This window comes from Nannobrachium achirus, assembly GCF_963921795.1.
Source record: "Nannobrachium achirus genome assembly, chromosome: 19".
NCBI lineage: Eukaryota > Metazoa > Chordata > Actinopteri > Myctophiformes > Myctophidae > Nannobrachium > Nannobrachium achirus.
In genome coordinates this window covers 31,865,359-32,009,537 of record NC_137826.1, presented here as the reverse complement: position 1 = coordinate 32,009,537, position 144,179 = coordinate 31,865,359, and the positions used below count along the sequence as shown (strand labels likewise).

The 144,179-nt window shown below is 39.7% G+C and overlaps 7 protein-coding genes across 17 annotated transcripts; 4 read left to right on the top strand and 3 right to left on the bottom strand.

The window, feature by feature from the left end:
* Positions 1-8,336: 8,336 nt before the first annotated feature.
* On the bottom strand, positions 8,337-18,936 carry nufip2 (nuclear FMR1 interacting protein 2). 3 transcript variants are annotated; one of them, XM_080749923.1, is made up of 5 exons: positions 18,425-18,936; positions 14,234-15,880; positions 13,581-13,613; positions 12,821-12,874; positions 8,337-12,098 (listed from the first exon to the last, which is right to left on the bottom strand). In XM_080749923.1, exons 1-4 carry the CDS (start codon positions 18,603-18,605, stop codon positions 12,822-12,824), a joined length of 1,914 nt encoding a protein of 637 aa, XP_080606049.1. In that variant the 5' UTR covers positions 18,606-18,936; the 3' UTR covers positions 8,337-12,098; position 12,821. The 3 variants fall into 3 exon arrangements, with proteins under 3 accessions (XP_080606049.1, XP_080606048.1, XP_080606050.1); XM_080749922.1 differs by having other exon boundaries at positions 8,337-12,874; XM_080749924.1 differs by having other exon boundaries at positions 8,337-12,874; positions 18,419-18,562.
* Positions 18,937-22,719: 3,783 nt separating this feature from the next.
* On the bottom strand, positions 22,720-41,364 carry LOC308304775 (glycine receptor subunit alpha-4-like; the record flags this gene model as incomplete). Its single annotated transcript, XM_080749405.1, has 10 exons — positions 22,720-22,986; positions 23,089-23,184; positions 24,393-24,548; positions 25,019-25,233; positions 25,698-25,835; positions 25,968-26,050; positions 37,961-38,184; positions 40,086-40,153; positions 40,997-41,124; positions 41,291-41,364. The coding sequence occupies 10 exons, from the start codon at positions 41,362-41,364 to the stop codon at positions 22,720-22,722; spliced, it is 1,449 nt and encodes a 482-aa protein (XP_080605531.1).
* Positions 41,365-43,714: 2,350 nt separating this feature from the next.
* Positions 43,715-60,984, bottom strand: aifm1 (apoptosis inducing factor mitochondrion associated 1). Of its 8 annotated transcripts, none has more exons than XM_080749911.1 (25): positions 60,730-60,984; positions 58,291-58,433; positions 57,858-57,978; positions 57,628-57,651; positions 57,217-57,342; positions 56,384-56,452; positions 56,116-56,187; positions 55,777-55,845; positions 55,315-55,386; positions 54,520-54,591; positions 54,284-54,355; positions 54,112-54,171; positions 53,591-53,718; positions 53,293-53,423; positions 50,425-50,515; positions 50,113-50,197; positions 49,959-50,035; positions 49,700-49,808; positions 49,503-49,610; positions 49,293-49,381; positions 49,033-49,173; positions 48,183-48,325; positions 45,267-45,391; positions 44,606-44,796; positions 43,715-44,478 (listed from the first exon to the last, which is right to left on the bottom strand). In XM_080749911.1, exons 1-25 carry the CDS (start codon positions 60,824-60,826, stop codon positions 44,407-44,409), a joined length of 2,487 nt encoding a protein of 828 aa, XP_080606037.1. In that variant the 5' UTR covers positions 60,827-60,984; the 3' UTR covers positions 43,715-44,406. The 8 variants fall into 8 exon arrangements, with proteins under 8 accessions (XP_080606037.1, XP_080606038.1, XP_080606036.1 ...); XM_080749912.1 differs by having other exon boundaries at positions 54,112-54,168; XM_080749910.1 differs by having other exon boundaries at positions 43,716-44,478; positions 54,112-54,183.
* A 3,979-nt stretch (positions 60,985-64,963) lies between these two features.
* Positions 64,964-71,025, top strand: gab3 (GRB2 associated binding protein 3). Its single transcript, XM_080749404.1, has 10 exons — positions 64,964-65,080; positions 66,844-67,144; positions 67,953-68,082; positions 68,189-68,655; positions 69,017-69,066; positions 69,203-69,452; positions 69,779-69,866; positions 70,088-70,172; positions 70,433-70,507; positions 70,874-71,025. The coding sequence occupies exons 1-10, from the start codon at positions 65,009-65,011 to the stop codon at positions 71,009-71,011; spliced, it is 1,656 nt and encodes a 551-aa protein (XP_080605530.1). The 5' UTR covers positions 64,964-65,008; the 3' UTR covers positions 71,012-71,025.
* Positions 71,026-72,891: 1,866 nt separating this feature from the next.
* Positions 72,892-79,523, top strand: LOC308304773 (APC membrane recruitment protein 1-like). The gene is made up of 2 exons (XM_080749403.1): positions 72,892-72,995; positions 75,368-79,523. Exon 2 carries the CDS (start codon positions 75,491-75,493, stop codon positions 78,383-78,385), a length of 2,895 nt encoding a protein of 964 aa, XP_080605529.1. The 5' UTR covers positions 72,892-72,995; positions 75,368-75,490; the 3' UTR covers positions 78,386-79,523.
* A 1,651-nt stretch (positions 79,524-81,174) lies between these two features.
* Positions 81,175-91,448, top strand: zc3h12b (zinc finger CCCH-type containing 12B). The gene is made up of 6 exons (XM_080749845.1): positions 81,175-81,251; positions 85,052-85,852; positions 86,805-86,944; positions 88,747-88,981; positions 89,111-89,217; positions 89,616-91,448. The coding sequence occupies exons 2-6, from the start codon at positions 85,218-85,220 to the stop codon at positions 91,037-91,039; spliced, it is 2,541 nt and encodes an 846-aa protein (XP_080605971.1). The 5' UTR covers positions 81,175-81,251; positions 85,052-85,217; the 3' UTR covers positions 91,040-91,448.
* Positions 91,449-102,148: 10,700 nt separating this feature from the next.
* msna (moesin a) lies at positions 102,149-128,161 on the top strand. Of its 2 annotated transcripts, none has more exons than XM_080749932.1 (13): positions 102,149-102,178; positions 115,595-115,678; positions 116,220-116,315; positions 116,866-117,140; positions 117,808-117,891; positions 119,047-119,193; positions 119,372-119,468; positions 119,843-120,006; positions 120,457-120,587; positions 121,217-121,377; positions 121,845-121,937; positions 123,744-123,971; positions 124,715-128,161. In XM_080749932.1, the coding sequence occupies exons 2-13, from the start codon at positions 115,616-115,618 to the stop codon at positions 124,877-124,879; spliced, it is 1,704 nt and encodes a 567-aa protein (XP_080606058.1). In that variant the 5' UTR covers positions 102,149-102,178; positions 115,595-115,615; the 3' UTR covers positions 124,880-128,161. The 2 variants fall into 2 exon arrangements, with proteins under 2 accessions (XP_080606058.1, XP_080606057.1); XM_080749931.1 differs by lacking the exon at positions 102,149-102,178 and adding an exon at positions 103,474-103,790.
* The last annotated feature ends 16,018 nt before the right edge of the window (positions 128,162-144,179 follow it).

Sequence of the window (144,179 nt, the reverse complement as noted above, 5' to 3'; positions counted from 1 at the left end):
AGTGCAGGCCAGGGTTCCTTTTATGACCATGATGACATTGATTTATCAAACACATTTTTATCACAGCTACCTGCAGCTTAACTGCTGGTTTGTCAGACATAACATGGTACTTCATTCCAGTTTTATTCACTCTGCCAGTAGACTGAAAAACTAGCTCCACCATCCCGATTATTTAATTTAAATTATGAGTCAATGGGCGCTTTTAAGAAACTAAAAACAAATGGCATGTTATTATACTGCCCCTCTGTGGTCAATCCCAGTGACTACAGTAAGAGGCTGTATAATTCAGACATACAGGATAGGGTTTATTCTTATCTGCACCATCTCATCTCAATGTATATTGTATGTATGTATATAGTACAAAGTATTAGATAAGTTGTTCCTTGAATAACATTACTGCTCAATAAATTATGCCTTTTCCAGTATCAGTACATGTCTTAATATTAGGAGACATTCACCTACATGTATAAATGGGAGGCTGGTGCCACTATAATGTGATATGCAAAAGGTGTTCAGTATCCTGCTGCCATCACAGCAGTCCTACTTTCTTTAAATGCACATAGAATATTAAGGTTAACTTTTAATGTGATGTATACAATCCTCTTTCTGTCTGTCTGTCTGTCTGTCTGTCTGTCTGTCTGTCTGTCTGTCTGTCTGTCTGTCTGTCTGTCTTTCTTTCTTTCTTTCTTTCTTTCTTTCTTTCTTTCTTTCTTTCTTTCTTTCTTTCTCTCTTTCTTTCTTCACATGACTGTCCCAGAATAATAAAGCATAGGAGATCTAAAACAGTGATTTTAAACATTTTTTCATATCACGGTCCATTATTTATTCAGCATTTCAGCCATGGATCACCATTTGATGAGAGGTAGCCTCTCAGACCCAAACCTTTTTGTATTTATGTGGTGCCATAGGAGAGAGAACAGGCAAACGTAGTTCAAAATACCAATTATTCTACATTCTCTAATTGTAATTTACTGTAGTACTGCAGATGTTCAACCATAATTAGAGCGTATTGGTCCATTTGGTTTCATTTTACACTCTCAAGAGTTAGGATCTATAATGGTCTGTGTGGTTACCAACTCTCCATCATTTAGCTCGGGACCACCTGGTCCGTCAAGGACCACTGGTTGAAAACCACTGCTTAAAAGTGAAGAAGAGCTCATGAGGCCCACCTTCCCTATGCATATTCATGATAATGTTGTGCTATAATACATGAGTCTCTCAGAAGTGGTGTCCACCCCCAGCCTCCGTAAGTAGGCCTACTTCTGGAGAGGCCGCAGACGCTGGGGCCCCTTCGCACTCATTAACAGTGATTAAAAGCTTAGGCTGAGATGCTGGCATAATTAATTGCCAATTACAGATAGACCAGACAGACATACTCTAAGTGAAAATTACAGAACTGTGAGGCTGTCCATTTATGGTGTAAGGCAGGCTTTTATGTTGCCTTCCAAACAAGACAGAAATGGAAAGATGATAAATACGTAATTTACACTGTATTCAAGTGAGATAATGAGGAATGTTCATTGGATGTGTACTTAATTCATGTCATGTCATGGTTGCCACTCTTTACGAGGAAAAAGAACTGTGTTTCTAGTTTTGGACAGACCTATGCAATATTCATTGGTTACAGCATGTATGATTATTAGAGTGCTGTAGATGGGGAGATGGCATAAGTCCAGTTTACAAACTATAAATTAGCCAATACTCTGGGGGCTGCTCCCTCCCACTGTCCTAGCTTTTCATGCACCAACTCTGGGCCATGATAATTGATATGACATTGATGGGTACTCTCCTGTGGCCAGGGAGTTATGTGCCAGCACAGCCATCCAGCACACTAATACTGCTGATTAAAAACTAGTTAAAAGCCCATGATGACTAAAATGTGCATTAACCAAAATGACCCTCTGGGGCTGGCAAATAGTCTGCCTGCCTCCAGCAGTGTGAGCTACAGTGATGAGATATTGAGATATAGAGGGTATACAGGAGGATGCTGGGTGCCTTATGATGCAATTAGTTTTTTCCAGTATTGTTATCATTGACTGACAATGATACTGCACCGATATGATACCTACCATAATACTGACCTTGATACTGACCATGATACTGACCAATTGACACAATATTTGTGAGTTGGTTTAACTAGTATTAACCAGTTGTTGCTTCTATGGTCAAATTCTAGTCTTTGTTGAAGAACATGACTGAAAATCAAGCAGGTCAAATTTGTTTTATTTAATTACACCTGAAACAAATTAAAACATAAGAAATTGAGTGAGTGAACCACTGTGACAGGGCCTGCCATGCCTGTGACATCAGACCCATATCACACGATGACACGATTGGTGAAGCCTTTGTTGAAATAGTAAATGTAGTATTTAGTTTTAGGGGGTGTGGGCAATGCATGCAAGCTCATACAGGTATTCACTTACGTAATATGTAAGACAAATTTCAGTGTGAACTGACAATAAAGTACCATATCATATATATATATATATATATATATATATATATATATATATATATATATATATATATATATATATATATATATATGACTTAAAGATGAGAAGTTATTATTAAAGATGTCTTACTTTGCTTCAGTCATAAAATCTGCACAACTACATTTGGCATTTTAAAGCTGAAATTGTACCCATGCTAGTAAAGCAAGCCTGATAAAAGTATCAAACATGCAAAACAATTCAGCAAAACACAGGGAAATATATATCTGTTAAGAAGTTTTGGGGGGAGGATCCCCAGACCCCCGTTGTGGAGTTCTGCGCACCCCCAAAAAAGAAATCTCTCGAATCTAACAGTTCACTTTGGCAACTCTGAATCCAACACAACACACCGTTTGAGCTAGGACTTAACCTCCAACCTGTCATCCTCAAGGCAGTTACTCTATCCACTGAGCAGCAATGACACAGAAGTTTTCAAGCTTTTTTCAAATAAAATCTAATCAATACAAATTTGGCCACAGACCACTATCTGAAAACATGTAGTGCCAGGAGCTCCTATAAGAAAGATTTGTATAAAAAAAAAATGTAAGATGTTGGAGACAAATAGGCAAGCTGTGGAATCAAACCTGTGACCTCCTACTTCCCAGGAGTGCTCTTAACACTTGTACTATTGTGTTTACTGTGTTCTAAAATGCCAAATGGATAACGAGATAAAACCTAGAGGATTATTTCCATTGTGGGCCCACATGTTTCACATGGGCCTGTTCTAGCGCCACCAGGAGGCCAATTTGTGCAAAACTACCTTTTGGCCAGTACCCCTATGGTTCAATGCTGGAATACTTTGAACTTTTAAAGGCTAAAATTCAAAAAGATAAGTGATAAACACTAAGAAACACCTATTAGGAGTGAATGAATGGTGGACTGGTGGTCTAATGATCAGACTCAAAGTACAGAGGTTCCAGGTTCAAATCCCAGCTCAATGCTAGAACATTTTGACATTTTCAAGGCAAAATTAAATCTCAAATTCTTCCAGTGCTCCAAAGGCATGGCAAGCATTTAAAATGTATTTCTGTAAAACTTTAGTTGGACAGAGTTCTTTCACACATAACACCTTACCTTACCTTTACTTCTCAGGAAACAGGGGGAGAGACACCCCTCCCGATGGTCCTCCGTGTACCTTGATGGCATGGGACTTGAACCTGTCTGAAACCCGCCTGAAGCAGGGACAACCGATCAAGCACTCAGCCACTGCGCCAAGGCACCTTTGGGCCCTCAACAGGTGTTTCCTTGTGCTTTTGAGTTGTTCTTTTGTATACTAGCCTTGAAAAGGTCAAATCACTCCAGCATTGTACCATAGGGAACTGGGGTTTGAACATTGAATCTCTGTATTGAGAGTCTGTTCATTAGACCTCTAGACCATGGCTCAGTCACTCTAAGCTGATGTCTCTTAGTGCTTTTGACTTATTTTTTTGTATTTTAATTTGAACATATCAAAGTACTCCAGCATTGAACCATAGGGGGACTGGTATTTGAACATGGAATCTTTGTGCTGAGAGCCTGTTCATTAGACCGTTAGACCATCACTCAGGCACTCTGAGTAGATGTCTCTTAGTGCATTTGACTCCAGCTTTTGTATTTTAGCCTTGAAAATGTTAAGGTTCTCTATAAGAGGATTGGGATTTGAACACTGAATGTCTGTGCTCAGAGTCTGATCTTCAAATCTCTATGCCATCACACTGTCAGTGTCAGCAGACACTAGCACTATTGAATTGCTCTTTTGTATGTTAGCCTTCAGTTAATAAAGGAGAATCACTCAAGCATGGAACTGACAGTTCGTGGTCTACACAGACATTCAGTGTTCAAATCCCAGTCCTCCTACTGAGAACCTTGACATTTTCAAGGTTAAAGTACAAAAGAAGTCAAAAGCACTAAGAGACATCCACCAGAGTGCCTGAGTGATGGTCTAGTGGTCTAATGATCAGACTTTCAACACAGAGATTTCATGTTCAAATACCAGTCCCCCTATGGTTCAAAGCTGTAATACTTTTAACTTTTCAAGGTTAAATACAAAAGAAGAAGTCATAACCACTAAGAGACATTCTCCCAGAGTGACTGACTGGTGGTCTGGTGGTCTAATGATCAAACTCAAAGTGTGGAGGTTCCTAGTTCAAATACCAGTACCCCTATGGTTCAATGCTGGAATACTTTGAACTTTTAAAGGCTAAAATTCAAAAAGATAAGTGATAAACACTAAGAAACATCTATTTGGAGTGAATGAATGGTGGACTGGTGGTCTAATGATCAGACTCAAAGTACAGAGGTTCCAGGTTCAAATCCCAGCTCAATGCTAGAACATTTTGACATTTTCAAGGCTAAAATTAAATCTCAAATTCTTCCTGTTCTCCAAAGGCATGGCGAGCATTTATGTAAAACTTTAGTTGGACAGAGTTCTTTCACACATAACACCTTACCTTTACTTCTCAGGAAACAGGGGGAGAGACACCCCTCCCGATGGTCCTCCGTGTACCTTGATGGCATGGGACTTGAACCTGTCTGAAACCCGCCTGAAGCAGGGACAACCGATCAAGCACTCAGCCACTGTGCCAAGGCACCTTTGGGCCCTCAACAGGTGTTTCCTTGTGCTTTTGAGTTGTTCTTTTGTATACTAGCCTTGAAAAGGTCAAAGCACTCCAGCATTGAACCATATAGGGAACTGGGGTTTGAACATTGAATCTCTGTATTGAGAGTCTGTTCATTAGACCTCTAGACCATGGCTCAGTCACTCTAAGCTGATGTCTCCTAGTGCTTTTGACTTATTTTTTTGTATTTTAATTTGAACATATCAAAGTACTCCAGCATTGAACCATAGGGGGACTGGTATTTGAACATGGAATATTTGTGCTGAGAGCCTGTTCATTAGACCGTTAGACCATCACTCAGACACTCTGAGTAGATGTCTCTTAGTGCATTTGACTCCAGCTTTTGTATTTTAGCCTTGAAAATGTTAAGGTTCTCTATAAGAGGATTGGGATTTGAACACTGAATGTCAGTGCTCAGTCTGATCTTCAAATCTCTATACCATCACACTGTCAGTGCCAGCAGACACTTAGCAATATTGAAGTGTTTTTTTGTATGTTAGCCTTCAGTTAATAAAGGAGAATTCGTGGTTTTACCTATAACTCCACTGATCAGTTTCAAACTTTGTAAGTGCACTCCCTATAGGCCAAGGAAAAACTCTTTCCTTGCATTTTTCACATCAGCCTTTTATAGCGCCACCAAAATTACTCAAAATTAACACAAATCAGTACACAGTATCTCTACAGTCATATGATCAAGACGGATCTGTCCCATATTAAATATTCCATCCTGATTGGCTAAGATTGGCCTCCAAACTTTGCAGGATTGATCCGTTTGAACAAAATGTCTCAAATCAAACACAGCGTGCAATTGTAATGAAATTGTTTACGCACATTCGCAAAAGGCCAAGGAAGAAATTACACTACAAAATGTTCAAATCAGCCTCATGGTGGCGCCATGAAAGGTCTAAGATTGGTGAAGAACACATGCCACCCTTTTTACATTGGCCTATTATAGCACCACCAGGACTCCTGGCCTGGTGGAGACCTGTGCTCGGAAGAGCACTGCTTCTAGTTTATTTATTTATTCATCAGGACTCTACCTTTTGTCTTATTATCCAGCTAAAATATTGAAAACCTCAGTGACTCACTGGTCTAAAAATCTTCCTGAGGGACAGAAGGTTATAACTATAAGTTCAATTCCTGGCTTACTTTTTGACAGGAATGCAATTTTTGTTGCTGTTTTAAATAACAATCTGTATACATCTACATCTCTTCCCATGGGGGTCTGTGGCCAAATACAATACAAATTGTGGGCCCTTGAAATGAAAGCGTTTCAGAACACTTAGTTTTGGAGGCAGATAGGTGAATGATCACAGGTTCAAATCCTGTCTTAGTTGTCAACTTGTCACCAATGTCTTGACAAAATGTTTTCTTTTTTCTTTTAAATTCAAATCTTTCTTGTGAGGCCACATGGCACTACATCTTGTCAGATAGAGGTTTGCAACCAAATTGGTATCAATTAACGGGTCTTTGTCATGAACATGTGTGAGAATCACTATGTTAAATAGAGGGACAGTCAAATAGAGGGACAGTCATAGCTCAGTGTCTAGAGTGAAAGCCTAGTAAGTAAAACGTTTCAGTTTCAAGTCTCAGTTAGGGACATATTCTCACCACAGATCACAAAATGCTGACATTAAAATACAGTAGGCCTACTTGATGTATTATGTAACTGTTCACATTTCTTTTCCAATATCACTATATATCTTTTATAAATTAATGTCATATTTTATCATACAGCAGTGTCACACAAAAGCATCTTAAGTAGCAGATACAGAAGCTTGTGGTGCGAAACAACACATTTTGAGCTTGTAGATCTGCTGCTTTTGCCATTCATTAATGTATTTGTATTATTTGAATGCTTTTAAGGCTCGCTGCTTGTCTCAAATAGACTGCACTCTGTCAAGAAGCCAACTTGCGCCTATTTAAATTGCTAGTAAAGCAGGCCTGATAAAAGTATAAAAAAATCCAGGGGGGCCCCAGACCACCCGCTTGGTGTTGTGGTCACCCTGTTTCAAGAATAAGCAGTATTTTTAATTCTATTACTTTATGCCTATACTTACACCTTGCCACAGCAGACAGCACAGACTTCACTGGCAAGGATCTAAATTAGTTTTGCAGATGGTCAGTTCAGATGACATGAGCATGCAGGAGAGTTTGGGAGAAGATCCATTACAGAGTGAAAGGTGCCATGCTGCAGCTTTTGTGCTGTGAGGGCAAATACGACAGTTGGTCACCATAGCACTTTCACAGGCATGTATTTTTTGATTGGTTTTGACAAACATTGACATTCCGTTTAGAATGCTTCATATAGTGACAGCTGACTCTGCAGGTCCAAGTGCTATTATAGGTAGTGCTATTATATAAATCCCAACATAGGCAAAAGAACTTGACAAAGGCTTAAAACATTGGGCCCTATCTTGCGTGCCACCTTACCCCTTATTAACATTTGACTTAAATCAATATTAAAAACAGACAATTTTGCATATCCACTTTTAAAAAATCCCACTTCATATTTTCTTGTAAAAATGTTGACTAATAAACACAGAACTGACACAAAACACAATTCTTAATGAAAATTTGACATTTTAATGGAAACTAAAATTGTGAACACTTGTTTTTTTTTTAATTTAATTAAATCTATTACATTGTTTGGAATTTGAGGGTTATTATCATGCTTTTAAAAAAAGGAACATTGTAATGTGACACTTGTTAAATTCAAAGAAAAAATAATTAAACAATCAGACTGCACACTTAAAAACTTTAAATGTCAAGTTGTAAGACATTTGAGAAAGAAATGCTATTGGCCATTTAGACAGGGCAGCTATTTTGCTATTCTGACACATGGTTGGGGAGGAAACCCTGCCAGTGCCCACCCCTTGGGTTGGGGTGTAATGTAAGAGCAAAATGGCCACTGTCTGAATATGGTCAACCGCCTTATTTTCTGGGGGCTAGAAGTGAAGAGGTGAAAGAGGAGAAGCAAACTTATAATGCATCAACAAGCACATAGCCATTTGAGATGACACAGAGAAACAGAACAAACATGACTCGGCACCACATAGCCTATCACCTCTCCACACAAACATTTGCAGTACAGAATCCTGTTAAGACGCGCAATGATCTTGGTTATGCCCCATGTTTGCAAGTGTAAATACTGTACCTCTCAGGTGCCATAGAGGAAAATTAAAAAGTACCCCCCCCCCCCCCCCCCCCCCAAAAAAAAAGAAAAAGTACAAGAGAAAGTCTTCCACAGAGGCAAACACAGCAGTAAGAGGGACAGTTTTAAAATTAAGCACAAACACCAAGTCCAGCATTTCCCTTTACAGACAATTGATTACTGGATGAAGCAGCAGCACTTTAGGTATTAGTTTTCTCTCTAATAATTTCTCCTTGCTCATACCATAAGTCATACCACACTCATGAAATGACATTCAGCTGCTACAGTATTGACTCAAAGATCCTCCCAAGCCTTGCAGATTGTCACAAAGCTGGGCATCACATCGCCTGTCTGTGCGTGGGCCATAAAGTAAAGTAGCTGAATATCTGAGTTGTGTACCTTTGGCGAAAGCAGATTTAGAGTTGTCAAACTGTAAGTTAATACCCCATAACTCACTCTCCTTACAATATAATTAACAATACACAGGGGGACGGGGGAACAATTAACAGGAATTCTCCTGATGTACGGTTTTCCCATTACTTCACCATGACTATTTGAGGAAAATAGTTAAAAGTAATTTGTATAAAATGTGTTGAAAAGAGTAGCGTTCACCATCAGCTTCAAATATATTAATATTGATGCTATATGGGAAAAATAGGTCTACTTCAGTCTTGATCAACAACTAAACAGTCTAAAACTGCATGATCAAAAATGAGACATCGTAATTCTCCCTATCATAATCCTCTGAAATAAAGTAGTTTGATACTAATTGTGCATCTATGGATAAATTAAGTGACAATTCAAAAATAAACTTAGTATTTAAAAACATACACAAAGTTAAAATATGTATTGTTAAATCAGTTCAAATTAAAAATGTGCTACCTCTGACCTTAACTTGACGATGGACTGGCATGTCTACACATCAGCAAGCAGTTCTCACAAAAGATCTGTCCCATTCAAAGTGATTTTGGCTTTCGGTCACACAATTTTCAAGCCATAACAGTTAAAAATCTAGCAAACATCTAAAACGCACATTGCTTTCAACTACTTCCATGTCAGTTAAAGAAATAAAGACAGCTGTAAGAAGATTTGACTAGCAAACATTACAGGGAAGAAAAGAAAGAAAAAAAAGAACATGGCACGGATATATGCTGGAAGCAGTTTTTAAACAATCAAAATCGCTGTAAAAGTATATTTATCACACAGGCACCTGAACATGAAACAGATTTTTCTTTTAAAATAAGGGGAACTTGCATATAATTAGGAAGAACTCACTATGCACACGCCCACAAACAAGGCCAAATGGCCAAACTCATTCAAAACCCAGAGGCCTGCTTCAGCATCCTTGAGGTGATTGCACATCCTGAGGGGGGAGGAGAAAACTAAGAATCCACATGTTCAAGCGCACCAACACCCCCCATCATTGTATTACCATATACTCCACTATCAAGAGCCAGTTTTTGGTTTTGCAGGCTACGTACAATGTTAAATAATGTCCATCTTTTCTTTAATGCATATTCAGTATAGCCTTAATGCTGTATTAAGTGCCTTAACATAAGAGGAGCCTTGGTGCAGGTGGTGTGTGACATCTGATTTCCTTGTAGCCAGGACAATCCTCAAAAACAAAACAAAAAACAAACAAAATGCTCGAAGGCCATTTACCATAAGACAAAAGTTAAAACTCACATACTGATTTTGACCACCCTGTTTTACATTTAGAAGCACATAGAACTGTTCACTGTCCACTCAGATGCAATTTAGTTTGAGACCGGATCAATGCATCGCACTGTATATTTTGACATTTAGATTATGGGAGCCTGATTGAGTCACTTTGTCTATCGAGCGCAGGCATTCAGAAGAGAATACAATGCCAATATTTATGCCAGATTTTCGGCTATCGTTAAAAACTCACAAAAAGTATAAATATTAATGGACAACATTCAGAAACACCTCATTGACCAGGTAAGACCATTTTGTTCTCATCTGAAAATACACACATCAGTCACACACTGTACAATGGAACACTCATCCGTCACACAATGTACAATGGAACAAAAACACAAAGCATAAATCCTAGACAGCTACCAGGGCTTAGCCAGAGGGAAGTAAAAGGTCAAAGGTGTACAAAACATAATTGCAATTATGCTTAACAGTTCCCTCACTGTGTTTAATACAAGTTGTGACATGGCCTAATCATCGAACATAGGAAAGAACTAGACTTGAAAGCTCAGAGCTAGATTGTAGCCGCTTGAAAAAATAAGACTTGCTACACCATAAACAAATGAAAACTGAATCATCAAAAACTGCAAGATTATGTTCAATTCAAGGAAATCAATGCAGAGAAATGTGCTTCACTAGGTGAAATTCAGAGGCTTACAGCTTACAATGATCAATTGCAAGCCATGACAACTTTCATCAAATGAAATAATTTGGTGTTCTGTTACAGCATATGAGATTATACAACAGGACCCCAATTAAGCATTTAAACCATTTTAAATTTGGGCACATTACATGACAGGGACCATTTGGCAGGGAAAAAAATAAAATAAAAATAAAATATTTAACATAGTCATGGCTTTATCAACACTACCTGAGTTACATTAATAGTTCTGTATTTATCTTATTTTTCTGAAAAGTAACAGCCCAGAGCCATTCTTTCAAGGAGTTTCTCATCAGTACATATAGATCTCTTGTAATTAAAAGATAAAAGCAATTAGTTTACATAAAGTGCTATTAATCCACACAAACCAAATCACATATTCTAGACGAAGGAAACTTGAATAATTATCGTCCTTAGCCGATAACCAACCTGGAGATTGTAGTAACATGACGCCATGGCCGGCAAATTAGCATGTTGTGTAATTTGGGCTCCCTAGACTTGTATAGAACTTTTGAAAAAGCCTTTTCTACTAAACTGATTTCACAAACTATGCAAGAGTTTATGTAATTGATAAAATCACAACACCTTTTGGGACACAGAAATATGCCAATTAACTACTACAGGCAAAAGGGTTTTGTGTGATGTTTTTGAGGTCCCATATAACCCATTTCACAAGCAACAGGGACTGCATGGTGTTATTGCACACTCGTTTGCAAACTAAGAATATCCACAGTATAACATAATACGTAGTACTATTTATCTTCACATTTTAACACAATGACGACAAAGTGGCTAGTCAGGGACCCTGGATTAGTATTGCAAATGTGTTGTTACGGTTATCTTTGTGTGGTAAATGAACAGTGACCTTCTGATTTAATCATCTCCACCAGTAAACATGCAAGAAATACAATGCCATAGTAATTTTCTCAGGCAGACAGATGAACAATGCTTAATTAGCAAAAGATATTGTAAATTTCAACTGGTTTTGAAGAAAGAAAAAAAAAAAAGAAAAAAGAAAAGACTTGGAAACAAATGTAAATTAACCATTTTCCTAATGGAGAAAATGTAGCAAAAATAATTTGCATGGACATCCTGAGTCTTCTTTTTCCAAAAATGCTCAAAACACAGAATACCAGTTATGATACTCCCAAGTGGCGTTCTGTGCTCTGGTCACTTTCACCATATCCCTAAACTCTAATATTCACATATAATGATTCATATATGATACGGTATACTGTATGAATCTGAATTTAAGAATAGGTTTAACGAACCTTGTATCATTTGATCACATGATGAAATGTATGGAGTTTTAATGGATAAAAGTAAAAGACTTTGATGAAGACATTAAACCATAACCCGATTCTGAAATTGTTAGTACACCCAGTATGGAACAACAGAAATGAAGGAGCGTGGCTTTCGTTCACATCGGGCACTTCCGTTTTCTGTGCTCTGGGGTCCTTATGCAGCATGTATCACTGCAATGCATCGTGTAGGACAAATAGTGTCATGGGAGAGAGCAGAGCAAGCAGTTATTTACTGGGCATTCTAATTTCCTCCATGTAATTAAGACAATGTCCCTCACTGGATAGGACTTGACAACACCGCTCAACTTTTCACTCAATTTGTAGTTTAACAAGACTGCTAACCATTCAGTTTCACAAGTTCAAGGCATTCTTTTCAAAGTGTGTTCTTGTCTTTTGTGATGATTTTGAATTTGCACACAGATGCTGTGGGAATTTTAAAATATATCTACAAGGAACTAATTGAATGCATGGAGAAACAAAATGATTGAGGCAGCCTACAGTCACACTGATAGTTGCCACAGTTCAATGGACAACAGGATAAAGGCTTGGGAGGTGCAGTCCAACACCTCCTTTGAGATACTCCCAATATTTGTAAAGAGCTATGACACAGCATGTCTATCACAGCGCAGTGTCGCTAGTGTCCATTCATATAATTTGGAGAGGCACCACATAACTCCAGCACACTTCTTTCGAGTCCGTGTTTCTGAATTAAGTCCAACCACCTGATGCCCCCAAAGGTCCATCATTCCACCCCATGTCCCAAACAAAATCCATTATGACACACAAATGTCTAATTCTCACAGTCAATTTAGTTATCCAACAGGATCATGACATCCGTGGTAGAGAACTGCAGCACCCAGGAGAGGAGTAGGTTAGTACTGTGGGTAATCTACCTCACTGATTAGGTCCATCCTTGGTCTCATCATAAACCACTACTCTTTTTGGATCTAGAGCATGGGAGAGAAAAATTACAAGATTAGATAAGCTGAAACTTGCACCTAAAGACAAACATGTATGCTTTTAAATCAATTAGGCTATCCCCCCAGTGTCCGGGTACCATGATTTCTGGCTTTTCGGTTAACTTTGCCTAAAACAGAAGCACAGTAGTGGTATCCTCTTTGTCTTAAGGCCAGTCCATACTCTCTCAGAAACTGAACTCTGATTCGGGGTATGCTTTTCAGAATTTCCGAGTGATGACATTTTGTAGCTGAACCGGACCTTTCCGACGAATAGTTCGGTTTCGGAGAGAGTATGGACAGGCCTTTACATTCCAATTTGGTTCTGACAAACATATTCAAGGACATTTCTTAGTAGTGAGTCATGACTAGTGCCATTGAATGGTGAGGAGATAAAGAAATTGACTTGACGTCAATGCAACATTTTCCTACAAGCAGCAGTTGCAAGGTTTATTACATAACTACTACATTATGAGTTGATTATATTACTTGTGGCTCATATAGGCTTCCTGAACTTTCAGTAACTGTTTTTCTGACATCTTCCACATCAGTACTGTTAATAATAGCCTTATGGTTTACATCAGTGTTGTCCCGTTTACATTTTTTTGTTTGTCAGTACAATTTTGTCTTTTTGTTATTTCACACCTAAAATATTAGAAAGATGTATTCTAAACGTTAACCAGTCAATATCATTTACCTTGTTTTTGCAAGTTGAAAATGTATTCCATTTCTGTCAAAGAAAATTTAAGAGTATTAGATCAAGACACACAAAGCAGCCAGCACACACAAAATACACTTTCAGGCTACCCATTAGGGCTGGGCTATGTCACAACCCCAGCTCTCTCCCCATTTATTTTAATAAAGACCAAAAAAGCCCCCAAAAATATCTGGAAAATAAAAAATAAAAGTGATATTCTTTTGTTAAAATAAGTGTTTTTTTAAACGCTGTATATTCTGATAGTAATCTATGGAAACACTATGGAGTGTTTGTTCAGTTTCAGGGTCTCCCCCGTCTCTTTAAAAGAGCTAGAGAGATGGGGGAACCGTTATTGAACACTCAGCGATGCACTATATAGCAATGATTACCATCTGAATAGACCAAAATATATCATATACTTACCATACCTTTAAGTATGTTTAAGTCAATTTGTTAATATATAAGAAATAAAGAATATATATTTAAAAAACTACACAAAATAAATATTATTCTCAATTATTAGATTACCTACATGAGCAAGATCAAGTCAGTTATTGATTCTAAATGTCGGCTTTGCTACATTTTGGTTAATTGCCCAGCCCTACTACACATGAGAATATCAATAGAAAAATTAAGAGATAAGCTGTTGTTACCTTTAGTGTGATAAGTGACAGCAGCTTTAACATCGAAGGACCCCCAGCTACACCTTCTATCAAGGTTTTTTGAATGGGCCTGCTCTTTAGATGAGCCAAATGACAAGGTGGTCAGTAGGCCCTGCACATGCTTAGCACCATTGTCTTTACTGGGGACCAACACCGAGCAACCTGGACTCTTGGCCTCCACTTTTGTTTTATCATGGCCTCCCAATTTTGTTTTTTCCTGGCCGCGTAGATGTGTCTTTGTTTCTTCCTCAGCCACTGCACAAATGCTAGGGACACAAGTCCTTTTCTCTGGGTCCTGAGCCAATGTCAATGGCTCTGGGATTGATGAGCTAGAGTCAAGGCATGGCTGGGCAACCTGGGCTGAAACAGGGGAACACTCTCCGTGAAATGTGACCACAGTAGATTTATCCTCCACAGCAACTTGCCCATTTCCTCCTTCTGCGCCCAAGCTGGGCTCATTGATGAAGGAAAGCCCCCACTGATTCTGGAAGATATCGCCCAAGGCTTTCTGATTTGTCTGAGCAGCCGGTGCATCAAGTTGGCGAGCACTAGGGAGCACAGGTTGCATATTTAAAGGGTAAATTAAAAGAGTACACTTTCTTAGCTCGTAAGCTTCTGCATCCACAGCACTGGTTGTAGAGCTACAGTTACTGTCCAAAGGAGATGCTACATTCTCACCGCTTGGGAGAGAAGGGGCTGGTGGAATACTACAAGCAGCAGGGGCAAAGAAGGTACCCATTGATGGGCAGCTGTTTCCATTACCAGAAACAGGACCATTAGTAAAGCTAGCTGAGGTGATCGTTTTCATAGCCGACATGGGGACCTGGGACAGTCTAACAGGCGGAGGCAGTGCCTCAGCTCCACCTTGGGCTTTGTTGAGGTTCTCCTTTACTTTACTTGCATAACTGATCTTGGGCACAATTTTAGCACTGCTATTGTCCACAGGAAATACTGGAGGGGGCTTGAACAAAGTCCATGAGTCCTCTTTTGAAGAGGAAAGCTTTGCTTTGTGCCTTTCCTCAAACTTCTTACCAAAGGTGCCTACAGGTTTGCCATCCGAGTTTTTCCTCTGAGATTCACCCATTGGAGTCTCAGAGGTAACTGCCCGTCTAGCTGCTGAGTGAACTTCTACTTTATGGACAGCCCTGAAGCCATCCAGTCTTGAATTTACTCCCTTCTCCGTTGTCTCTGGATTAAAAGCCCCAGAATCCTGTGTTGCGTTTCCCTGCTGCATGTCCTTCTCCTTTTCTTTACTCATATTCTCAATGTGCTTAATGCTGTTACATCTGGCCTTGCGTTTCTTAGGAGTAGTATATCCACCTTCGGAGCCACTGCCATCATTGTCCAGTGACTGCTTACTTGAATAACCATTTGTAATGAAGCCACAGTTTACAATGCCATTTTGAAGCAATATAGGGTCTTTCTTATCCAATGACTGACCCTCAGTGTCATTTTTTAGGTCCATATTCTTCTTATGGTCCAGACCTTTGCTGCTCACTTTTGGAGCAGTTGTGTACAGCTTTTGTGTCGACTTCTGTTTCACGTTTGTATTTATCATGTGTCTGTTACCATTGCTGCTGGAGGGAAACGACATAGCAACAGTATCCTCTTCCTCAACGATGTTTATTTTTCTATTACCTGAAAAGGGAAGCAAAATCAGGTTAAAATACATTGTGGAAATAGTTAAAGCACTGTCAACTCTACATTCATTACTAAATTCTACACTCAGTGCTCACTCAAAAAAGGTAATGCGTGTCATTTTCCCCCACCTACAGTATACATCAACAATATGTCCATCAACTTTTGCATTTTAACAACTGTTGCATGACATCTGTGACTGGGAATATTATTGGTGCTGATGAACACAGAAAACCTGTGCCCCTGGACGAACTAGTCTTCTTGAAAAAAAAAATGAAAAAATAAATAAAAAAAACAGTTCAGTTTAATCCTATACAAAATGTGGCTGCATCATAGACCGAAAAGAGATTAATTTAATTACAATACTGTGAGCATTTGGCTATCATATGGAAAGTATTTATGATTCAATTACCGTTTTGCCTCAAAAGTGCCTTGAACAAATTCTGTTGTCTGAGTCACAGGTCATTAAGTACATTTCTGCAGTTTTTGTAAGTGCCATTATGTCTCTCTTTTGCCATTCTAGGGATTGCTGCCTATAGCATTTATATTGAATGTATTGATAAGCCAATGAATGTTTCATAGAGTTTTGTTTTGTGTAGGTACAAATAACATTCAATATGCATTTTAACTCGCTTGAGTACATGGTGTTTCTTTTCTACAGTTCTGGTCTTACAGCTCATACTTGCATTCAATTGTGTCATGTACATAATGATAGTATCCACATGAATATCTATATTGTTCACATCTGAAAATAAAATGTATATTAGCTGCTGTTCTATAGTTTGCTTCCTAGCTACAAGGATAAGGTGCACTATAAAGTCTACAACAAAAATAAACTCATGACATTTTTATTTTGGCTCATGTAGCTGTATTTGCTTATTATACTTGTACAAACTAACTACTTATTCAAGAGTACCACACCTAGAATCATAGCATGCCCAGACTGTTGGGTAAGCCTTGATACGTTTGCGTACTAGACCGTACAGAACAGGCGATTCTTTTCACTTATTGTTCGGCAGCTGGAAATAGTATTGCCAATACGATAAATCAGTGTTGGGCTAAGCGTGTCATTAAAGCAGCCATACTAGGAGCTGCTCGCGTGATTTCAGGCTGACAGCACAACATGCAACAGGCCCACCCGAAAGAAACAGATAGCATTAGCAATAGCCTATGACAACTATACCAGACTAGTCGTCAAGTTTCCCCAACTTTAACACCGCAAATCGTCCATGTGTGACATAAGAGGGAACTAGCACACCAATTGATACAAATGGAAGACAACCAATTTATCTGTGCCGAGTTGGAAAAAATAAGTAAGCGTGACGGGGGGAAATATTCACGCTAGCTGTGCAGGTTAACTTTAGCATTAGCTTAACAATAATATTCTAACATGGCCGACAGGAAATGGATCCATCCACAGAACATTCCAGTGGAGCCGGCGTGTTTTCGTTAAACTCCACACAAGGTGTTTTTCCAATATAACAACTATCTTTGGCTACACACCGTCGAGTACACACCGGTACTGACACGATGCACGGTTTTTCGTGCAGGCTATAACTTCACACCGTAGAAAGCACACCGTAAAAACGGCCGGTGAAACCTGGCGCACACAACAAGGTCAATCCCCGATATGTCAAACCAAGCACCAACTGTCACGCAACGTCACCTACCTAAACGAGCCGTTAGCTTAACTTTATGGTCGCTTTTGGGAATCGATGTTGGCCTCGTGTAGCTTCGTCGTCACTGTCAGTGACATTGCGTCGTTATCTCAGCCGGTTAACTGTCAAATCTTAGCTCACACATTCCTTCAACTGCGACAAGTTAACGTTTATAGTTAACATACTTCGGTCGTCGCGCGACCATTTCATTTAGCTCGACCAACCATAAAAAAAAAAAATATGGACGCCCCCCCCCCCCCCCCCCCTACTGAAAAAAGTGTCGACGCAACTCTCAACCTTGCTTTCGGTTTAAACACAAAAATAATAATAGTAATAATAATAATAATAACGTATTTTTTGTCGAGCGAAGAAACGCTCGCGCCGACTACGTGTACGCAAAATTAGCCGTGAGTTAGCTATAGCTAAAACCGAGTTGCGCTTTGCCCGACGAGGGTGTCGCGCGGCGGCGAAAATAGCAGATCTATAAGCTCACCAAGCGTCGCTTACGCGAGGCGCAGTGAGCTTATAGTTCGGCTATTTGTCGCCGAGTTAGCTATAACGCTACTAGCCCCCGTCTGGTCCATCTGTGTGCAACCTCGCTTCACCAGACTTTCCGCAGCACCCGTGGAAAGCCTGGTTTCTATTGCGAATCAACCAGTGTGATCCGGTCTAGAGCCCGCCTACTGTATCCGGTTATTTATACGCACACACACGCAGGAAAAGTTTCTGTATCCGGTATAGACCCAGACCGGATCAGCAAGTTGCAAAGCAACTTGATCCCAGTCTAGGTCTGTCTGTGTGGCTGACATTAGCTGACTAAGGCTAGCATGAACAACGGTGTATGTATGTATCTATGTATGCTAACTTTTTTTTCTCTCACCCTAACCTGTTTTCTTCTTCGTCGTCGCTTCCTGGTGCTGGTGCTGGATGTTGTGGCTCTGGTCATGTTTTATTAAAGGTAATATGTGTTGAGTAGAGGGCTTGTCTGTGTCGTCTCCTTGGTGCTGATGTCTCTGTGTGTGTGGTGGTGGAGTCCGCAGCTGCAGATCTTTGGGCTGTTCCTCCATTGAATTGTGTAGAAGGTTCTTCTCGTCCAGGATTCAGAACAGTCCAATCAGTGCCCACTGGAAAACGGAAGCTATTTGAAGCTCTGGAAACGTCAGCAGTTTAAACAGTCTAAAAAAACGATACTATTTTGGGTGGTCACCATCAGCCACCACCACCGCCACCAACACTCATATGTGTTGCATTTAAGGTGCAGCTATTCTGAGGAGAACAGGAGGTCCGGGACCGTTAAAATACGTGGTGGGGGGAAAACGGCGACAAATAATCGTGTCATCTGGCTGCTCACGAAATTAACGGTGTTGTTGTATTTTTTTACGTGTTGACCAGCCGCCCGGAAAGGTTTGCAGACTGGACGATAACACGGACGGGTGGGGTTTGGTTCGGTGAAGTGTAATCATATGACCAATGGAGCTGCCACGTCTCCATGCGGGGGACACTCACTATCTGGGGGGAGTGGGGGTGGGAGGAGAAGTGCCCCGCGGAGGGAGATTCTTTTTTTCTTTTCTTTTTTTTTAAACTCATTTCATATATCCTAAAATAAATGTTCGATTGTATTTATTTATTTTTTGTTTATTTAATTATTTATTTATTTATGTATGTTAAAGGGGTAGGCCTATAGCAAAAAAAGTGGGCAAAGCTATCATCAAGGGGGAAATCAAGAGTAACATTAATTACTTTTATTGTGAAATTTGTGATAAGGATATTTTCAACGTAGTCAAATGGAAGATGGATGGGTTGATTAACTGCGTCATTGCGCCAAGGAAGTAATAGTGTGTAAAGAAGTTTTATTGGATTCATTATCTTGGAATATGAGGCCTGAGTGTGTATTTAGTTGGTGTCATGTACCAATCAGTCTCAGACAAGGGTCTTGTCAGTGGTCGGTACGTGACGTGACACAACAACTAAACCACACATGCTTTTCACAAGAGTCAATACCTCATGTGCAATAAGACAAACTACTGTCAGTATGAGTAGGCCTATGCCTTTAACAAACACCAATAAGATACACGACCTTTTACTACTGTTAAAAGGTCATGTAAACGATCAAGGGACTTTTGCACAAGACATGACAAGTACTGAATTGATTAGTTATATTGATTGCATAGCCTACTGATTGTGCAGTGCTGGATAAAAATCATTTTTCTCTCTTTATGGACCTTGGCTACTGTATGCATATCAGCTGCTGACTGTGACTGTATTCACCCTGCTGTATCAACAGAGTTAGAGTACAATCCTATTCCAAATCTTAATGTTAACCATCTCTTGAGGCAGAAACTAGCCCTGCTAAAACAAGCGGAACATACAGTAAACTATTTAACAATTATAATTGTTATACATATTATTCCATATCCTATAGGAATAATTATGGCAGTGGGTCACCGGATGCCTGTGGTGATCTACACCATTGGTAGACTATTTGCCCAACAAGTGTTGAGAGAAAAGCTGTGTAGTACCATATAAATCTACATTAATATTGGCAGCAAGACAGCTGCTTTACACATTACTGAAAACTGATTTATGTATGCCTGTTCCTAAAACATGTACATGCACAGTGCAAGACAGCAGGGGGCACTAATGTTACATGTAGGAAACCTGGGACAACGTTCCATCTGGTGAGTTGTCATTCCTCCTTCCTTTCCAAGTATGAGACCCAACACAGGCATTAGAGCATACTCAGACTTTAAATCAACTTTGGTGATCCTATAATTATATTACATTTATAAGATGAGAACTGCAATTTGTTCAAGCAAATTAAGAATTTGATTGAGAGATTGGGTGGCTCACTTAGGCAAGGCCTAAACTAGAATATAGCTACTGTACATGTACAGTATAGCCTACTACATATCATTGACTATTTAAGGTAACAGAATCCATCAATGTAAACTGGATCCTGAGCTTCCATTCTACCTAATAAAACATGTTTATAATAATCAACTGGTAGAGTTGCCATGGATAAAAACGAATCCATTCTTGTAATAAGCTGATGATGGTATATCGTCACTGTCTGGCCAAAACCTCTTAAAGGAGTAGTTCACCCCCAAAATGACTTTTTTTCTATTGATTACTCATGCCATGGAGAGTAGAGTTCAATAAGATTTTTTGGTTTTTGTCACATTCCTAAGACAAAAATTAGTAAATAGTAAATTTACCCCCATTGATTCCGGATGGTGACCCGTTTCGAAACGGGTCACCATCCGGAACGAATGGGGGTAAATTTATTGTTATCAAATATTTGTCTTAGGAATGCGACAAAAACCAAAAAATATTATTGAACTCTAGTCTCCATGGCATGAGTAATCAATAGAAAAAAATAATTTTGGGGGTGAACTACTCCTTTAACTCCATTCTTGAGGTTTTTGATTTTTTTCCCCGCATAAATCAGTTAGTTAGTTAAAATAATATTGAACCAATGGAAATTGCTTGGGACAAAACCTCCTAACTCCACACTTTCTGCCAAACCAGCTAACGCCACCCGATTGGTCCTCTCTTTTTTTCATAAATATGTGCTATTGAACACCTTTTACGTCTGGTGTGTTGGTTAAAATAATATTGAACCAATTAAAAGTAGTAAAAAGCCCTTCGGTCAAATCCTCCTTACTCCACTTGAGCTCATTTTCCTGAAAATGAATATTTTGGAGTTGGGAGATTTTGGCCCGACAGCAGAGATATGCACCCAAATAAAATAAGTCACACAGGTGACTGGATTTCAGTTGAACACAACTTTACTTCAGCCATCTCAGCTAGCGTGCAATTTAAAAGTACCTCTTGTTAAATGGAAACACTTAACTCATAGTATTATAAACGGCAATAGCAATTAGGACATTTTCCCATTGTTAGATTATTATTAGCCTACCTGAGACGTGTATTGATTAAAAACATACATACACATGGCATAACCTATGTTCTGTGTATAGTTAGTAGCTAGACAAAAACCTACTCAAGTCTCTGCCTTGTGTGTGTGTGTGTGTGTGTGTGTGTGTGTGTGTGATATATATATATATATATATATATATATAATATAAAACCATGGAAGTGTGCCGCTCTGAGCACAGATCCCCGCCAGGCCAGGTTGCCTACCCAGGGCTGTGTCAGTAGTGGGGCATCTGCCAGGACTTTAGGAAGCTGCGGGACGAATAGAGTCTGTATGACAGACCGCGCAAGTGTTTGCGTTTGTGACTTGAAGTGATTGATTTGTGGCTTTTGCAAATGGGCCCCCTCACGCAAATTTTGTAAGCCAATATTAACCAATTTGAATGTGAAATTTGACAAATCTGACAGATAAATGACTACAGAGAACATTTTGATTTGTTTGAGTCTTGGACAAAATTTGTAGAAGTAGCAAAAAGTGTTTTTTGAAGAAAGCACAATATGGAGGAAAATGGGCGGGGGCTATATGGGGAGTTGCATCTTTATCCAAGGATTTTTTTAGGCAGATTTGAAACATTTGAGGCAGAGTTAGTGTTAGTGTGCATGCAAAGTTTCCTGTCGACCGGTCCAGCGGTGCCCGAGATTATAGCTGCTCACAGATGAACAGAGAGAGACGGAAAGACTCATGGGAGTCCGGGGAGTGAAAACATAATCCCTCGCTTCGACTGTGGTGAGGGATAAAAATTAAACAAATTGTGCATTCAAACGATGCATAGTAAAATCTTCAGCGTACTGTCCATTTGTAACCCAGAGAGTGTTCAAATCTAGGTTACATATTTGTACACTTAAAATTAGTTAAATTAGAAAATAAAACAGAATTAAAGGTATCCGTGTTAATTAAAGCTGCACTATGTAATTTTCCTCTTCTAACCCGGTTTCCTCCCGTGCAAGTGCTGAAATGTTTACCATTGAGCTAATAGAGCCTGTCTGCTTGCTCAGGGGATAAACCGAATCTTGACCATGAGGTAAAAATTCATGTCAGATCCTGTGTCTATAGGTGAGACATGACCTTTGACACAATCTAAATGTCTCAAGAGAAGAGCAGGGAGACAAAATACAACCAACCCCAACTGTATAAGCTATATTGTATTAACATACTCTACCATACAGATTGGACATAATTACATTTTATTCAATAAACGAAAGTTACATAGTACTGCTTTAAAGTAGTTCTCAGTGGTTGTAAAATCACAGTGTGGCTTGGACATCCTCATGTCGTAGAACTTTAAAGGTCAGCCAATAGAGGACGTTAAACACGAGGAAACTGAGTGGGAATAAAGCTCTGGATATAGTATCAATCCGTTTTGCTCTATCCACAAAGCGCCTGCGGATGTCATAGAACCCTAACCCAGGAGGCAAATCAGCAAAGACTGGAGTTGCATCCATCTCTGGTCCAGCCTCTGTTGAAAGAGCAAGTCCAATACTCTGGTAGAATTGCTGTGCCAGCTCTTCTTCCTAAAGATCAAAACCAAAGACAAGAAAGATGAATGAGTAATAATATGTATTCCTCTAAAATGTTTATTAATAGGTTTTCAATGAAGCTAGATTAAGGTATACCCTGGCACAAACACTGCATTGCTGGGATATGGACCCATGCGGAGCGTTGTTGCCTGGCATGTTGGTTCCCTTCCCTTTAGTCTCACCACTTGCCAGCTGATGGGTAAAAAAAACAAAAAAAAACAACAAAAGAAAACAGCACACACGTTTAGCTAGTAAACATGTGATCCCACAGCCTAAAACTGCAATGAAGAGATACTGTTGTTTATTTTTCATTAAAAAAAGAAAAGAAACCTGCCTCCAATTCTTAAGGCCTCTCCATACTTCGACCGAAATGTTCGGTGAGTTGTGTTTTCCGACGTGCAAATTTCCGAACTCTCGTTCGGTCCAATGCTTTTCAGAAGTCCCGAGGGATATAATGTTATGGTAGAAAAGGACCTTTTGAACGACCGGCGGTTTCGGTCAAAGTATGGAACGGCCTTTACCAACATTTGAGTCATTTAATGCAGGGGTCTTCAACGTTTTCAGGCCAAGGACCCCTTAGCTGAGAGAGAGATGAAGCAGGGACTCCAACTATATATTGCATAAATGTTTTATGCAAATTCTCATATCGACTTGTTTGACAGCTGTCATCAGTCTATGTTGGATTTGTGTTTCAGACATTTAGCCACATAAATCGTCGATAATTAGTTAACTTCACCTTTCACTCTGTACTTGGTCTGCCTCTTTTACCTCTACACCAAACCTATTTGCTGAAAACAGCCGATCTACAAGCTCTCAACGCCTCGTTGAGAGCTTGTAGATCTGCTATTTTTGGCTTAAGTTCTCAGATTAGGGATGCGAGGGTTCAAGTTTTTAATTGAAAATAATTATCCTATCACACAAGGATTTGGTGGCCCCCCTAACTCTGAGGACCCCCTAGGGGTCCCGGACCCCCTGTTGAAGACCCCTGATTTAATGAGTAAAATATATAGATTTCAATGTTAAACAATAATAAATCAGTGCTACTGCACGAGACATGAATATGTTAATACAAAGTTAATACAAAAGAGACAATACAATACTTTTAAGTGTTAAAACTTCAATGTGGTATTTGTGCTATTTCAAATGCTACATTACATATTTAAATCTTTTATGTGTAAAGATGTTTTGGCCTATATCTGAGGTGCAGCAAGATGTTTAGTAAATGTAGCCACTAGTGGAGTCACTGAGGTGAAGGCATTAATTAAGCACAGGTCAATGCTCTCTGAATTCTCAAGCATGGATTGTGACATGCAGATGAATTGTGCAGCCCCTGCGTAGCTAGGCATAGAGAATAGTAGGTGACAGTTGCCTAAGGGGGTGAGTGGGTGGGTTGCACTCACGTTTCTCTGTCGCTGTTCTTTGAGCCTCTTTCGCAGTCTGAAGAACTCTTTGTGCTGCCGGGAAACAAAATTAACGGCTGCATACTCCAGAAGTGCAGCAAACACGAACAGGAGACACACAGCCATCCAGATGTCTATGGCTTTTACATAAGACACCTATAATACAACCATAAATATGAACACAAGTTAGAATAATTCATATACTGTAGTATTGTAGCAACAGTGTTCATTTTTTCTATATTTTGATAAAAGAAATAAAGACATTTGACCATATTGATATTTTAAAAACTACAATCTTGTAGGCAATGGTTCCCCTCTGGGAATTCAAGTAAGCATTTAAAGTAGCTCTTTCTTTTTTTCCCCCTACTCTTTCTACTCCTTTTACCTTTACTAGAACATGGTGCCTATTGCACACAATGTGGAGGCAGGCATTTGGCAACCAGCTTAGAAGATCAACAAATTGGTGTTCATTTTGTAAAAAAATAAATAAAGACAATTGGACAAAATAATTTCTAAACAGTGAAAACAATATAGAGGCCATACTGTATGTAGCCCAACGGCATGTAAAAATTGATGAGTACATTCCCAGGACAATATACTGTAAGGTGTTATTTTTCCTGTCCAACCTTTGGTAGGGAAGCCCTGGAACCAGAGCTTTGGGTTGTCATGGTGAGCACTGTAGTGATTCCTAGGCCCACCCTGGCAGGCGCAGCATCCATGTTGATCCAGAAGGAGACCCAGGACAGAATGACTGTGAGCAGACTGGGTATGTACATCTGGATTAAGTAGTAGCCCATCTGACGCTCCAAATAGAACTTTACCTCTATACAGGTGAATTTACCTATGCACAGGAGAAATGTTTGACAAGAATATACAGACAGTGGGCAAACTGTAGTTAGCGTATCCTAACGGGAGAGTGTTTTTTGCAGGTCTTTCAGTCCGAGTGTATCAAAAAAGTAACTGGGTTAAGCACCGTTGGTCCGACCAGTTTAACATTCACCAGGTTAGTATTCACCAGCGTTGGCAGGTTAGCATTTCACCAGGTTAGCATGCACCAGCGTTGGCAGGTTAGCATTTCACCAGGTTAGCATTTCACCAGGTTAGCCTTCACCAGCGTTAGTTTGACCGAGGTTAGGGTTAAGGTTAGGTTTAGGTGTATCTCCGTCCCCCCGACCTCCTCGCAGCCAATCACAAGCTTCCGCTGCCTTAACTCAGTTGCTTTTTTGATAAACTCGGACTGAAAGACCTGCAAAAAACACTCTCCCGTATCCTAACAGAGGGGGCTGGCCAGGATGGAGAGTGTACCTGTGTTGTAGTGCTTAGTGCAGTAGCCAAGACCTTTCTCTTCTTTCAGCACAAACTGAGGGAGCTGCAAATCGTCGGCCACCTGCACGGGACCCACATCCAGCCATTCAAAAATAAGGTCATTCATGGTGTAACCGACTGGAGGAGAGATGATGGGGAGGGTGAGGTGATATGGGTCATGTTAATCATGGCAACCTTTACATACCGTATATAATGTATCATCATGTCTGTTGTGTCTAGCTCCAGAAATAGAGGAAGTTTTTTACTCACAGCTTTCAAGCTGCATTGTACATGTCTGACCATCCATGGGGAAATTCTTCAGGTCCATTGGACAGGACAGAATAAGAGTGAGCCTTGAAAACAGACAGGAATATATCGTGAAAATATATACATTTAAAGCTGAATATCTACTAGGCCATTCAACATAGATTTTTAGTTTTTGGTTGATATTTTTTGAACTCATACATCTCAGGCCTATCTGAAAATGAAGGGACCCATATATATATATATATATATATATATATATATATCATACTATAAACGAGCAAATGTCCGTCTGTACGTCCGTCCGTCCGTCCGTCCGTCCCATCCAGTGATGTCATCGATGACGTCATCAGTGATGACGTCATCAGTGATGTCATCGAGGATGTCATCAGTGATGTCTTATAAGTTAGAAACCCAGTGATGTCATCAGTGACGTCAACAGTGATGTCATCAGTGATGTCATATAATAGATGGAAAACCAGTGATGCCATCAGTGATGTCATGGATGATGTCATATAATGGTTATAAACCCAATGATGTCCTCAGTGATGTCATCAATGATGTCATATAATAGTTAGAAACCCAGTGATGTCATCAGTGATGTCATATAATAGTTAGAAAACCAGTGATGTCATCAGTGATGTCATTGATGATAGTGATGTCATATAATATCCAGTGATGTCATCAGTGATGTCATCAATGATGTCATATAATAGTTAGAAACCCAGTGATATCATTAGTGATGTCATACTATAAACGAGGAAGGTAACATGTCATTAGGTCGAACACCCTTTGGATCGACCACCAAACTCTAACCCAAACCCTAATCCTAACCTCAGTAAAACTATGCCTAACTCTAACCCTAAACCTGACCTCAGTAACCATGACGCGGGTGTTTATCTAACCTGCCGACGCTGTTCGACCCAACGGGAGTTCGACCTATGGGGCAGTGATGTCATCGATGATGTCATATAATGGTTATAAACCCAATGATGTCATCAGTGATGTCATTAATGATGTCATATAATAGTTGGAAACCCAGTGATGTCATCAGTGATGTCATCAGTGATGTCATATAATAGTTAGAAAATCAGTGATGTCATCAGTGATCACTAATGGTTATAACCCAATGATGTCATCAGTGTTGTCATCAATGATGTCATATATTAGTTAGAAACCCAGTGATGTCATCAGTAATGTCATATAATAGTTAGAAATAGTTTACAGTCATTGATGTGCTCAATGATGTCATCAGTGATGTCATCGAAGATATTGATATCATAATATCCAGTGATGTCATCAGTGATGTCATCAATGATGTCATATAATAGTTAGAAACCCAGTGATGTCATTAGTGATGAACACCCTTTGAATCGACCACCAAACTCTAACCCAAACCCTAATCCTAACCTCAGTAAAACTATGCCTAACCCTAAACCTGACCTCAGTAACCGTGGCACGGGTGATTATCTAACCTGCCGACGCTCGCGGGTGTTTAATCTAACCTGCCGACACTGTTTGACCCAACGGGAGTTCGACCTATGGGGAAGTCCCCACAAGGAAATGTCTTTCCGTCCGTCCCATCCAGTGATGTCATTGATGATGTCATCAGTGATGTCATTGATGATGTCATCAGTGATGTCATATAATAGTTAGAAATCCAGGGATGTCATCAGTGATGTCATCAGTGATGTCAACAGTGATGTCATATAATAGATGGAAAACCAGCGATGCCATCAGTGATGTCATCGATGATGTCACTAATTGCGACCGTCAGGGAGCAGTTTACTATGAAAACCTCCACCGGCCGTCCGTCGGTCGGTCGGTCGGTCGGTCGGTCGGTCACACGTCACACCTTTGCCCTGCTCATATCTCCGCATCAGTATATAGGGCTTGTTTGTTTATTGTATGACATCACGCCACATCATCAGCTGTGGACTCTGTGATGTCATCGTATCGCATCAGTATATAGGGCTTGTTTGTTTATTGTATGACATCACGCCACATCATCAGCTGTGGACTCTGTGATGTCATCGTATCTCCATATATGGCCATCTCCGTATATGGAGATATAAGTCGTCCATGCCCAAGTATGGGCTGGTGAGGTCAGACTTTGTGTGATGCGTAGGTTATCTCCATATATGGAGATTCAACATTCCAGGCAATGCTCTCTTCCCTGGTGAGAATTGCCCCTTTATATAGGGCTTGTTTGTGTATTGTATGACATCACGCCACATCATCAGCTGTGGACTCTGTGATGTCATCGTATCTCCATATATGGCCATCTCCGTATATGGAGATATAAGTCGTCCATGCCCAAGTATGGGCTGGTGAGGTCAGACTTTGTGTGATGCGTAGGTTATCTCCATATATGGAGATTCAACATTCCAGGTGTAACTATGGCTACCCGTATGACGTGAGAGGTGGAGGTTGTGATATTTGTGGAGATAAGCGACCAACGGTCGCTTATCTCCCGATTAGGGAGTCTTACTGGTGGTTATAACCCAATGATGTCATCAGTGTTGTCATCAATGATGTCATTGCGACCGTCAGGGAGCAGTTTACTATGAAAACCTCCACCGGCCGTCCGTCCGTCCGTCGGTCGGTCGGTCGGTCACACGTCACACGTCACACCTTTGCCCTGCTCATATCTCCGCATCAGTATATAGGGCTTGTTTGTTTATTGTATGACATCACGCCACATCATCAGCTGTGGACTCTGTGATGTCATCGTATCGCATCAGTATATAGGGCTTGTTTGTTTATTGTATGACATCACGCCACATCATCAGCTGAGGACTCTGCGATGTCATCGTATCTCCATATATGGCCATCTCCGTATATGGAGATATAAGTCGTCCATGCCCAAGTATGGGCTGGTGAGGTCAGACTTTGTGTGATGCGTAGGTTATCTCCATATATGGAGATTCAACATTCCAGGCAATGCTCTCTTCCCTGGTGAGAATTTCCCCTTTATATAGGGCTTGTTTGTGTATTGTATGACATCATGCCACATCATCAGCTGTGGACTCTGTGATGTCATCGTATCTCCATATATGGCCATCTCCGTATATGGAGATATAAGTCGTCCATGCCCAAGTATGGGCTGGTGAGGTCAGACTTTGTGTGATGCGTAGGTTATCTCCATATATGGAGATTCAACATTCCAGGTGTAACTATGGCTACCCGTATGACGTGAGAGGTGGAGGTTGTGATATTTGTGGAGATAAGCGACCAACGGTCGCTTATCTCCCGATTAGGGAGTCTTACTGGTATAATAGTTAGAAACCCAGTGATGTCATCAGTAATGTCATATAATGACAGAAATAGTTTACAGTCAGTGATGTGATCAATGATGTCATCAGTGATGTCATCGATGATAGTGATATCATATAATATAAGATGTCATCAATGATGTCATATATTAGTTAGAAACCCAGTGATGTCATTAGTGATGTCATACTATAAACGAGGAAGGTAACATGTCATTAGGTTGAACACCCTTTGGATCAACCACCAAACTAACCTAAACCCTAATCCTAACCTAGGTAAAACTATGCCTAACTCTAACCCTAACCCTAAACCTGACCTCAGTAACCGTGACGCGGGTGATTATCTAACCTGCCGACGCTGTTCAACCCAACGGGAGTTCGACCTATGGGGCAATCCCCACAAAGAAATGTCATCCAGTGATGTCATTGATGATGTCATCAGTGATGTCATCGATGATGTCATCAGTGATGTCATATAATAGTTAGAAAACCAGTGATTTCATCAGTGATGTCATTAGTGATGTCAGAGGAGGGAAGAGAGGAGGGAAGAGAAGAGGAGGAGGAGGAAAGGAAGAAGTAGAGGAGGGGACCCCCAGGACATCCGGTTTGTGGTGGTGTTCAGCATTAGTCCACTGGAGGAAATCACATTAGTCCACTGAATGAAATCACCTCACAAATACTGGAGGTTATGCAAACACACATGGCTCTAAGCAAACTATAAAGATGGTGAAAAACTAAAGTCCAGGAGCATCTCCTGCTTCCAAGAAAGGGGAGATGATGATGTATCCGGTGATGGAAAAATATTAAACTTCAGGAGCATATCCTCCTCCCAAGAAGGGGCACACCAAGGAAGAGATGGGGAACTAGAAGCAGTGCTCTTCCGAGCACAGGTCTCCACCAGGCCACACAAATCGGCCTGTTATAGCGCCACCATGAGGCTGATTTAAAAAATGTGGGGCAGAGGTTCTGAATTAGCATCCAGGGAGTGTGTGTGCTCAGTTTGGCAGCGATCGGGCCAACGGCGCCGGAGATTAGCTGGTAACAACCAGGCCACACAAATCGGCCTGTTATAGCGCCACCATGAGGCTGATTTGAAAAATGTGGGGCAGAGGTTCTAGATTGGCATCCAGGGAGTGTGTGTGCTCAGTTTGGCAGCGATCGGGCCAACGGTGACTGAGATTAGCTGCTCACAAACTGCGAGGACGCACGGACGCACGCACGGACGCACGCACGGACGGACGGACGGACGGAGGGGAAAACATACTCTCCCTCAGCCTTCGGCTGGTGGAGACAATAAGAGGGAGGTTGAAAAGAAGAAGGGGAAGAGCAGATAATTGATTAACCCTAACCCTTGATTGAACTCTTGACTGGTGAAACAATGCATGATATTTTAGCCTACCTATTTTTATTTTTATTTTTATATTAACTATTTCAAAGGGTAACGGGTAAGGAGGACGGGTAAGGACCTAGTATATATATATATATATATATATATATATATATATATATATATATATATATATATATATAGAGAGAGAGAGAGAGAGAGAGAGAGAGAGAGAGAGATATTATATTTGTATTTATTATTATTGCAAAATGAGCAAATGTTACTTTAACATACGAAGAGAAGGTTGGCACACATGATACAAAGATCACAGTCAGACTTGTATCAGGATGACATGCCTCCTCCACACCAAAAGCATCCACTGTGAAAAATTGTGCTTGTTTATTCCCCGATTAATATGCATATAGAAATGACACAGCCCACGCTCGGGACCCACTGGACCACACTCTGACCCACTGGCACACATATTCACTGAATTTATCAAAGACCATTATGTAAATGACCATCACTGACGTACAACTGCATGCACTCAATCTTCTCAATTTCGTCAAAGGAAAGTTATAGTTCACTCTGCAATAAAGCATGTGCTCTTGAATCTATAACAGTCAGTGTCATGAGATGACATAAAGTAGTGAAATTAATCTACCTGGCCTATTTGCAGCATCATGAGATGTTATTTCTGTTACACAACCACAAGTAAGCTAACATTCATGTCAAAATATCAATTTCCTGCCATTACTAAATATGTTTCTCTGAAACAAATAGTAAAAGACATTGAGAAAACGGGGTTGAGATGAGATACAGTAGGCTATACATCTGGTTTTCATAAGAGAAAGTTGTGGATTTGGGAAAAGAATAGGGAAAGAATAACATTGTAGAGGGACAGACATAATAACAATGAGCAACTTAACACCAGTAAGACTCCCTAATCGGGAGATAAGCGACCGTTGGTCGCTTATCTCCACAAATAGGCCAAAAGTTTGTTTTACCAATTATCAAGACATACGGGCAGTTGACAGTTTGCCATGGTTACTCATTGAAGTTGAATCTCCATATATGGAGATAACCTACGCATCACACTAAGTCTGACCTCACCAGCCCATATTTGGGCATGAGCAACTTATGTCTCCATATATGGAGATATGATGACATCACACAGTCCTCAGCCGATGATGTGGCGTGATGTCATACAATACACAAACGAGCCCTACAGTATAAAGGGGCAATTCTTGCCAGGAAAGAAGCATTTCTTCGACTCAGACCTTATCGCCAGCAGTGTTGGGAAAGTTCACTTTAAAAACGAACTAGTTCAAGTTCAAGTTCAGAACTTCAAAAATGAACTAGTTCATTTTTAGTTCATAATTCCCCATTATGAACTAAAGTTCATGGTTCCCCAAAATGAACTACATAGTTCTTTTTTAGTTCTTTTTTTAACCATATTTTTTTTATACTTTTGGCTATTCAAAAAAAAAAAAAAAAAAGGAAAAAAGGATATACAAAGGTCTATATATATAAAAATGTTTAGACGTTGCTGCATGCTATTATTTGTCAAAATTATTGACTCAGCCCATATAGAACCACACACAGCAATAATTTCATCCAACTTAACATTGAGGTGCCCACAATATGTATGTGCCCACTGCCTAGTTCCCAGTCTTCCTGCACCCTTATTGTGAAGGGCTGAATGTAATAACCATGTTATTGTCTCATTGTGTGAAATATCATAATATTCAAAACTAATATTTGACTCCAATTGATTCCCCACACAGTATTGACTTGATATAGCAATAAAAAAAAATATATATTACACAGCAGTTGTGGGAAAACTAAGACATTGTTCAAAAAACACAATTCCGATTTTGGTCATTTTGGAAATAGGGCAAAACATATATTTTTCTTCAATCTACTGTCTTGACACTCTAACCAAAATTGTTCTATAAACCATAATCTACAAATTGGAAGTGAAAGAAACTTTAACACACATTTGAAATGAAAACAAAAAATTACATGTACAAGGAACCCCACTAGAAAAAAACCAAAAAATTACATGTACAAGGAACCCCACTAGAAGGCAGACGTTTCTAAACCGTGCACAGCATGTTTCCGCGTTGGTTAAAATAGCTGATCTACAAGCTCACGTTGTCTCGTGGATGCGACGCGTTGTGAGCTTGCAGATCAGCTATTTTCGCCGTGCAACACACATAGGACAAAGTATAGTCAGTCAGGCTTGCGAGACGAGGAGGAGATTCACAGTGCAGCAGCAGAGTGCAGACAGCACCGCATATCGGAACGTTCACGAGATGCAGTAGGCACTGCTGCGTGCTGCTGCGTGCAGTGCCTACTATTGGAGCATGTGAATGAAAAGAGAGACGAGAGGAGCAGAGGACAGATGACCGCGGAGGCGCGGACCGCCGCATGAACGGCCGACGAACGCCGACGAACGTCGTTCACGGGCGTCAGAATGACCGCGTTCGACAATATCGTTCATCAAGCGAAAACAATTACGTTCAGTTCACGTTCGCCCAAAATATGAACGTGTTCATGAACGATCGTTCTTTGAACGCGTTCGGGTACAACACTGATCGCCAGGGTTGGCTTATAGCAGCTGTCGGTAGGACCATATATGGATTCTGTTAGTGTGGATCTCCTAACAGGGCATCATCTGGGATACAATCCCTTTTATGCCCATATATGGAGATCCCTAACATAATCCCTTTCATGCCCATATATGGAGATCCCTAACAGAATCCCTTTTATGCCCATATATGGAGATCCCTAACAGCATCCCTTTTATGCCCATATATGGAGATCACTAACAGCTAACAGAATCCCTTTTATGCCCATATATGGAGATCCCTAACAGAATCCCTTTTATGCCCATATATGGAGATCCCTAACAGAATCCCTTTTATGCCCATATATGGAGATCCCTAACAGAATCCCTTTTATGCCCATATATGGAGATCCCTAACAGAATCCCTTTTATGCCCATATATGGAGATCCCTAACAGAATCCCTTTTATGCCCATATATGGAGATCCCTAACAGAATCCCTTGTATGCCCATATATGGAGATCCCTAACAGAATCCCTTTTATGCCCATATATGGAGATCCCTAACAGAATCCCTTTTATGCCCATATATTATGGAGAAATCCCTGCTCTGAGTATCTGACATCAGTGTGATGTCACCTGTTTATGCCCATATATGGAGATCCCTGCTCTGCGTATCTGGTTGCTATGGTAAACAGTTGGTTGCTAGGGTAAAAAAACATGGTTGCTATGGTAAACAGTTGGTTGCTAGGGTAAACAGTTGGTTGCTAGGGTAAAACCATGGTTGCTAAGGTGGTTGCTAACGTACACTAACAAACCAGCAACAACAGACAGTTGCCACAGCAACGTACACAAAGGTTTGTGTACACATGTGGTGTGATGTCATACTGATGCGGAGATATGAGCAGGGCAAAGGTGTGACGTGTGACGTGTGACGGACGGACGGACGGACGGCCGGTGGAGGTTTTCATAGTAAACTGCTCCCTGACGGTCGCAAAAAACTATGCTATATCATTTCCCAAAAGATAAGATTCTATGCTTTCTAAAAACAACTGTTGTTTGGGTTCCTGGATCTCAGTAATCAACTACACCTGTACCTCATTGGTTTCTCACCAGTCAATTCTAGTTATCCTTGAATACACAGTCAGGGCCAACAGTGTCATGTGTTTTGTGTTCAAGTAAACCTAAGCTAAGTGAAATGGTGATGATGATGTTGTATTAAATTGCAAGTTCGCGACGGGACTCTTAGGATGACAATGACATTCGGTCAGTCACTGCATCAGTCCATTCGTCCCGCCGTCTGTCTGTCTGTCCATCCAGCCTGTCCATCACTGTGGTCCCAAACAAGATCTCAAAAACCACTGGCTGGTTTGCCATGGATGTGCAGTGCACCATCTTGGAGGAGTAACTACTGATATTGGTGACCCTCATGACCACTTTCCGCTAGCACCATGCTTAGGTCAAAACTTTCACTTGCACAAGATAGGCTACATCAAAATGTATATAAAACTTGAAGAGAGCGTTCATGATCTCTAGACAATTAACCAATCCATATACTAATTTCTGTGAATGCATGACCTTTCCTGGAAAAGAGTGACGGCCTGGATTCCTCTTTGATTTATTATTTTATTTGTGTGGCTGAAACCATTAATAGTTAAAAAGGTGATTACTTTTGATGTAGTCAAAACAAGGAAAACATCTATTTGTGAGGAAATCGTTTGAAGTCAGTGGAACACGCATCCCCTTGTGCTATTTTTCTCAAATACTGTTGGCTAAATCAAAAAGCTTTGATGAATAATTCTAGCGTACACCTGTTAATTTTCTTTATCTTCTTCATCTGAGAACTTCTCATTTGAGTGCTCATTAAAGGAGTAGTTCACCCCCAAAATGACTTTTTTTCTATTGATTACTCACGCCATGGAGAGTAGAGTTCAATAATATTTTTTGGTTTTTGACACATTCCTAAGACAAAAATTTGATTTGAGTAAATTTACCCTCATTGATTCTGGATGGTGACCCGTCTCGAAACGGGTCACCATCCGGAATGAATGGGGGTAAATTTATTGTTATCACATTTTTGTCTTAGGAATGTGTCAAAAACCAAAAAATATTATTGAACTCTACTCTCCATGGCGTGAGTAATCAATAGAAAAAAAGTCATTTTGGGGGTGAACTACTCCTTTAAGTGGGTTTAACTACATGAAATCTTGATCCATGTTCCTTCTACTATATGATCTCCTATTGACAGAAAAGTGCAATATGAAGTTCAATCGGTGAGACTGGTGAGACAGGTCTTTAAAGTCCCATTGTATTTGTTGAGTGCATTTGATCTGCTACAGTACATTGAAATCACTCACATTCTGCTGAAACTCAGGTATTAAATTCCAATATTATCTAGTTTTTGCCACAAATCATGCTCTGGCCAAATATACTTTCACACATACAAGTTATTTGACTCTGGTCAGTGACTGAATTTCATATGCACTTAGAGCTTTAGAAACAAGTTAAAAACTAATACAGAAGCTCGTTGCACTGTACAAAGAGTGCAACATCCATGCAGCATTTCAAAATGAGGTTGAATATTATGAATATGATTGTGAGAAAGGTTAAAATGAATATATGCACAAGTGCGTGAATGCACAGCTATTGCACAATAAGTGCAATATGTACATATAACTATTTCACAGTAATCACATTGGTGTCAGGGACACTGCTATGGCGTGTGCAGAGTTAACATCTCGTAAGTGTGTGATAGCATGTGGGAAGAAACTGTTGATCTATTGAAGAATGTATTAGAAGTTTGCATAGGAAAAGGTACAGTTTCATGACAGTACAGTTCACTGGTACAAGGTCAACTAAAAGGATACGCCCAAGAAAGCAGTGGCTTCTTTAAATTGAGATCCTTCTTTAAACTCATAACACAACTGAAACAATAACACAACTGAATAACAACTAGCATCTGTCTGTCTATCTAAGCAAGTACAAAAAGTGCTCTTCAGAGCACAGGTCTCCTCCGCCGCCAGGTCAGGTATAGGTTATTGTAGGCCAGTAATGTATTTGGAAGTCAACAATCAGGATGGAATATGAGAAATCGGACAGATTCATCTTAAAATCAGATAGATCCGTCTTGATCACTTGACTAGAGATAATGTGTACTGATTTGCGTGATGTTTGGACTAAATTAGTGTGAGTAAAAAAAGGGACATTTTAAAAGGGTGGCATTTGTTCCTCAATGTAGTCCGAATGTGCATGCAAAATCTCACCGCAATCAGATGCTGCGTTCATAATTTGCAGCATTTTGTTCCAAACGGGCCACTCCTGCAAACTTTAGATGTCAATCTTAGACAATCAGGTTATAATATGAAAAGGCAAAGATATCCGTCTTGATCACATGACTATAGAGATCATACATGTGTAACCGATTTACATGACATTTGGATACAATCTGAAGGAATAGGCTAATATCAAAAATAAATTGGTCTCCTGTTGGTGCTATAAACATATAAACGGGCTCCGGGCTACTCATGCCCCCCCAACTGTTCATGCATTCTTAGGTCGCAGTTACTATCAAAACCTCCACCGGCTGTCAGTCAGTCAGTCTGTCAGTCTGTCACACTTTTGCCCTACTCATATCTCCACCACCGTTGCCCATATCCATGCCACACTTTGCACACACACTCCTTGGCTGCCAAACCACAACCTCCTTTCTCACATGGCCCTCTTCTAGCACCACCATGAGGCCGATTGTTTGTGTATGTGCTTATCTCCCGATTAGGGAGTCTTATTGGTCTATGTTGAGCTTGAGGTGGTGGCAAGACATGTATTGTGAGATGCCAGCCAGCCATGCAGATGTGCTGCATCTCAATACTAATATTGGAATGTCATTAGGAACCGAAGTAGGCCTATCTCATATTTCAGAAAGCAAATGATTCAAAATGTGCTTTCAGTGGAGAAGATACATATCATTATATCATATTAACCATATATTGTCATCTGTGAACAGCTTGCTATGGGGTAATATTATCCCTGATACTGTATGTGCTGTTCTCTCTCTCGTTGTATGGACGAGCATGTAGCATTGGTTTATGAAATGTGACATTGAAATATTGCTTTGCTTTCTAGTAAACACATACTTTGAAGACCATGTCAGAAGTACTTTCTTTCATTTCCACCACTATTCGGTTTGTCGTACACCCAATCCACCCAGGAGCATTTACTCAAATGAAAAATTTATATCATGCATTGTAGTGTTATGCAAGTGCACTTATCTCGTTGATGGGCCAAGAGGTTGAAAACTAAAGTAATGCCTGTCAAATTCATACTACTTGTCACAAAAAAAGAGTGCTCAGGGCTTATAGGATCACTAGCTTCTGTGTAAATCATAATTTACCATAAAATGTTACTTTGTAGCCCAAAGAAACTGCAGTCACTTGCAATTTGTATCCTTTTTCTTGTCTAGCCTGCAGTCTGCATACCTGTTGTCAGAGTACTCGCTGTACCCGTTGTTAGAGTACCCAGTGTGATACCCATTATTACCACAGTACTAATAACATTAGATAAATGACAAATAATGGGTTATTTATAAACCGGCACCGGCCTCCTCATGCCCCCCAACAGTTCATGCAATTCCTGTTGTACTTGTTGTGCTATCAGAGTACCCACGGGGTGGCCTGACGGAAGTCCCACTCACTGCACAACCCCAGGTCATCTGCGACACAAGTTTGAGGTCGAACACACGCACATGCATGCATGCACGCACACACACACACACACACACACACACACACACACACACACACACACACACACACACACAGGTTTAGTGATTACCTGATGCTGTAGAGGACATTGCCATTCTGGAATATCCGGAGTAATTTGTTGTCTGTGGTGACCTCGTGAAAGTTTGCCCCCTTTTCATTAGCAAAGAACAGGTCAGGCTTCCATATGGAATCCAACATGGACGGGTCCAGGTCCAAAGAATCATCGGGATACTCCTTATATGCCAGTCGTGGGTCATTCCATTGTTGCCGCAGAAATACATTGAGCCGGTAGTCCTATAGTGAGGAACACAATGTAATGAATTAGAATAGAGTATTGACATCATACAGTATTTCCTAACAGATATTCAGGGATACTAAGCAATTTAGACATTTTGAAGGACTATACAGGCATCATGATCGTGTAGAAGCTTTGCAAATATACTGTACATGTATATCAGGAATAATAGGCAGGCGAGTGGGGAGTTGGGTTTTCAGCTTCACCCAACTGATTGCTGCCCAATGCATGGTCATATTTGAACACAGGCAGAGGAGCAGTTAAGGACGAAGTGTCTTGCTCTGGGACACCTTGACACATACAGGGACCTCCTGCTTCTCATTCAGGCTCTCTAACCATTTAGCTATGGCCGCAGGAATCTCTGAGCAACCATGATGATGGTGACATATTAGAAGATAGTGTTGAAGAAATAGTACATAACAGGCCTATACGGATTACATTCAGAGACCAAGCAATGATAACTGAGAATGTTCTACTACTCCAAATCTGATTATGACATGTTTTTGTAAAAAGTGCATCTAAAAGTCCATCCAAAACATGGTCAGTGGACTCCATTTGAATGTGGTAGCCAAACTCAAGTCAACTGCTTCAGTTTATTAGGCTACAGTATCCTATAAGGAAGTGCTAGCAGTCAATGCTGACTTAAGGCTTCTACTCCCAGTAGAAAACACCAGCCTAGCAGAAATAGCAAAATATTTCATTTCCGCATTTCTGTATAGTTTTGGGGCCATGTCTGGGGATATGGTACTGACTGAGTGTCCTACAGTAGTCTATTGAATTATAATTCATTTGGTGAAGATCCAGCCCTTTTTACTAATCAGAACAGAATGTCATTTAGATTTTAGAGTAAATTGTCATTGAAAAAAGGAAATAATGTAATCTGCTAATCAAGTAATCTGAAACATTTACTTGAATGCTACTTCCCTTAGGCTGGCTACTGTAGCATAATGAAATCACAGTGATGCTAATTGAAAGATGAATCCATCAAGCCAAGTAGTCACTGTAAACCACATAAACCCAAGTGTCCCGATTCTGCGCCTGTCATAATACGTGAACATTTGGCGAAAATAGTGATCTGCAACCTCACTTGACATGACGCTATTATGATGCGTTGTGAGCTTATAGATCAGCTATTTTAAGCAAAGAGATTTGGTGTAGAGGGAACAAGGAGGGGGCCAGACAAGTACAGACCCCTGGGGGATTCCGATCAACCAAGTATCAATTGTTAACCACATTCACTATAATTTCTATAATGGACATGTTATAATCCGCAAACAATCAGTGAACATAGGCGAAGAGATTGATGTAGAGGTAAAAAAATCACACTTGTGTGAACTGAGCGGTGGAGGCTGCGTGTGTGTGTGTGCGTGCGTGCGTGCGTGTGTGTGTATGTGGGTGTGTGTGAATGTGAGTGTGAGTGTGCCTGCCCCTGCCCTGAACAACAGCGCCCCTCCCTTAACATGTGTGGTCAGAAAAGGTTTTGCAGGCTACATACAGACAGACAGACACGCACACACACACACACATACCCACACACACGGCCACGTATAGGAGACGGTGTGACCACCGCTCAAAAAGGAGGGGGCCAAGTGGTTATAAGAATGGGTTTTCATTTCACTAAGTAAAAGATAGGCCTATTGAATCTCTAAGTATTTCTAAGCATGCCTGTTATAACTGTACCTCAATATCATATTGCCAAACTAACCACACTGGTCTGAAATGCAGAATTACCTCTTGACTTTCGTTTGGTATAATTATTGAGTGCATGTTTATTAATTATTGTTATGTATTATTATTATAGCCACCTATATATACAGTAAACAGAATGTCGACAAAATGATGGGAGTTATCATGTTCATTCGAAATTAACAATAAATCTTGTGTCACGTGTAATTCTCACCATCGTTGTTTCAGTGATGGATCCAAAGCTGTTGATGAAGATGTTGCAGGTGACATTCACAGGGGGACCTGAGAAGAACATCCCATCTCAGTTCCTTAACTTATGTCACTATGCCATTGTCATTTTCACAGCCATTTTAACTTTCAACATATAATTATCCATTCGAGGCCTGTGCTTCTCCAATTTAAAAACCACTCAAAATTCACGAGAGCCGGCTTCTTCTGCTTGTTCTCCTGGTCATTTGTAATCCTGTTTTCAGTTAAAAGGGTCCTCCGAAACAGACATTGGTTCATCTGACAACACCTGAACCTTTAAATATTTCAGTCCAGTTAAGTCATTTCCTATGAGGTCATGATTTATTGATTCTCCGTTAAGTCACATTAGTGTATTTATAGATAATCAGCTGGGATTTGGCCAGTAGCCTACACACTGGAACATCTCAAAGATGTGGAGCAAATATGAAATATAAATGAAATGTGACCCCAGAGAAATGAGGAGGAAGTGTGTCAGAGAGAATCAGATTCAGCTGGCTTCATGGGCAAGGGAGAAAGGGAAATTACTTAACTAGGTCTATGGGTTAATACAGAAGGATAAACATACTGTACGCTGTAGGGGGTACACAGAAGGAAACCAGAGGCTTGAAAGAATTATGTGTAAAGGGAAACAGATGTACGGTAACCTAAAGGATACACAGACATGGGTAATGACACATTTCTAACAACAACAGCAATAAAAGACTTGAAGTAATTGTGTTTAGAAATATCGCAGCCCCCAGCGCTCCCCTCTGTGGTAACCCATCTGGTATATGGTTTGTGCTGGTTCACTGCCTATACATTCGTTATGACAATGAAACAGTTCACATACAGAGAAGCACCTACTGCACTACTGTACTTACTGCACTTGCTCTTTACCTTTGAAGTTCGGTCTGATGCGAGCATCATATCCAGATGTCCGGCCCATTAGTTTGTCTAAGAAGTCCGATGGAGAGGGTGGCCTGGCCGCTTTACTGGGAAATTTCATCTCTTTACAGTGTGTAGATCTGTCAGTTTAAAAGTTAGGAAATCCTGGTAACAGCCAACATGACCGCATTGAGTTGTTTTTCCTCATAAAACATCACACCCAAAGACAAAGTCACACCCTAAAACAACACAATTGTACTAGATATTATTTATTAAAAGGATGACAAGTCCTGTCCTCTTTGCTACTTGTCAAGCAGGAGGTCTGTTTGTAGGACTGTACTACTGGGACACTTGTGGTACAGATATCCCTCGCCTGTCATTATAACAATATATTACAATGGAGTTTGTTTCCTTGTCATCACTAATGTGCAGTTTAAAGGTGTCATGAATGCCTAACTTGATACAGATAAAAAATTAACAGTAAGTGTCTTAGTATGTCTTCTAGCACTTAAAAGCCTTGAGGTGCAATGAGTTTTCTTTCAATGCTTAAGTTAAAGGAGCTATAGTCAACTTTTTCTTGAAAAACGGATGCTAAATTAAAAATAATGTTTCGAAAATATTTTATAAAAAAATAAGCTTCAAAATAAGTTTCAATTCCAAAATGACCACAAAAAGTGTAAAATAATGATAAAATAACTTTTGTAGTCATTATTTAATTGAAACACATATGAAGCTTATTTTTTTATAAAATATTTTCGAAACATTTTTTATTTTAGCATCCGTTTTTCAAGAAAAAGTTGACTATAGCTCCTTTAATCATTTCCCTGTCTTGCTCTACCGTCTTAAAATTAAATGTCATTCACAACAAGCACTATAGTGAATGGCACTATGGCAGACTCCACACACAACTACTGTATAATGGACAATGACAATGGAGAATGATATACCGTAGTTATAGTAATCGTTATAGTTAGAGTACTTGTTGTGAACGGCACTTTATAGTTAAATAAGTAACTAAACATCTTTTTGTCAAAGATTTGTCATAATTAATATTTAATGCATCCCACAATAAAATTTCCAAATTCCAGGTGCAAACATTATCAATCAACAGTATCATCAATAGTATTACTATAGAATTGTAGCATACTTAGTTTATATTCCAATAGTTATATACTAAAAGATTCCAGTGACTAGAGCTCTAAAGTTAAAAGCCTTACATGCAGCATTAAATATTTTTCTTTAGCTTGCATTCTCCTGAAAACTTTGCAACAGGAGTTTAATGAATAATAATTTAATATCACTTTTGTTTCTTACCTGATTTGCAGAAATAAGACAGATGATACCCAGACCATGCATAGCACACGTGATTGCATTCTCTGCTGATTCTGAGCATAAAGGTAATATATAGATAAATATCCCAGAGTAAGATTCCAGTTGAACAGGACAGATGCTGGACATATGTACAGTAGGAACGTTGGTCTTGCTCTTCTAGCCAGCCTCCTTATGGAGTGATCTGAGCCTCCCACCCTTCTCTGCAGGTGTTACATCCACGATGCCACTGCTGTATAATTTAGAATTTTCTTTAAGTGTTTGTGTGCAGGACTGGAAGGTTTATCTCTTTTTCATGGGCACATGTATGCTCCAAGAATTACTGAAGGAATATTTAAAGAGACAGCACCATTTTCATAACCTTCCAAGGCACAGCGTGATGATCCCGTCCTTCCTACTTTATGTCAGTTTCATGTTTCAATTGGTAAAGCATTGAAGTGACACATGTCCCCTCTCCCTCTGGATAAAATAAAAACTAAAAACACTTAAATATCAAATGTATGTTACTATCATTTACAATAGTAGTATTACATTTTGTCAAATAAATGTTGCTGGATAATTATGCAGTGCCTCGAGTGAAGATCCAATCTTCCGACTGAAAACACATGAATCCTATGATTTGGAAAATGCAGTATTTCTCAATGGTAGGCTGTTGTATAAGAAGTGAAATTGAAATTCAAACCCCTGATATTTTTCAAGTAAAACCTGGGGCCATTCGCCATTAATTTGAGGATATCCGTTGTTTTTGTAGTGTAGGATTTGTTTTAAAATGAGTGATACACCACAAAGCAATTAAAGTCAGATATTCCTGTTACTCTAGTCTACATCAAGCAATTTGACATGTAATAATTCATGTAGATATTGTGATATGTATAGATATGTAATAATCCATGTAGATATTGTGATATGTATAGACATCGGAAAGAAAGTCTTCTGGTTATTTATTGTGACCATTTTTTCTCCACACCACCCTGTCCTACTTTGCAGAAACCAAGCATCTTGTCAGAGCTTTTACAGTTGAATGACTTTCTACAAATTGCAGTGGACATGAACTAGAAAATGAAACGGGAGGGACAATATCCATATCAAATGACACCACGAAGCTGCGCTTCTTGTACTATCATCTGTCTTTGTGGAAGAACTGTTAATATTATCAGATCAAGAAGTAGATTATTTTTTCCTTCCCCTCATTAATTTAAATCTGACGAACATCCAAGAAGATGAGCATAATGGCAATTCAACAGGTTATAAGAAATGCATTTAAATTAATTTACCCAGTCTTTATTTATCATCTTTCTGCCTGTCCCCGCCCCCCCCTCCCCCCAACAGATCATTTCAGTTCATGGATTAATTGCTTAATTAGTACCTTCAAATAGCCAGGCAAATTCTATGCACATGGAATTTACATAATTAGTTACAGAATTAAGTATTGCAGTTGAACCATTCTCTAAGATAACGGTTCTTACTGTATACATGTTCTCACACTACGGAGACCGTTCTGCACTTCAAGTGTCCAACAGGGAGTTTTTGACAAGAAATTCTTAAGGAAAATAACTGCTCACTGACCATATAGATGATTTATGATGATAGATAAATGAGCAGGGGTGCAGCTGGTAGATCAGCTATTTGCTAGAAACAGTCAGTCACATTAAAAATACTTTTTTCTTTTATTGCAGGCTTTGTCATTATAAGCTGCACACAGCAAAGCAGAAATCCATGCTCAACGTTGTTATCCTGGTAGAGCTCTGCGGGACAGTAGGCAAACATATACACCATGATGATCACTATATGCAACATTTCCATGAGATCCATTCATTTGATTTTTCTACAATAGAAAAAACTAAAACAAGCAACAAAACGGGGCATTTGGTACAAATTACAAATATATGAAAATATTCCAGCCAACGACTCAACGAGACACATGATGTACAGCGTTTCTCCCTTTCATGTGCATTAGTGGTTGGATTGTCCAGAACCTGGCGTTGACTGTCAAAGTTCAAAGCCGTCATGTGCAGTGACAGTCCACTTCTGTTTGCCTCTGCTTTGACGAAACCCGTGACAAAACCTCCAAAGAGTCTCCAAAGAGACTAGACCTAGTCCTCGTGGATGTTGAAGAGCTTGGCCACTTCATTCAGATCCACATGTTCTTCACCATCCTTAATGATCTTTATACAAAAATAAAATGCAGAAATGATTTAAAAATCTAAAAAAATCTAAAATAATAATATTTCAAACATCATATGGATTTATAAGGGGGAAATAATCCACCAAAGTGACAGTACTACTACTAACCTTCCTTGCAATAGGCATTCTGTTGAACACGTTCCACAGGATAATGCCCACCACCACTTTGTCTCTCAGGTAGAAGATGACTCCTTTGCCATATTCATCTTTCTGCTGCAGTGGAGCAGGAGCAGGTGTGGAGGAGGCCACTGGACTTATGGCCGTTGCCTCGGTCTCACTTTCTGAACGGATTCCAGTTCCTGCAATAAATCCCAATCAGAGAGCCTTAACCTCATGGGATCACCGATGATGTCGTGCAGCGAAAAGTAAAAGAGAAAAAGAAAAATAACATTTTCACCTACAATGACATGCCCAAAATAGGGACGTCACTGCAGTTTTAAAGTGGTTAAGGCTCTTGCACAGAGTCAGGACACACATTTTATTGGTCAATACGTTTTAACACAGGCATATTTATGTTTCAAAGCATCTGAAATACTGGAGCGGTTGGGCTGAGTTCGGTCGGAAAATAATACAGTACTGGGTTCGGTAGAAAGACAATTCAAGGACAGCAATTTGGGAGTAGGAGTGCAAGAGGACATAGAGAAATGTGTGTTCCTTTAGAAATGTTCATCGGTTTTGTGAAGGGGCATTCAGTAGAGGCCTGGTATTTCTAAACTGAATGAAAACTCCATCTGATTATGATTTACAAAAAACTGGATGGTCCTCCTACCTGACTGCTCTGTGGCAGCTTTAGGCGTGTCCTTGGCCGTGGCTTTGGCAAATACACCCACTGTTGGTAGGCTACTGTCAACAATTCCAATTGCCTCGTAGCCAACGTCAGGACCCAGGTCACTCCTGTGAGAAACAGAGGATCAGGAGGCATGGTGATTAGCAGCCAAAATGTGAGATTTTCAGAACAATGGCTACTGGTAGTTGTTGCTTGTAACTCAACAAGCAGTGATTTGTAACAACCTATATCATACTGTATATTGTATATACTGTATATTTTAAAAGGGTATTGTCTTCGCAACACTGACTGGCTGATCCTTGTGGAACTGATTTATAGCATTTCATCAACCTAAAAGCAAATAGCTAATTATACTTCGATCTATCTCTACATGTACCCAACCAGTCAAAAGTTTGGACACAGCTTCTCATTCAATGTGTGTGAGAACTGAGAAGCTGTGTCCAAACTTTTGACTGGTAGGGTATTAAGGACAGGTTGTGCCATGCCAATCAACTCATTTTGCTGTGAAAGTTTTGAAAATGACGTCTAATGTGATGCCCTATTCGCCCCAGTGGGGGAGGGAGGAGAAAAGGGTTGAGCTGACTCTAACCGAGAATGCTGTAGCTACGTGGTCAGCACACCAACTGACAGAGCAGGGGCATCCATTTTTTATTACAGTAATGTCTCATATTCACATATTCAGGTCCGGATACAATCTTAACCATGTTCAGTGAGGGAGTGCTTTTTAAGAACTGCTTTCATAATACAGGCTCTGTATTTTTATCAACATGTTGCTACACTCAGTTCAGCAAATCTCAATGTCCATCCCACAGATTAGAGTGCCATTCATTTACACTCAGCTGAACCTAGTTAAAATGTAAATATCGCAACTTATATTCAAGCATGCATAGTGACCCCAAACACCGAATAAGGTTCACTTATTTCACCCCGTTCTTTATTTCAGAACGCAAACGTTTTTTTTAAAAGATTTGTTTTACAGACTTGTTGCCGTGTAGCTAAATTCCACATTCTACAAGGCAGCCATCCTTCTACGTCAGTGGTTCTCAACCTGTGGGTCGGGACCCCCAGATGATTAACTTAATGTGCAACATTGTTTTCTCACTCAACAGTAAACAAACCAACATACAGTCTAGGTGTATAGAGGGTATCTGCACATTTCTTAAGTGACAATTGAAGGACCTTTTAATACCTCTAAAATGACAAATTACACCTTGGCCAAATTGTCAAATATTAAGAGACAGAAATTGTAAAAGAATGTAGATCTGCTATTTTCACAATATAACCATGTTATACAAAATGTCTTAGTGCTTGTCAGGGTGGGGGTTCCCAGTTAAAATATGATTATTTTGGGGGTCCCAGCCTGAAAAGGTTGAGAACCACTGTTCTATGTTACCATGATAACAAGTTACCATGATTTTATTCAAAATAGTTTATTCAAAACTAAACTAAAAGATTGCTGTCAACTCAAAATTAACATTGCTATCCAGGTGGCCGCCCATTTTTTTGTGTTATGAACCCCTCGCAACAGGTTGATTCATGGTTCAGATTTGTTGTGGATTACAATCTGCCAAATTTAAAAATGTAATTAGCTGTCAGAAAATGTAGTCATTACAACCTTCACATCTGTAGTGGGGATTAAATTGTCACTACACTTCTGGCATTCTTGTCAACAACAAAACACTCTTGCAATTAAAGTGGTGCTATCTTTTCTGTCCTTCAAAGAGGAAAGGCATCCTTTGTGGTTTGAAAGATGCATGCTCTCTGACTCCAAGTAACACAGCCATCTGCTTGCAACTCCTACAGACCACAAGTTCTCTTCAATAATTGAGTAGTTGGGAGTATTCTCAAAAAGCACTTTTTACAGTTACTTCCATAAGTATAATTTTATACATAATGTCATACTTTTCTGGTATTTAACACATATGCTGCACTTTAAAAAAAATCATTTTCAGGCTGAACTGCCCCCAGTCTCCATAGACTTCCATGAAATCCATAATGCACGGATCATGCACGCCAATGCATAGATCATGCACCACGTGTGTGCACGCTGTTCACAGCTTTCAAACCGCTTGGAAATCCGTTCAGGCATTCATGAGATAGCAGCCATTGTTTTCTTCAAATGTAAACAAAACATGGCTGCCATGTTTGAAAGATGGGGTTGGTATGGGGGTCATACATGCAATTTCACGATCATGCCCAGTAGATAGAAGTAAAAAAATTAATAAAAGATTAAAAAAGAAATGTGTATACTCCACCTAGAGGAAAAAATATATATATTAAAATATATATATATATATATATTCATGGGTTCAATTTGTAGTCCTACAGCGGCCATGTTGAGGACCAACACAGGTGTTTCACTTGTCTGATTGGCACAGAATTAATGTTCTACATCAATCAGAACACCTGTGTTGGTCCTCAATATGGCCGCTGTAGGACTACAAATTGAACCCATGAATATATATATATATATATATATATATATATATATATATATATATATATATATATATATTATATACTGTATATATATGTATGCAAAAACGGCCCAAAGCTCGGGAAACTCGGGCGTGGCGGCACCAGACAACGGGAATAACTCGGGTAACTTGTGAGGGGGCAGTCTATGAGTTAAGACAATAGCTTCAGTCTGAGCATCTCTCTACATAGTGACCAAACAAACTCCCATCTAGGGAAATACATTTTACAGGTTTACATCTACACAATCCCCAGGTTACACCGGGTTACGGCTGACGCTCTTTCCATCTGTTATAACACAAGCCTGTGGCGTGTAGCCACAATTGTCATTGGGAGGGGCCCTTGCATTTTGGACCAATGAGAACCTCTAGTTAGTTAGGAAAACCGTCCGGAAATAGAAGTCGTTGAACAATGAACACCCACCAGAACATTGATTGATGCCAGTAGGGCTTGTTAGCGCCTGTCATGTTCTCTCCCGCTAGCCGACCACTCACAACAGCATGGTCATGGTGTTCCACTCGCCTGCGTCCCAGTCTGATGTCATAGAAGCATGCAGCATCTCCTGCCTGAAGCAGAGAACATAACAGTGGAGGATATGTACTATGCATGACATCTTGTAGCATAACATCATAATTGTTCTTGAGTGCAGTTTGGAGAGATAGTTGCCACTCCAAAAGAAAAGCACATTTTCTGCAGCCCACATTTACAGAGACGTATCGCGTCTGGGTGTCAATGTTTGATATCTGCATCCATTCTGATGTAGCTATGAAACACAAACCAGATTGCTACTATTTGACCTTAATAAAGTTGAACAAAATAAGTGTGTTATACAATCCATACATTTCTTACCATACTATGTACACATACATTCTTCAAGAGTTACATCTCTAGATCGAAATCTAATTACAATAATCGGAATTGTAAATAATGTCAGTTATATTCTAATGTTTACAAAAATGTACATGTTACCAATACCAACAAGCCTTTTACAGCCACAAAACACAGCAAATACAAAATAAAAGGGCATTAATGTTGTTTTGTGTTATTTCTCTTTTCAAGAGAAACTACAGACTGAAAATAGTCTGACTAATCGCACTGTTCTAAAGACAGGTATGGTTATGGTTATACTATAGGCACAGTAAATCAAACTGCCACAATACAGTATGAACTTCATCTTCAAACATGAAATTTGTGACCACCAAAACAAAGTTTGACTTGGCCTGTACTGTAAACAGTAGTATTTCAACAACAGTAAAAGTAGTCTAGAACCTACCACCCAAATGTTGGATCTAGCCTGCAGCTCTGCATTGACCCGAAAGCCACCAAAGTCAGCATCCACTTCCAGACCTGCTGATTTGGCAAGGTCAACATTGGGCTCCAGGCCCACAGCAGCTACAATGTGATCTGTTTTCACCTAAAAAAAATAAGAAAGGAAAACATTTTCTACTCACATTGTGAAATTGTAGATTAGCCACTAAATTATTTAGAACATCTTTGTAGTTAAGAGGTTAATTTGAGTTAACTTGGACTCACCACACGGCCATCCTTCAGTTTGATTTCAATCTGATCATCCTTGTAGGTCACCGCTTTCACCAAGGCCTCTGCCATGATTTTTACACCCTCTGGAAAACCCATGAGAGGCACTCAATAGAGAACATTTGAAAACAACAACAACACCACCACACATTTGCTTTGTGTAAAGTTGAGGGCAACACAAGCTGAAATGCAAAATGATCATTTTACCTTTCTTAACTTTCTCTGTTGTCCAGTTGCTCAAATATTCAGGAAGAACCTTTCCCATGTTACCCTTCTCGGGGTACATCTGGGTCACCTCCAACCCAGCCTCAGTTGCTGAAAAAAACATTTAAATCTTATAAAAGAGTTCAGCACAGGTATAGTCATGTTCCTTATATCACTCCCCCTTTCTTTGGTAAGCTTACATCTCCTGCCAAGGGCACAGGCCAGCTCACTGCCTAAGAAGCCCCCTCCAATGATGGTGATGGACTTGGCAGTTCTGGAGACCATTTCCAATGCTTTGAAGTCTTCAACCTGGGGATGCGAGCAAAATCCACTTTCATTCAAGACTTAAACTCATACTAGATCTGTAGTTAATCAAATTATTCCTTTGAGTCTCTCTATGTGAATCTGTCGGGAGTCAGAATGAAGCAAAACTACCCCCCCTGCTGGCAGAACACTGACCTTACGGAATAAAGTAGTCCTCTTCATCACCTCCTCTCCTGCTCTTTCAATTACTTGAAGATTTCTTGGCACTCCACCTAGAGGAAACTTCATATTAGTGTCTACACTTTAAAAAGGCACAGGGTATTAAACATACATTTTTAATGTGGCTTACCTGTGGCGATCAGGCACTTGTCATAGGAAATCTCTGTTTTATCATCAAGTTGTATTTTATTTCCCCTCACATCCATATACACCACCTGAAGAGATTAACATCATCAAATAATTTATCATATTCACAAGGCAGCTATTTTAGTTTTACTTCATACTTGGGTGGTAATTTATCATATTCATTCATACGGCAGCTATTTTACTTCATATTTGGATGGTAAAGTTGTAAAGCAAACTAGAAATGCACACCAAAGAAAGCACACAATATATGAAACTGAATTGCCCAACCCGCATGTGAAAGCAGTTCCAGCCCAACCTTTTTTCCAGTGAGCACAGCCACTCCTCCATTTTCCGCACTAGTCAAATCTTCAGGACCGATGTAGAAAGAGCGTGGCTGGAAGTAGATACTGGCAAACACAAATAAAATGCTATTAAAAACACAGGATAACTGTTTCATTGTAAAATAAATTCCTTTACAATGCTACTATTTCTATTTCTGCTTCTTCGGTAGCAGTATCTACACAGCATTACTAAAGTCATGTCATCAACATGGATCTGTCCCATTTCCCATATTTCCTCCTGATTGGCTACGATTGCCTTCTAAAGTTTGTGTATGCGATGTGACGGTTGCTTATCTCCCAATTAGGGAATCTTACTGGTAATACCGTTGACTGCTCTCTATGCTTGCACATTGGCACACCTATAAATCTAACACACCCACCCACTATTGATCTTATTAGCTGCTGCGTTGCTTACAAGCCTGTTTTCAAGCATGTTTTAAATCTGCTGTAGTTTTTCAATACCAAACGAAATGGCTTTTGGGAGTGTGGAAAAGAGGTGAAGAACACACAGGCAGGGTGGAATGGCTGGAGGAAAGTGTCAGGAGAGATTTGTGACAGATGGGTACCAGCTAGAGTGAAAGAGAAGAAGTACAAAGGAAGCAGAGCTGGAGGTGGTAGAATTGAAGATGATACGATTCTCAGGAGTGACAAGGACAAGATCAGAAATGACTACATTAGAGGGTCAGTCCAGGTTAGGTTTGGGGATAAAGCAAGAGAGGCGGGGTTGAGATGGTTTGGACATGTGCGGGGGAGGGATGACAAGTAAATTGGGAAATGGATGTTGAAGATGGAGCTGCCAGGCAAGAGGAGAAAAGGGAGGCCAAAATGAGGTTTATGGATGCGGTGAGAGGAAGACATACAGGTGACCGGAATGATTGAGGATGATGCAGAAAACATTCGATTTTCTGTTCTCCCCACACACGCATGTAAAACGACTCGGAGTACTTAGAAAAGCGATATATAAATCCCAGGTATAATTGAGTACCTGAGACGAATAACAGTCCATATATATATATATTTTTAATATAGATATTTTTTGAGTTACCTGACTGTAAGCCACACACTAGTCATTTCTAATCTGTTAAATTGTTAATGCACTCCCCCCTCATTTTGTTCAATTGTCTGTTTTAATGTTATCTGCTCCTTTGTCTGCTGAATATTGCTTGTTCGGACTTATACTCTTGTTCCACAAACTGTTGGAGATATACTGTTTTTCCACTTTCCATGAGTATTATGTCTTATAATTCCTAATATATATGAGTTAAGTAAAAAATCAAACCTCGGTTCGAAGTGAAGCGGTGAATCTGAGTATAAAATTGTCTAGAGCTACAGAATGCAGAATTCTGAATGAATGAACGATTTTATCTGGAGGGCCGGATTGTCATGTGAAGCTTGACCAATCCTCAAACTATGGTCTCATTGGACATTTTTAATCATCCAATCTTCAGACCGGGACGGACACCACACACATATTCTGGACGTACGGGACAGATAAAACCTGTTCATTCTGGACTGAAATGACCATATATGGACATGGGGGACACACATGGGACACACATTTACGGACAGATAAAACCTGTTCATTCTGGACTGAAATGACCATATATGGACATGGGGGACACACATTTACTTTTGAAAAAGCCTATTCATTCTGGACTGATATTTTGCACGTACGGGACAGGAAAAACCTGTTCATTCTGGCCTGGAGTGACCATATATGGACATGAGGTGACATACATTGTGTTTTTAAAAACCCTGTTCATTCTGGACTGACATCACCATATATGGTAATTAAACGGACATTCTGTTTTTGAAAAAGCCTGTTCATTCTGGACTAAAATCACTATATATGGGCGTGATACACACAAAGCCACTCATAGGAAGCGGTTTTCACCGCTTCAAAAAATCTAATTCCCTTTTATGCCCATGTATGGAGATCCCTGCTCTGAGTATCTGACATCACAAATCTCTTATGCCCATATATGGAGATCCCTAACAGAATCCCTTTTATGCTAAAAATCCCTTTTTAGATCCCTGGTCTGAGTATCTGACATCACTGTGATGTCACCTGTTTATGCCTATATATGGAGATCCCTGCTCTGAGTATCTGACATCACTGCGATGTCACCTGTAATGTCAGTGATGTGTCCGGGGAACCACAGTGTCAGGCGTTACACATATGCATACATACGGACAAGCTGTGGCGGTTCTAATAGTAAACTTCCTATGGTCGCAAACAGATTGAAACAGATGATCCGCTGTGGCGAGCCCGATGGGAACATACATAGCCCAGGAGGGAGGATAAGAAATGAAATAGCTTTTCTCAGCCTTACAGTCTGTTGATCGTCCCGTGACACCCGACCCCTCAGAATCTAAATTCAATGACGTGATGCGGCACACACTATAATATGGCTGTGCCGATTCACGTTTATGTTACCACATTGCCCATTTCTAACCTCAAATGTCTTCAGATATACATACCGGTATGTATATTTAGTATACAGTTTCAGTTTAAATCAAGAATGTTTCTAAGGGACCATCCGGCCACTATCTTTGTTTTCATTCAATAGGGTAGCACTAGCTAGCACTGCTCTCTAGTGTCTCCATAATAAATCAGCTGTGTGTGTGTGTGTGTGTGTGTGTGTGTGTGTGTGTGTGTGTGTGTGTGTGTGTGTGTGTGTGTGTGTGTGTGTGGAAGAGGAACATTGAGCTATGGGATTTGATGGGGGACAGACTGACAGTCACATTATTGTTGGTTGTAATTGGTTAGTACCTGCCAATATACAGTAATCACACATCGATAGGATTTTAGGGGCTTGTTAAATTGATTTCATTTAACACACCTCCTCTCTTTGCCATTCCATTGCTTGAAGCGTAGGGTGTCTGTCATATTGGGGTCATCGGAGAACCATAGCTCCTTAGACAAAGGTGGCCTCATGTATGGAAGGTCAGGCTCCTCTGTCACAATTAATACCTGGTGGCAAATGATGTCACAATTAATACCTGGTGGCAAATGATGTAACAAAACAAAAAGAACAGGTATTTATCTGGCTTAACTTAGATGTATTGAAAAACAGGTGTCCAAATATACAGTATGTTATTAAACCAAAAAGACTATGATTTAGTTTAGGCCTTACTGACCTTGGCGCCTGGGTCTCTGGCTCGGATTGACCGGGCAGCAGCAAAGGAGGCTGTACCTCCACCAATCAGTAGATATGGAGCATGTGAGGGGATCTTGGGTAGGCTAGGTACAGGGTCTGTTGCTGGAGCTGACATGAGAGCAGAGGAGAAGGAGCAAGCAGAGACAGAGAGGGAAAGGAATATAGATACAAGTCAATACATGAGCCATGTCTAGGTACTGATCAGCCAAACAATGACTTGCAAAAATACTCCTGTAGCCAGGGAATGAGAGTGAAATAGGATCAATAAATCAATAAAGTGATGAGAATTATGATAAAATGATTTCATGTGTGAGCGATTAACCTTTAGCACTACACGGAACCAAACAAAGATCCAAAGGATCCAGGCCATGGACCCTGCTGTAATGAGGGGAAAATGTTAAAAGAAATGAAAAGGAGAGAAGGTTTTTTAATATTAAACATAATTGTTGTCATGATGAGTTCCCAACTTCCCAACTCCAGCTGTCTGTAAAAAAATCTTACCACTGTCTGCAATCACCGAGGACTGAGGCACAGCCGTTTCTGCTGCTGGGGGTTCTGCTGCTGGGGTAGATTCTGTTAGTAAAGCCGCAGCATTAAGCAATTAACACAAAATAAAACCTTGCACTGTGAGAAATGGCAATAACTGGTTCTATGCACTGTTCTGAGTGCTTACCACTCTCCACAACAGGCGCAGGAGTCTGTTCTGTAACCTCGGGTGGGGAAGATTCTATTGGGGCTGTGGGTTCTGTTAGCATAGTAGCAACATTTCATTACAACTGCTCTTTTTTGCGCAGGTAACAATATGGGCAGAAACTCAGATTTTTTAAAATTATTTTCCAATGACAAATGCATAAAACCTCAAAATGTAAATGAAATGTAGTTGTTCCATGCATTGGTTAGAGTGCTTACCACTCTCTATAACAGGTGCAGCAGGCTGTTCTGTAAGCTCGGGTTGGGACGGTTCTAATGGTGTTGCTGTTTCTGTTAGCATAAGTTAACAATGTTATTCTACTGTACACTGTTACAGCTGCGTTATATGAAGGCAAAAAACTAACAAAACAACATAACACCATGTTTGACTCAACCAATAGTGTGTGTAAAAACAAGTTGTAGAAAACACCAGTGAGTCAAGGTAGGGCTAGGTGCAAATTATGTTGGGATAATGGCATTAAAAACGTGTTCCATTAACATGCAGTGTATAAGGAACTAGATAAAGTGCTCCTCGGAGCACAGGTCTCCGCCAGGTCAGGTAGGTTATTGTAGGCAAGCAATATTCAGAATTCACCAATAAGGATGGAATATGACAAATCAGACAGATCCATCTTGATCACATGACCATAGATTAATGGGTACCAATTTGTGTGATGTTTGGACAAAATCTGTAAATGAGTAACATCAAAATATTTGTTTAACAAAAGTCTGTCCCCTGGTGGTGTTTTAACTGGACGATCTGAGAAATGTGGGGCAGAGGTTATGCTATTTTATCCAGGGAGTGTGTGTGCACAGTTTCACTGTCTATTGGGCCAATGGTGCCGGAGATTAGCTGTTCACAGACGGACACATGGACGGACAGACAGACAGACAGACAGGGTGCAAATCATAGTCTCGGCCACGCCTTCGGCCTGGCGGAGACAATAAGTGTGAAAGAATTTGTTACAATTCAAATGAAATTCAGTTGTTCCATGCATTGGTTAGAGTGCTTACCACTCTCTATCACAGGTGCAGCAGGCTGTTCTGTAAGCTCGGGTGGGGAGGGTTCTAATGGAGTCACTGTTTCTGTTTGCATAGTGTTAACAATGTTATGCCAACTTTAGATGACAGCAAAAACATACAAAATACAATTAAACGTAAACAACAGAAAAACACGTGTAACTCTGGATATATTGATCTAGGAGTCAGGTGGGCTGGCATCATGCCAAAGGTTTGCTCCATTTTCATGCAACAACGCTCATAATGTTGAAAATAGAAGTCAACTAGAAGTTTGCGGCCCTTTGGGTCGCTCACGTCTAGAGATCGACCTATTTATAGTCTGGATAGACAAGATTTCACGTGAAGCTTGACCAATCCTCAAGCTTGCATACGGGCATATCAGACAGACATCAGACAGACATTTGGTGGATTAATAGTTATTAGAAGGTTCCATCATGCATTGGTTGGAGTGCTTACCACTCTCCACAACAGGCGCAGCAGTCTGCTCTGTAAGCTCAGCTGGGGATTCTAATGGAGGTGCTGGTTCTGTTAGCAAAGTAGCAACAATACTGTATATTGTAACAGCTGTATTGTATGAAGGCAAAAATAAAATGAATCTTAAACATCAGAACACCAGAGTGTATGTGAAAGAAATTTGCAGAAAACTCCAGTCTCAAGGTAACTGCAGCTTCTGTTGGTAAAATGCCATTAAAAAGATGTTCTATTTACATGCAATATAAAATAAAAGAAAATGGTAAATAATTATTTATAATTACAATGAAATTCAGTTGTTCCATACATTGGTTAGAGTCTTACCACTCTCTATAACAGGTGCCGCAGGCTGTTCTGTAAGCTCGGGTGGGGAAGGTTCTAATGGAGTCGCTGTTTCTGTTAGCATAGTGTTAAAAATGTTATGCCAACTTTAGATGATAGTGAAAGAAAATAATCTTTAACAAAAGACATGTATGACACTGTTTGACAACTCCAGTGCCTCTGGATGCATTGGATTTTTATCAGAATTCCAAGAAATATTTTCTTAATTTTCATACAAGCTATTCATTAAACCATTCAAGGTGAATCTTACCCTCAACTACTGATGCAGCAGGTAGTTCTGCTGGTTGTTCAAGGGTTGTTTCTACTACTGACTCAGCTGCTGTTAAAACAATTCATAGTCTGAGATTAGATGCAATTAGAGAGACTGTGGCACCCTGGTACTATAAGTCTGCACAGGTCCACCAAAAAACTAAAATACACAATACCTGAGATCCATAAAGGTCCAGGTCTGAATTGTATTATGGGCAATTGTGAGTTAAGCTGCACATGCATGTCAGCCAGCTAAATTTAGTTGAGTTGGAAGAGCGCATCAAACTATACAGAGGTGAAAACTATTTATTGGTCTCTTACTGTATGGATTCCATTATGGAATAGCTTACAACTGTCATCTACTGGTAGAAAGGCATTTTAATAGCAATTGTAACTAACCTAATATAATTAGGTTTATCAAATCCATATAAACTCCAAGAGTCAGAGTTCTTTACTATCTCTGAACAAATAGGATCTCAAAACACATTTCACAGGTCCAATTGGGGTTTGGGTCCAAAAAGTGTTGGAAACAATCACATCTCCAAGGTATATTAAGATTTGAGTCTGTCATTAAAACAAATGTCATAACCAATCGGATCCCGCCACAAATTCCACGGGTCCATTAGGATACAGGTCGGTCATTTTGGACCCGTGTAGAGCTTTATACCCCACCCCCGGACGGACACACACATTTTAAGCAGGGGATACTTCATTAAGCATGCACACACTCATATCAGGGAACAGGCCTCTGGCTCTGGTCATATGCAATTCCCTACATTTGGCAATCCAAGACTTTGAATGATATATAAATGAATAAAAATATGAATTATTAACCTGGGGACGGTTCTGTTTCACTGGCAGCTGGCTCCTCAGGTACAGGTGCTGGAGGGCTAACATCCTCAGCTGGCAGTGGTGGCTCCGTTTCACTTGCTGCAGGTTCAGAGGCCTGCTCTTTCACTTCTTTGTGAGGAGAAATAACGTCATTAGCATATCATCAATCACAAACACAAGCTAAAACTACACACCAGCTACAGTACTAGTTACTGTATTATCCTACAGCTTTTTTTAGATTACGAACATACTTCTGTTCAAGGCTAATTACTTTTTTATTACATGTTACTCAGATTGGTCTCTAGACTGAAAAGTATATTTTAACTATCAATATATTATGCAATGTTGATATAAGGGGTATAAATGTTAAGATTAAATGAAATATCCATTAAGAACCTTGGGATATTAACTCACCTTCAGTTTCTGTGGCAGGTACAGCTAAAACACAAATTTGATGAAAGTAACTTAATCTGCACTTAATATAATTCTGTAATGGCTACAGCTAAGGATAGATTAATACTAGTTATTGTATTTATATAATCCCAGAGAGGACCATTTTAAAAGCAATAAATGAAAGATTTAGCGATAAGAAAGGCCAGCAACACAGATAGTTTCAAAGGATCAGTGAAAAATGCAGTCCCTACCAGGAACGTCTAGCTGGATGTATGGGTCTGCTTGTGCTGTGGTGTCCTTATTTGATCTGGATTCAATTTCTGAAATACGATCCTCATATCTCTGTTTGTCTCCCTTGATGGTTTGGTATCCCTATAAAAACATACAAACTTTTTTGTAACATTGCAGGAATCATTATCAGGAAGTTCTGTCCAAAGACCAAAAAACAGTGCTTTACATCTATCCTACAAAAAATCTAAAATGTCCAACTCGCTGACACCAAAAAAGTACAAAGTGCACAGAAAAACATGAACATTATATGCTACTAATGCTACTAACAAGTGAAAAAAAAAAAAAATCAGGATGACGATGCCAAAATGTTGTACAAATTGAATATTTTGGCAACCAGATGTGTGACAAAGGCCTAAGTTAGTAGACAACAGAGGAGCACGACATCCAACTTACATAAGCTCCACCACCCAGAGTGGCTGCTCCAACCAGAAGGAACCAGAACCTGTTATCCCCACCACCACCTCCTCCTCCTGCTGCACCCCCAGCGGACATGTGGGCCACCGGTAGAAGCGCTGGTTTGCTACCATTGTTCAAACCTGTAAACATAAAGACATTTGTAATATCAACCCAATTTTGCACAAAAAGTAGACTAGTAAGTCAAGATGCCTCAGGGCGACATGCGACCTCGCCCATCTGGCCAGTGATGTATATCGGACCAGTTACCCATATATATGGAGACCCCTGGTACCCATATGGAGCTCCATGTACTGTATATGGTACATTCCTTTTATGCCCATACATACATACATCCCTGTCTGAACCAGCCACACAGATATGGGCTGTCTTCCTCCATATATGGGCATTCCCATATGAAGTCCTATCAGGGATCTCCATATATGGACATAAAAGGGACTCTGTTAGTCACAACATACAATCCCTTTTATGCCCATACATGGAGATCCCTATCTGAACCAGCCAGACAGATATGGGCCATGTCTTGGCCATCTGGCCAGTGATGTATATCGATGCATCAGGGATCTTCATATATATAAAAGGGATTCTGGGCTAAATGGACTTTTACATAGGTGATGTCACCTTTGATATCACCTGGCACAGTGATGTGTCAGGGGAACCACAGTGTCAGGCATGACCTACAGACAGAGATACACAGACAAGATGTGCTGGTTTTCATAGTAAACTTTTAAATTAATGTCTGTGTACAAACAAGGTCAACATTGCCAAACATAATGTCTTCCATGGCAGCTATGGACAATGTCTACAAAGTGCAAGCATCACGTCTTAAGACTACATTCCAAACCCACAGAATCCAGTGAACAAAATGACAGGGAAGAAATCCTCAGTCAGGAGGAAGATGTACATCGACCAGACGGGTGTATACTAGGCCGGGCCCCCTTATTTTTTTAATAATAATGCATTTTTATAGCGCTTTTCTAAGACGAACTCAAAGCTCTTCACAATGGTTCATTCATTCATACATTGGGAGGTGAAGCGGCAAACAGTCGACGCCAGCGTCCACCACATTCACACACCAATGGTGGCAAGCCAACACCAACCAACATTTTGGAGGAAATGTGGGGTTCAGTGTCTTGCCCAAGGACACTTCGACATGTGGACAGGAGGAGCCGGGATTCGAACCGCCAACCCACGGATCAAGGGCAAATGTCTTTGCTGAAAATTAGCCCATCTACAAGCTCACTGTGAGCTTGTACAGTAGATCCGCTGAATGTTTGCCCCAGAATAGGGATGCTAGGCTTCATGAGGTGTTGATTTTCTGCATAGTGCAGGATAGTTGGTGTCATTACATTACTGATGGTCTAACAGTACTTTCCTTACTCTGCCTCTGTAACTTTAACTCTACTGTTACTGCTATGCCACCTCAGGGCCACTGAAATTGCCCTGCGGCATCAATAAAGGTATCTAGTATCTATCCATCTTTAAGTAGTTAAAATACTAAAACAATAGAGACAAATAACCATGGAAGAGATCCCAGCAGTGCAGCAGTTAGTAGCACGCACATAAAGAATCAAGGTTCAGCACATTCTTAATTGTAAAGTCATCAAGCTGAATTGGCAGAATCATTCAAATGCAAGAGATACGATTACAGTATCTGGTGTACATGAGTGTGGACATTTTATAGATTGTCAAAACTGATCATATTTTGAGTTTGGATTGTGGAGTTTTGAACCAATATGTATGTGGGAGGAAAGTGCGCCACAGTTCTCAGATGGACTAGTCTCCTCTCAGGCTGACTCTTATTCCAAAGTCTGCATCCTGCTCTTCCACTGTTATAGCTATTCATTAGAGTTTCTAGCTGCCAAGTTATTATTGTTCATATTATATGGCTAGGCTAATGTAATACAAAAGGAGCACTTACAGAATGGCACATGTATACAAACTTGTCTCGGATCAATAATGAATGAATGAATAACATGTGTATTATGCAACATTTGGGTGCTTTGAACTTGACCTTAGTCTGTCTGTCTGTATGAAAGACAGATGTCAAGGACTCTGCGTCCTCGTGAACGTGAGAATAATGAACGTCAGTAAACTTACAGAAAAGAAAAGCCCACCATGACATTGACATCACATGAACACAACATTAACATACTTCAATCACATGATGACGTTGTTGCTGCTGTACTACAACTCGGACTAAAAAGGAGTACAATCTGTTGCCACTGCCCTGGCGTGTGTGGCGTATACCTGTTCCATGAACGTAAACAGAAAACAACTCCTGCGTCTAAACCTAAACTAGTCGTGTTATTTACATCGACGACTGTTGTCGTGTGAGCACAGTGAAAGACATGTTTCTTTACATATGTTTGAGGTCAGCTAGCATAAAGAAGAGAAGACAGCCAGTAAGTCACTTGCCTCCTGCTCTCCTCGCGGCGTTTTGCCGGCGACACAGCGTTGATGAGGCTCTGGCAAGGGGCGCAAGTTTGTTCCACACTGCCTTACATTTCAGCATCGTGGCTCTTGCTTCTGTTTTTAACGTTAGCCAGCTAACTACTTATTGTGAACCTGAAATGAGAACGCTATCCCGGCCCGGGGTTAGATCCACACACACAACATACAAAACACAGCACAGCACGACACACACACAGCAGTAAAACTAGCCGCTGTGCTCCACACGCTAGTGCTGCTACGTCAAGGCCATAGACAGGTCATCCACTGCAGAGGAATCATGGGTAATACTCGTAGAGCAGTGGTTCCTGAGTGGTTCTCAACCAGTGGTCTGGGGACCAAATGTGCCATTTTTTAGCCATGTTATCTTTTCTAATACTTGGGAATCTGTTCATAACTTAATTATAAACGATTTAATTATAATTTAATTATGAAACTGCTACACACGGTTCATAAATTAATTATGAACCGAACCGATTCTCCACATTTTGGAAACAACAAAAACTTGGGCGATGGGCGAATAATCATTATGATTATTATTATTTATTTTTGTATTATTTTTTTAAATTATTATTACAGCTAATCCCATGATCCGTTGGTTGCAATGTATCTAAAGTGTGTTAAAAAAGAATAATGTTTGGTTGTTCATCTTTTTTTGAAAAGTCTCTGGTAATTGAATATGCGCGTTGCTGCCCTCCTCAGGTTAACAGTGGGACCAGACCATAGAGTGGGAGGGTAAAACATGTCGCCCTCTGGTGTGCATTCAAAGGTCAGCAATGGGGGGGAAAGCCCTTTTCAAATAAAAGGAGCTTTTTTGACAGTGGTGGAAAAGGTACTAATTTGTTTTCATTTTAATTTGTAAATTTGTAAGTTGAAGTCCGGAACTCAAAATGTACTTGAGTAAAAGGTCAAAGGTATTGGCATCAAATACTTAAAGTACCAAAAGTAGAAAGTATGCATTATGCAGAATGTCCCATTTCAAGTTTTCTAATGTATATCAATCTTTTGAAAATAGCAGATCTACAAGCTCACAATGCGTCACGATGCGACACATTGTGAGCTTGTAGATCGGCTATTTTCAAATGGCCGAAATGTATATAGGGCTGAAGTGGTTAATGAAGCAATAAGCTACAAGAGGCATGTGGTTACCTGGTATTTTATAACAGCTGAGAGGTGTGGTGTGGAGACACAACCCTCTCAGCCGTTATAAAATACAGGTAACCACAAGCCTCGGGTGGTTTATTGCTTTTCTAAAACTGTTACAATATGGCAACATGAAGACTTTATTAGAAGTTTGCATAGTACAGTTTCATGACGGTACAGTTCACTGGTAGAAGGTCTACTAAAAGGAGATCCATGAAAAGACTAAGCTTTCCACAGGAAACCATTTAAGTATCTCATATAACATTGAATGACAGACGAATAGAACACAGTAGCCTACTATGCAGTAGATATGTAAAGAAAAGAAAAAAATGAGAGAACAAAGTCTAAACAGTAAGTAAGTAAGTATAAAGAAGGGGCAGGGGAGGGTAGGGTTGGGCTAGGTTAGTTTTTTTACCAATTGCGAACGGCTGCTGCCTGTAAGTGGTTTTTCAGGGCAATTTTAAAGGATGCTAGTGATCCACACTCCTTTATGACCTTCAGTAAGGCTTTCCACATTTTGGTGGTATAGCAGAAAAAAAGAGTTTGACCCTTTGTTGGTTTTGACTCTGGGTTGAAAGTGATCTGTGGCGCTGCCTCTGGTGTTGTAATTATGGACATCCTTAATGTTTATAAAGTATTTTGACAGGTACTTGGGTATCATAGTGGTGTAGTGTATCTTGTACACCAGGCCCATTGCAAGTTGCTGTACTCTGTCATCTACTCTGAGCCACCCACAAGGTAGTTCCCAGTTTTTTGCCAACAACACAGGTGCAGATAATTGGTGCACTGTGGAACACTATGGAAAGAAATAACCTGGGTTTCATTGTGTAGCTCACCAAGTGTCATTCATGTATTGTCTTACATGTATCACAATCTGCTTAATGCAATCTGCCTATTTTGTAAAAGTAACATAGCTATACTAGTAAGACACCTCAGGACGACAAGCAGCAAGGTCGCACCATGTCTTGCCATCTGGCCAGTGATGTATATCGGACCAGTTACCCATATATTAGCCTCGGAAACCCAGACTTCTTTTGGCGATCGGAAGAAAAAGAAGCCTGGGCGATCACGTTATGATCACTGTTGTAGGAAGTGTAGAATTTCCCTAACCAATCAGAGTGCAGAGAGCGTCGCACCAAATGTGTTGACGTCATGATGCAGCAGCGTTCTCTGCGCTGAGCAGAGGAGCAGAGGGGCGTGGGGGGAGGAGAACACATGCTATTGGCTGGAGACTTGCGGAGAGACTCACCGCGCCCGCCCATCTGCCTACACTAAACTGTCCGCGTTAGGTGCCCATATATGGAGACCCCTGATACCAATATGGAAATCCATGTACTGTATATGGGTATATGCTGTGAGACCACAAACATGCTTACTCAGTTATTCGTTATGTGAAAGTCTTATGACGTCTATGACATCTGACATCATACATACAATCCCTTTTATGCCCATACATGGAGATCCCTGTCTGTAGAACCAGATATGGGCTGTCTTGGCCATCTGTCTTGGCCATATATAGATTCAGTTAGTGTGGTATGTGGCCGATGTGCCCTCCATATATGGGCACTCCCATATGAAGTCCTGTTAGATATGGGCTTAATATTGATGACATCAGGGCATATATATATATGGGCATAAAAGGGATTCTGTTAGTGTGTTTCCCCTAACATCACAGTGATGTCAGAGTGGCAAACCCAAAGACAAAAGAAAAAAGTGTAGATGTCCAGACGGAGACATGATGTGCCGTTTCACACACTAAACTGCGACCTTCGGTCGCAATAATTGCTATTATTGTTATCTTCATTCGTTTTAATATGACGATTTGCATGTTTGTAACCAGTTCCAATAATTGTGTTTTCACCTGTTCTTTTATGGAGCTTATTTGGCCTGAGATCACAGATGAAAAGATGAAAACTGTGGCATATTTTCAGAAATATTTGTGAACTCTCCCTGTAAAATAAGCTGAAATGTAAATAAATACTTATAAATGAAAGAGTGTGTTGGAGTCAACTCAACAAATTTCACAAACCACACTCCCACCAAAACAAAAAAATATTATTATACCATACTGAGAGTAACAGCATCATCAGTTAATGTATACATTTTATGAACAGGCATACAATTGGCTACATAACTTATATTCATTTTCTATTCCTTGACTTCTTTTTCAAGGCTTGAAATGAGAAAATTTGAATGTGTTACAGACATTAGCATAATCATTTAATTTGTACATAAAAAAATCACATCAAATCTATCAAACTACAGCTCAATCTATTCATCCTTCCTTTTTTCCAAAACAAAATACATTTCTGAAAATGGCATGCCAACCTGTTTTGGACTGGTTTTTCCTGTAACCCTGCAATTTTCTGGGAACCTTTTACTAAATAATTAAAACAAGGAGCTAACCTCACACCAAACTGTGTCCCTTGGTTCTATCAAGTTGAATAAACCAGGGGTCTTCAACGTTTTCAGGCCAAGGACCCCTTAGTTGAGAGAGAGATAGAAGCAGGGACCCCCACACATTTATCATAGATTCTTTCCATATAGTGTCATTGTTTGACAGTACAATCGTCAGTGTATTTTAGATTCATGTCAATTTCTGTTTTCAGATATTTAACCACTTGAACAGTCCATAGGCCTACTTAATAAACTTGACCTTTCACTCTGTACTTATAAGTACAGACTAGTCTGCTCTTTTTCCCCTCTGCGCCAAACCTCTTTGCCGAAAATAGCTGATCTACAAGCTCACAATGCCTCGCAGCGCGAGGCATTGTAGATCTGCTATTTTTGGCTAAAGTTCTCAGAATATGGACACTAGGGTTCAAGTGGTTAATATAAAAAAATCTCCCTCTCCCTCTCCCTCTCTCTCTCTCTCTACCCCCCCCCCCCCCCCCTCTCTGTCTGTCTGTCTCTCTCTCTCTCCCTCTCTCTCCTGCCTCCCCCCTCTCTCTACTTGTCCGTTAGTGTGATCAATTTCTCGACTTCCTCCTTTTGGTGTGGCTAGGCTGAATACCAGAACACAGGATATGCCTATGCCTAGTGTTGCTCTCGGTTTCGCAGCAGCAGTAGTAGTGCTTGAGGACAAACACGCTGTGCAGTCAAGATGAGCACAGGGGATGTGGTCTGCACCGGCTGGCTCATTAAATCCCCCCCTGAGAAGAAACTAAAGAGATATGTGAGTACAGGGGAATGGGCAGAGCTGTTTATTATATTGTTATTATGCGTTTCACCCGAACTGTCGGAATACCAGCTGCTGTGGAGCAGTGGTGTGTGTGTGTGTGTGTGTGTGTGTGTGTGTGTGTGTGTGTGTGTGTGTGTGTGTGTGTGTGTGTGTGTGTGTGTGTGTGTGTGCGCGTGTGCGTGTGTGCATGTGTGTGTGCATGTGTGCGCGTGTGTGTGTGTGTGTGTGTGTGTGTGTGTGTGTGTGTGTGTGTGTGTGTGTGTGTGTGTGTGTGTGTTATGATGTGTGAAACAGAGGGTTGTTTACATGATACAATCTCCTTTACTGCTTTACATCTTCTTCCTCATTCTCATAGCAAAGTATTTTTTCAGAGGTTGGTTGCGTAATGTTTAAAGTTTTATTTTGATGGTCATGAATCATGAACTAATACAGCATTTTAGCTATTCATCATAATATATTATCTACTTTGAATAGGCCTATTTGTCCCATCAATTAATACTATAAATGTGAACACTTTCATGAATATGACCTATTGTAGTTGTATGTTTACTGAGGTCATGTGAGTGTTGGGAGGAGATGGCCATGCGTGATGAGGTCTGTTTTGGGAGAAAGCTAGCTTGTCATTCTTAGAAATTAGGGTGTGCATTGTGAAACATGAGCAGTACTGTCATTGCAGTACTTCAGAACGACTAGACAAGCAAAAAACTAAACAAAAAACAACAATCAAGCCTTTTTCATGGATATTGCACTTCCTCTCTTTACAAATGGCAAAGGCCATTAGGTCCAAACCACTGTTGTGTGTTTGGGGCAGGGGAGGGTATTATTAGAGTGACTGATTTAAAACACATATATATATATGTTTTGTGAGAGCCAGAGGCAAACAATAAAGACAGTTTTCCGAGAAAAGACACTTGAACAAGTTGTGCTCTGTTATTGTGCTGATGTTGTATGGCATATGGAGTTTTCTGTACTATATTTTATTTGTTCAAGATAGATAAAATCAAATCAAATCAAATCAGATCAAAGTTTCCTATTCCTTATACACAGAAGATGACACAAGTAATTTAAACAAGGAATCTGAAAGCATTTTAAGACGTGCAGGTTGGAATCACATGATTCATTGGTTATGTACTTAATGCTATGAATTCAAAACAAGGAAAAGAAAAAAGGGTTGGGGCAATGTTTCTCAGAATCCTCACCCTAACCACACAATGTAACCAAAAAACAAACGTTAGCTGTGGCTGTCAACAACCATTAGGATGTTATAAAGAAATGTTGTGTGCCTTTCCTCCCTATACCTCTTTTAAATCAATGAATATTTAGATCTAGACAATGTTTAGAAACTGAGGGATCAGTTTCAGCATTCTTGTTAAATTTAGTGACCAAGGAAATAAATGCCTCTGTCTTTGTGTTGGCTTGTTTTTGTCATGTAGAATGAACTTCCTCTTCTTGGTACTTCTGGGAAACATGAAATTATGTTCCGCTTAGTGACCATAGCAAAAGCAACAAGTGCTGTGTAAAGTGAATGAATTAGCTGCAAAGCTTTGCTTAAGGAGCTCCTGATTTATTTTCCATGACTAAAGTCTAATTTATACTTTGTTGTATGACTGTGTCGCTTGCTTAAGGATGAGGTTTGGGGGGGCATATGAATTATGCAGTGCTTTGAATGAACTGCATTAACATTGAAGTTTGAAGTTCAGTTCAAACTAGTGTATGTGTGACTCTGTCTAATCTTCTTCTATCTTCTGTCCCTACAGACATGGAGGAAACGCTGGTTTGTGCTTCGAAGAGGCCGCATGAGTGGCGATCCTGATGTACTGGAATACTATCAAAGTAAGAGCTCCAAAAAGCCAATCCGCACCATTGACCTGAAGGAGAGTGAAGTGAAAATTCAGACAGATCAACTCATTCTAAAGAGAGCGTTCAGTGGGAAACATCTCTTTGTTGTAAAGACGTCATTACGCATATTCTACCTGGTGGCTAAGACTGAAGAGGAGATGAACAGGTGGATTCAGGGGATCAGTCAAATTTGTCACTTTGCACCACTGGAAGATGCAGGTAATAATGAAATATATTGCTTTGTTTTTTGTTTTATGTAAAACCTTTCTCAGCGGCTCTCATTTCCTTACCAAGCACTTCTTTATTTACAGGATCATTTTAATAACATTTTACATTACATTGCCAGACAATAAATGTAATTACCAGGCAAAATATGTCTTTTGGCCTTTGTTCTCTTTGCTGATTGGTTGCACTTAATGTTGACAACCATATAGTTAGCAAGTCACTGTGGTTGAGTCTTGAGAGCATCTTGGAAATCCCTAGAACGGGGGTGGGGGCATCATATCTGGCGGTTGGAGTACTGTCATCTGTGTGGAACAGATAGAGTGGGCAATGATTTCCAGAGAAAGAAAAAACTAAAGCTGTTTCTGGAGACCTACCCACTACTGGAAATGATGACCATTTGTTTTGCAGTTGCTGAACAACTATCTCTGGGATACCAAATTCATGAGAACCTTTTAATGCAAACGGTTTTAATAACATTATCAAACACACTTTAATATGGGGAAAAAATTGTATTATAGCACTATCATTACAGAGACAGTGCTCTGGTCACTGAAAATGTAAGTCAGTTCTGACAGAAACAATGTGTACCTACTGTAAAAGTGTTTTTTGCTAATACAGACATTGTACCGTAAACTGAGTTAGCCACATCAGGCTTTTGAAGTACGAATGTCAAGCGTGAAGATACATCTACGTATAAACAAACCAAGTACCCCTATAAGTCTGCCCACAAACCAAACTACCGGAGTACCATTTTAGTCACTCTCGCTCATAAAAGTGGGATAATTCTTCCCTCTCACCACAGGCCCTCATCATGCTTCAACTGCTGCACCATTGACTACTAATCATGACGAGTCCATGTTAAGCGAACACAGTTACCCAATGGACTATCTCTTTCTCTCTCAATGTGAGACCGGGAGAAGTGTAAGCATTAGGTAGGTACAGTATGTACAATATGTAAAACCTCTTACATGGGAGGAAAATCACAACAACACTTTAGTTTTTAATAAATGTACTGTTTTCTATTTTCCATCTTTGTAGATGTGACAGTTTTTCTAACTCGGAGACCTCTTTGGAACAGAAGTCATCAGATGATATAGTCGAGGACAATTCATCCTCATCCCTGTCCATCAATACAGCTTCATCTTTTGCTCACACTGGTCTCCCTACTTTTACCGATAGAAGGATGAGTAATCCTCCTTTCAGCGCGCCATGCACTCCCATGGCCTATGACAGGCCATGCAAGTTGACGGCTTCTTCTTCCTCTCCACTAGCACGCTCCAGTACAACAGCCTTTTTTCAGTTTGACAAACATTTCTCTTCTGAATTATTGGAGGCAAGCACTGATGGACAAACACCTCCTCCACTGCCGCCTAAACCATTTTCAGAGCAGCTAAGAGATGAAGGAGCTCATGGACGATGGGGAATGAGTGCACAGGGAGTCTCAGGCCAACCTACACTGATCTCAAGTAGGCTCTCTCTGTCAAGCCTAGACCACGTCAGAACAGGTACTGTATATTGTCAACAGAAGAACAACACACTGAATTAAAATATACGTACCGTGGAAGACCTAACATTATGATTATTCTGGAGAACTTGCAGCATATTTTAATTTTTATGACATTTTGAGAATCAAGTTCAGACTTTCTTTGGGAAATTGTCCACAGAGAATATAATTATATGTTTTGACCTGGAGAAAGTTACGGATGCCCTCATTCAACTAGACTGAGTAATGAACCTTATTCCGTGCTGCTATAAATTCAGTATAGACTCATCAAGATCTATGGTTGTGGGACTGTTTTCTTACAAATAGGCCTCATAAACACCAACGTGAAATATCAGTGATGATGTATACTTTGTTTGTTTTAGGAGACATTGAGGCCAAGTCATCAAGGGTCAATATGCTGAGTCTTAATTTGGTGAGTAAAATGTTGTACTCTAGATCTGGGATTTTCTTGTCATCAATGGCTTGTATTTATTGGTTGTCCAACATAATTGATACAGATAGTTTCAATGTTTGCATGACACAGCATATGACTTTCGCTGTCTTTTCAGCCGCCTTTAAATACATTTCAAAATCCAAACGACGCAGAAGACCCAGACCATTATATCCCCATGGCATCTCCACCTGCCTTTGTTACTGGCAAAGAGTTTGATGGTTACATCCCCATGAGCCCACTATCGATGAATTTTCTCAAGACAAACTGCACTGCTGAATCTCCTGTCAGCCTTACTTCTGGTGTGTGTCAGCTTGGAGATCTAGTGCCACCTCCAGTTAACCGGCACCTCAAGCCTCCGAGGACAGGTGAGAGGAAGCTATAACATATGGTTAATATTTGGAATACTTCATGATATTCTGTGGCAAACCAAGGTACCGTAGGTGTTACACCAGTTAATATTTTCCAAGAATTACTTTTGTAATCATGCACGATTGAAAATAACAGGTACATTTTATTCTATCCTGCAACTATCTAAAAATACTAAAATACTACCTTCCTGAACTAATGTACATCACCAAAGAATGATTTATGTAGGAAAGAAAACATAATAAATATATTAATGTAAAAATATTTTAAGACTTTGAGTTACAGATTAGGATCATGACCAATTATGTCTTTCCTTGAACCTTAGCTCGCCCCCCACCCCTTGATTTGAGAGACCTAGCTACAATTAAAGAGTGTTCCACCCATCCTCCTCTGAGCATAATGACTGATCCAAGGTGAGACTATACAGTTAATAAATCAATGAAGAACAACATTGAACAATAGCATTTTAGGTATGAAATCTAGTTCTAGTTAATGCAGTAACCTCCTTTAATGCTTTTGCCCTTTCATAATTTCTCAGTTAATTGAATGATTGATTGATTTAACTTGCGGTTAACAGTTGTTGATCTCGATTAATGTCTTTCTTCCTGCATGTTTTCATTTGTGTTAATCCCAGCAATTCAAACATTTTACTTCTTGAGAGAAGACATGATGAGAATGGGGAAAATAAAGAGGACGAAGACACAAGCTGCAACGCAACTGTAAAGTTATTTTCACTGTGATTGAAATCACCACTTTTTAAATAGAAATACAGATAATATAAAGCAAGGCTTGATTACAACAACTCAGTGATTTAATTAATGAACTACAACATTTCCCTTTACCTGACATGAGAGAGAGATTAGAGATCTTGACTTGTACTAAGAATATAGACTTTGTTGTTCTGAATTATAAGTATTTGTGATCCTGTCAACAGCAATGACTTTGACTAGAGATGTTCATGGTTTCTCTTTTATGACAGTCTTGGGCTAGGAGATCAAACCTTGACTACCTGTCTTTGGATTTCAATTCTGCATCTCCCTCTCCTACACACAAGGTATGTTGTTTTGTATTCTTATTTTTTACTTAAGTCTGCTGCACTGTGCTGAACACTGTCTTCTTCTTATTGAACAGCTGCATGCTGACATAAGACCGTGTAAATCACCACAAATAACTGATTTTCAGCAATGTGCTGTGTTTCTAAGTATTTAAGTATAAATTATGCTTAAGACAGTGGATCCAAACTGTCAAACAGCAGTGGAAATGCAAACTAACAGCTAATAGTAGGCCCAATACCACTATAATCTCTATTGATAAAGCAGAACATAATTAACAATCATTTTTGGGATAATGTTCCTCGTTTAAATTGTATTTTATCTTACCAGATATTTTGTCCAACCAACTTTCTCCCATTGTTTAACAGAAGCCTCTTCTGGCTGATGAGGACAGAGTGGATTACGTGCAGGTGGACGAGAAGAAGACTCAGGCCCTGCAAAACACTAAGATGGAGTGGAATGATGTCCGTCAAAATTTTAAATCATACAAGGAAAATACACAATGACAATAGCAGGTACATTTCATTTCAACTGGAGAGAAATAAAAGCATTGGCTATAATGAGGTTCATCGGTGGAATCTTTTCTTATTCTCTCATACAAGCACTTTGAAAGTCTATAAGGCTGAAGACAGAAGAGACACCATATTTCACTCTAAAGACAAATTTGATTAACGACTACATCCTAATCGCAATCTCGGTCACAATGTTCTTTCTTTTTTTATGTGTGTGCAAAAGACATTGCAAAAATACATTTTCCTATTTGGAAAACAGATTTATTTGGCCGATGTAACAATGATTCTTGAAATATCAGTATTTAACCAAAGGATAAATTATTTTGAATTTGTAAACATTATTCCCCCTATTCCCCTCCCCTGATGGAACATTTTAAACTGGATTGAATGGACTGGTGTTTCCACATATCACACATAGTTTCTCTCTCTCTCTCTCTCTCTCTCTCTCTCTCTCTCTCTCTCTCTCTCTCTCTCTCTCTCTCTTTTATAACTGCTATACTCAGATTAAAATATTTGGTAAAGGGCATTAATGATATGAACTTTTGGCGCTGACTAACCATAATTGTTGACTATTTGTCTTGCTCCAAGCCTATGAATTGATATTAAACTAGCCCTTACCCGTTCAAAGATATGAGCTCCAAAATGATGTGCAGTGTGTGGGTTATGGGATGTGCACTGTGCATACAGTATATGAGGGATGGAAAGTAACTTTAACTGGTGCTTGCATGATAATATGTAGGAGCATCAATGTAAGAAATACCCGTTTCGTTTAATGGCTACCCCCCCCCCAGCCCACCCACCCACCCGCCTGCGCACACACCCGCCTGCCTGCACACACACACACACACACACACACACACACACACACACACACACACACACACACACACACACACACACAGAGAGAGCTGGTTAAACATGTTGCCTCATGTTAGATGCAGAATAGATGTGCCTCATGCTAGATGCAGAATAGTAGATACACCATAAAAATGTTAATATACAGCATACGATTTGTGAAAGTGACAAACGGGCTTCACAGTTATGTCAGGTGTGTTCATATGCTTATGGTGATGCGATTTCAGATCAATAGCTCCAGCCACTGAGGAGAAACGCTGTGACAGACACTCAGACACTCAGACATTCGCAAAATTATAGTATAGATTTAGGCTAAGAAGCTTTCAGGTTGTCATAAATGAACGCGGGCATTAAAAGGGGGGACTAAAGCCGACATCATAGTCGCCTGGGCGGTGGAAGGCTTTACACTGCGGTGTAGTTTTTTCGAGTCTTTTTGAGTCATGAAACTACAATGTTACATCATTCCTCGCGGTGGAAAGCTTTCTACCTAAAATTTGCGGTGGAGAGCTCTCCACCATACACTCTGATACGGGCTTAAGCTGCATCTGTCTCAATAATAAGTTATTATCTCTTATGTTTTCAACTTGTTATATTTTTACTGAACAACCAAATACAGATTTGTGGCTAATAGGTCAATATCATTAATACTAATCTAAGTTATAAGAGTAAAATTAGGTTGTTTTCTCAAAAGGATTAAACCAACAGCTGCAGGCTACATGTGTTCAAGGCTTTATTCTTTGTTTTATATTCTATAAATAAGCCTACCAGTAGGTCAACACATTATTGTTATTGTTTTGTTTGTTGTTGTTTGTTTTGGGGGGTTTTTTTTTGGGGGGGGGGGGGTGCTCCTCAACAAAGAAATAATGAAGAATAGCAGCAATTCTAAGGGGGGGGGGAGGGGGACAAACATGAAACTGCAATTTGTGTTTGTTAGTTCGTGCGTGTGTGTGCGTGTGCGCGCGTGCGTGTTGGGGTGGGGTGGGGGGTACACACTACGTCATTATTACGCGCCGACAAGTTGTGGAACAACATCAATGGAGACTGCTGAAAGGAGAGGTGAAGTCAAGTCATTGTTACCATCACTACTCGGTGGGAGGCTGGGAGCAGTAAAAGCGTTGTGCTGGTAGGTTGTTTTTCCCTCACACCGTGAGAATCGTCATGCGGGACATTTAAATGTACTTTTTGTGGTTTCTTTCTGGTTTACCTGGGCTAGCTAACCTAACCTGGCCTAGATAACGTTTTGTTTTAGCTACAGTTAGCAGTCGGCTCTCAGAAATCTCATCGCAGACCACAACTTGTATTCAAACTACGTGAGTTCACACTGTGGACGATTACTAGCGAGCAACAGCAGCTGAAACAAGTGAACATTACATTTACTGTATTTACAAGAGCTCAAGTTCAGTCGGGGGCCCAGGGCGGTCGATTGAAAGGCAGTTTGTCGCCGTTGCCGAAAGAAAAAAATGTAGATCTGCAAGCTCACAACTTGTCGCGGGAGAGGCGCGTTGTGACATGCAGATCTGCAAAAATCGACGCACGACGCTGTTATACGGCGAAACAAAGCCCAGGCTTTAGCCAACTTGAGCTTCGGTGTTGCGTAAATTTTACGCTAAATCCATCTGCATTTCTTTTTGGCCCCCGTCGGTTAGTTTACTTCGTGTTATGCAATAATATACAATCCATCACTTAAGTTGTCTTGGCAGTCTTGCACGACCTGTATTCATGATAGTCGTTAACATGGCAGTGTATGATGATTCGCAGGTAGGGCGGATTTTAGACCACAGGTTTCGTCTTTCGTGTCTCTCTCTTGGCCTATTAAAAAGAAAAGAAAGTGGGACACTTTGTGCCCGCTGCCCCCGTTGTCTAACCGAGCAGAGGACACAGTGAGCGTCGGGAGAAATGGAGAATGTAGTGCAGGCTGTGCTAAACCCGCCTATTTTGGTGTTTTGCTTCAGTGTATTAATATTATGCTGCTGCCAGGCAGAGATTTTCATAGATTTTCACTTGCCAGTAAAGTTGGGCTGAGCAGTGGCCACAGTTTGTAGCACAGGATTGTTTGTACTGTCTGTGGACTTATATTTACAATGTGGTCACCATGTAATACAAACAATTCAAAGTTACAAGGCAACAGTAAAACAAAATATCAAAATAAAACCAAATACGATAAAAAAAAAATAAGACTAGAATAAAGTAATACACATGTATTACATGGTAATAGCACCATTCCCCCTCAAAAAACTAGATTTTGTTCAACTGGTCATTCCAAAGACATTACGGGACTCTTGACAAATGTTTTACCTTGTTTGACTTGCTGTTACATTATATTTCTGATAAATAAGGAATTACAATTAGGCCTACATTTGTTTGTTTTATTTGTTCAGGTAATGTTGAGATTGCAAAAGGTAATGTTGAGATTGCACTTTGTCTGTTCTAGTAACCCCTATAGTGCCACAGTGTTTATTGTAAAAGTGTCAAGTGTGTAATTTTCTAAATCAAATTAGAAAATTGATATATAATCTAATATTGAAACGAATAATATGAACCATCAAAATGTGAACTAAAGAGCCAGCACTTTGAATGAAATGAAATGAAATGAAATACCTACTCATCCCACGAGGGCTGCTTTTTTTCTACAGCTACTTTGTTAGATCAATAGATTGCTTTTTAACTGTTCCTAGGTATAGAGCACCGAAAACATCCTACCTGGGTCCCGTCTTTTTTTAATCTCCATTCTGAATTCCCATGGATTGTCCAAAAATAAACAAATAATGATATGAAGAATCAACTGACGGCAAGAAAATGCGAATGTTACTGCCACCGCATTAGTACATTTTTTGCCTGAAACTGACTGTATCAAATATGAGTGACTATCGTAAGCGATACAGAGCCACCTCCAAGCCAACAAACACTAAGTTTGTTTATTTTTCTCAAGATGACCTAATGTTATTCTCCATAGAGAAATTACTTCCGGGAACCAGGGCATGAGCAAATGATGTCAGGACTTTGCTATAGAGACCACATTTAATAGACATGTTTTGTTGGTGGCACTCAGACTGACGAGTGGTTTAACTCATTTTAAAGACATGGAGAAGAAACTCACTGTTGTCATTCTGAGTGCAACCCATAACTTTTAAATGTTATTGGTCTAAGAGGATTGCCTTGTAGTTCATCTTATCATCCCTAAGCAACGTTGTTATTCAATGTAGAATAATTAATGGTATATAATATTTGGTCAAGGACTTCGATGCATAGATACAGTGAAGAAAGCCTGCGTTATACAGTACTTGTTTGGGCATCATGCCTCACACTGAAAAAAGCTCATGTGAGATTGTTGATCGTCTGTTTTCGCATAGAATCAGGTGTACATGCTCATGCACATGGTGAAGTTCTTGTGCAAACATGGCATACTCCTCACTATCAATTTTATCGGTAGACTGAAATGTTTCAGCATTCAATAAATGTTTTTTTAAATTCTTATTATCTTGTCTTATTTTTCAGAAAGCCTTATAGTGGAGGGGCCTGGAGGACATCTTGACTGCTGCTATCGTACAACCAGGCTGTGAACGTTCACACATATATGATGGCTTCTTTTTGGTTCATCATGCTGTAGATTTGGTAACCATGGCCTCTAACAAAGTAAACAAGCTAGCAACCGACTCTGACAACTTGGCTTCAGCCAGTGAACAGCTGTCGGTGTGTGGTCCAGACCAAACTGACGAGGAGCTGCAGTCTGAGCTACACACCACTCCAAAACCTCAAACACCTGGGAAGTTTCGGAGAACTGCGCTGAGATTCTTTGGAGTCCGTAAGAATATTTGCATTTTACCTTCTATATTTGGAGGAAGAAACAAGTGGTCCTCAAAAAAAGGAATTGGCAAAAGCAAAACACATGATGGACTTAGCAAGGCAAGTCAAGATGACAATCTAGACAGTGGAGTTGTTACAGCTGGGAACTTTGAGTATCACAATCAGAAGGAGCCTTCCACAAAGTTCCACAGTGAATTTAACCAGCCTGCAGATCAGAAGTCTTTGTCCCTCAACCGGCAAAAAAAGGGACTGAGGAGCCTATTTCACAGCCTTAAGAATCATAAACACCATAGAAATGTTGAACTGGAAAAGAATGAAATGATTGCAATGTCCTCTCAGCTCTGTAACAAAGAGGTGCCTGTTGTCCAGGACAACATGAACCAATATGTCACGGAGTGCCTGGACTGCTTGTCTGAAACCACTGTGCCTGATTTTACAAATGCCGCATGTGGTGCAAAGATTGCCCCTGAATGTATTGACGTCGATGTGACGTTGGAGAATATTACGGCGAGGCGAGGCAGTTTTAAGTCTTTGCTTGAGGATCAGATGCTTGTTGATCAACTGGAGGGGATGAACATGATGGCAGAGGTTTCCAACAAACATGAGGGTCGCAGAGCACGCAGTGATTCTTGTCCATCACTTCAAATGACCCCAGAGCCCAAATTGAAGGGCCAACAGCCTATTGGCTCATCGGATCAGCTCAACCTCATTTTTGGAGAGGTTGCCTCGCTGAAGAGTTTTGATTCACTCACTGGCTGTGGTGATATAATTGCAGATCAAGATGATGACAGTATTGCAGAGAGCACCGTCTCTGGAGAAAGGAGTAGAAATGCAGGAAAAAGGGCATCTTGTTACCTCACTTACCAGGGTGGGGGTGAAGAAATGGCCTCTCCTGATGATTTCGATGGGGATAGCCTCCCTGACCTCTGGGGAAATTCAGCTAGTGAGGAAATGTGCTATACTTTCAACAAAGACTGCAGTGCAAGTTTGACTGAAGAACTATCAGATTCTCATCTTTTGGACTTAATGAACAGTAACAGTGTAATGCAAGCTGGAGCCACCGATACCTCTTCTATGGCTGATGTTTTGACTCCTCAGAGTGAGAATCAAGAATCGGTTCCAAATAGCGATGAAGGTTACTATGATTCAACAACCCCAGGACCAGATGAGGAAGGACAAGAAAAGGTTGACAGAATAAGAACAGATAGATTACCAAGAGACAGTTACAGTGGCGATGCCCTCTATGAACTTTTTGCCCCTGATGACAGCCTCATCAGCCCATGTTATGAAAACCAATCAAAGCTGCCTAATCCTGAGCCATGCAAGTATTTAGAGGAACCAGTAGATGAGAAAGATTCTGTGCCCAATACACATCATCATTTACAAATGAGAGGTGCTGAGCTCTACGAAGTACAAGATTTTCTGTCTGCAGAAATGTATAGCATGGGTAAGCAATCCAAAGAGTTGCCAACATACTCAAGAGGTCTGCAAGACAGTAATTTGAATGAGACCGTTGCTTTGAATTCAGCACATCAAGCATCTATCAATAAAAATACTATAAAACCAGAGGTCTTTGAAGAGAGAAATATGCCTGCTCGTCCAGTGGAAAATACATCAAGATCTATAAATGCTGAGTGTGCGAAAAGACATGGCAACATATTGAGTGCATCTGATCTACATTTTGATCCCTTCTCATCTGAAACATTTTGTGGGAGAAAAGAACACCAAGAGGAAAACCAGACTGTTTCTCTACCGTACAGAAATACTGATGCTTCCAATGCTTCCAAAACGTCTAGTGACTTGGATTATGGACAGACCGTTTGCTTTTCACAAGCACTTGTGGACTACACCAAACACACTCAGTTGTTAAGTGGCTCAACTAGTAGCATGGATGGCTTGGACACACATTCGTCCTTTGCCCAGAATATGCAGGTTTTACCTCCTATTGTCACTTTTGATGTAGTGGATATGCATAATGAGGGTGAATATGATGAACAACTTCAAATGGAAATGGAAGAGGACATTACATCACCCTATCAACAGTTTGAAGAGAGCTACCTGCAAAAAGATGCATTTGCTGACTATCATATGTTAGACCTGTATGAACAGAATCTCTTCAGCAATACTTGGGCCATTGCTAGTCTCCCCCGTCACCTTAGCCTTACAAGAGTCAATCAGTCAATGCCTAGTCCCTTGTGTCTAGACAAGAGAAGTAGATCTCTGGACACGGAAAGCCTGGATTTAAAGATCGCTGACAAATACAGCAGTGCAGCTATTGTCGCTTGTCCTGAAATTGAAACGGCCTCCAAAAGAGAATCCTCTCAACGCCATAGAAACAATGGACACATGTTGACTTCTGACATCAGAGACGATAGCAGCAGCAGCAGCATGTTTTTATCATGGCAGACAGAGACGGCAAGCCCTCCAAAAACTGATGGAAAAATAGCAGAACAAATGCACAGTCTCTGTCAAACCCAAATAAAACGCACAATATTGTCTGGTTCCTCCTGTGATTTTATTTCACAGACCACAGAGCTTTGTAACAGACAATGTCATCTTCCACTGCAAGCAGATCCTTGTTTACCTCACAACTCCCTTGTTTTGTCTGAAATTATGGGAGAGGATATGTTGACAGCGGTTTCAGCATCAGCTGTTGGAGATGAGGATACTTTTTACTCAGCTGCTATGAACTCCCAGTCATATAGTTAATAGGGTAAACATAGACCAGCTGTTGCCCAAGGAATGCCTCAATTGGCTGCTGAAGAGGAAATTGATTTCATCGGTGAAGCAAGAAAACCTATGGATATGGTGCGGCCTTTGGCCTGCAACAAATAACTTTGAGGCAACCGTTAATTGAAGGGAGGTCATTCTTCAAGTTGGCATTCATCTAAGCTTTTATGATGTCCTGATGAGTGTCTTGTATGTTGCCTATGAAATGATTGTCTTGTTACTTTACTTGCATTTGCACAGCAAATTTCTTTTGAAAAGTAATTTTACACTGTGATGGGCAAGATATGGAAAACGTTGCAGAGGCTTCTGTGCCATCATGCTGCACAAAGTGTAATGGGCCTCTCCAGTGTTTGGTGTGAAAATGGAAAGGGATGAATTGTGTTTTTATTTGCTTGCTTCATACAGATCACATACACATGGTTCATTGTCAGCCTGAAAGTATGTAGTTGAGTAATGTGTTTTGTTCTTATTGAACTGCCCCGTTTGCATCTCATTAAGATATTCAATTGCACTAGAATGTGTTTTAAATTGCATAGCGTCAATATCCAGTTATTGATGGTAATGCTATGCTTTGCTTTGTTTATTTTGGTATTGATTAGTCTGCTTTCCATTGCACAGCCACCCAGGGCTGGCCAAGATTTACGCACAATACCAATTGCCTCTTAAGCACAGTTGTGCTCTAAATGCCACAGTGCTTTGGTGTTTAGTGTTGTTGATGCATCTTGTTTCCAATATGGGTGATGTGTCAGCTTGGTTAGTTTCATTTAAATTAAAATGTATGTATTTTTTTATTTTAAATATGTATATTGAATTGGCGCCTTGCCCTGGGAAGCTTTTTTGGACCTAAATGTGGAAAGAAATGTTTTCCTTTTGTATGTATTGTATTTTTAAAAGGCTTAACTGCTTCTGAAATGCACCATTCTACATGTGCTTCATATTTGTCCTGCTGCTGACCTCTGATCTATCAGATGGCAAAGTATTCTGATCTTGTCCAGAAAAGCATCAAGTATCATTTCAAACTCTGTTATTGTTCAACAATAACCTGTATTGGTTGAATTTATATTTATATTTCAACATTTTATTCAGAGCTCCCAGTATCATTTTACATGATTGTTTTGATGGAATCAGTTTTTCTTATTATTTTCTTCATTGTCTCAAGATAATGCTTATATCATGTTTAGGAAATTGTTTGGGAAAATCAGATATAGTTTTGTCTCTGTAGAGGGCTGCCTTACATTGAAATAAACATCACGTGACACAAATATGTGAACCTTTTTATTTTCAGAACGCATAGTGTAGGACCTATCCTATGGCCAAGTTCAAAACATATTACATACGGTATATCGTATAGGTAATGGAATTTGAACATGGCCAAATCTGTACAGAGAGACAGCTGCAGCTACTTATAATATGAATTTTAATGTACAATGGTTCAGCACTGCTCCACTCCAGTTAAACCAATACATGAAAATTCAAAATGCCTGAATTGCAACCTGGCTTAAAAAGGTACGGTATGGCTCATTGTCTTATGGAACCAAGTGAAAACTATAATATTTGATATACTTATTTGATTTTGAGGTTTCAGTTAGCAGTTAAAAAATGACTTTACTATTTTATAATGACTCGATTACTAAAGTTTATAATGACTGTCTCACTATCAGGACGCCTCATGAATGAATAGACTTGATTCTGAGGAGCCTCACATGTTTACTCGACGTTCATATCCAAAACATACCATATTACACCGTAGGGTAGCCATTAATTGTCCTGCGGACTGGTCCAAGACCTAAAGTCCACATTCGACAGTATCTATTCCAATTCAATTCAAATTAGCTTTTTTGGCATAAGAAAACATGTTTTTACATTGCCAAAGCAATTGTTAAAATATAATAAAAACATTGCAGAGTTGGCACCTGAGAAGGCTGAGCACCCCTCTCCTCTCTCAATCAGAAGAGAACTTTTGGGGATAACTCTATTTAGGGTGTTGGTGTCCAATTTACCAAGTGCCCACAATGGTTTGGTGCCCAGCCCACTCTTATTACCTAGTCCCTACTGTTGTCTCTCCAATGTTGGAGATGGATGTAGTTGAAGTCAGCCAACAAACAAGCTTGAAAAGCTTGTTAAATTAAATGGCCTTAAATGTTTTGTATTTTCTTTTGCTCTTCATACTATTACTGATATAATTAGTACAATGGTGGCAGGGAAACCCCCTGTAGCTTGTTTTGGACAGTGGTGGAAAAATTGCCCACATTTTACTTTAAGTATTAAGTATCAATACTGCAAAATAGAAATACTGTTACAAGTATTTTGGAATTCAAAATGTACTTGAGTAAAAATATGAAAGTATTGGCATCAAATGTAGACCTACCAAAAGGAAAGTACAAAATGTTTAGCTGATCTACAAACTCACAACGCATCGCGATGTGCGCTTTGTGAGCTTGTAGATCAGCTATTTTCAAATAGCCATGGTAAAAATAGGGCTAAAGTATGTTTTATCATATAATGTATACCTGCAAAGTAACTAAAGTAAAGTAATTACTTTTTCAAATAAATGTAGTGGAATAAAAGTATATTTGGATGTAGTGGAGTAGTAGTAAAAGTATTGGAAATTGGAAATACTCAAGTGAAGTACAAATAGGCTACCTCAAAATTGTACTTAGGTTAAGTACAGTACTTGAATAAATAGTTACTTTACACCACCACTGGTTTTGGATTCATTTTTTCGCAGCTTAGCTCGCGCGTTTCTATCTCACTACTCTGGCAACCCCGGTCAAACTGCGACAGCAGCACAAATGGCAGCAGTGTAACGTTTGTCGCGGAGGGGAAGCACGATGACAGCAACAAGGTAAGATCTGCACCGTTACAAATCATAAGTGTGCTTTGGATTTAGTATACGCGTTCCTGGTGACTATTGGGTTAGAATCGGGGTTTTTGCCATTTGTGGGGAACTGAAACCCTCAATACACTTTAACTCAAGTTAAAGTCACTGCGAGATTGCCGATAATAACGTTAGCACAGGCTAACTAGCCAACGTTAAAGAGCTAAATAACATTATCAATGTCAATGTGTTACCTTTTGGATATCGAAAGTCAGCTGTTAAGTTGGTCGTAGCTAATGGCTATATAGCTAGCTTACCTTAACTGTTATAGTAGATGGAGTGGCCTGACTATAGCTAGTGGAATAGGCGCACTAACTAACATGTATGGCTGTGATTCAAAGGGAAACGCAGATCTAGGAAGGATCATTTATTTGCTTAACTGGTGGCTAACTAAATTGGCTAGCTAACTGTTATGTGTTATGTCCAGGGCCTATAGAGAGATGTCAAGACAATTATCTATAGTCTCATCCCACAAATATTGAAACGCAAGAAAAAGTGTATTAACCCCAATGGGTTGATATTCTGCGGACATCACTTGCAGGTTATAGCAAACGTGATGTCCATGAACTTAGGATGCTGCTGTTGTGATATATGCTAAACCTCCGTCAGTTAATTTTGTGTCCATCGAATTTTAAGGGACTTTTCATCGGGGACGGGGTTCAATTGCGCATTGTCATGCAGTTTGTAGTAAGGTTATGAATCATAAAGGGTGACTCCATGGCTTTGAGAAGAACACAGACATTTATCTTTCTTCTGGGTTTCACTTGTGGTCTCAATTTATTTCAGCACAAAAGCCTATACAACAACACACACCACGTTAAGCATTTTAAACCATGTTTTGAGACAAATCTCTGACAAACGAAAATTGTGTTATCTACTTCACTTTTATATACTGACCAATATTCTACATTGGATGTTCATGTTACTTCGTTATTTCCCAGTTCTAGCAGCTGACTGTAGGTTTGAAAGGGACTACGAAGCCATGACTCGCATGAAATAAGCAAATCATCTGTTTAACATGAAGTGGGGTTGACTGTTTCATTGGACTCTGGGCAGCTCTACAGTGATGTCAGAACTTCTGAAGATTGTTATACAGCATAATGTCTGCACTCCACAAGTCACAATCAGATGCAGTAATAGAGGGACCCCAGTGGGTCCTCAGATTTATTACAAGAAGGTAATAATTGTGTGAAAGAAAATTCTAAATGTATTTTATACATTAATCACCTGAACCCCTGCTGAATAAATATTGATGAAAGTGCAGCATCATCACAATAATACATAAGAGGGACTCTGGAATGCTATTCTGTGAGACATTTACACTGGTGTGCTAATTTATTGCACTCAGCATTATGCTTACAATCGCAGAACACCAACATCTCATATAGCACTCTTGTGTACTATTATTGGTTAATAAATGTGTGTATAGGCAATTCAGATTGGATTTGGTGTTTGTTAATTCTGGTTGCATGAGTGGCTGGTTGCAGATTGAAGCATCACTACTGTAGCTGGGAAGTTGATTGTCTATTGAATATAAAAGGCATCAGAAACAACTTATCAAACAGTCTTGAGTTTGATCAGTTGTTTTTGTGAAATCTAACTTGGGCTACACACACACAATACATTCATTAAAGAAATAAACAGTATGAGCATCTCCGTCCAGCCAGAACTAGCCTGAGTAGCAAATGTATATAAACATTGTGTTCATGACACAGCACATAAAATGCATTATGCATGGTGCCCTAGTGTGTCAGGTAGGTTATAGTGAATCCACCTGCAAACAGTGTAAATGGACCAAGGGTTCATATTTTACACACATTAACAAAGTTACAACTAAAGTAAACTCTGAAAATATATCAGACACTTTATTCCTGATGACGTTCTCATTATGTTTGGTGTATCTGGCTACAAATTAAGCTAATTTTAACAATAAGAAATATGATTTATTGTGGGCAGCTGTGGCCTAAACGTTAGAGGAACGCCCTTGTTACTGAAAGGTTCGATTCCCTGGACCGGCAGGACATATCGGGGCGGGGAAGTGGATGGCCACCACTTACCCTCCACCACTGAAGTGCCGTTGAGCAAGGCACTGAGCCCCAGTATAAGACTTTGTGTGGGTGTGCTGTGCTGGTCAGCTCCCAGGTTGTAATGTGTGTCTGCTCTGCAGCTTTCCCTGGGTAAATAAGGACAACAACAAAAATCCCAACCTATATGAGTGGCTTACAACACTGTTCTTGCCTTGGACGACCGATTACTTTGAAGCTACGAACCAATATGCTTGTCTGTCATCTCATAACAAATTGTTGCCTAAGTGTCTAGTAACCCTTTTGTCTAGACTCTAAACGTCTTTTCACACAAGTACACAAAAAAGACCTGCACAATACAATAATTATAGAGAGTCGAGACACGCAACAGGCTAACCGTTTGTCAAATTTTAAATTGTTTAGTTGGCAAAGAAAAATATGAATTGGACACTTTATCCCATGTCCAGACAGGGGAGGGGGGTCAGCTGTACAAAGGGGGCTTAAGGGACCTGCTTCACTTGTTGCTATGAAACAGACCTGCACAAGCCTGTGCATGTGCAAAGATGGTGTTGAGAGGCCTTGCTGTGTCTAAGCACGTGAATGTGGAGGTGGAGGGAAAACGACTGGACTAGCTGTTCCTCATAGATGTGTCATGAAACTTGAACACGGCAGAAGGTTATGCTATTGTATATACAGTATAACAACACCTTTCTCAGCAATTTTGGTTTACAATGTTATATTTTTAAAGAATGTTATGTCTCTTCCTAGGAAATGGAACAGAGATTTGGAACAGTAATATTTGTGTGTGTGGGTGTGTGTGTGTGTGTGTGTGTGTGTGTGTGTGTGTGTGTGTGCACGCACACATGCATGTGCTGGTCAGTATACCACCATCAGAACCCAAAATCCGGTAAATTTTGGTTTGCACGATTGCTGGTTCCAGAGTTTTGGCATGGAGTTTTTCTGTAGGCCAAAATGTTCTGCATTTACTGGCTGCCTAGAGAGATGATGAGCTGTTTGTGTTAGTCGTGACTGGTAAAAGGGAGTTAGCTGATGACAGGGCTGTGTTGCTAGGCAACGCATGTAATGGGCTGAGCCTCTTGAAGATAGAATGGTCGTATTTTACTTGCAGGCTGGGGGAAAGTAGAGCTTGGGTTTCCCAATGGTGAATCCAGCTATTAGTCACACAGAAGTTTTATTACACATTTTTTACATATGAACAAATTCAAGTATGTAGTCTGATTGTTATTATTTCGTTTTCAAAATGTAAAAAATAAAGAATTGTGGCATGCATACTATCAGGAAGGACACAAGGAAATGATGTGTATGAATAATAGTTCTGTAGGCTTAAAATAAGGTTTTAAGAACTTCAATTTGGTTCTCCTATTAAACCTAATAATACCTGAAAACTGGTTTTCAGCCCTCAGAGAATTGGCAGGCATCATGTTTCAGTAGACAAAGGGTGCATATCATTTATTTCTCAGTTATTTCAAGTTCAACTTCTGTATCTTTTTAGAACACATTATTGTAGCTACTATTCTTTTCACTTACTTTGAGTAATGTAGAAATTATACAAAAAAGCAAAATTGTGATCTGTTCTGTACTTCTGTTGCAAGCTTGAAATTAATGCAACAGATTTCCATTACGTTATCTTTTCCAGTTTAATGAAACCAGACCATATAAAAACGTTTGCTTTGAGTGTGGGTCTATATTGCTAATTGGTATTTCTGTGTTTTGTACTTTCAGGTTTACGTAGTGTTTTTAATTTGTCCGCTCACAGAGGAGAGACCACATCACTTTGACCCTACGCAGGCTGCCTGTAGTGCTGAAGTCAACAAGTGAACATGACACCTGGGCTGCTGTGGAGTTGAAGAATCATGTGGTGGAAATCTCAGGTGGCAATGCAAACGTGATGTCAACATGGTCCATTGTGGAGCGCCTCAAAATGGAAAAACGCCCATGCAGGGAGGAGGCCATTGACTCGAGTGAGGCCCAGCATGCCAGTGGTGACTCGGAGGATGACAGCAGCTCGGATAGTGAGTCGGAAGAACAGGCACGGCAGCGGCTGCAGGTGAGCGACAGCGGCTATAGGAGTGGGGAGCCCTTTGCTGCGACAAAACCTCACCGGCAGCTCTGCCGCTCTCCATGCCTTGACCGTCCCAGCTTCTCCCAGACTAGCACTGTGCATGTCGACGATTCAAACGATGGACCGGGGACCAATCGCTGGCATGCCAGTGATCGGGACTACCAAACCAAAATGGACTTTGCCTTGAAGTTGGGATACTCAGGGGAACAGGTAGAGGCTGTGCTTAACAAGCTGGGGGCTGCTGCTCTCATTAATGATATTCTTGCTGAGTTGGTGAGGCTAGGTAACAAGATGGAGCCTGAAATTCAAGCCAGCATCGGTACAGCCACAGCATCATCTTGGACGGGGACCCCCTGTGTTAAAGAGGTGGTTAGTCCAGAAGCATCACTGGAAGAAGAACCTGTGGAAATGTATGACAACCTCAGGCCCATCGTCATTGATGCGTCAAATGTGGCGATGAGGTAAGACACTAACATCATGCACAATCATACTTAAAGTGATAGTTCACCTATTTTTGACATAAAGCTGTGTGAAATACTTGCCATTAAAATAGTGGTTAAAATGTATTAATTGATTACCAGAGTCCCGTGGTCAGAGTTCTGGTCAGTTTTAGATGAATATTAAGTAGTTCCAATGGGGTGGGGGCCCTTTGGCGTGGCCCAATCATTGAAAATAGATTAATCCACAAAACTAGCGTCATTTGTATTGTTGACCTATTTCTACCATATAGAGCGAGGTTTCGTTCTGTTCAGCTGCCTGCAAAGCACCTTGTTTTGGGGAAATACGTTGCAGCGGCGTAGTGATACTGGACACAAAAAATAGTACCATGTGACAGAGGGGTCAAAGTTGAACGAAAGTTGGTCTATTTGGTAGAAATACCGTAGGTCAACAATACAAATGAAGCTAATTTTGTGGATTCATCTATTTTTAATGATTGGGCCATGAGCCCCAGCCAAATCACCGGAACTACTTTATATTCATCTAAAACTGACCAGAACTCTGACCACAGGACTCTGGTAATGAATTAATACATTTGTAACCACTATTTTAATGGCAAGTATTTCACACAGCTTCATGTCAAAAATAGGTGAACTATCACTTTAAGTCTTTACTTCAGCTGTATTGGAGTAGGCTATTTGACACTTCTTTTAACACATCTTCTTTTCAGCAGACCTTTACCAATTGGTATTGTGTGGATGGATGTTCTTTAAAGTAGTCGCTCAGCCCACTCTGGTGGTACCAAAAATAAATATGCCAAAGGGAGCTACAGTGTGCAAACTTTTATTTTTGTTTCTCAACTTAAGTTTTGTCGTTTGACGTTCAGCACCTACCTGGAAAATGGATTTGATCCTCATTATATGTTCTTCAAAGTAGACAATGTACCTGTTGGTTTTGTGTTGCTTTGTTTTGTAGCCATGGAAACAAAGAAGTGTTCTCTTGCCGTGGTATACAATTGGCTGTGGAATGGTTCAGGGAGAAGGGACACAAAGACATCACTGTGTTTGTCCCGGCCTGGAGGAAAGAGCAGTCAAGGCCTGATGCCCCTATCACAGGTAGTAAAGCAAAGTTGTTTTTTCCTAAAGAAATTCTGTGCAACCATCACACTCAATTCACACCAGCAGCGCCACCACGCCGGCACGTTCTGATTGAGCATTTACGGACACAAGCGTCTCAATGCTTTTCTACAGCAAAAAGCGTAGCATCATAAGTTGAGAAAACATCAACTTTTACACTTGAGCACAGAGTGTCAAACCAATTGGACTGTGCAGTGCTCTGAATAGGAGCAGGCGTAAATAAAGCTCCTATAAAGCCGTATTTACGTAAATACTGAACTATTATTTTGCATCAAAAGTTATGCACATAATGTAGGTAAAATAATTGGTCACTCTATTATGTAAATTACTGACACCAGTTTTAATTTTGTCGACTAAAACTATGACGAAAATGTTTGACTACCTTTTTTCACTGACAAACTAACTCAAAACGTAATAGAAACTAAGCTATCGTGACTAAAACTAAGACTAAATATAATGACAATTTCGTCAACAAATAGCCTAAAAACTAGATAAAAATGTTAGGGAGGGACTAGTGGAGAAGAGATCCAGGAGAACTAAAAGACAAAAAAAACATTTTATGTTTGCTTGTCTGTGCTCGGGTGTTGCGCTAAAAATAACACATCTAGCGCGCCACGTTGCCGTGTCATGGTCAAGTTATGAATATGGAATGTGTTTTGGCTTGTTTACATAGACAGGAGACTGATGTGACATGGACGCACAGTCGCACACTCATTGTAGGCTACACGCAGATCCAATGGTTCTGCTGGCTACACAGTGGGGTTTGAAAGACTGCCGGGCGGTGTGTGCCGTTTGGTCATTATCGCTTTAAACATTGATCAGTTTTGTAAACATTTTAAATATTTCAACTCGATTTCAACTTGTTGTTTGCAATCGAGCAATATCAGGGTAAAAATAGTTTTGTCCCCTGATCGCACCAGTAGTGAGTTTATTGCGTCCTTTTTTAGAATTTGATTATTTTTTGTTGTTATTTGTCTGACGGCACATAGGCACTCATTATACTATGACTAAGCCTAATCCTAACCTTAACCCCAAAAAGTATGCTTAACCCTAACATCCCACTACTCTAATATTTGTCTGACTATTTGGGACGTCAGAATAATGGACTGACTATTGTGCATCCCCTGTATTCAACATCACTGTGATTGTAAATAACCTGTTCATTTTAGCCAATAAATAGGTCATTAGTTGCTCAATATTTATTCAATTTACATCTACAGCTGCTTATTTGAATATTTTTCAAAACTCACTAATGCCACACAGTCCATTTCATCTCCTCGGTAGCAGACACACATATGTTGACACATGGTGACAGGCTGTCACTCATAACCTCGGACATGCTTAATTTATTTGTATTTAGCGCTGTGAAGTGAACTAGCATAGACACTGCTGGGGTCTCAGTATTATAATCGTACCATTTGTATGAGCTATATGAGAGAGAAAAAGCCCTGTTTGTGTTTCAGTGAGATTGCACACGGTGTACAAAAAATAAATCACTATGCCCTCAACACTGATAATTGAAAATGAAAATATGATAAATAATATAAATTGTTTAAAAGATTTTCCTCATACAAAACTGTGCTGCCCTAGCAGTGCTTCACACTCGTTCTGTTTTTCACAGTGACTGTCATCAGTTCTCAAACTGGATGCATTGCACATTCATTAATTAGAAGTGCTTGTTTCTAATATGGGACACACACTGGGGGAGGGTGGGGGCATACGTTATAAAACATGCTACTCAGACTGGGGATGTAATAAACCTGTTGAAAAATCTCTTACAGATCAAGAGATTTTACGCAAGTTGGAAAAAGAGAAGATTCTGGTGTTCACCCCATCTCGAAGAGTTCAGGGAAGGAGAGTGGTTTGCTATGATGATCGCTTCATAGTGAAGCTGGCTTGTGATTCTGATGGAATTATTGTATCAAATGACAACTACAGGGACTTGCAAAATGAGAAACCAGAGTGGAAGAAATTCATTGAGGAGCGGCTGCTTATGTACTCATTTGTCAATGACAAGTAAGCAATCATAGTTCATTACGTTCAAGCCTCGGTTTTAAAATTATAACAAATTGTTTGAAATTCCTTAAATTAAGAAGCTGGCATTTAAGAGATGTAAATGTTTTTTTTGTTTTTTTCTTTTTTTAGGTTCATGCCCCCTGATGATCCTTTAGGAAGACATGGTCCAAACTTAGAGAATTTCCTCCGTAGACGTCCCGTTGTTCCAGAGCACAAAAAACAACCCTGCCCCTATGGTAAGTTAATTTAATAACCTGCCATTTGTCATTTTAACTATTTGTTACTTGAGGTTAATAACTCATTTACTGCCACCATTAAACTTCGACTTTAGCAGTTCCCTGCCACGCTCTTTTATGTTTTTCTTACCTTCTTAAAGTGGTCGTGGGTTGTTGTTTTTTTCTTTTTTTTTTTTTTCTTTTTTTTTTATGTCCGCTTGAACCTGTTTCTGGTTCAAACTGAATGCGCTACTTTTTGAGCAGATCAGCACCAGCGTGATTTTCGATTAAATAAAATAAAACAAATATCTCGGGAATCTCAGGCGTGGCAGCCTGGACCAACAGCAATATCTCGGGAATCTCGGGTTGGGGCAGTCAATGAGTGGGTTAATTAGTTTTACTCTTTTCTTTTTAAACAGGGAAAAAGTGCACATATGGACACAAGTGTAAGTACTACCATCCAGAACGTGTGAACCAGCCTCAGCGCTCTGTGGCTGATGAGCTGCGGGCCTTTGCTAAGTTGTCTGCAGTGAAGACGATGAGTGAAGGGGCATTGGCCAAGTGTGGTGCTGGCCAAGCGGGCGTAAAGGGGGACAGCAGCTCTGAGGCTAAACGTGTGACACCCAAACGCCAGTCTGACCCCAGCATTCGCTCAGTGGTCTGTGAGCCAGAGGAGGCACCGTCCGTTAGGAAGCCTGAGACAAATTCTGTGCCTTCCCTTGTGTCAGCTCTCAGTGTGCCCACCATGCAGCCTAGCAAGAGCCATGCAGCGGGGGCCTTGAATACTAGATCAGCCAGCAGCCCAGTGCCAGGATCAATGCAATTCTTACAGAATTCTCTGGAGCACATGTCCAGTGTACATTACCCTCCCATTTTGGTTACCAACAGCCATGGCGCCTCTATCACGTACAACGAACAGTTTCCCAAGTATGACTCCCAAGTGAGTGACCATGGATATTACTCTCTGCATAGTGACTTTTCAAATATGAGCATGAGCAGCATGCATGTTGACAGTTTCTGTAGCATGGAGCACGAGCATGGTGTGTACCACAGAAATCCTAGCCGTTGTCATGAATCTTGCCTGAGCCATTCAAATAGTGACTCATTTTCCTCTTATGGAGATCAGTACTCAAGCTCTATGGAGAGTAGCCTAGAGGAGAGCATTAAGGGGCAGCAGCAATCTTCGGCACAGGCAAGGATTCAAGCTTTCTCCCGTGGTTTTCATCGTGAAGCACTGGCCAGGGTTCAGAGTTATGGACCTGAGGAACCTAAGCAGGGCCAACGTAAACAGCCCATAGCTCATCTTGCACCACATATCCAGCACACTGCAGTAGGAGCGAGGTCCAGCTGCCCTGGAGACTATCCCTTGACACAGAATGTCCTTCCACCTTTATCCTCACAGCCCACACGCTCTCTTGGCATGACACGCATGGACAGCATATCAGATTCAAGATTATATGAGAGCAACCCTATGAAACAGAGGCGACCTCCACTGTGCCGCGAGCAACATGCGAGTTGGGACCCCCTGCCATGTGGCAATGAATCCTATGGATATCACTCGTACCCACTTAGTAACAGCCTGGTGCCATGTTGCGAAAGGGTGATGGTCCGTAGCATGCCTGACAAAATGGAGCAAATTTGGAACTCACCATGGGAGAATGCATCTGTTTCTGAACATCAAGAACGACACGTCATCCCCGAACACCAGTATCAAACATATCGTAACCTTTGCAACATTTTTCCTGCTTATGTTGTACACTCTGTCATGGAGAAGAACCCTCATTTGACAGATCCACAGCAACTTGCTGCTGTAATTGTTGCGAAGCTTAGGTCTTGTCATTGAACCATTAACAGAATCTCAAACATGCTGAGATTCAGCAAGTAAGGAATGGTACAATATTTCAATGGTAGACATAATGAGTTGTCACCTGTTACCACTCTGGCTGTTTAAGCCAGAGGTATTTAGATAAGGACCTATATGGCAACTTTAGGCACTTGTTTGATGTTGGCTGTATGCACAACATCTCATGCCCTCAGGAGTTGATCTTTTTTATGTCTGGTGAGTGGCACTGAGCATTTTGATTTAAAATCATTAAGTCAACATATTAGTAAACTGTCCTCAGTAAATTAAGTCGAAATCTTAGATATTTCACACATAAAATCTATTCTTATTAAATGTGGTGCATTTGATACAAGATAATGGGATTTTAAACCGGATTCATAACTCATTAATAATACCTAACCTGAGCAAGTGCTTCATAGCAGCTCTGTAATGTATTCCTTAACACTCAATCTTTACATAAGGTTTCATGATATATTTTTGTAATATCTATGTCATTTTTAAGATGCAAGATTATGGCTATACAAATGGGAAAACAAAAACAATACTCCAGATCAATACAGAATCTCTAGTGCAGTATTATTTGTCAAGGCCCAAGCTTACACCATGGCCTCTCTATCACGCACAACTAACTAAACTAACAAAACTTTAACTAATTTATGAGAATTAATATATATATTTTACATAGCTCTTGTTCAGGTTATTATCAATGTATTATGAATTAGTTCTAAAGTGTTACCGGTACACTTTTAACTAGATATATTTGCGTAGGTCTGCCACTGCTGTAAATAATATTTGTGACTTTTTTTGTGCAGTGATTTTTCTGAGACAAGTCAGTGGGAGGTAAGTGCATACCTCAGAGCATGAACTTTGACATTTAATGGCCTTATATCTGAATGACCTCACGCTTTAATCATTGTCTAATGGAATTCAATGAAAACCTTTGTCATTGAAACCTCCTCCTTTGAAATGTAAAGCACTAGCTCAGTGTCTAAAGAGATATATTTTCTCAGTCTCACTTCACAAACTATTTTGGTAGAAATTTTAGTGCACATAACAAGCCCAAAAGAGATTTGACTTGTATACCTGTGCACACATCTATGTACATATAATTCACACAATAAGCCATGATTTCAAAGACATTTATAAGCTGCTAAATGATGCCAAAAAAGAGAATTGTAACGCGTCAGTATTCTACAGAACTCTTGCATTTAAATCAGAAGATTGATTGGATTAACATAGAAACTTTGCATCAGTGTTAGGGGAAGTTACTGTTGGCTGATTTCACTATACAGTAGATACTACATTTAGGATTTTCTATTTTATATAAATATATCTATATCTGTCAAATTTGTTTTGATAATGCTTTCTACTATCAAAAGTGTAAGACAGGTATGTGCTTCAAAAAATATATTGCAGTTATTATCTCTAAGATATAAGAGGGGTTGAGCGGGTTTTAAAGTGAGAGTGAAGTGCCAAGGTGTTTCATATAATCTTTCTGGAGCCTGAAGTCTTAGTAGGGCCTGATTTTGCCAACATAGTATAGAACTGCAGAAAGAGAGAATTGCATTGGACTCAGCAAGACCCAAGGAATGCACTGACAAAACTGTTAATACCAATTCAGTTGCACCTTTTATTTATTTATTGCACAGCTTTTGGGTCAGTGATTTTTGTGTACAGGGGTTGATAAGACAATGCATTTATGGTGCAAATGGACATTTCCTACTCCTAGGTAGATGTGACCCAAGAAAGTAAGTTGTTTCTGCGACTTGCAGTTCTGATTCTAACATGGGTCGTTTTACTGTAGCACCTAAATGAGGCCAATTGGTGTATTTTATTTTTCTAGTGGCTGAGACATTGAACCTACCTTGGTTTGGTAACTATAACTTTTACCATTTAAGAATCTTTGGTCCAAAAGCGGAGGGCGTGTAAAATGTTGGTGTTTAAATATTAACTATCTCAAAAGACGTAAAGAAAAATACAAGCACATGACAGCGGTTGTTTTGACACAGGGCAAAATATTTTTTGACTAATAATAAATAGGTGCAATAACAGCAGATGGGTCGTCTGAAGGCTTCCACATTAATGATCACCATTAAAATGGACAAGTAATAGTTTTTTATACGTACGTGGGGCATCAGTTTGACAGACAAGTTGCTAGATTCCCAGTTGTAACCTTAAGGCTTGGGAATGTGTTAGATATGATAATAGCCCTTATAAAAAGACTTAAGAATTAACAATTTAAATATTTTTCAACATTATATGGAGTAAATCGGAAAATAAAAGCAGCAGAGAAAATGTCAGGATATCCTCTCAGGGGCCTCTCAGTTTTCTAACTATCTTTATCATTCAGAAACCAGAAATTACCAGCTATAGACAACTCTGATTTGGCAGATATATTTAGTGAAAATCCTTTACGTAGTACATTTAAGTTGGTAATTGTAACTTGGACATGCTTTGTGTGTATGTACTTGCCCTGAACTTTGAGATTGAGCATATAAGGCTATTAGATTGGCTTTACTTGGTGCAACTTTAATATAACTTTAGTTTAAGAAAATATGTTATATATAATTTATAAAATATAATCTTTGAAAGATAAATTAGCTGTGTTAATTGTTTAAGGAAATTATAAATCAAATTATACCCAATTACCCATACATAATGACAGAATTATGCTAAACATAATTTGGTAGTATTATTCTAGATGATAGATTTGACACATTGATTTAGGCTAAATATTAGATTTCTCTGTTCTGCCTCTGTTGTCTGCTGTATGAGAAATATTTTACAGTCATTCTATTCATTAGGGAATATTACCATGCCACTTACAGTCTAACTGTATCACGTCATGACAATTTAAATTCATCTCAATCAAAGTTGCACCATGTAAAAGTAGCCTTGCCAGGTTAACATTTTATTTGCATTTAAAGGGTAATACCACTGAATTTCAGGACTCAGGTTTGGTATTCCTAACCCCTAAGACAGTTGAGGTAGCCTATATTACTGAACACAAATGCCTTGTATTGAAATGTGACAGACATTTGGCGCTGTTATATCATACCCATATACTGTACTGTATATATAGCTCCACTGAGAATCAACTACAAAAATATACTAGGTGATCGTTAATGGTTAAGCTAAGTAAGGATCCGTTTTAGCTACTTTAAAGTGAAAGTTAACACTGTTGTAAAAGTGTAGACTGTAATTCTATTTTACGATCTACACTGTTGGAAGGCTATTTAGGAATAGGAAGGCTGTTGTTTATTGTCAATGGAGCAGCACCGGGCACAACCACATCTTGATGACATAACATTGATTATCTATCGGAGGAAACATTTTTAAACTGAGTGTGGTTTTACCTTTTAAGCCTGGCCTGGTCTCATTGGGTGTTTTTGTAAAATGTGTCTTTCCTTTTATGGCTGGAGGACAACCAATGTCAAATAACATGTGTAAAGAGAATTCAACTATGTATTTGAATGTCATTTGCCCAAATGAATTTTGGGCATAGCTGACTTTGTTTTTCATGAAATAAGACAAGGCCACATTAGGCCTTGTCTCTTCGTGAGAAGGTACAGAAAACTGCCTAAATGTTTCTTACTGTGAAACAATCAGATTGCAAGGCTGCTGTCAAGGTTGTTTCTGACATCTGGCTTAAAGTTTGCGTGCCATATTTTTTTTTTACCCGCATTCCCTTGAGAATGTTTAACTTTAAATGACTGCTAAAGAAACATATTCATGAGAAAAAAGAAGGGACAAAATACTTTAAAACTATTATATATAGGCTACAGTAAAATATATATAAATATAGAATACTTTCATAGTGTGGTGTGTGTGTGTGTGTGTGTGTGTGTGTGTGTGTGTGTGTGTGTGTGTGTGTGTGTGTGTGTGTGTGTGTGTGTGTGTGTGTGTGTGTGTGTGTGTGTGTGTGTGTGTGTGTGTGTGTGTGTGTGTGTGTGTGTGTGTGTGTGTGTGTGTGTGTGTGTGTGTGTGTGTGTTCCAGAAATGGTTGCTGATTTAGATGACCTCTATACTGAAATAGACTTATATTCAGTGAACATATTTATTTTTTTAGATTATTTATACTCGTTTCCCCCAAGTTATAACCATTTAGGAGCAGTCTATTGAATTGGTGAAATCAGAGTGCCTGTTTTGACTCTTTGGTATCATTGTACAATAATTGAAGCATCTGATTTGAATGGCGAAAAGTAACCAAATCCAGCCTATCACCACTCATTAATTGCAGTAACACTGACCATTTTCTTCCGGTATCAAAAGTTTGTCTCTACTAACCAAATCAAATAAGTAGTGCACACTTGACACCAAGTCCTGTCCATAGTTTGAGACTTTTTGGCTCCAATGATTTGAATTACTTTTGAAAGACCACTAAAGAAAAGCATTGTGATTTCACCTGGCTCATAGACAGTGTTATCACGTTTTATATGCTACATTTGCCCTCCTTTAAAGGTCTAAATGAAAGCAGGGATCGTGGCTCATATTCCCCATTTTACCTTTTTGAAGTGCCGCAAACAACTAAGCCACAAATGTCTAGAATTGACTTTTGCTTGTTGATACAAATTGTATCTATAACTTGATTGTAAAAATATGAAATGTATAGTATGATCATTTTATTTAAGGGGAAAAAAATCAATGCTATAATGTTTGTGACACTGTGTGTCACTGGGAGTAGCCCATTGGTATGTACTAATTCTTACTGGGTACAGTAATTTATTTACAGGGACATTTACATGCTACAGTATGTCTAAGTGCACAGATAACCTGTGTGCAGCTGTTAGCATGGTGTCCTACCTGTACAGTCATGTGTACATTTATAAGGGTATCTGTAAAAGTAAACCAAGTGAAATACCGAAAACAAAAGTTATGTGTTGTACGCTGTGCACCATGATTAAGTGCTATTTCCTCACTCAATTGCCACATGTCTGCTTTACAATATATTGGTAGTATTGTCAATATCTTTGAATATATTTCACCTAATAAAACATGCCAAAGTTATTGCTGGGTTGCATTATCAAGCATAATTGTCTGGGTTACAACTCATGACATGCTATATATGAATAGCACTTTTATTCTGAGATATGAAGGATGCTGCTCCACATAGTAACATGGTATAAAAGCTATGAATGCTCTTTTAAGTTAATTGAATGTTTGGTAGTTACATTCATGTAGAGTATAACCCTCTATTGTTAAAGCAGGTATGTCTTGAGTCTGTTCTTTTAAATGAACAGCATTTTAGCCTTTTCCTGTGAGCCTGGCTTTGTGGAAATAGTGATTAGTTATGACTGACTTTTTTTAATACTGAATCAACTTTAGGTCAGAGTCAGTTTGATGCTGACCAAAAAGCAAAGTGGTTTTGATGTGTAACTTGGTTGTAAAGGCAATTAGCTACGGTATAATAAATGTACACCAACTATTGCTAAAACATTGTGCACATTTTTGAGCTACAAAATCAGTACTTTTAAATGCAGTTATTCCATTGTATATTTTTGACAAGAATTATATTTGAAGTATACAGGAAAATAAGATTGTTTATTTAATGAGGATTGTGTGTAGAACACAACATTCAAGTCCTGTATAGATATTACACAGAGCCTTTGGGATGGAAAGGGTTGCGTCAATGGGGGCTCAAACACACTTCAGGTCATGTGCTTCAACAACATCGATTATGAGGATTCAATGTCTGGAAGTCGAACACCATTGTGTTTTTGATTTCTGAGAAAGCCATTGGAATCCTTTTGTTTCAGTAGAGAAAATTAACTGTACAGTAAATCAACTTGCAAACAGCAAAGACTTGAAAATTGTTGAGATAATAATCCAACACAGTGAACTTTGTTGTGCAGTTGTGTGTACAATAACCTCATTTTATAGGGGGAGAAAAAACTATACAGGTGTATATACACTCACTGTTAGTAGTTATGCGGTACTCATTGGCGATAGATGTATTCAGTTATTCACTATTCACTAACATGTATTGATAGACTGCATGTTAAGTCATTCATTCAGAGAGAGAGTGCAGATGCCAAGTGTCAGAATCGAACCTCTATTTTCTTTTTCATTCTTATGGATCTTTAGTTTGGTTCTCGACTCTTACCTGTACTTATTCGTTTCAATCTTAACTGCTATTGCTGCTATGACACCTGACACCTTTCCTCCCAGTAATGGTTTGTTATATAATATTGATATGTAAAGTTACATTTTGTGTCAAATTTATGTAGGCTTCACATTCTAAATATATGATCATGATATGGATCTTTCAAACTGTCATGAATTGTGTTTGTAAAAGAGTGATATAAAATGTTGTTACGAGCTGCAGAAGTATATTGTAATCCACACAGAATGGAAAAAGTACTTTTATAGACCAAAAATATACTACATAGATTATTTGAGTCTGATGTGGACTCAAACAAAATGTAAGTCTTAATGACAAAATGTGTTTCTTGTAATAAATAATGTATAATTATGTACTGTTCCTCTTATTTCACACAACCTAGCTATATTTTTCTATCCTGCTCTTATCCTAGCCTATTCTACACTTAAGGGCTGTTCACACTGAGCACTATAACTATGTGTATATATATGTTTTTTTTTTTACTTTGGTTAAACAGACAAGAGTTTGTCAAGGATTGTGGCCACAAGGAAGCCTGTCCAGGGTCCTGTGTATGCATTGACAAACAACCCACACAGCATTAAGGACCTTCTGTGCAGACACCACGCATGCACGTGTCTTTGTGTCACTCACTGAGACTCATTCACCAGTGCACGCGCACACATGACTCAAGGACAGAGGTTTATTCAGACATCACTTTAAAACACAGTACTTAAATAAGACATAACAGTAGATATGCTTTCAGCATACTCTCACTTTGCATGTATGGCTGGTGCCATACATGCTTCTCTGTGCTAACACCGGAACTGCCATGTATCCAAAACCTCATACAGACCGTTGGATTACACTTGAAGGTGATGGAATGAAACAGCTACATGGAGGGCCGGCAGTGTCAGGGGATACACAGGAATTCTAGTATTTATAATCATCAGACCCTAGTGTTCTCCATCAATAAATACAAAGGTCACTAGGAGGGGAAAAAAATAACAAATGATGCGTAGCTTGCAAGACTAGTTCAGGCAGAGGGGTTTACACACACGTGCAGCCTCTGTGGGAGATGTACTGTATGTGACATGCCAAGCAGCTGATTGGCCTACCTGATTCATTGCAGTGTTGCCACTGATGATTTATGTGCATTGTTTGCTCCCAGCACCACCAGTAGGCTCTGCTTTCCCTGAGGGTTCTGTTTCCCCTAGGGGGGTACTATTATAGATGTATATCTCCCTGCTCTTTAATGGTTTTCTGCTAATGTGCTGAGTAGGGAGGAAGAAGAGCCTGAACGCCAACATCAAATATAATATTCACACTTACATTTTATAAATAAAATGTTCTCAAGCTATTATTGGTCTCAATCTATTTGTGAGTTACATATCTGAAATGGATGTTAAGAAGTTCTAGTTATATGTTTTTCCTTTTGTTATGGCTATGTAAAAACAATAATTCCGGCTTGAGGCGTGGTGGAATTTCCCTTTAACAATAATAATGATTTGTTGGGTGAAAATATAAATACAAATAAATGTTTGTTCCACACAAGGGCTCAGTGGCCTGTGATATTCCATAGTCCATGCACACTATCTGCTGGTTAATTTGAGTAACTGCTCTCAGAGGCCATTTAAGTTACACTCAGGCATGAAAGTCCATAATATGGCTTCATGAAGAAGAAAATCTTGCTGAATTAATGACAGAAACGTTATGCTAGTTGGGTAATATTTTATTAAAGTAGGAGAAAGCACAAACCTAGAATGTAAAAATAAAGGGTCACTCAACAGGTCTTGGGCAGCCCTATAAGCATAGTCTACATTTAGTCTACATATTAGTCAATACTCATTATTATTATTGCAATATAAATCTGTATTTCCAGTGTACTAATCAAATATTTGTGATAGCTAACCACTGCAAAACTTTCAAGTAGAAGACCCTGCTTCACTGCCATTAAAGGGACTTTCAAAAAAAACGTTTGCTCATTTTAACATCTAATCAGGCTTTTGTGAACACCCTGGACAGTTTTTAATTTGCTTGATTCAATATTTAGATATTTGATATTCATTTTATCAGACACTCCCCATCCAGGGCCCATTCCTAACTTCAAACTCCATGATAAATTCATCAAAAACCATACGTGAGCTGGCTGTGCGTTTATTTTCATTATTTTTTAATATTGTTTGGGGAAAAAGGAAAACATATAATATAACAAATGGCCAGCTCACGTATTAGGAGGGTAATATGAGTCACCAGAAAAAAGACAGGTGTTTTTGATGAATTTATCATGGTTACAATGGGTTTGTATAGGAATGGGCCCTGGAGGAGGAGTGTCTGATAAAATGAATATCAAATACTCTAAATACTGAATAAAGCAAATTAAAAACTGTCCAGGGTGTTCACAAAAGCCTGAGTAGACGACAAAATGGCCAAAGGTTTTTTTAAAGTGGAATATCCCGCGTGTGTGTGCAGATTGTCAGATATGGAGCATAAAAACTGAACGTCGCATCTCCTCTGAACCTGGAGATGAAAGCAGACCTGCCCCAGACCACCTGAGAGTCACTCTGCATCAAGTGGTTATGGACTTACTGTGTTAGTAGACTGACTTTGTAATTGTGTTGATGTGGCTGTTAAAATCAAAGTCTGAGTCCATGACTAACCCACCACTAACCCCAGTTTGTTTGATTGAAGAATTAAGACAATTCTGCCATATCCAATTATAGTTTTTTTTCAGTGCATTTACTCAGTGTTTGTATTGGACCATAATACTCCCCATATGGTTATACTAATTTTTGTGTTGTATGTATATACTTTGTCTGTTTTATGTATAACTGTATAACATATTTGATTGTTTTCCATCATTTGAGCCATGTGGGAACATACATAGATGATGAACAGAAGAGGCCCCAGAACTCTGCATTTTACTTTTGCCCGCTAGCAGGGCCGGATTTACCATTGGGCAAGGGTGGGCACGTGCCCAGGGGCCTCAGGGGGGTGGGGGGCCTCCAAAAAAAAAAAAAGTAGGCATGATCGCGAAATTCCATGTTTAACCCCCATACCAACCCCATCTTTCAAACATGGCAGCCACGTTTGTTTACATTTCAAGAAAACATAATGGCTGCTAGCTCATGAATGCCTGAACGGATTTCCATTCGGATTTTTTTGTTTGAAAGCTGTGAACAGTGTGCACACATGTGGTGCATGATCTAGGCATGGGGGTGCATGATCCGTGCACTATTAATTACATGGAAGTCTATGGAGAGGGAGGTGGTGTGGAACTTGGAAGCCATTTTGAAAAGACCCTGAATGAGTTAATGATGACATTTTAAAGTATTGCTATCCAAATAAAGTGATATTTGTGTTTAGTTACTGTACATTTTGTTTTATTATGGTATTAACATTGAGAGCTTCTGCTCTGCTCGCCGCACTGCATGTAGTTGCTCTGAAAGCTTAGTGCAGTCTAAAGCCCGCCCACTCTATGTATCCGGTACTTCGCGTGTGCTTCGCGTATGCGGTACTTCGCGCGCGCACAAGGGCCTCTTTATTTCCCCTTGCCCAGGGGCCTCATGTCATATAAATCCGGCACTGCGCTCAGGTGTGTAATTACCTATACATAAAGTAGTCCCTGTCCTTTATTATTGTATTATATATTATTCTATTATATATCTTCTTTATTTCATATATTTATATTTTTTATTTTGTCCAATCTGTATGATAGAGTATTAATACCAGTAAGACGCAGTAAGGGCGAGAAGCGACCACGGGCGAGGTCGCACACATGGGCGCGTGCACATGGGCGCTTTGGCATGTATACCCTTCTGCTGAGCTGGTCGAGTCACACTGCGATGTCAGAATAGGTAATATGGAGTCTGTGAGGTCAGATGTAGAGGTATTGACCAGCTCCATATATGGAGATCTAGGTGATGATCCAGTCATCTCCATGTATGGATATCCAGGGTTTGATGAGGTCAGTGTCGTGATCTTCATATATGGAGATCCTGGTGATGATAGTCAGCAGTCTTGATTTGCAAATTCTGTCTTGGCCATATATAGAGCGTCCATATATGCAGGGTTTGACATTAACTTTCTGAGGCAGTACATTTCCCCATTCACTTGTCCGGGCACAAAAGTCACTTGTCCGTATAAAAATTAGGCATTTCACAGTAATTTCTTTCTTAAATGCATGCATAGGAGTCGGACATTATAGAATAAATAACAAATTGACTGCTAACGACCCCCCATGCTCACTCCACCCTCCACTCCATAGTATCGCCAGTCCATAGTCTGCATACAGCACAAAGCTGCCAGCAGCGTCACAGAAAAAATGAAACCAAGAGCTACTTATCCAACGGACAAATACATTTTTAATTAACTTGTCCGGAAGTATTTATTACTTGTCCCGGACAACAGGACAAGCCATATCAAGCCCTGATATATGGGCTTAATATATGGGAATTCCCAGTTATGGGCTTATTATTGATGACATCAGGGATCTCCATATGGGCATGGATATCCAGGTGATGATAGTCAGTAGTCTTGACAGTCAACGTGCTGTCACAACTTACGGACAGATGGGACTGACAGACAGGATTTGCCCGTTTTCATAGTAAACTGCGGCCTATGGTCGCAACAATATAACTTATCTACAATTGGGGTGGTTGTATTTGGTCTCCCTGTTCTTTTTTTAAGATTTATTTTGGGGCTTTTATGCCTTTATTGATAGGACAGGGGAAATGGGGAGAGCTAGTGGCACACAGCAAAGGTCTTCGCGATCAGGACTCGAACCTATCAGGCATCAGAGCCTATGGTATGCTGCCTCACCCTCGACCACTAGGCCAGTGGGCACTCCGGTTTCCCTGTTCTGTTAATACATTTAGATCCTGTGTCTAGGTCGGACTGCTCGGACATGACACAATTCATGTTTCTGGTTTGACATGGATTTTGACCTGAGGGTCGAAATATAAAATGTTCCCAGAGAAAGCACTTCCACTGAAGATGTCTGATGTCAGCACTTGCACAAGGGACCTGGGTTCAATTCCGAGGTAGGCTTACAACATGAAAGGTACAGTGCAGCTTTAAGTATGATGATTCAAACCATGAGTAGGCCTACTGTGCCAGAAGCCTCCCTGACCCACAGTAATGGGGTCTCCCCAGCTCCTTAGTAAATTAAGTGAAAATACTATACATTTCATTACCAATTTCACCCATTTAGGAGAGAAAACACATTTATCAGATTAAATTGTGTTCCAGATACAGTCCTCTCTCTGACTCTCTCTCTCTCTCTCTCTCTGTTTAGCCTACTAAAGAGTGAAGAGGACGTAGTTTTGGGGGAAACCATGCCAGCATGCATTCATTAGCATGTGAATGAATGACCGCAGTTGCCTATCTGGCCAATGTGATCAAAATGTTTCTTCCTCAATCAGCATAACAGAGAACCGCATTGCTGCTGTTGTGGACAACGTGTGGATTTGTTTGGGAATATACCACAAGTAGACACATTGAATGTGTTATAACAACTATAATAACGGCGAGATTAAATAAACGACACATCAGCTTTATTTGAGGAGATTTGGCTAACCTCCGCGTCACCAGCCTCAGCCTGGTTTATATTCACTGCTCAGTTGAGATCCGCTCTAGAGCCCGCCTACTGCATCCGGTAATTTCCGCTCACAAATACATAAAAGCACTCAAACAGTTTCCGTATCCGCTCTAGAACGGATCTGTAACCGGCGAAGCCAATAGTCCCCAGTCTAGGCATGCTGCAGGCGGAGCCTGCTGCCTGAAAACCAGTTAAGTAACTAAGTACATTTACTTAATTACTGTACTTAAGTACAATTTTGAGGTATCTGTACTTTACTTGAGTATTTCCAATGTCCAATACTTTTACTTCTACTCCACTAGGCTACATCTCAGGTCAAAATATTTTACTTTTAGGCCTACTCCACTACAATTATATGAAAACGTTAGTACTTACGTTGCAAATATAAATTATATTATAAAACATAGATCCTACATAAAACACTTTTAGCCCTATTCTATATTTGGCTATTTGAAATTAGCCGATTACAACCTCACGCGACGCGTTGTGAGCTTTTAGATCGTCTATTTTCAAACATGTTTTGTAGCCTACTTTTACTTTTAGTGAATTTTGAATTCTGTACATCTAACAAGAGTAGGCTCATTTCTATATTGCAGAATTGCAAATTTTATTTAAGTAATACAATATGTGAGTACTTTTTCCACCACTGCTGAAAAACTCATTTTTTAGTGCGGGTCCTGTCATTGGCTTGGTTGGGTGTGGTTTTTCAGCCAACAGAGTACCGTTAGCAGGAAATCAAGCGGGCAGCCCCCCTCTGCTTTCCACTGAATCCACACAACACCAACACAAAGAATACAGCTACAGCTTGTGCTACTAGCGGACAAAACGTTTCACAGGCTGACCCGGAGAATAACAGCTTTACAGAGCACAGTTTTAGCAGCGCAAAGTTTTGTTTGCGACGCGGAGGAGGACGTTACATTCCATGCCATTGTTCTGATGGGCAAAAGTTTCTTCGTGTCCCGTTAGTTTGCTTTCTCGATCTGCGATTTAACTTTTTTTGATTTGTTTTTCAATAATAAAATCAGAGCCGGGACGAAGCAGACATGCCTAAGACGGTAAGATCTGGTTCTAATATCTTAATTTTTCATTCTATGTCTGGATTGTCTGCGCACTCTGTTAGATTCAAATTATCCTCTCTCCCCCTCTCCCTCTCTCAGCGTGTGCGCGCGCGCGTGCGTTCATCATCATCATTACTTATTTTCATCAGATTTATAGGCTATATAGACTAATCACACATTTAGGCTATATGTATTATAGATTATGATACTTTAATGTGACTAACAGGGCGGGTCTTTTTTCTCCAACAACTGAGAAAGTTTCAAATCACATTTACTCATCATGCTAAATATAGCTGAAGAATAAATGGACGGAAGTGAGTTTGTGGCCTGACAGACAAACTAGGCCTCTGGTTTACAATGAGCTGGACTCTGGCAAGGAGGGATTTGATTTATCATTTGGTGGTTCCGCCCCGAGTCTGTCAAAGCCCAGTGGTTCTCAAACTTTTCATGTCAAGGACTCCCAAATGGACATATATTATCCCACGGACCCCCATTTCAAAAGATAAGCCAGGGACCCCATAAGAGAAGATATCTATGGCTCTAGCAGTGATTTTCAACCATGGACCCCCAGTTTAGGCAGCAGACCCCCATTTAATGGCATTTCAATCGCTGAGACCCCATCACCCCAATCTAAAACCAATGTTAATTTAACTCAATAGAGTGTACAAATGGAACCAAATGGACCTGTTAGGACTTAGGGTCCATTTGGTTCCATTTGTACACTACTCTCTGCATTTGGTTCTATCATTTACTATAATTTATCTGGGGACACCCTGTAACTTCCTCAAGGACCCCTGGGGGTCCCTGGACCCCATTTTGAGAACCAATGTTATAGCCCACAAAGTAGCCTACAGACTACAACTAAATTGTTGAGAACTATATTGAGAAAACTTTGTAGGTTCGCCTCTGATGTAGACCTAGGCCTATATACTGCTTTATGGAAATATAACACACACAGATGGAAAAAGTGACTATGATAGTGCCTAGGAGAGTGCTGTTGCCTGTTCTGGTTTGAAACTAAAAGCAAGGACAACCACATTATTCCTTACATAGTAAAGTTTAGGTAGCGATCATATTAATCCACAAAACAGCATAGGTAGCATTCTTCTATTTGTGGTGCAGTTTTAAAATGTGCAATGCGTGACATTTCACCAATAGGTCAATTATAGAACTGAGTGGCAGTTCATGCATTGTCATTATTATGGGAACTGACTAACTGAACTATTACCAAATATCTGTTAACTTGGTTGATCTGTTTCTGGGCCAGCAGTTTATTGGCCTATGAAGGCCTTATAGCCATGTAATTGTTGTCCTCATTGATTTTCAAGTCAAATGTCTCAGTAAGTTAATGTGTTCATGCATAATAAATCCTAATTTCATCTATTCTACTCCAATGAATAATAACAGCCATACTTTACTATAAACAACACAGTGACTTGTTACAGCCAATAGGAACAAAAATAAATAAATCTAATCATTGCTTTTTTTTAGCATATTATTGACCTTACATGCTGCTCACACACATCCAAATAAAAAACAAAACTATTCAAGTTACTAAAGATCATAATTATGTCAACTCATTTCCTTGTGTACTTTTGTTTGCTAAAACTGCCCTGGATAGCACTTTTTTATCACACACATATCTGGAAATTGTATAACATCCTGTAATTTAAATGATGCTGATGTTGAGCAATAAGAGAAAACACCTATAAGCAAGAGTGGTGCTGCTCATCAAAACTACACTACAAACCTTTTAGCCCGAGACCCAAAAGAGAGATTAGACGTTTGCACAGGGACCCAAACTAGTGAAAACAGCAGATCTACAAGCTCACAGCACGTTGCGACTACTCCATATCTAAAAATAATAGTTTTTTTTTTTTTTTTTTTTTTTCTTTCAGGAAAATCGTAGCTTTTTGGGGATTTTTTTGTCCCCAAAAATGTAGGAAACCAAAAAATGAAGGGACCCATAAAAATGTGTCTGTGACCCTCAAATGGGTCCTGATCCAGTGTTTGAAAACCAAAACCCTCTCTCACCCAGGCCATGTTGTGAGCATTCAAGATTTAAGTCTTAACGTTTTCCCTTTTTAATGAAAAACTAATAGTCGACTGTTTAAAATTATTATATGACTTGCTAAAAATAGCACATTGGCAGATGCGATGTCATAAAAAAATACAAATAATTGTTTATCGGTCAGGCTCTAGTCCATACATGGGCAACTGGCGGCCCGGGGGCCACATGTGGCCCTCACCTTCACTTAATGCGGCCCGCTGGTTAATACCGGAATACTGATATATTATTCATTTCAGCTGTTACAATTCTAAACATGACCTGCTTTAATTCCGTCAGTGTATAGTAGTACCAGTAAGACTCTTACTAATCATCAAATAGGCCCGGGGGCCACATGTGGCCCTCACCTTCACTTAATGCGGCCCGCTGGTTAATACCGGAATACTGATATATTATTCATTTCAGCTGTTACAATTCTAAACATGACCTGCTTTAATTCCGTCAGTGTATAGTAGTACCAGTAAGACTCTTACTAATCCACAAATAGGCCAAAAGTTTGTTTTACCAATTATCAAGACATACGGGCAGTTGACAGTTTGCCATGGTTACTCATTGAAGTTGAATCTCCATATATGGAGATAACCTACGCATCACACTAAGTCTGACCTCACCAGCCCATATTTGGGCATGAGCAACTTATGTCTCCATATATGGAGATATGATGACATCACACAATCCTCAGCCGATGATGTGGCGTGATGTCATACAATACACAAACGAGCCCTACAGTATAAAGGGGCAATTCTTGCCAGGAAAGAAGCATTTCTTCGACTCAGACCTTATCGCCAGGGTTGGCTTATAGCAGCTGTCGGTAGGAACATATATGGATTCTGTTAGTGTGGATCTCCTAACAGGGCATCATCTGGGATACAATCCCTTTTATGCCCATATATGGAGATCCCTAACAGAATCCCTTTCATGCCCATATATGGAGATCCCTAACAAAATCCCTTTTATGCCCATATATGGAGATCCCTAACAGCATCCCTTTTATGCCCATATATGGAGATCACTAACAGCTAACAGAATCCCTTTTATGCCCATATATGGAGATCCCTAACAGAATCCCTTTTATGCCCATATATGGAGATCCCTAACATAATCCCTTTTATGCCCATATATGGAGATCCCTAACAGAATCCCTTTTATGCCCATATATGGAGATCCCTAACAGAATCCCTTGTATGCCCATATATGGAGATCCCTAACAGAATCCCTTTTATGCCCATATATGGAGATCCCTAACAGAATCCCTTTTATGCCCATATATTATGGAGAAATCCCTGCTCTGAGTATCTGACATCAGTGTGATGTCACCTGTTTATGCCCATATATGGAGATCCCTGCTCTGCGTATCTGGTTGCTATGGTAAACAGTTGGTTGCTAGGGTAAAAAAAACATGGTTGCTATGGTAAACAGTTGGTTGCTAGGGTAAACAGTTGGTTGCTAGGGTAAAACCATGGTTGCTAAGGTGGTTGCTAACGTACACTAACAGACCAGCAACAACAGACTGTTGCCACAGCAACGTACACAAAGGTTTGTGTACACATGTGGTGTGATGTCATACTGATGCGGAGATATGAGCAGGGCAAAGGTGTGACGTGTGACGTGTGACCGACGGACGGACGGACGGACGGACGGCCGGTGGAGGTTTTCATAGTAAACTGCTCCCTGACGGTCGCAATTATTTTTTTTTTCATGTCCAATGTAGGTATTTGTATTTAGGTTCATAGAGTCAACATGAATTTATGACTAAATGTGTTTGAAATTAAATCAAAATGTTACATTTCAGGATTCCAATTAAAAAATAACAAAAAAATAATTCAGGATTCCAATTCAAAAGAAGCAAAAATAGCCGATCTACAAGCTCAAAACGCATCGCAGCGCGATGCGTTTTGAGCTTGAGAATCGGCTATTTTTGCTTCTTTTGTATGAGGTACTAGAATGACAAAGTAGGAAGTAGCAATATGCAATGTGGCCCTCTGGAGTGAAGGTGGAAATATAGTTGCCCTCGCCATCATCAAAGTTGCCCACCCCTGCTCTAGTCTGTAGTCAGTGCTTTGTGTATTGTGTACACACTACACTCACTCTCATCTTTCTGTTACATTTTCTGTAAATAAATATAGAACTTTCAGCTGGTACACACATATACTGTTGGAGAAGGACATGAGAATGAGGCAGGTTATCAGTATGAGTACATCAGGACAACCTGGCCTCATGCTGTGAGTTATCAGTTAAATCTACCCAAAATGTTGTTTGGATGAAAGGAGGCTCCATGGAAGTCATGTTTCTACAAAATTCAGGTGACATCACAATGGCATAACATGCTTTAGCACCTTCACCAATAAAATGCACTTGAAGCACATCTCAAATTCAATAGTATCTTAATGTAGATGCATAATTGTTCTATAATGTTCTGCTGTTTACTGTATTATTACACATTTAATATTGCTTTTCATTCTTTTAACAATCATAAGAGTTGAGTTGACAATACGAATACAACAGTAAAGGTTTTAGTTATACTTTTTCGTACCAGTCCAGTACAATTCATTATAAATAAGGCTTAAGAAGTGTTGCAGCTACACTCTATAACTGGACAGACATGGACCCAGAAAATGCCTACATGCCTCTAGACATAGGGCATCTTTTATGGAAAATGCATTGTCACAGAGGCCTTGACTCTTGGCACAAACAAGTCTGCTCGGAACAAAAGCAATGCCCTTAGATAAGAGGAAATGCTTTAGGTAGTGTAGCAAGTAGAACATTGCCTGGCGGAAACTACACAATGTGTTAAAGCATGTTCTCAAACTATTTGAGTTTGAAAGGAAGATGTTATGTATATAAAGGAGTTATAAAAGTTATAACAAGATTTGCAAGATGACAATTTCACAGCATTACAACACATTACAATATGCATTCATTCTTCAATGAAGATACAAACGAATCCTCATTCAGGTCTAGAGGAGGAACAAACTATAACTCAGGAAGTTAGAGCACTGGCTCCCAAACACTGGGTCGGGACTCATTTTTAGGGTATTTTTTGTTTCCTACATTTTGTTTTGAATTATTCATTTCAAAATAGTTTCCAAAAATATTCCCAATAAAGCAACATTTTTCATAAGTATGTTCATGAATAAATAAAATAAAAATCTAATAAATTCCATAAATTAGAAAACATGTTTTAGAAGTAGTGAAAATAACCGCAAGCTTGTAGAGCTATTTCCACTAGTTTGGGCAAATGTTTAATTTCTCTTTTGGGTCTCGAGCTAAAACGTTTGGGAACCACTGAGTTAGAGAATGCAAGAAGACTATAAAGATGAAAAAAAAGATCCCCAATCACACCAGAGATTATCAGCACCAGTTGAAGACTGGGCGTGATATTATGACCCAACGCAACCAGGGATTTACTTAAAGAGCTCACGGTGCCAAGCTGCAGTAAATGAGGCATAAGATGTGAAAGGAGGAAGCTTTGAAATGTAACCGTCATTGAGGTGGTAAAGCCGATGTACGCCCTTAGGAAGGACTCGAAGGAGGAGGGATCAGTGTTCAGTAGCCAAGATTTGTGGTTAAAGCTGTATAAATAATCTGAAGTTTTGTGCTTTTCTCTTTGCAGCTGGTAGTTTAACAGGTCCAGGCACAATGATTCTGAAATGTGCATTTTGTTGGCAGAATGTTTTTGCATAGTCTCTTGAATTACAGTATGTAGCTATTACTTTAATAACTAAAGTATTTCATTATTAGTTTGGTTTTCACACACACACCCCATTTTAGTTGTATTCTCAATTGCCGTTAAAAGTTTGACAAGTAGCCTAGTTGCCTGCTGCAAGCATTATTTTGTTCCGGCATTTCACAAAAACAGTGCTTATTCAGAAACTATTCCTTTGCTGGACTACTTTTGGCAACATGTCAATTTCCCAAGGAAGTCATGTTGTGACTCAAGGTCTCTGCAATTGCATCAGTTCCTTTCTAGTAGTTTCCTAGCTTGCTGCCTTATATGGGGTTTCACAGCTACCTCCTCTCCTCCCTGAAACACCCAGCACGGTGCTTCTCCTTCTGCCTCCAACACAAATTACAACACATGAGCAATATACAGGCCAATGTTTATTTTGTTTTCATATATCTTTGCTCAAATGAGCAAGTTCACTTAACAATTGATGAATGTAACATTTTCCAGACGTTTATCTGGCTTATCATTGGATAGGAGGACCCCAAAACAGAACATTGACTCACTCTCTCACACACACACACACACACTGACTCACTCTCTCACACACACACACACACACACACACACACACACACACACACACACACACACACACACACACACACACACACACACACACACACACACACACACACACACACATTCCATTCTTAATAACACATGCCTTAATAACACTGAACTCACTGTAAATTACGGTATGTTCCCTCTGAACGTCATTCAAAAGCTTACATTGACAAGACACAGCACAGTATTTTCAACATGCCTTTACGATGATAGCAATTAAAACTATTAATATCATCATGTTTATTTTACTGATTATTTCAGCATCATTCAATCTTGTGTCTCGAATACGCTAAATCAGGGGTCTTCTAGGGGGTCCGGGACCCCTATGGGGTTCTCAAAGTTACTACAGGGGGTCCTCCAAATCTTTTTTTCCTTTTTTATATTAACCACTTGACCCTAGCGTCCATATTCTGAGAACTTTAGCCAAAATCAGCTATTTTCGGCAAAGAGCTTTGGTGTAGAGGGGGAAAAGAGCAGACTAAGTACAAAGTGAAAGGTCAAGTTTAAGTATTCACGGTTCAAGTGATTAAATATCTGAAAACACAAATTGACATGAATCCAAAACACACTGATGATTAGTGCTGTCAAACAACGAAACTATATGAAATCGAAACGGATGTGGGGGTCCCTGCTTCATCTCTCTCAACTAAGGGGTCCTTGGCCTGAAAACGTTGAAGACCCCTGCTCTAAATGATAGTTAATCGCTTATTTGATCAATTTCAAACAACAAAATGAACTCTTCTTACAAAATGTAAGCATAACTTACCACAGTACCCCTTCATGTAGAAAGCATTGCAGATAAAATGTTCTTGTTAGGAACACCAGCAATTTAGCAAAGTATGGCAAACTAGAAATGGTGAACTGGAAAACACAGAGGTATGCGGGCAAGGGATTAAAAGAATCTGCAGTGCACATAGCACAGCAGATTAACAGTTTGTACGCTTGCCGTGGTAGAGACAAACAGCTAACTTGATATGGACTGTTTTGTACTTGGAACATCTGCAAAATAGCTTCCGAAAATCAAACCACTAAGAGTAAGTGCCCATCTACGAGATTATGTATTTGTCTATGGAAGATTTTGGTGGGGAAGATTAAGTAGCCTTGTAGAATAAAGCCTTTACTAGAGTAGTTTATGGAGGTCCTCCAAATCTGCTGCTGGAAATGAGTAAATCTACTGTATTTTATATTGATTATTAATTCATTGGATGTGTTATCATTGCAACCTTCCAACCTTGATCAAGTATCCTCCTATCCTATCCTGGCATAGATTGATTAATCTCGCTGCATTGACTAATGAACTAATTGAACCAGATGAGAAATCCTAAACCGAAAATGATTTCAGCGTAATCTTCGCATCCCTGCTATATCTAAATGTTATTCTCAAATGTTTTGTGTCATTCGCATTCATTCAAGCTGTAATTCTTCACAAACATACTGTGTTACAAAAATAGAGGCCACACTCCCAAATGCTTGATTTTCAGGTTTTAATATTTGTTTATTTTATAGCAGGGGATAAAGAAGTAGCACACAGACATTTCAGTGAGAGTCCGTCCTCAGTTTGTTCTTTCATACACTGTAGATGGATATAAAGTATAGTGGATAAATACACGTTCAAATGCAATGCAATAGTTGCAAAAGTGACTTTAGAAAATGTTATATATATATATATATATAAAATATATATATATATATATATATATATATATATATATATATATATACATCCTTATCCGTGGTCCTCTTGATTCTGAGTGGGGTGTTGTGCATGTGCTAATAATAGTGTCTTAAGTGTTTCTGGCAATGTGAGGCACACCCTTATCAGGCTGAATAGTTTTTAGTTCAGTTCCCCTTTCTTAATTTAAGATTATCTCTTTTAATTCAGGAAAACGGCTGTCGGCATGATGGCCACGAGTTCAGTCAGTGCAGGGTAATATCCATGTTATACACACAGTAAAAGCCTCTGTGTCAATGTATCCATTTGTAGCTCAGAGAGTGTACAAATGTACATTTGTACACCAAAGAGTTCACTTAGCACTGAGGACTTCACTGTGTACCATGTCATCCTAATAAGAGATGCCACGATGCCCTTTTGGCATCTAAGTGGTGCTTGAGGGCAAGCACAGAATGTAGGCGTCACTCCAACCATAACTGCTCTCCCTCCATGCAGTCCTCTGTGTGCTGCTAGTGACGACAGGATGTGGCAGCGTAACAAGTGTCCTGAGCAGTAAAATGGGGTCCTGCTGACACAAATGGGAAAGAACGCAGCTCTAATCAGCCGCACAACTGGAAAATAATGCATACCATTGTGGGTCAGACCAGGCGTGGGCCTCAGTCGCCGTAGTTCCTTTTTTTTTTTTTTGCCATACAGGCATACTGATGTTTTTGTCATCTCCGAGAGGATAGAAATGCCTACATAGTTTATCAGTTTACACAGTATGGTATGAAATACTTTGAGAGAATACAAAGATCGCACCATGATAGTGATCATACAATGCGAAGTGAGCGGTGCTCACTTAGTATGGTATCACACACGAGAGAAGTGCATATCTCCTTGTATGGGCCGCTCTGTCCGTGACATTAGTTATCTCCATACATGGAGTTCCGTGCTCATACGGACAAACAGTAGGGACCTACACACAAAGCCAGACATAGGAGCGGTTAGCACCACTCAAAAAATAAATACAAGTCTTGCATGTACTCTTCTAGCTAAGGGTGGAAATTGATTGCATTCTCATCCTTTGAACGCTTGTTTCATATGGCTACATATACTGTATATGTAAAGACGTGTCTGTAATATCAGACCTCGCAATCATCTGTTCCTACTAACCATGAAATTCTGCTACCGCACATGAGAAGAAATTCACACTGACAAGTAGTGTGCTACATAACAGGATGTAAAGCTGCTCTCAAGGGAGCACAGCATGCAGTGGCACTGCCTCATAGGCTCAGCCACCAGAGGATGTGGTTACTTCCTGTAGATAAGTTCACTTCTATAGAGAGACAGTCAGTCAGATTGCCATGTTTGTAGGACAGACTATGGTATCTCTCAAGAGACATTATCTTTCTCTTTATCTCCTATATGTCAAAGTGACATGTTGTGATACCATAATGATATGATTATATATCTGAAGGTTGCTAAGAATGTCAGTTTAAAGGTAGAGTAAGTCTTATTCCTTTGTTAAAAGTACGTGTTAAATAGATATTCTGATAGTAATCATTGCTATAGACCAGGGGTTCCCAAACCTTTTTGGCTCAGGGCACCCCTATAGATATTATTTCCCTACATTATATTCATAATTATCACTCCCAACACCTTAAATTTATGCCATATTTTAGCGATTATGTTACGAGGAAAACGTTGAGATAATAGTCATTTTGGTTAGAACTGACTAAATAAATTCCAAATATTATCAAATTATCTTGCGGCACCCCTGCACTGCCGTCACTCATGGCACCCCAGGGTGCCCCGTCACCCACTTTGAAAACCCCTGCTATAGACATGGAGTGTTTGTTCAGTAACAGGGGTCTCCCTGTCTATCCAGCTCTTAAGTAAACAGAAAATGCATCTTCGGGTCGGGATACCAATTGTATCCAATCTGAAGACACAACTCATACAGGAAATGATGACACAAAGAAATGAGAAGACACAATTGGAGCTGGAACAATATAAAATATAAGCTGATAAATGGGCACTCTCTCCTGATCCTTTATTACAGGGGTCTTCAACATTTTCAGGCCAAAGACCCCTTAGTTGAGAGAGAGATGAAGCAGGGACCCCCCACGACCTTATCATACATAGATTCCATATAGTTTCATCGTTTGACAGCACAATCATCAGTGTATTTTGGATTCATGTCAATTTGTGTTCTCAAGATATTTAACCCGGACCCCCTGTTGAAGACCCCTGCTTTATTAGAATTGACTAATGTGAGGGCGGGCGGACCACGGCCACGTCACGCTGACATAACCGTGAACAAAACATGGCCTCCGTTGAAAATGCTCCGTGTTTACATCTGCAGTAGTACCACTGCAGCAGTAAAGCTTGTAGGACTGCAACTATTGATTGTAATTGCGACAGTCAGGTCGCAGTTACTATGAAAACCTCCACCGGCTCCTATATAAACTCATTGTAACTTCAAAGTTAATTTTAACATGCACCATTGAAAACACACAACCTTGGTTCTGGTGATTGGACAATATCAGTAACCAGAACTAGGGAAGTAGTGAACATTGGATCAAGGATCACAATAATGTCATGGTCAATGTAACAGCAAGAACGTTATTTTAAATATTTTTTGAATGGGCAATTATTTTTAACTATAACACTATCAATGGTTGGTTCAGACATGTGAACATAACTTGGTCTCTTCAAAATGATACGTTTATAACCTCAAGATAAAATATAATGTAATGTAATGAATATATTTAAATTTTGTCCAATCGGTATGATAGAGTATGTTAATACAATACCAGTAAGGCTCCCTAATCGGGAGATAAGCGACCGTAGGTCACTTATGTCCACAAATAGGGCAAAAATGTGTTTTGCCAAAATCTTCCTGATCCATGTTGATGACATGAGTGTAGACATACTGTGTAGTGATTTTCGTGATTTTAGGGCAAAATCTGTAGGAGCAGTGTCCAAAAATGTGTTTTTAAAAATCGGCCTGGAGGTGGCGCTATATGGGAGAGATTCATGTTGATGGGATGAGTGTAGACATACTGTGTACCGATTTGCGTGATGTTAGGGCAAAAATTGTAGGAGCAGTGTCCAAAAATGTGTTTTGCAAGAATCGGCCTCATGGTGGCGCTAGAAGAGGGCCATGTGAGAAATGAGGGGTGGGGTCTCCGCGCCGGCAAGGCGGACGAATAGGTACCGGCCCCGGCTGTCCCGGTCGCTCCTAGCCGGAGTTACGGCATTTTATGTGAGCTGCAGTGTAGGGGGTCCTCCACTGGGGGCGCCACCACTTTTGCATCCGTTCGGGTGGTTGTATTTTGTCTCCATGCTCTTCTATTGAGACATCTGGATTGTGTCAAAGGTCATGTGTCACCTAGACACAGGATCTGATAGGTGAGACAGGATCTGATGGTCAAGATTCAATTAATCCCCCAAGCAAGCAGGGGGATTAATGGTAAAATAGCACAATGGTAAAAATGTCAGCACTTAAACAGGAAACTGAAATAGTGCTGCTTTAAATATAATTGCCTAAACGGAAGAGAATGAGAGAACTAACTTTCCAATGGAGTTCAAATTACAGAGGGCATTAAATGGAGCTGTCTACACTTTATATAAAATGTCTGTATGTCAGAACTTGATTTTAACCAATAAACTGCTTAATATTTTCCTTTTAATGTCAACGAAACCACTTAATTGTTGTTGAAAGTATTGTGTACATTTATTGATTGATTTTGTGACTGTTTGATTGATTTTGTGACTGTCTACAGATTAGTGTGAGAGTGACCACAATGGATGCAGAACTGGAGTTTGCCATTCAGCCCAATACAACGGGAAAGCAGCTCTTTGACCAGGTAGGAGGAATTATCTTTACGCTAAGGCACTTGTACACGTTTTCTTTTTCAAGCACCCCCATAACTCTTACTCAGTACACATTCCGAGTTACAGACCAGTAATGGTAATTTAGGGCTAGCTCTTTGTGTGTAACATTATTGTCCGCTCATTGTCCATGGCACTAATGTAACAATATCGATATATGATATGAATATGATATAGACCTTTGTCTGAGGAACATATTTGGCTTGAACCTAAGGTATTAGTAGTTCAAGCTACTACTACATATATTGTCCAAAACTCACACAAATCGGTACACTGGAGTTACTGTATGTGGGGCAGCCATGGGTGAATAGGTAGAGAACCTACTATACCTGGGAAACATAAGGTCCCATGTTTGATTCCTGCAGGCCCTGGCAATGTGTGGAGGAATCCCTGGGAAAGACACTGAACCACATAACTGTGGTTCACTGCTGATGGAACTCATGTGACGTTGAACTTCTTATGACAATGTGAAATGTAAAGATGTATTTACAAATATATCTTTTGTATATTTTTAAGGTTGTAAAGACAATTGGGTTGCGTGAGGTATGGTACTTTGGCCTCCAATACCAGGATACAAAAGGTTTCTCTACATGGCTGAAGCTCAATAAGAAGGTGAGTGTTTGTTTCCCTTTTTGAAAACATTGAATTTTTGTCAAGCAACAAAATAAATATTTCACTTTAAAACATGTTTGGGGTAATTTACTCTGGCTTTTGTGAGCACCCCAGCTTGATTCAGTATTTTATTTATCTATAATAGATACATGTCTGCTGTGTGACCCATTAAAAAATACTAATCCGACAAAAGTCCAAAATAAAGGGTTATTATTACATGAGCAATAGTAGTGACGAGAGGATTCACACATCATAGGGCCTATGATGATGTGTGAATCCTCTTGCCTATGGGCTATAATTAGGCTAACCTGTAGCACTGTAAATAGAATAAATAAAACAGGCAATAGGCCTACATGAAACATCTATTTCTTAAATGTATCACTGATTATAATTTGTATTGTTGGTTAATTAAAATCCCTAGCCATACAACGTTCCTGCTCCTTTTGAATGAAAAGGCACACTACATAAAGCCTTGTCGTTTGTGTGGACCATTAGTAACGTTAGCATTGCTACAGTCACGACCAATGATCTGTGTCACACCTCACACTAGGTAACAGCCCAGGATATAAGGAAAGAGAGCCCACTGCTGTTTAAGTTTCGGGGCAAGTTTTACCCTGAAGACGTTTCTGAGGAGCTGATCCAGGACGCCACGCAGCGGCTATTCTTCCTGCAGGTGAAAGAGGGAATCCTGAACGATGACATCTACTGCCCTCCAGAAACAGCTGTCCTGTTGGCTTCGTACGCAGTGCAGGCCAAGTATGCCGACTACAACAAGGATGTCCACACAACGGGATACCTGTCTGGTGACAAGCTTCTCCCTCAAAGGTTAGTCCGCCGTTTCATTATTTGGCCAAACGTTTTTCTCAACCTTGCACCCAGTCTTGAACCTAGTTTTACCAGAATGCAATCCACCAACCCCACTGTTGACACCAAAGACTGTAAAAGAAAATATGGAGAAAGGGAGCCCCGTTTTGATGCCACTTTTTTGTCAAATTCTAATCGGCTTTCTAAAATGGAGGTACATGTCCCCCTAGTGGTACCCAGGGGTAATACAAGGGGGTACAAAGGAGTCAAAGTGGAAGTGGAAAGGGTAACATTTTAATTTACTGTCATGTTTAATAGTAGAACACAACTGCTATTGCATAGGAAAGACTTAAAGGAGCACTTCACCCATTTTCACCATTATCTTCATATAGGCCTATTGGTCCGACTCCTCACTAATGCTCCCAAATTTCAATCTGCGCACTCGTGAGTCTCATTGGTGGGCTATGGACAGTTCAAAAACCTGCCTACTAATGACATAGATGAGTAAGATATACCTGCATAATAAACTAGTATCAAGTAAACTAGCACCAAGAAGGGATACAAGGGGTGTATCATCCTAAGGGGTGAGGTGGAGTCTTAAATATTGTCTGTTTCAGACAGTCATTTGTGATATGCAGTCTTTCCCTGCTTAACTTGATGCACTCATCATACTGTTCCATGTCTTCAGAGTGCTGGACCAGCATAAGCTCAACAAGGAGCAATGGGAGGAGAGGATTCAGGTGTGGCACGAAGAACACAAGGGCATGCTGAGGTAACCATACACACACACACATATGGATCCTCGTGTTCTTGAGCTCAGCCTGCATCTCAACTCATTTCAGTGCACCAGCTACCCCAAAATAATTATTTCTGCTCAGGGAAGCTTCACCATTTGTCAACCCTGGATCCCTTTTAGATTGTTAGACCACACAGCACCAGCAGTATAGCCACAGAGCATCACTTCAGTGTTGGCTTAAATTCTCAATGTACAGCTAACCCTAAAACATGTATTCCTTGGGACAAATGTACTGTATGTTGTCTCCATGCCTGGATATGATGATTTGTTTACGGTACACATTCCACAATTCTACCACATAATGCTACCTTCTTAACTGGTGGAGAGACAACGTGGAGACATGGCTAACATTGCTGTTGTTGACAGAGTCTGAATCTAGCACAAATAACAAGTTAATCTTGGGTCTTTGCCTTGATGCTTATGGCCAAGCCCCCTTCAGTTCAACAGTAGCAAAACCAAGGAATGTGGACCTGAGAGACATACTATATGTCCTTGGTGTTGAAATGTGCTCGTCTCACCTTTTAGTGCCCAATTTGCAGATCCTTAATTGACTGTTGCCGACAGACAGTTATGCAGTCTGCAGAAAAGCCGATGATAGTCAAGCATCTGCCTTGTGCCAGTTTAATTACTTCTGTGTACACTGTGGCCAGTTTTGTCTCCTTTCCTAGACTTATTTTCAGTCATTTAAGAGTCAGGTCATGTACTTGTTGCACATGCCTTTCCACTGTATGCCATGTTGAACGCAGACTTGTCCAGCTTGTTCTGACATCTACACTTCAGGACATCCTTGTAGATGATATACAGTGGCCTATATAGGGGCGACAATGGTGGTCATACTAGCTGGCCAGTGCCTAGCTGCTAGCTATGGATTTAGACATTCACACTTAACTGACACAATTCTTTGAGTCATTAGAAGGTATGAGCTTGACTTGCTTCAGTGCCAAGCAGTCACTCAGCTCAGTTATCAGCGACCCAGGTCTGGACACGTATTGTGCAATGTGGTCCTAACTATAGCTAACCCTAACCCAAAAGTTATGTTAAATAAAAACAATTTAAATTAATAAACCAATTCCTTTGACATTTCTGACCTGTTTGCTGACCTTATGACAACCCAACATTATTTTTAATCAGAGAGGAATCTATGATGGAGTATCTGAAGATTGCTCAAGATCTAGAGATGTATGGAGTCAACTACTTCAGCATCAAGAACAAGAAAGGATCAGAACTTTGGCTGGGAGTGGATGCCCTGGGACTAAACATTTACGAGCAGACTGACAAGTGAGTGACTGCAAAATAATTCATTTTTATATGTATATTAATATAATAATAATATATATATTAATGCAGTAGATGAAACAGATAACAATGTCACCAAAGTAAGCAAAACTGTAGGAACTGACACTCTGGTGTAATATGAACCATGCCCAAAGCTTTTGTTTTGCACTTTCATCAACAGAATGACACCGAAAATTGGTTTTCCTTGGAGTGAAATCAGGAACATTTCCTTCAATGACAAGAAGTTTGTCATTAAACCGATTGACAAGAAAGCACCTGTGAGTACCTGATCTCTCATAATATCCATGCTTGTCACATTTACTTATGAACTAATACTTAAAGTAAGTGGCCAGAATTACCAAGAGCGCTATTCTAGGCCCCTCCTGTTTTTGTGCTACAAATAAATACAGTATTGCGACATAGCGTCATGTCCATGGGATGTACTTGTACATCAAGCTGCCTCACGCTACAGAAACAGGAAATAGGCTCCTGCACTATGGGCCTCATGGCTCGGCAATGCCTACCTTTTTTTACTTAAATACGGTCACATGTGAGCTTGTAGATCAGCTATTTTCTCTGGATGTTAGCCCCAGAATATGAATTAGCCTAAACATCCTTTCTGAAAGACACTTATATATTGTTGCCATTTTAGGACTTTATCTTCTATGCTCCAAGACTTCGCATCAACAAGCGCATTCTGGCACTGTGCATGGGCAACCATGAGCTGTATATGCGTCGCCGCAAACCAGACACCATTGAGGTACAGCAGATGAAGGCTCAGGCCCGGGAGGAGAAGAATCACAAGAAGATGGAGAGGTAGGTGTCATAATCCCTTGTTAGAAACCATGGCGGAAAACGTGCTCCTTCCAAAATGATTCCCTTCGTAATTAGTAATTAGTAATTCGATGAATCTGACAAGTTTCTTCAAGAACTTCTTGGAATACTTTTGGTATATCCATGTTTTATTCTAACTTGAGACTAGTCTACCTACTCGACATTCAGGTGGGGGAACAAAAAAACTGACAGCGAACAAAAAACACAACCGGAAACCACTTTCTAGTAGGCGTGGCCTAGACCAGATCACATTGATCACTTTCTAGTAGGCGTGGCATAGACCAGATCACATTGATCAGTGTGGAATGAAAACAGGCTTTCCTCTGTGTGTGTTTAGAAGTTGAGATCGATTTTAACTTAAGAAAGATGCAAGCAGTGCCTCCCACATAGGATGTGCACTGTATCCACTGAACTCTTGTGTGTCTCCACCAGGGCTTTGCTGGAGAATGAGAAGAGGAAAAGGGAGGTGGCAGAAAAAGAAAAGGAGAAGATTGAAAAGGAGAAGGAAGAATTAATAGAGCGATTAAAACAGATTGAGGAGCAGACAAAGAAAGCGCAACAAGGTGGGTGACATCCATGGACGGATTAACCCCCGCGAGGGCCCCTGGCCGATTTTTTTTTAGGGGCCCCCACCCCCCCAAAAAAATTTTTTTTTTTTTTTTTTTTTTTCAATTTTTTTTTTTTTTGATTTTTTTTTGGGGGGGGGGGGGGGGGGGGGGAGTTCAGGCCAAAGGTGGTACTGCAGCTGGAAAATGCTCTGAGAGCCATTCAAAAATGAGAGGCTCTCTATTCAGGAGGTAATTTAGCCTCAAACCTTTTGAAAAACGTTTTTGGGACATAAACAATATGACATAAATACTTTTTAAATGCATGGTGTATCACCTTTAAGCCATGATGATCATCTGTGGACCAAGAAAGCACCTGTAGACAACAGAGGAGGGGCCCACACATTTGATTTTAGCTTAAAATATACATTTAATTTTTGCAAATTGTCATTGACCACGCAGGCCAGTTCCCCCAAGGGCCCCTGAGAGCCAAGGGCCCCTGGCAACGGCCCCACCGGCCCAATGGTTAATACAGCCCTGGTGACATCCCTACGAGCCCTTTCAAAAAGCCTTGGTATGTTGCAGTATAATGCACTCTATATCATAACTCACAACATGATATGGCTGGTCTTTTGTTTTACACACAGACCTGGAGGAACAGACCAAAAAGGCCTTGGAGTTGGAACAGGAGAGAAAGCATGCCAATGAGGAAGCTGAACGTCTGGAGAATGACCTCAGGATGGCAGAAGAAGCCAAGTTCACTCTGCTTCAGCAGTCTGAGAACCAGATGAAGAACCAGGAACACCTGGTTGGTGACACCCTTGAAGAGCTGTTTTGATAGACCAGTGGTTCTCAAAGTGGGGATCCCTAGGGGTCCTTGAGTAGGTTCCAGGGGGTTCCCAGCCTAAATTATTGATTGTTAGGAACCAAATTGACCCTTACAGGTCTGTAACTCAGAGTTATGAGGGTCTGTGGCCTGATGCAAAACAAACTGTGGGTCCTTGAAATTAAAACGTTTGAGAACCATTGTTATAGACATCTCCTGATTGATTTGAATACTGTATTAACACATACTACAGTCAAATGTGTGTGTGTGTGTGTGTGTGTGTGTGTGTGTGTGTGTGTGCGTGCGTGCGTGCGTGCGTGCGTGCGTGCGTGCGTGCGTGCGTGCGTGCGTGCGTGCGTGCGTGCGTGCGTGCGTGCGTGTTAAAATGACACCTTTTCTGTCTGATATTCCAGTGTGAAGAAAAATTAATGAAAGCTTTATTCCTTCAGGCCACAGAGTTGGCAGATCTGACCTCAAAGATCTCCCTACTGGAAGATGCCAAGAAGAAGAAGGAGGAGGAAGCAATTGAGTGGCAAGAGAAGGTATGTGCTGAAATTTCATACAGTATATGAACTATGAATATAGTTGTCGGGTGGAAACCTTGTATGTCCAAAACAGTTCGTTTTGTATTTATCATTTTAAAAACAATTTAAATTTGTGAAAATAGCTTATCTACAAGCACCTCGGGGCGTTGTAGATGTGCTATTTTCACTAGTTTTGGGCAACAGTCTTGTATGGTGAAGCAGGGCTTTACTTTATGAAAAGAAAAAAAAACTTTGAAACTTGAATATCACTTCATTACTTAATGAGGGCAACAAAGGTGCATGTATGATCACAGTTCCCAGAAAATTTAGCATGAAATCTAATCTGTTAGGTATCGTAGACTAGAGTATCTGTTTGTGCATACAGTATGTGTGTATGTGGTTGACTGAGTTCACGGTTACTGTCTGCATATGCATGAAAACTGTAGGAGAAATATGCTATTTGGGGCTGCCATTATTACTAGTACAGTATGTACCAAAGCATCACAATAGAGAATTTGATCTTCAGAATATCACTTAGTTAGAAATTACATTCACCCTGTTTCCTGCTCATTAATAACAGTATACATGTACTGTAAGCATGCTGTTCATCTCCTCTGCAAATCATTCAACTCTTGTGTATGAAAGGAAACAAGTGAAACGTTTACATTTTCTGACCAACTACTTACAACCCCCTTGGGATGTACTAAGGAAGGACATTCCTAGGGCCTTGTTTTGTCTGTGTGTGCATGGGGTCATGCGTGCAGCATGCTTGTGTGAGTGTACCCAACATGCTCCAGTCTTCATGCTGGGAGAGGTTTTCTTTACTGGGAAGATATCTCGTATCCCATTGTGATGTTCTGGCTATCAGAAGAATATGGTGGTTCCTGTATTTTGAAAATACAGGAAAGGGAATGTGATATCATCCTGAGCAAGTTATAGGAAGTACAAATATTGGCTATAAGAAATCATATACAGTAGCTAGTTCTATATCATCATATGAGGAACAAGTTGCAGGGGAAATGGATGGTTTAAACAAGGCAAACAAGACCGGTATAAACGCTTTAATCCAGTGTTCGGGTTTTAGTACCTTATTCTAATAACATGCTAATTATAATGATACCACCAAGGTACCAATCATTTGTGATGTCTCAGCTGGTTCCCATTTGGCTCTTTTCGACTACGAAGGGTAACCCAGAACCTTCCATAATGTGACATTTTCCGAAACCCACAAAATTCTGTGATGTTTTGGTTTATGTTTTCATTATAATATGAAGGAAGAGGTACGCCATAAAAACAAAACCTGGGGGAAAAAAATAAAAACAGACAATCTAGTTTGTAGATCTGCTATTTTCTCTATTTAAAGGGGAAGACCACCCATTTTCAATATTGAAATATGTCATTAATATACCTTAGAGGAGTTGTGTGGAAATAGAAAAAAAGTTCCCCCCCTTCTGTGTTGCCTAGAACTGGAGGATTGATTTTGGGGTTTGTATTGTAAAGTATAATGTGTGATGTCATCAAGTTGTAATTTACAATACAAACCCCAAAATCAATCCTACAGTTCTAGGCAACACAGAAGGGGGGGAACTTGTTTTCTATTTCCACACAACTCCTCTAAGGTATATTAATGACACAGTTCAATATTGAAAATGGGTGGTCTTCCCCTTTAAGAAGAAGAAGTTCTGAGAACCGTATGTGAAGTCGAGCCACGGCGTATGAAAACAAAACCAGAACCTGCGAGTGTGAAATACGTTTTGCAACGCGGCTCTAGTACTTGTCCTAGACAATAGCTAATCATTTGTGAACTAAACAATGTTCCCTCAGGCTACCTCGGTGCAGGAGGACCTGGAGAAGACCAAAGACCAACTCAAAAACCAAGTGATAGCGGCTCACATACAGGAGCCTGTGACCGGAGAGAACGAGGACGATGAGAACGAGGACGAGAACGAGGCCAGTGCAGAGCTGTCAGCCTCTGTGGCCTACATGGACCGCAGTGAGGAGGAGCGCATGACAGAGGCTGAGAAGAACCAACGCGTGCAGCAACACCTACTCGTGAGTCCTTTTCCTCCTCGCGTATAGACTCAGGAAGTGGTTACTTGACTGAAGGGACGTATAATCAGTGGTGGAAAGTGCATCTACTCAAACACTGTGCCATTTTAGGTACATTTACTTTACTTGAGTTTTTACATGTAGTATTATTACATATATTTATATATTTTTACCCATAAACACATTTATTTGAAAACTTTCGTTACAAGTTACTTTGTAGATTTAGATTATTATTACAAAACATACAATACATCAACCAAATAAGACTATTTTATTTTATTAGTTTGTCTGTTTGAAAATATTTTTTAATTTATACTGTAAGTATATCCTGATGCCATTACTTTTGTACTTTTACTGAAGTACAAAGTACATATTATTTCTATCTACATCAGAGTACCTTTTCCACCACTGCATATAATGCATATCAATATTGAAGTCCAGCACAACAGCCTATATTTAGAACATCTTTCTCATACAGCAGACACGAGAATGAATTGGCTCCGAGATCTAATTGTAAGTTAGAATATATCCTAAAATAAATGAATGGCTTATGTGTGCATCAAAAATGGCAGGAAGTAAAATGTCCATGTTGCACTTAGAAGTATTTTAGTTGTGAGTAGGTTGTGAGGCTATGTGAGCATGCATACAGTAAAGCTCACAGACAGATGAATTAAATTCATGTTATGTCTGTTTATCTACATGCGGTCAACTGTTAAAAAAAAGCTCTTTGTTTTCTGTATCACCAGGCTTTGAGCTCAGAGCTGGCCAACGCTCGGGACGAGAACATGAAAACCCAGAACGACCTCATCCACGCGGACAATGTGCGCGCAGGACGGGACAAGTACAAGACGCTTAGACAGATCCGGTCAGGCAACACCAAACAGCGCATTGATGAGTTTGAATGTATGTAACCTATCCAATCACCGCAGCAAGACAGCAGTCTTCAGCCCTGCATCACGCAAGCTAGAGCGTCTTTATTTCCAAATAAACAAGATACACAATTTATTATTTTCTACAAAAGTGCAGCGCAACATGCATTCACAACTGGAATAGTCTGCGACGGGTTATAATTCTTTATTTTGAATTTAGGTTATTCATCAGTTGAAAAGGGACATATTTTATTAATACTTTATTCATAAGGGTTATACATATCACAGTATGAACAGGCTTGTGATATTTCATGATTCATGAAACAATGATTTATAACTTCCATACCTATTTATGTCACATTTATGTAATATGATTCCATTGTCAATTTTAAAATAAAAGACTCCTGGACCAATACAATTTCAATTAAAACATGTGCCTGTAGTAGTGTTTCTCCATATATCCTGCCACAGTGGCCCTTATCATGACAAAGTAAACTAAAAAGGTAAATACTGTATATTTCTGCTATAATGCAGATATAAGTCTTCAGAAGTCTTTAGTTCCCACCTAAATGCACTGTAACCTTCTCCAACACATAACATAGACATACATAAAAAGTGCCTGTCTGGAGGATTATGTATTGTGGAAAAGGTTTTTACATTTCACAAGAGTCACAAATCATCTACGCTTTCTACAGTATTGCCTGTATCTGGAGAGGCTCATTTCAGCATTATCTCCCCCTTTACCCCTTCTATAACCTGATGTCATCACAAAGAACTGACACAATTTAGTCTAGACATGTCTAGCTTGGGCTTGCTCCATTTAGCGTAACCAGCTTCTTTTCCATACAGTAATAGATATGAAACATGACTGTACCTATTTGATCCTATTTTTTGAAAATACAGTCATGCAATAATGTGTACCACTATATTAAGAGAACAAGATTAAGATTAACGAACCTTTATAAACTTTTCCTGGTTACAATATAAGTAGTGTGCAGTAAAATGCTATGTTGCTGTTCTTCTCCTTGGTTAACTGTAAATGGAAACAACCCATACATATGTGAGACAACACTGTTTCACCTGTGAGTCTATGCATATCAATATAACCATTTTTGAAATTAGATTTTTCGATCAGATATGATTAGATATGATTGAATCTGTTTGTGTGAGTTTAGAGAGGTTTATCAGCAGCAGGCAATTTTTAGGAATATTCAATAGGTCTGGTCAACATATTGTTTCTCATGGGTGGCATTGCTTTTGGCAACACACAAGTCACTTTTTATCATTGACAATGAAGTATAAAGTCTCATGCTTTACAGGCAAATTACACTAGCTTTATTTCACCATATGACACATGTTTTTATCAATCAAATTCTCATGATGGTTCATCCCATAGCCTCATTGCACTGAGAACAAATGACTGCTTGAATCTCTCTGGATCCTCTCAGATGCCTCACACTTAATCTCATTACATAAATGTGACATATGTTTGAAGCTGCTGTAGATGTGAAATGCGTATGTGGTGAAACATCATGAGCCTGTTGTACTCAATTTATACTCTGTTGCACAATGTTGTTGTGCACTGAAAACTGCAAGCTCACAACACAATGTGCTGCGTTGTGTGAGCTTGGAGATTGGCTACTTTTGTCACATGACGCGGCCTTGAGACAGAGTATAAATGGGCTTAAATGTGACATTACTTGAACGGTTGAAGGACAGTCTTCCCTAAAATACACATTCTGTAGTGTATTGTATTCCCAGGATGTTTGATACATGTAATATCATCAAATACAAATTACCCAAAATGACCCAGAAATTTACCAGCAAACCATTAATGGATAATAAATTACCTTTGATGGGCTGGACATATTTTAAATGTTATTTTTTTTAAGGTGAGCAAAGTGTATTGTTAACAGTTTAGCAAATAAGAACATTAGATTGTATTTTTTAGATTTGGTTCACATTATAAGCTATAAAGAATGGCTGCCTTCCCAGAAGAGCACATATTTTTTTGTAAGTCATTGTGACTTAATTAAATTCCTTGGGGTGGGTTGGGGGGTCGCTTTTTCAAAGAGGAAAAAAAAGGAAAGAAATTGGCCAAAATAGGCATACTGTTCCAGATGGGAAGAATGTTATGTTACAAGTTTCTGAAATATGTGTGTCTTAAAATTTAGATTTTCCTTTTTGGATTTTGGAAATGCAGAAATAGATTTTTTTAATATTTAAAATAGTATTTAGAATCTTTATTTGGCCTGGTAGCGGTAGTTGAACAGCTGAGTTCTGTGCTCTGGAGGTTGGCGTGACACTTGTTATTAGACTCAAACAGCAGAGACGGTACATGACATTCCATTCAACTCCCAATCAAATCAGTCACTCACCAGACACACAGTACATACTGTACAAGCAGGGGCGTCACAAGGGGGGGAAAGTGCGACTGAGTTACTAGGGCCAAAGGTGGAGGGGCCTTAATTATTTAGCTATTGATAGGTGCCACACTGCAAGCTTGTAGATCTGCTATGAAAAATCTGCTATGAAAAGTCGTGAAAATGTGTGCAAATCTTTGAATATAGGTTTTTCAAAAAACCTTAGAAGGATTTGAAATATTCAAAGACATTTTTCACGATTTTTCAAAAATAGCAGATCTACAAGCTCACTGTGAGCTTGTACATCTTCTATTTTTCTATAGTTAAAGCACCCAGGGCCCAGAATTTGGTGCGACACCTCTGTGTACAAGTCCTTTATATTATAGGATGTCACACAATAACATATGCTGTGAGATAATACAAAGAGTGTTTCTGCCTATTCACACTGTAGGTTTATTTTGTAGCTTTTCAAAAAGAATATAGAATCAGTGACTTTGAATTAAGTAAATTATGTTTTACCCACCAGTATTTTGTACACATTGAAGGACAATTTGTAATTTGACAGTGTATTTACTGTATGTACTTTGCTCATTGCTGCTTACTGTAACTGCATCTGCTAAGACATACTGACATGCACAGGTGTAGCTACTTTTTTACATCAGCCATTGTCTTCATCTTTTTACTATATAGTGTGTAATATCCGAAGCTATATGGTTTATTCAATAAAGAATTTAATTATTATTAATTTCCAATTAAAGAAGTGACTATTTGTGAAAGAAAGAAAATGTTATTAAAGTGTATGTCAAGTTGTTGTTTCTTAAAGTCAAGCAAATTTTATATGAAGGACTGGAATCCACCAGGATAAAACATGCTAGTATTGTAAATGATTTGGTAACAGGCAGTGCCTTGTTTGAGGTATGCAGTAGCAGACAGTTTTTCTTCAAAATGCATTCAACAATAAATAAAAGGAGAAGCCCACATTCTGTTTCAATACATTTTCCCTTCTGTCAATATCTTTATTGCAATGCTGTTGAGATAACAACATACTTTTATTAAAGGGCTTATAGTGGTTGGCTGTGCTTTATTACCCATCAGCTTTGCCAAGAAGTACTATGCATCTCAAAACATGTCTCATAAGCATCTTTATATTCAACTCTGTTTCAAAGATTCATATACGGTAGCAGCAGTGGCTCGGACCTTCTGCTGGCTTTGAGACAAAATGTCCTTGAACAAGATACTAAGTCCTCCAACTGGGGTTGAGTACTTTATCTACTACTGGGCATTGGGAGTGAGGCCCAAGGGCACTGGTGTATTCACACATAATATGGAGGAATACCACTTACATATGATTTTGAGTGACCAATGCTGACCATCATAAGATTGGAGACACTATTCAATTTGTTGTTTTACCACATGGAGGCACTAGGTGGCAGTGTCGCACTGAGTGCAATATTAGTAGATCTATAGCTGCATTTTGTCAGCAGGATGAAAGAATCAAACATTACGATTTAAAAAGAAATGTTTTTAGTTGTGTAGTTGTCATGTAGTTGTTATGCCAATTGATTCCCGCCCACACACATTTCTGTGTTGTCACTTCTGTTGTATCCTACCAACTCACCTACCAGTGAGGAGCCCTCACCGGGAGGACGTAGACTAGAGCCTTCATGCTACACTCCCTGCTGATAGGTGCGGCCCCGAACATGAGCCAATTGTGTTTGTGTGTAGATACTCGGTAAAGCCATATGCACCGCTGTGGATTTGAACCCACAACCTCCTAGGTGGTGGGCAGGCACTTTAACACAAAGCCACCTGAATGCCTACACATTATGATATTGAAGATCAGTCGGGTGGAAAGCTTGTATGTCCAGTAGCTTGTATGTCCAGTATTTATCATTTTAAAAATGATTTAAAATAGTGAAAAAAAGCTGATCTAAGATCTGCTATTTTCACTAACTTTGTGCAACAGTCTTGTATGATGAATTAAGGCTTTACTTTACGAAATAATTTGAAACTTAAGAGATACGAGGTTTCTGACCGACAGTGACGATATGATTCTTCAATTATGAAACTGCACATAAGTATATTCTAATCTAAAATTATAGAGGAAAGAATAATATCAAACTTACATCAATTAAGGTACAATATTACCATTGTTTCTCATGTGTAATATTGGAAGTGGATATAGCCTACTGTCATAATAAAAAGTTGTATTTGACACTAAACTGCTAAACAGAAGTTATGTGGAGGGGAGAAAATGTACTAATTAGTGATCAATTAAACACAAAGGATGATGCAAGTCAGTAGACTTCCTAACACATCTTTGACTCAATCTGGTGCATCTTTATAACATGATGCTGATGAAGGCCCTGAGGGGCAAAAATTTGTCTGTTTGTCAGACTGCTGCTGCGGTAAAAAAGAAAGAAAACAGATTTTTTTAAGTCTTTCCTTTTCTTAAACCACTGTCAGTAGAGCACACTTAGCTATAGTATTTATATGCATCTTGTGCAGTGCACACTGTTTTGTACTGTGCGCACACAGCATATTTGTATTGATTTATTGCAGGGGTCTTCAACAGGGGGTCCAGGACCCCTAGGGGGTCCTCAGAGTTACTACAGGGGGTCCTCCAAATCTTTGTGTGATAGAAACCTTTTTTTTGTTCTCCTTTTTTTATATTAATCACTTGTCCATATTTTGAGAACTTTTGCAAAAAAATAGATCTACAAGCTCACAATGGCATTGTGAGCTTGTAAAAAGAGCAGACCAAGTAAAGAGTGAAAGGTCAAGTTTGTTAAGTATTGATGGTTCAAGTGGTTAAATATCTGAAAACACAAATTGACATGAATCCACAGTACACTGATGATTGTGCTGTCAAATATATGAAACGGTTGTGGGGGTCCCTGCTTCATCTCTCTCTCAACTAAGGGGTCCTTGGCCTGAAAACGTTGAAGACCCCTGATTTATTGTATTATACACTTGTAAAGATTTGGCCTGCAGGTTACTGCTTAATATTATTCATGTGTATTTCAGATGTCATGATATGCACATTTCCTGCAGTTTTTTTGCAATAGGAAATTCAGTTGCTTCTTGCTGCACTATCAATTCTTTCTCAACCCCAAAGGGTGATAGTGTTCTTTTCAACCTCCGACTTCCTCTATACGTGTGTGGTTGTGGCCTAAAAAAGGAGTTGAAATGGGTGTTGCACTTACGCGTGAAGTGTGGCCAGTTAACACTCTGAGCTGTCATCATGACATACTCAAAGTGTTAAGGACCACAGCCATTTGTAGAACAAACATGAGACGATGCATACAGTATCATTTCACCAATATGCAGCATTCATCATTCAACCTTATACCAGTGATTCTCAACTTTTTTCATTTCACAGATACCAAATACAGTATATGCATGTTTAGGCCACAGATTCCCATTAGATCTTGTCTACAGCAGTGGTTCTCAAAGTGAGGTCCGGGGACCCTCAGGGGTCCTTGAAGGAGTTCCAGGGGGTCCCCAGCTAAATCATAGATAGGAATATGGTTATGTAACTCAGAAAGTGTACACTCTCAGAGTTAAATTAACAATGATTTTACAATAGAAATTGGGGTCCCAGAGATAGAAATGCAATTAAATGGGGGTCTGTAGCCTAATATGTCAAACTGGGGGGGTCCTTCAAATTAAAATGGTTGGGAATCACTGCTATAGAGATGTAAAAATCCTCTCTTATATGAGGGTCCCTGGCTTATCTTTTCAATTGGGGTCTGCAGGCTAATAAGAGTCAACCTGGGGGTCCCTGACATGAAAAGGTTTGAGAACCACAGGTCTATAGGAACTCAATCTAAGATAACTTTACCGCTTGAACTCTAGCATCCCTATTCAAATTTGGGTCAGAATTCCATAATCATCAGTAGGTAGAGGGTGATAAGCTGATATTTGTACTTGAAAATACAATAATGGTGACCTTTAACTATAACTTGTTCATGGGGACTCCCTGGAACCCCTTCAAGGACTTCTGAACCATTGCTGTATTAATACCAACTAGCCCTTACCCGTTCAAAGATATGAGCTCCGAAATGATGTGCAGTGTGTGGGTTATGGGATGTGCACTGTGCACACAGTATATGAGGGATGGAAAGTAACTTTAACTGGTGCTTGCATGCTAATATGTAGGAGCATCAATGTAAGAAATACCCGTTCCATTTAACGGCTACAGAGATACTGTGTACCGATCTGCATGATTTTTGGACAACATCTGTAACAGGGCCAGAACCCCCCCCCCCCCCCCCCCCCCCGCCCGCCCGCCCGCCTGCACACACACACACACACTCCCCCCCCCCCCCCCCCCCCCCGGTGTGTGTGTGTGTGTGTGTGTGTGTGTGTGTGTGGGTTTGTGTGTGATTGTGCATGGCCTGAACAACAGCGCCCCTCCCTTAACATGTGTGGTCACAAAAGGTACTGTAGGCTAAATAGATATAGATACACCATAAAAATGCTAATAGACAGCATACGATTTGTGAAAGTGACAAACGGGCTTCACAGTTATGTCAGGTGTGTTCATATGCTTATGGTGATGCGATTTCAGATCAATTGCTCCAGCCACTGAGGAGAAACGCTGTGACAGACAGACACTCACTCACTCACTCACTCACTCACTCACTCACTCACTCACTCAGACATTCGCAAAATTATAGTATAGATGGTATATGGTTGCAGCTGTAGAGGGAAGTATAGAGAGTGATCTACAGTATTGCACTGTTCACATTGTAACATGAGGAAGTTATACCAACTGAATAGACTCAAATATACAGTATCATGAGTGCCAGAGGGCTAAAAACTGTTGTGGGGCGGGTCGAAAGGTCACAGAATTATGGAGACTTTCTAGTAGTTTGAGCGTGTTAAAAACTGCTGGGGAAATAATAACCTGGCAAAAAGTGACAGTGCTAAAAGTAACAAACAATTCTACTGAATGGTGTGGAGGAGTCCATAGATTGTGGGTTTTTGGAGGGAGAAAGGTAGTCAGTCTGGTATAAAGTATGGTGACAGCACTTAAGAGGCTGATGTGAGTGACTGGTGTGTTTGCTCTTGATTGATAGTCTCCCAGAGGAAAGTTCTTTGGAACGTACGGTTTGCGTGAGCGGGCAGCCTCTGTGGCAATCTTTCCCGCACTTTTCTTTGTGTCAGACTGTTCCTTGATGGGTGGCAGTTCAACTGTACAGACAAAATATATATAAATGCAGCTTATCCTCAGAGCAGGAGGAGGCAGAGACAGTTAATGGCAGCTATAAAGGCAGCCAGTGGAACAGGAAGATGCACCAGTGACTCATTCTCTTTTTTTTTTTTTTTTGTATAATGCTATTAGCATCAACATAAATAAACAATAGTATTGTTCAGTAAGAATAGCTTATAAGAGACTACAATAACTAACTACTCAATTTTACTACATAAATGAAACCAAATGGTTTGGTTCCTTTTGTCTCAAAGTTAAAATGTCACCCAGGATTTTACGGTATATATCTCATTATTCACATATAACCAAATATGGACCCAACCCTCAATCTGGCGTTAATCATAATTAGAATGATAACAGGGCATGCACATCACACAAGGTGCATGCATTTTTATATTAATTGTATAGCTTCAATAATCAGAAGTAGTTGAAGAAGGCAGCCCTAAAGCCGTCCACCGCATTTCACAACCATGTCATGTTGACACTTTGTTTCCACATATTTCCTGCCTGCTAGCTTCACAGTTATCTTCCTTATTTTGACTTCCTCTTTGCAATGTTGAAGCTTAATGGTCAAACATTTTGGTACAAGCACAGTAGGAGCTTCACCACCTCATACTGGCTGGTAAGAAAGAGCGAGAGAGAGAGAGAGAGGGGAGAGAGACAACAGCCCTCCACTAGGACACTGCATCATCGATCACACAGGTAATGCTAGTGGTAGTTCTAAAACATCTAAAAATGTTCAGTTTAAAAGTTGTTTTTTGATAACATGTGCAACTAGGGGACTGTGAAGGGAGGGGGACATTATAGCTCTGTGCAACCATGTTTTAGAAATCTAAACGTCTGCTAAACCTATTGTGTAGAAACATCTTTGATTTTATCTCAACAATTAATCAGTGCTGTGTGTGCAGCCATGTAAACTGCAAAATCCTGGGTATTCATTTTGATTAATGCATTTTATTTTGCAGTCTCTCTTTTGGAAATGCAAACATCTTCAATATTTTCCTTTCCATTCATTCTACAGGCAAATCTGTGATTCTGTGAGAACAGGCCCCCCACTTAGTGTATCTGACAAGCTGAGCTGGACACTTTGCATCATTGAGTGTCAGTTTGTCAAATACCCCAAGTGAGGTGTCACTTGTCTTCAGATTTCCTGGGCTGCTGAGGGATCATTCAACAATGTTGCGGATCAATTCTGTGTGCCTACATACCATGCTGCAGCAAACAGGTTCTATCTAGTGAAATTTTAGCAGGTTCTATCTAGTGAAATTTTATCATTGAGGAAGTGATTGGGGCAAATTCTGTTAGTTAGTCATAATCAGTGGTGGACAGTACATTTACTTAAGATCTTTGTTTAATGATCTGTTCTTTACTTTTTTGGACTTTCATTCCATTCCATTTCAAAGAAATCATTCGACTGAGCAACTTTCACATAGTTGAATAATATTACTGTGTATGGTTGAGTACTTTGTCAACCACTGGTCATAACATTCTCTGTACAGTTGCAGTGAGATGAAAGACATTTGCTCTCTATATCCTATGGATTTTGTAATCAAACATTCAGTATGTTAATAATACATATTACTACATTTTAGCTACTCAGAGCTTGGACAAAAAGGTCCAAGCACGATGGCCTCACATCGCTGTCATCTACTGTATGTCTCATCATTGGTTTCCAAGTTTTAAAGAAGAAGCATTAATGTCTTGATGACATATTTTGCATGCATGTATTGATTAATGATGCAAGTATGTTTTGCAATGCATGACTGCGGTACTAATTACACATTTATGTATATGCATCTATATCAAATAGATTATGAAATTATGCAAAAAAGATGGACTACTTCAATGGCCATAACTTTCATTGAATTGGGGCTGTCCAGCATGTCTGTAATGTTTAGCCATTGGGTATTTGTCATAAGAAGTCCTAATGGCATGAACATGCTCAGACAACCTGTCCCTCAGTCTACGTTTGGTTCCACTTACAAAGAAACATCCACATTCACTCTCCAACCTGTATGTTGTTTTACACTTGATGAATAAATATGAATACCTTATTGTTCCATCAGTGTCTTTGAATATGTTATATTTCACGATGTGATAACAAACAGTTCTTACATAAGTTGTTGCCTGTAGGAGCCCTTTTTTTATTTATGACGTGGCTAAGGCTGGCCTCTGTGCCAGGTAGAGCTTACTGAATGTCTTAATCAAGTGCAGGTTAGGGCATTCACCAAATTCGAATATTCGAATATCAAAGTCACTATTCGATGTTTTTCACCGAAGTCGAATATTCGCTTATTTTTATTTTTGTATTGTTTTCTCTTTAAAAAAAAATATATAGTTTATAAAGCCTTAGCTAGATAGGAAGTCATAAGAATGAGTTGCCAATGCCCCTGGTGGATGAATTTGTTAATGCTCTATACCAGGGGTTCTCAAACCTTTTTAGGCCGTGACCCCCAAAATAAACATATTTGAACTGAGGACCCTCACCCCGACAAGCACTTGGAATGTAGGTATTACATTTAATGTGACTTGGTTCCGCAGGTAAATATTGTGAAAATAGCAGATCTACATGCTCACAACGCCTCGCAGCGCGAGGCGTTGTGAGCATGTAGATCGGCTATTTTCACAATGTTCGCCTCTTGCTTACTTAATATTTGACAGTCTGGCCAGTCCTGTCAAATATTCGACTATTCGAATACTTTGAGGTCGAATAATTCTAATAATAAAAATCACTATTCGTGAATGCCCTAGTGCAGGTGTTAGTTCATTTGGAAGAGGCAATGTGCTCGGAATAAGTTTGGACTGTATTTCTTGCCTAAATACTTGCAATTTTGTTATGAACGGCATGAAACGTTTGGACATCCATAAGCACACGTCTAAACAACAAGCTATCTAATCAGCAACCAGTAGTGGTTACGTTAAAGGATTGTCACTAGAATACAAATGTCTTTTTTCAGGCTATCATGATTGTGTAATGAATAGCAAGTTAAGACGCACATCATGGTGTTATTGGAATGGAACAGCAGGAAACATGACCAGGAAAGATAGTTGTGTCTCATAGAAGTCAATGATAACCATGTGTACCATTCTTAGACTGGAAGTGTTTCTTCCAGAGCTAGATTGAAGCCTGAAGGGGATTTACAGAATCTTGTGACTAAGGCACAAAGCTGCATATAACGTTATCTCTTAGAGACTAGTGATAATACAGCAAAACAATCAGGAAGTTTGAGATGCCTAGCCTCAAATTAAGACTTTGAATCTGTGTGATTATGCTATTTTTAACTTAAGAACACTAAAATCACATTAATCACAAATTTTCACCATTCAAGTTTTATTGTCTTCTTCTAGCAGACTGACACAGCTGCATGTGGTATAGGTTACTTACTAATAGCCAAGAGTACATTCAATCATTTGAGGACACTCCCTCCCGTTTATTTATGTATTTATTCACCAAGGACAATAGATAGCCCACACATTAATCAACATGTCTGTTTCCAAATCAATGTAAATGTAACAGAGTTAGCTAATGGGGCTCATTTTGTTCTGTAGTCCCTAGAAGGTTGTTAAAATTGGTGTCCAAGTATTGTCAAAATAATATTCTATACAATACAACACAACACAACAACAAAAAACTAACAGTGCCTATAAAACCAAAGAGGGCATGAAAATCTGTGTTTGAACGGGGTATGATTAAACATGATTGAATTTGGTTTGCTTATATCTCCTGTGTTTATGTGTAAAAGTTAGGTAAAGTAGTACTCTCTCTTAATTCAATAGTACTGTAAGACTATTCCAGTAGGCCAGTGGGTGGCTCTATGAGAAGACGTTTTGCTCAAACTTGCTGCATCTGTGTTGTACAACACGGCCAGGGTCCCTCCTGGTAGTTGTCTAAAGCCCAGGGGTCATCGTCATGCTGGCTTGTGGTGAGCATTTTTGTAAGAATTCCATTTGTCCGATGGAATACAAAATCAATAGACAAAACACATAAAGAGCTAGCCCTAAATTACCATTACATGTCTGTAATACTTAATGGAACCAAATGGAACTGGTCCATCTGGTTCCATTTGTACACTCACATACTGTAGAACCACTGTCCTAGTAAGTAGACTCCTAATGTGCCATACATAGTGTCATAGTAAATCAGTGTCATACATATTCTGAAGAAAACCTGAAGACTGACATTCAGTAATTGGGTCATGATCAAAATAGGAACATTATAATGGTGTGTAAAAACAAAATCTAAAATATGTAGCGAAGTCTTGCCACAGACACATTTGTCCATGTCTGGACATATTGATGACCGTTAATGCTGCCACTACGATCCTTGCATTACGAACTGACTCCGTGGATGAGGTGCAAGCCCATTAAACTATACAAATGAGGCAACATCTGCTAAATGTTTCAAGACTTAATTAATTGTACATGATATTTGCCTTCCAGTCCAGTGTCAGGTTTGACACATTGTTAGACTAGACATTGAGAAGCTTGTTTGTGACAAACTTGTAAATAAAACAATGAGGTATGTGGGAAAAGTGTGCTTCGGTTTGCATAATCATCAGAAGCCTTTCCATTCATCTGCATAAATTCATCTTTTGAAACATTTTTCATAAATTTTCAAAATAGCAGAAATAGCAAATCTACAATCCGGTCTACAAGGTCTTATGTGCCATCAGGTTTGAATCTAGAATGATTCCATTGTGTTTAAAATCAAGACACCACCAACAAGCATCTGACAAGCAATTATTTCAGACCCTGTGATAAAAGGTATTTTGAACCAGTCCACATGATGGTGCTACAATACAGCAATAGGCTCCTCTTCTGACCATTGATAGAGGCCTGAGCAGCAGTTACATATAAGTGCAGTAGACATCAGGGACAGCTAAGTAGCTTAGAGTGACAGGTTGAGTGTGCTGCTCCAAATTCTCAGCACATTTCATACAACTGTGACAGTTCACAGGAAATAACTAATTCCTACTTTGCACCTTTCCCTTGAAAATCAATTATTTTCTTTAACCAGAGTTGTAAAAGGACATGAAGGCACAAAAGACAAAAACACACTCTTACATTGTGAACGCTTATGTGTATTTTGAGAACTATATAATTGAAAGGCTTTTTTTGTTTTGGGGGTGACAAGAACATTTTTTGATGGGAATGTATTAATATGGATTCAGTAGGCTATACAACTGTATTGACGTCCATATATCAACTGGATCAATTGCACGACTAATATTAAATTACTGTGATTTATTTATTTGCACAATAAAAAAACAATACATGGTTAACATTATTAAAATGCATAGATATAAGTGCGATTATTACATTTTAGTTGACGATTAGTTGTCATTCAATTAATTGTGAGTAATGATCTAATTATGTTTTTGGAACTGAACATTGGATCACATTTGCAGTGTAGACAAAATGTTTGAAAAATGTTTTTTCATGCAGATAAATGAAAACAAATCTACTGATGCAAAAACAGCTCAGAAACCTGCCTACCAATGATATCACAAATGGGGATTCAGAGCTAGGAAAAATACAGCCTTTCTCTTCCTGGAAAGTTAGCATACTAGAAGCCATTGTTCTTGCATAAATACAAATAATGTAAAAATGAAAGTATGAAAAGTATGAAATCTTGTCTGGTATAGGCAGGATTCTGAACTGTCCACAGCCCTCCTCTGAGACAAATGACCACAGACATGTAGGAGTGTCGCACCAATTCTGGGCTCTGGGTACTTTAACTATTGAAAAATAGCACATATACTGTACAAGCTCACATGCAGCGCGGCCCACGCTGTGAGCTTGTAGATCTGCTATTTTTGAAAAGGTCTTTGAATATTTCAAATCCAAAGGTTTTTTGAAAAAAACTATGTCTCTATGTCAGTGGTGCTCAAACCTTTTCATGTGAAGGACCCACAAAACGATATGTATTTGGCCACATACCCCATCTCAAAATATTTAGTTCCAGGGACCCCCCAGAAGCAAAATTTGAGTTACAAATGTTTGCTTAAAAAAATACATATATTCAAAGATTTGCACACATTTTCACGACTTTTCAAAAAATAGCAGATCTACAAGCTTGTCTATCTGCTATGCTAAAATATAAAATAATGAAGGCCCAACCACCTTGGGCCCTAGTAACTCAGTCCCACTTTCCCCCCCCCTTATGACGCCCCTGTAAAGAGCACCATCTTATAAATTGGTCCTCACAGAGAGAGAGGACCAATTAAATGAAAGATAATTGTGATTTTCTCAAATTATTGCCATCAGGCAATTATGAAATAATCGTGCCAGGCCCTAATGTATATTGACGAGAGAAGCACCGTTTGGTACTATAGATGTCTGCAATGTGAATAAAAAAAAGATTTCCGTTTTGTTTTGTTATTTGCTATGGCTTATGGGAGAATGGAAAAGGAGAGAATATGAGCCAACATACACACAATCTCAACTATAGGAGTAGGACACAGTGTTCTGTTAACACAACTATGTGGTGAGAGTGCTACAAACGCAACTGAGGAGGTGTAGGTAGCGGAGGAGGAGAGCACTGCCATTCACACCCTCAATGTCAATCTGAGCTACTGTCTCTGCTCGGACTAATGGGCACATGAAGATACATCCCTTTTAGATCCACAGTATGACTTCTTGCTCGTTCACTGCCATAGTGTAGCTCTGTTTCCTGTATCACCCAGTGCAGCTTTGTGCATGACCTTGACATGGGGCGGGAAAAAAACCTATGGTGACACCCCTCGACACCCCTGAGGTCATGTGCAGAACAAATAATGCGCCTTTTCAACCTTTCTGTCGCTTCAATATCCCTCTGGGAAATGATCTTAAAGGCTCTAAGCCTCTTACCCATTTTCAGCCTATCTTCGTGTAATTGGTCCATTAATGTTCATTATAAGATGGTACAATTTCTGCATCTCATTCATTGGTGGGCTATGGACAGCCCTAATAAAAGTGCCAAGAATCTGAAAGAGAGCTTGATAATACAAAATTACACATTTAGACCTCAACATTTCTACTGAAGATACTTTACCTCCAGGTAATTTTCCTTGCAACAGTTGTGTGAACTGCAATGCTATGATCAAGGCTTTTTTTATACACGTTACAGGCAAAAAGATAAAAGTGAGGGGGATGAGCATATAAAACTAAATATATGGTGTATATTTAAAAACTATCGCTTTTTATGTTGGAAAAGGCTAAAGAGAACTAAAGATAAAAGTAACATGATAAAAAATGCCTGCTAGCTAAAGCACTTGAATCCACAGGATATGAAGTACTGTAGTTTGAGATTCTCAGGACATTGAATTGGTGAATCCTTTGAAAAAAGGAGGTGACAGACTGTTTACTCTTGCAGAGATGCATTCTGATAAATGAATGTCTTTACTTTGCAAGGATGAATTAGTTGGTGTGGTGCATTAGTGCAGCTAAATGTTTTGATATACACAGCGTTCTTGCAAATGACATTCAACTATACACTCAAAGTCTTGTGCTGCTGCATTCAGTAACTCTGCCACAGAGGGAGACCTCTGTGCTGGCAACAGCATCACTGTTATTTTTGTGCTATAATTTCAGTTCAGTCCTCCAGAAAGGAAGCTGAAGACTTCCAACTTCAATCCGGGAGTAATGTTCATTTTGATATCATGGTTCATTTAAGATTAGGAGAATAGAAAATATCTATACAAGTTCAGAAAATGATACATTTTACTATGTTCTGTGGCTCATGCTGGCTGGTGAATTGGTGTAAACTCATCATAAAACCTTCCAAGTTGACGCATATACGTATATAATGTGTAAATTGTACATTTGTAAAAAAAAAAAAAAATGTGTAACGTGTGTAATGTGTTTTTTGTCTGTTGAAGGAATAACTTTCAGTACCACATGTGACTACCACATGTGTATCAAGGCATGCCAGGCAGGTTATAAGTATTATTTACTACAGTATATAAAATACTATTGTAATAACAGCCTGACTCACAATGTGCTGTATAGCGGTGAAGCCATGCTATACAGTCTGGCTCTTCTGTCTTGAGTGGTAGGACATGCCATCAACCCAGATTGATCTGCTCATCCACTCTATACCAGCACCAGCCGTATCTTACATTGAGGACTATTTGAGGATAACCTTTACACGGTTTCGGTTGTCCTCTCATAGACTGTGTGGAAATGGGGAGGTGGAGTCGCATACCACCTGAGCAGTGTTTTTGTCAATACTGGCATACAAAATGAACAGCACATACTGGTGTGCCTGAGTGTCCCCTCCCCTCACACAAGACACAAGAGCCGAAATATGGACTTGAGTTTACCAAGCTCACTTTGTGGGCACTAACAGAGGAACTTTGCGAATGCTACATGCCTGTCTGTCACTTTAGGAGCAACAGAAAGCTCCTGTTGTATGAGTAAAGGGATTTTGTGTTGTGTATTGTAGGCCTATATACGTTTTTATTCATGGGTTTTCGATTATTGCTTGGACCCAATGTTTTATATATTTGTGTCAATAAAGTAAGTACTAACTGGTGACAGCCCACCTCACTTGCTAGACCGTCTTTGTAATTGCTTCATTCACAAATAGCTACAAAAATGCTCTGCAATAACAATTTTGGTGTAACTAAGGGACTTACTGAAAAACAGACAGATATACAAAGCCTGTATACAGAATAGACAAAGGCCGGGCATGATTTAAAAACGAATAAAGCTATACGACTGTGAAAAGCAGACCAACTGTTACATCCACTGACTTCCTTATGGCCTCTTTTTAAGAGAGAGCTGTGTCTTTCAGGCCGTGTTTCAGGTCTGCCAGTCACCTTGGTGCACGGAACACCCACACATGGAATTAATTTGATCCTCCTTGGAGCTGTACCGTATATCAAACCCTAGGAACGGTGCTCCAATCCATTTGACCGCTGAGCTGTTTATTGGACTAGTGCTGCTATTGTTGATCTTGTGTGGCCATGCTGACACTTGATACAGTTCTGTTTAGCTTATCCTTTGTGTTTGCAGACAGATCGATGATACTGTGTGTATAAGGACCTTGTTTGAACTACAGTATAGTCGTATACTCATAAATATACTCATAATTGGTTGTTGCAAAATGCAAAATTACAGGAGCACAACTTTCACATACAAGAAACAACACAATATTTAGATGGATGATACTGTATAAGGACCTTGTTTGAACTACAGTATAGTCGTCTTGGTAACTTTAAGTAGGATTTGTAGGGATTCTCTGCAATTTGTTTCCCCTTTTTCTACTGTTTTGCCGTCACTGACATAACTTATAGTATAGTTTTCGTTTGATTCAGTGTTTTATGGATCTAGGCATTTTATTTGGTTTATCTCTGATAATTATTCTGTTCATAAATAGTATTCCTTGTGTACTTTAATGTGTTTCGGAATCCATTTCTACGCCGGTGTAGTTACGTCCTGTGTTGTTAATGGTAGTAATAATTCAAATCAAGCCTCTATGTCTAATGCATTCATAGAGGTCTCCACCCACTCACTCACTCACTCCCTCACTCATCCCATGGCAGGGTTTCCCAAAGTGGGTGCCGTGGCACCCTAGGGTGTTGTTATGCCAGTCCAAGGGTGCCGCAGAATACTTGATAATATTTGGAATTCATCAATATCACTTCACTTAGACCCTTAGTTATACACACCTGATTGGCACTGTACTTGATGAGGTTTTCTCAACTACGGCCAACTCTCTTCACCAAAAATAGCAGATCTACAGCTCTTTTTGGTGAACCTTCCCCCCAGAATAAGGATGCTGGGGTTCAAGAGGTTAAACGTCAAGTATAAAGTCATTTTCAGTCAATTCTGATGGAAATTGATATTTCTCCAATATGATGTAAGATTATTGACAGTGTAATTCAGGGTTGCCGTGGATGAAAAGGTTATTTACAGGGGTGCCCGAGTCAAAACAAGCTTGAAAACCCTTGGCCTAGGGGGCCATAGTGGATGCTTGGACAGTCAGGGATCTCTAGCGCAAATATGGTACAGTATGATGTAGAGATCTCATGTGTTGCTCTTGTGTTATCATCACGTATGTTTGCAATGTTCCACATCAACAGGCCTGTATTATTTTCCCTATAATGATATAATATACATGCATACAAAAATGGGGAGCCATCTTCAGAGTTGTGGAGACACCAAGACGTATTTTTGTTGGAACCACTCCCGGGAGAAATGACACTTGTTTAAGGCTTATATTTTGTGGCATCACAGATCTTACTTTACTCTCTTAGAGTAAGGATTTTACAGCGTAGTACCACACAACTTTCACTGTGGAAAAAGCATCATCATACTTAACAGCTTTTGACAAGACAGACTTCCAAAAATATTCCTTCATCCAGGCTCAATGGAGTTAAATGTTAGAGCCTAGAGAGTTTTTAGAATCTTTAGATAGGAATATATTTCAGACACAAAGAAGACAATAATTCTGTATCCAACAGCATTATTTATGACATCAGTTACTAGCACTATTTTATGAAATAGATCAGTTCAGTAATAACAGTAACATCTTTGGACTTGGAATGTCCTTCACATATTAGACATAGGCATAGAGTCATGGCGTAGGCTACTCTTTGTGTAAGATTTATTTTCCTGTAACATTAAATAGAGGATATTCCCTTGTTTTAAAAAGACATTTCATAAGCAGTGGGGTATCAGCTATCATTTTGAAATCATTCTCAATAATTATGTTTTATTGGTATGAAAATAACATGTAATAGGAAAGATCTGTTTAAAATGAAGCACTACTCTCAGAATAAGATTTGTGTTTTTGTCAGATGGACAGATTATTATGATCGTTATAGATTATAATATACTCATAATTGGTTGTTGCAAAATGCAAAATTACAGGAACACAACTTTCACATACAAGAAACAACACAAGATTTTGCCATCAAGCATGACAGATGGTTATGGGAAAACCATATAAAACATACACATTTGTTGTTGCACATGTGTTAGTAGAGGTGTTGCTTATATTAACATGCAATCTTGTGATCTAACTCTGCATGATGAATTTACCTGGCAGCATCTTGCCTCATCTGCACTTTCCTGACGGTTTGGGATATGTTAGGCATCACAATTTGCAATTTAGGCATTTAGCAGACACTCTCATCCAGCAGCGTAGAGTACAAGACCAGAGTAAATGGCATGAACCCTAATTTTCCACAACGGGATAGATGGTCACAGAGTAAAAAGAGAGCTTCAATGTAACTAGGATACAATATCAAACCTATAGCATCTGTCTAAACCAGTGGTTCTCAACCTTTTCAGGCCGCGACCCCCAAAATAATCATATTTTAACTGGGTTCTCCCCCCAAAAATAATCATATTTTAACTGGGGACCCCCCACACTGACGAGCACTAAGCGTTGAGGCAATACATTTTGTATAACATGGTTCTATTGTGAAAATAGCAGATCTACATGCTCACAACGCCTCGCAGCACGCGCGTAGACATTTTCACAATTTCTGCCTCTAACATTTGACAATTTGGCCAATGTTTAATTTGTACTTTAGAGGTATTAAAACGTCCTTAAATTGTCACTTTAGAAATGTGTAGATACCCTCTATACACTTAACCTTTATTTTGGTTTGTTTAGTGAGAAAACAATGTTGCACATTAACCCATTTAGGCCTAACCTATAGAATAGGGCTAAATCAGAAATTAGCCTACAAAACAAATATGTTGCTACATACTGTACATGTACTGTAAGCCCCTCCCAAACAGCAAAATGTTAATAATAATTTGAGGA

What these genes read in the sequence shown, in the direction of transcription:
- nufip2 (XM_080749922.1), bottom strand. Translation starts at nt 18,605, where the DNA reads ATGGAGGAACAGCCCAAAGATCTGCAGCTGCGGACTCCACCACCACAC. An exon ending in GACGACGAAGAAGAAAACAG is followed by an intron (nt 15,881 to 18,424) that starts GTTAGGGTGAGA and finishes TTCCCTTTTCAG; the next exon opens with GTAATAGAAAAATAAACATC. An exon ending in TTTCAACTTGCAAAAACAAG is followed by an intron (nt 12,875 to 13,580) that starts GTAAATGATATT and finishes CCCATGCTCTAG; the next exon opens with ATCCAAAAAGAGTAGTGGTT.
- aifm1 (XM_080749910.1), bottom strand. Translation starts at nt 60,826, where the DNA reads ATGCTGAAATGTAAGGCAGTGTGGAACAAACTTGCGCCCCTTGCCAGA. An exon ending in TGCACCTGTTATAGAGAGTG is followed by an intron (nt 54,356 to 54,519) that starts GTAAGCACTCTA and finishes CTATGCTAACAG; the next exon opens with AACCCACAGCCCCAATAGAA. An exon ending in TGCGCCTGTTGTGGAGAGTG is followed by an intron (nt 54,184 to 54,283) that starts GTAAGCACTCAG and finishes CTTTACTAACAG; the next exon opens with AATCTACCCCAGCAGCAGAA.
- gab3 (XM_080749404.1), top strand. Translation starts at nt 65,009, where the DNA reads ATGAGCACAGGGGATGTGGTCTGCACCGGCTGGCTCATTAAATCCCCC. An exon ending in AGAAGAAACTAAAGAGATAT is followed by an intron (nt 65,081 to 66,843) that starts GTGAGTACAGGG and finishes CTGTCCCTACAG; the next exon opens with ACATGGAGGAAACGCTGGTT. An exon ending in CCTCAAGCCTCCGAGGACAG is followed by an intron (nt 69,453 to 69,778) that starts GTGAGAGGAAGC and finishes CTTGAACCTTAG; the next exon opens with CTCGCCCCCCACCCCTTGAT.
- LOC308304773 (XM_080749403.1), top strand. Translation starts at nt 75,491, where the DNA reads ATGGCCTCTAACAAAGTAAACAAGCTAGCAACCGACTCTGACAACTTG.
- zc3h12b (XM_080749845.1), top strand. Translation starts at nt 85,218, where the DNA reads ATGTCAACATGGTCCATTGTGGAGCGCCTCAAAATGGAAAAACGCCCA. An exon ending in GCGTCAAATGTGGCGATGAG is followed by an intron (nt 85,853 to 86,804) that starts GTAAGACACTAA and finishes TTTGTTTTGTAG; the next exon opens with CCATGGAAACAAAGAAGTGT. An exon ending in AAAACAACCCTGCCCCTATG is followed by an intron (nt 89,218 to 89,615) that starts GTAAGTTAATTT and finishes CTTTTTAAACAG; the next exon opens with GGAAAAAGTGCACATATGGA.
- msna (XM_080749931.1), top strand. An exon ending in GGCTGAAGCTCAATAAGAAG is followed by an intron (nt 116,316 to 116,865) that starts GTGAGTGTTTGT and finishes ACCTCACACTAG; the next exon opens with GTAACAGCCCAGGATATAAG. An exon ending in GACAAGCTTCTCCCTCAAAG is followed by an intron (nt 117,141 to 117,807) that starts GTTAGTCCGCCG and finishes CCATGTCTTCAG; the next exon opens with AGTGCTGGACCAGCATAAGC.